General features: G+C 42.9%; 1 protein-coding gene and 1 long non-coding RNA gene across 2 annotated transcripts; one reads left to right on the top strand and one right to left on the bottom strand.

Annotated features, from left to right (window-relative positions):
- Positions 1 to 75,803: 75,803 nt before the first annotated feature.
- Positions 75,804 to 140,219, bottom strand: ABCC12 (ATP binding cassette subfamily C member 12). The gene is made up of 29 exons (XM_029925176.1): positions 140,101 to 140,219; positions 136,995 to 137,150; positions 134,349 to 134,496; positions 133,826 to 134,059; positions 132,122 to 132,295; positions 131,522 to 131,669; positions 127,728 to 127,876; positions 124,956 to 125,063; positions 122,654 to 122,929; positions 118,430 to 118,501; positions 115,924 to 116,048; positions 108,401 to 108,473; positions 106,513 to 106,716; positions 102,943 to 103,077; positions 102,759 to 102,834; positions 102,605 to 102,676; positions 99,769 to 99,858; positions 98,969 to 99,072; positions 96,846 to 97,043; positions 95,841 to 96,067; positions 91,984 to 92,121; positions 87,863 to 88,049; positions 83,476 to 83,565; positions 81,255 to 81,444; positions 80,658 to 80,817; positions 79,543 to 79,621; positions 78,433 to 78,546; positions 76,701 to 76,865; positions 75,804 to 76,596 (listed from the first exon to the last, which is right to left on the bottom strand). Exons 1-29 carry the CDS (start codon positions 140,217 to 140,219, stop codon positions 76,504 to 76,506), a joined length of 4,104 nt encoding a protein of 1,367 aa, XP_029781036.1. The 3' UTR covers positions 75,804 to 76,503.
- On the top strand, positions 98,409 to 100,014 carry LOC115280344. Its single transcript, XR_003903743.1, has 2 exons — positions 98,409 to 98,595; positions 99,807 to 100,014. It is a non-coding gene; the product is annotated as an uncharacterized LOC115280344 (long non-coding RNA).
- Positions 140,220 to 144,179: the final 3,960 nt, after the last annotated feature.

The following is a 144,179-nucleotide window of genomic DNA, read 5'->3' as shown; positions in this document are numbered from 1 at the left end:
TTCAGTTTAATAGGAATTGGTGTTTATACAAGGCATAGTCTCTTATTTATGTTGACTGTGAAAGCCACAAGAGCCCTTATGGTCCATTCAGCTCACTCATTCTTTGTACTTGGGGAACTTTGGCCTCAGAGGGTGGTGGGACTGCCTTAGCATTGAACTGGTACCTACACTATGATAGTCCACAATTTAAAAGTGAACCACAACTACATAAGCCTTGTAAATAAACTACCACTAACACAACTATGCAAGAAAAAGAAACATTAAAGAGAAAATGACATGGATTTCACTAGGTCACAGATGTTTTTCCACCAAAGGCATTGACCATTGAATAATTTGGTTGGCAGGAGTTGTAGTGTGTTGTCCTAATAGCTCTTTGAGACTATTCCTCCCACCTGATAGATGTGCTACAGGCATGGTGGCTTCTCAGTATGGAGACTCATGGTGGTCTCTGATTCAAGGGGAAGATCTGATTGAATTTTATTCTAGAATAGAAGAATGGAAGATACTTCCTCCAGGATTATTTCTATTCACATTTTGAATCCTTTATTGACCCGACTTGCATCTCAAAGACAGGAATCACTATAAAAGAAATGTCATATAAAAAAATCATTTATAGATTCCCTGGCAGGAAATATCCTTTGCGAAGCTTATTACTGTTTTACTTTTCTTCACCCGGAATGCTCTGTGTCACTCAAATCAGTTCACACAAGCTGTATGTCCAAATCATCTACACACCTCGTATTCCATGACCTCAATGTTTTATTCATCAACACCTGCTTCTCTGAGTGTCACTGGCACTTGTTTTGCTCAGTGTAGCTCCCTTTCAGCCTTTTATAAAATAATTTCCAATCCTCCATTAATAGTTTGATGGGAAAGGGCTGGAGGTGATGTTCTCTGCAGTGTGACAAATATGCCAGTGATTTCATTTGAATTACAGCAAGGAATGTCTACCTTTGTAATCAATGATTTTTACTCCTTCCTCGGATGATAATTTTTTATTATAGTAGTGTTCAACAAACTCGGTAACATTCCCTGGTGATTTTCTATAACAGCAGCCATATGGAACTGTAATTTCAAAGTCCCTCTGATCTCATTCAGTTTTATGCTATTGAATTAAATGTCAAAGTTGTCTTTGTACCATCTGCAAGATTTCTTCTATTTTGAATACTCTTAGTTTGCTCTCAGTTATCTGGTGAATCATTCTGTACATTTATCACTAGTATTAAATTTCTAACTTAAAGGAAGCTGTTCAACATAATTTATTTTGCTGCCTCTAGTTTTAATAATATGGTAGTAAAATTGATTCCCAAGTGTCAAGAACTATAGAGGTAGATCAATAGGGGAGAAAGCTTGACTTTAAAAAGCACCACACACATCCCTAAGATCCTGACCAATAAAAAAAATCTCATAATGTCTTAAAAGACATTGATTTATATTTTTCTTAATCCCCTTCAACAGAACATAGTTGAAAGTATATGCCTAAACGGGTTTAGGATGAAGAGCATTACTGAAGACAGCAACTATTCAAAACAATGCAAATATATATCTGTAGGATATTCATTAAACAAATATAGTAGCCCATGCTCTTCATACATAGTCATTACAGAGAATGAAGAGGACCAAAAGTATTAAAACAATAATTTTGTTAATAAAAATTATATTCCACAAAGAAGAAAATAAGAGATGTGTATTTTATACAACAAACAACTGAATAGGGAAATATGGATAATGGATATATTTAGAAATGTAGTGAAGAATTTGATAAGACCATATTAGTATTGGGATGCTTTGATCAAGATCTTTTGGAATTTGACAGATTAAAGAAAACACAAAAAGGGAATAAATAATATGAAAGTTATTTATGTTTTCACCTTATTCCATAAGTTTTGGTATATTATTTTGTTATTATTATTTGCATCAGAATGTTTTATAATTTCCTTTGTTACTTCTTTTTTTCACTCTTTGATTATTTAAGAATGTGTTGTATTTTCCACATATTTGTGGATTTTTTATTAAATAAATTTTTTTACTGTTTATTTTTTAGGAAGAGAGAGACAGAATATGAGTGGGGTAGGGGCAGAGAGAGAGGGAGACACAGAATTTGAAGCAGACTCCAGGCTCTGAGCTGTCAGCACAGAACCTGATGCAGGACCTGAAACCATGAACTATGAGATCATGACCTAAGCTGAAGTCAAATGCTTACCTGACTGACCCACTTAAGTGTTCCAGCATATTTGTGGATTTTTTTAAGTTTTCTTTTTGCCATTGATTTCTAATTTTATTCCACTGGGATCAGAAAAGATACTTTGTATGACTTTAAACTTCTTGAATAGTTGTGTGGTCTAACAGGTGATCTATCTTGGAGAATATTCCATGTGCATTGGAAAGAATGTATATTCTGCTATTGTTTGCTGGAGGGTTCTGCATATGTATGTTATATCCAATTGGTTTATAGTGTTGTACACATCCTTTTTTCCTTATTGATATTTCTGTCTTGTCTTCCATCTATTATTGAAAGTGTGGTATTCAAGTCTCATAGTTTTATTGTGTCACTGTCTGGTTCTCTCTTCAATTCTTTGAAAGTTTGCTTTCTATTACAAGAGCTCTGAGGTTTAGTGCATAAATGTTTATAATTGTTATATCTTCTTGGTGAATTGATTCCTTTATCATATAACATCCTTCTTTGTCTCCTATAAAAATTTTTTACTTAAAGTGTATTTTGTCTGATACTAGTATAGCCATTCATACTCTCTTTTGGTTAGCATTTGCCTAGAATATCTTTTTTCATGCTTTGATTTTCAGCTTATGTGTACTTAGATCTAAAGCGAATCTCCTGCAGGCAGCATATTGTTGGATATTGTTTTATAATTTATTCAGCCAGTCTATGTCTTTTCATTGGTAAGTTTAATCCATTTATATTTAAAGTAATTACTAATAAGGAAGAACTTACTATTGCCACTTTGTTCATGTTTTTTGTATATCTTTCAACTTTTTGTCCCTCCTTTCTTCTCTTACTGCCTTCCTTTTTGTTTTACTTATTTTTTGTGGTGATATGATTTGATTTCCTTCTCATTTCCTCTTGTTTATATTCTGTAGATATTTTCTGTAGATATTTATGTAGATATATTCTGTATATGTTCACTGTGATTATTACTGCAATCACATAAAACATCTTAAAGTTGTAATGCTCTATTTTAAATTGATGATTTCTATCATGTACAAAAACTCTATCCTGTATGGTTCCATTTCCCTCCCCCCCCACTTCATGTTATTAATGTCAAAAATTGTATCTTTATTTTTTATATACCTATTAACATCAATTTATATTTTTTGCTATATTTTCACCTGTAATTCTATTCATCAAAATCACAACAGTACAGTTTACTATATTTGTCCATGTATTTACCTTTACTGGAGAACCTTATATTTTCATACAGCTTCATATTGCTTTCTATCAACTTTTTGTTTCAACTTGAAGGCCTCCCTTTAGCATTTCTTATAGTACAGATCACATCTAGTGGTAATGAACTCTCTCAGCTTTTGCTTTTCTGGGAAAAACCTTAATTTCTCCATTTTTAAAGACAGTTTTACAAGATACAGCATCCTTGATTGACAGGTTTTTCCCCCCTTTCAGCACTCTGAATATATTATCTTTTCATGCCTATAAGGTGTCTGCTGATAATCTTACAGAGGCTCCCTTGTACATGCTGAGTCAATTTGTCTTGCTGCTTTCAAAATTCTCTCTTTGTTGTTGACCTCTGACAATTTTATTATAATGTGACTCATTAAATGGGCTTCTTTGGTTTTATCCTAATTGGAGTTTTTGAGCTTCTTGAATATATATGAGCTTATAAATATGAATAAAAATTTCTTTCCTAACATTTGAGTGTTTTCAGCCATTATTTCTTCATATAAACTTTCTGCCTTGGACCTTTCTCTCTTTTTCTTCTTCTTCTGAGATTCCCATAATTTATATTTATCAATCTACTGTCTCGTATTCTATAAGTCCTTTAGTCTTTCTTCATTATTTTTTTCTTTTTGCTTCTCTAGCTGACTTCCAGTGAATTATCTTCAAGTTCACTGGCTCTTTCTTCTGCATGATCAAGTTTGATGTTGAACCTCACTAGAAATTTTTCAGTTTAGTTATTGAAATTTTCAGCTCCATAATTTGGCTCTTCTTGATAGTTTCTCTTTGTTGATATTATTGTTTTGTTAATGCATCATTTTCCTGATTTCAGTTAGTCTTCTATCAGTATTCTCTTTTAGCTCAATGAGCATCTTTATGACAGTTAAGTTCTTTGTCAGGCAGCTTAGAGATCTGCATTCCTTTAAGGTCTATTTCTGAAGTTTTATTTTGTTCCTTTGATCATGTTTCCCTGTTTCTTTACATTCCTTGTATCTTTTTTTTTCTTGAGATGTGTGCATTTGAATAAACAGCCACCTCTCCCAGTCTCTAAGTACAGGCTTTGTGCAGGGAAAGGACTTCAAAACTAACCTAAGTTGAAGTTCTAGAACCTTTCAAACCTTTTCTGATGTATTGTAACCCTTTATGTATGCCTGAAAACCTGTGCCTGTAATGTCCTGAAATGCTTGCCTTTGTTTTCAGCAGCTTCCAAAGTCTGGTACCAGTCCCATCAGTGCTGTAAGTCAGGCAATACAGAAACCAATCCCTCACGCAGCCCTCAGAAAGTTGGATGCACAGTCCACTCTTTTGTTTCAGGTCTTAGGAAAGATCTCTGGTATTGGTATGGGGTGAGTGTTGTGACTTACTATGCTGGGTAGGAGATGGTTATGGTTTTGCAAAATCTCATAAATTTTTCTACCTCTTTCTCTAGAATTCTTTCTTGATTTTACATTGACTTGTGTGCCATTGCTTCTCAATTGTCTCCAGAGTTTTCAAGGGTATTATGGTCCTATATTGTAGTTAATTTACTGTTTCTGTGGAAGACAGAGGACTAACAGCTTCCTAGTTTGCCATCATGCTCTAACAGGTGTATACTTATACAGAAGACTGGGCATCTAGGATGAGAAGCTCTTTATTATCTATTATTTTGTACTATTTTAAGTAGCTAAAACTATACCACTTTTTAAAAGCAAAGTAGCATTATTGAACAGGAGATATGATAGTGCTTATTATGGGAAAGCAGAGAAGAGAGAGATTATGAGGTGATCTTCTGTTTGAAAAAAAGAAAAACAACTCTAGTCAGGAAAAATGAATCTATTCCACGCATCCAAATAAAGAGTATTTAATATGGAAGACTCATTACCAAGATATAAAGGTGCTTGGAAGATCTGAGAAAACAAACAAGGTTAGTGAGGCAGCCCAGAGATTAGCAACCACAGAGGCTACAGTTGAACATTGAGGGGACTATTCACTACCAGAGATGTCACTCCTCAAAGATGTCCTCTGGCTTCTTAACTCCTATTGGATGACTATACCTTGAAGCCATTTAGCACAGTTAGTTAGCAAGGGAGCCTAGGAAACAGAGTTTGCATGGATTCGTTCCCTACATACGGATCAGAACAGGCAAAAGGTGGCAGTGAATTAAAGAAAAAAAGGTAAGTGACATTTGGTAGTCCTCCACAAATATGGGAATCAAACCAGCTTTAAACAACGGATGAGATTTGGGATAAGTTGAAAGAAGGATGTGGGGATGTCAGAGGTAAAAATTATCATGAAGCCTTGTAGGACTGAGGAAGCAACCCTAAGTAAAATACGTGGAGATGAGATTGGTTTAGAAGATTGGATCCTCATTGTGTGTAGTTTTGAACACTAGGAATTTATGGAGAATCATGACAAACTAGTGTTTTGGGCAAATTAGCCTGGCATCAGTGCAGAGGACAGATTGAAAGGGTCTTAGACTGGAGTTGAGGATGATTTTTAAAAGCCTACTTGAGCATTCCCTAAATATTCTGCACAATTAATATTGGTTATAGACAGTCTGAAGGAGACCAATCTGATTAAGTATCTCTTATTTCTCTTTTACAATGTGGAAACATGGGTGCCTGGGTGGCTCAGTTGGTTAAGCATCTGAATCCTGATTTCAGCTCAGGTCATGATCTCATGGTTCATGGGATTGAGCCTCACATCGTCCTGTGCTAATGGAACTTGCTTTGGATTCTCTCTCTCTCCCTCTCTGTCTCTGCGCCTCCCCCACTTTTGCTCACTCTCTTTCTCTCTGTCTCAATAGAAACTTAAAAAAGTAAAATAATATGTGAAAACAGAAGAAACTTCCTACCAAGAGAGCATTAAGAAACTATATCTTCTTTCTTTTTTCTAAAGTAATTTTCCCTTTGATGAGGCACAGGAATATGGGTTATGCTGTGAGTTCTTTACCAAAAAAAGGAAAATTTGGAGGCCACATTCTGAGTAATCATGGTCAAAACATTTCTCTTGATCCATTAAGATAACTGAAGCTGAGATGAGTGTTTCCCTGAATTATTCATATAATATCCCCAGTTCTCCACTTTATTTTTTAGACACAGTTTTAGGATCTAGGTTCAATGTCCCCCTGGGTTCTTTTCTGAGGTCATCTTTGTTTTGTCTGCCCCACATCTTCTCTTCTTCTGAAGATACAACCATTTGGGGGGGGGGGAGTGATAACTGCTGCTGATTCCAGTTCTCTGCTTCCATAAACCATGGCCAATTAGAATAGTTTATTAGGATATTTTTTAATTAAAGCTGGGGCAAAGATGTGGCTTGTCAATGTGAAATGAAACTCAGTTTCAACTGTGTTGTTTACTGTGGGTCAGAGAGAATAAAACCAACACAAAGAAATAAGCAATGGGGGGAAAACTCACAAGTTTTGAGCCTGGTTCTGCTGTCCTTTGAGCCTGGCTTTTCTTTGCTTTTACCACAGTTATGTGAGCCTTTTTAACCAAGCTGATTCAAATTAGGTTTCTGTCACTTGCAATAGGAAAAAACTTGTCATAATCAACCTCTCAAGTACGTACAAATTTTTTTTGGGAAATCAAAGTCTCAAAGAGGTCAAGAATCATAGCAGATAAGGAATCTTTATTCTAGGCTTTGTAGTGAAGAATTTGTCTTCTGTATACTACATTTATGGTCCTTGATTTCTTTACCAAGATATCAGCCCTACTTACCCTTGGTGTGCCCCAGCTTTTCCTCAAACTGATTCTATAACCTTAGACAAATTACTTACTTTTTCTGTGTTGTAGTTCTCTTATCCATAAAATGAGGAAATATATAACCACCAGACACTCTAGACCCCTATCTTATCATCCTAATAAAAAACAAAAAGTCCAAGGTTCTTTTCCAATAATTCCAGTTGAAGTCTCAGAAATGAGTCTGATGAGCCAGCCTTGGGTAATATGCCCCACTATGTACCAGTCAGAGGGATGAAAAACCCTTATTGGTTAACCCTGTGTCATGTGACTATCTCAGAAATTTGAGGAGAAGGGTAATAAAAAGGCATGCAATCTGAGAGTGGAATAGGGATGGTTTGTCAGAAGAAATCAGATTTCCTTGAGTGGCATAAAGGGAAATGGACTGCAAGCCTTCTGAGGGTAGAGATCACACCTTATGCCTTTCTGAGCACAGTATCAGTCACCGTGAGTATGTTGCATGTGTTCAATAAATAATTTCTCCTTTACCCTGGCTATCATCATATATGACTCATATTGAAACTCCTGGACTCTTAATGCTATGATTCCATCTTTCTTTTTAGGAAGAAAGGTCCAGGGCAATACTTGTGGCCAGAAATATAGCATAAACATTTTAAAACCTTTCTTTGATTTTGCTCAAATTTGTGCATGGTGTTCAACAGCTTCAGACTGAGCAGCAGACCTCAAAAGTGTCTCTGATGACTCTCAAGTGGGGCCAATGGTCTTTTAGTACACTGACCAGGCTCAGTGATGTTACTTTAAATAGGTCTTCATGTGGACGCTGTGCAGGGTCTATGATCTCCCTTGAGAGGCTAGTGAGCAGTTTCTCTAGGAATCTCTGTGGGGACCCTGGTGTGGCATATTTGTGGTCCCGATAAGCCCAAGATGGAGGCCTTCTAGGACACAGTAAGTTTTGCTTTTTAGCTAATATGTTATGAAGAGGAAGATTTGCCTGCCTGTAAGTCTACTCAACACAAATGCAGAGACAATTGTTTACAGGCAAGGATAATCTGACCAATATAAAACACAGATGGAGACTGCCTGGCTAAATGTCACAAAACAAAGGAAGTAGGATAATAACAAGAATGAAGAGAAAACCTCTCTGTCATCTTGCCAATAGTTCTGAGACTGTTCAAACTAGGGTGTAGTCTTGGGTGGGCTCAGGAAACGGAGATTAGGTGACCAGATGTCTTGACTCCACCATGAGGTATGAATTTGGGGCAATGGGCCATTAGAAGATTTTTATCTCTAGATTCTTTTTCTTTTCAAGTACAAGAATACATTGGAAAGAATCACATTTTAAGACCCTAACTGTAATCTTTTGTTGGAGAGAGAGACAGAGAGAATATTTCTGCCTATGCGTCAGGGATGCAGATGATAACCTCATTATCTCTTTTTGCTAGTAAGAAAGGAAGATGTAGAGAAGCGGGTACATCCTAAGAAAAGCTTGTCATAGTTAGCGGGAGGGAGAAAACATTGCATAAATTACTTCAAAATATGTGGAGAAAGAAGTGACGGGCATGCTAGTGGATACTTTCTGCTATACCTGCCCAGTACCACTGGCACTTTCTGTTGGGAACTCTTTCAGTGCCTCCTTTTACCCATGGGTTCTGTCATGATCTTATGTGCCCCTCCCCTAGTGATAGTTGATTGGTCAGAGGTGGGCACCTGACCTAAGCAGGGCCAATCATCCTGGCCATGGCTGATTAGTTCAAGAATGGGTCTCTGATCCACTTGATTCAATAAGCCTCTTTCCTAAAATTAATATTGGGAACACAGAGGTTGTCAATCCTATGTGTCTCTAGTAGCTGTAGTTACCATGGAATCATGTTCTCTGACATGTAGAGAAAGCCCTTCTGCAGGGAGGGGGTGATGGAGCTGATGTACAGAAGGAACCAGGGATGCAGGAGTTTGGTGGCGTTTGAAGTCTGCACTCCATCTGGTCCTGAGGCCCATGCCTACCTTTCAACTGTCCAGCACTTCTTTGGACTCTCTTGAGCTTATAAATTTCTTTTATTGCTTTAGCAGTTTTCAGTGGCTTCTGTTACTTATGGCTAAAAGAGCTCTAATAGCATAGGCACTTAAAATGGTCCCAAGAAGACAGAAGGTAGAGGGGTGGTTGCCAGGGGTTGGAGAAGGCAGAATAGATAGTTTTTCAATGTGCATAGTTTCACTTTTGCAAGATGAAAAGAATTATGAAGATTGGTTTCACAACATTATGAATGTACTTAACACTACCAAACTCTACACTTAAAAACTTTAGAAAAGTAAATTTTGTTATGTATATCTTACCACAATTTTTAAAAATAGTCAAAAGAGAAGTACAAAACAAAAACAATGCCCCAAAATCTCAGAATTAAGGGTCAGCCCTGCTGTGGATTCAGACCCCCAATTATTTTCTTGATATCAACTTTTCAACTGAGGCTAAAACTCTTTTAACCCCAAGCTGACTCTTCCCGGGACCTTCCAGATCCCATCACTGGCCACTCCTGCTTTGTGTGGCCTTAATTTAATAATATGGAGTCTATTAGGCCAAGTAATCCAGAAAATACATTGGCATCTAAACCAAGCTCATTCAATTTCTTCCAAAGCCTTGTAGAAATGATGTGGGACTCTCAGCCTTCCTGCCACCCTCCAGCAGCACAGATAACTTAGAGCAGCCGGAGCAGATGCACAAGTGGGAGAGGGGGGGGCTTCTGTTAAATGTGAGTCTCATGAAGAGCAAGAGAAAAAGGCTTTGATCACAGCTTGATCTTAAAGTTCCTTTGTGTGGCTGAAATTGGGGGACATGGCTTCTAATGGACACAGTGTGTCCCCAATTCATGCAACACACTCTCTCCTAGCTGCAGCCTCCTGAACAAGTCAGCTGAAGGAGAATGATAAGGAAGACGGGGCTGCACACTTTCCTGCTTGGAGCTCAGGCAGAGGCAAAGTAATCAACAACGACAGGATTTCGAGAATGAAAACTCAAGAGCCTATTTCTCTTTGCCATGTAGGAAAAAACCTATCAAGCACAAATGTATAGCTTTGTCCTTCAGATCCCCAAATATTTTGTATTTGTGTGTCTAATGTTCTTATCCACAGACTGAGAAATCCCTTTCTTTTCAAACTATGCTATTAAAATATAAAAATCTTCAAAACCCATTTAAAGGGAATTGACTTGTTGAGATGAAAATCCCCCCAAAGAGGTGAAAATAGGAAAAAGAATCTGTAAAATATTGTGGAGAAGGTGATTTTGAGCTTTGAAAGGTGCAAAAGACGCAAAAGCAGGGGAGTAATAGACCCGCCTATGGAAACACATTGACTTTTCAGAGCTAAAAGTGCAAAGTGAAATTTCATGAAATCTTTTAGCTTTAAATAGGTGCGTGTGTGTATCCATGAGAATGTCCTGACAAGCTAGCTGTGCTGCCTGTGCAATGCATTAACATTCTGGGTGGCAGCAAAATGATTTGATTTTACCAAATATGAGAAGCTATTAATAAAAGCAGAATTGAAATAAATCACCATCGTGCGGATGCTGGCTGCTGGACTTTGAGGGAAGGCAAGATTCTTGAGACCATACAGCATAAAAAACAATTAAAGTGTTCTGACTGGGTGTTGTAGTAAAACCGCCAGCTCTCTCTGCTGGACGGAGCTGCCCCACTGACGTCAGCTTGCTGAGCATCCATCTCAGGACTGTGCAGGTCTGGACGAGCACTTACCTTGGCCTTGCATTCCTTTCTTTTTCTTTTTCTTTTCTATTTCAAAGTAAATGTATGTACGCTGGATTTCGTCTGTAAGCACTTCTAGGAAAATGTGATTCACCTTTTCAAGAGGGCCAATTGCTCTGGAAGAAGTTTTTTAAGGCTTGGGAAAAAGTGTTAGAAATATATCTTCTGCTTTTTACAAAAAACTTAGAAATGGGCTTGGACACTTATGAAATAGATAAGGTATGTCTCACTCACAAGACCATAAGTCCCTTTGGCATTGCCCTCCTATGGCCACTTTGGTGTTTCCCTAAAGCCCATCCTGGCACCCTTTGACTTCTTGATGTTCCCCCAAACATGCATTCCGTTCCTCAGACCCTTGTCTTTTCTAGGGAAAAACTGATGACATGGTTTAGTCACCAGACTATGAACCCTACTGGGTTAACTTTCAAGAAAATAAATCTGTAATTTAATTAGAGCATACATTTTTTAAAATGTTTATTTACTTTTGAGAGAGAGAGAGAGAGAGAGAGAGAGAGAGAGAGAGAGAGAGAGAGAGAGAGAAGTACAGAGAGAAAGAGGTTAGACACAGAAACCTAAGCAGGCTCTAGGCTCTGAACTCTCAGCGCAGACCCTGATGCTGGGCTTGAACCCATGAATGGAAAGATCACGACCTGAGCCGAAGTAGGATGCTCCAACAACTGAGCCGCCCAGGCACCCCTAGTTAGATCATACATTTTTAAGAGGTCTTTTTGGTCCAGTTGGTCATATTGGAGGGTATTTAAAACACAGCAGGCATCCAGTGAGATAGAGATATTGGGGGGCTGTTCATGTCAAGGCACTGTTTTTTACCTTTGTCTGGAACAAGGTTTAAATCTTGGCATTTGACAAATTTTCTTCTCTCCAGACAATGCCAGTTCACTTTCTGCTCATAGGTTTGCTGAAAACAAAATTAAGTGCCCGGTATGTAAACAAAGAAAGCATTATTACCTATAACCAAAATGATAGTACTGTAGCAGGGCCAGTGTGCCCATCAACCTAGATGGCTTTCAATATGTGGGGTTTCACTGCCATATTCCCATTCTACATCTCTACCAGAAGAAGGCTGAGAAAAAGGAGTTCAGAACCTGTTGTTTAGATGCTGAGATGACATACAGATCTGTATCACTCGCTCTGACAGTTGTTATCTTTTTAAAGGGTATGAGTTTATATGAAAAACCATAAAACTGTCATTCAAAATGACCCCTGATGTCAGGTGAAGTGTGTGCTATGATGGCTTTTGCAATCATTATTTCCAAGAAGAGACTGATGGAATTAGCTCTTGTCTGGCCTTCAGGTAGCTGGGAAGTTCTGATACTGGCAACTGACATTGTTATAGTACTTGATTGAACCAAAAGATGTGGAGGAGAGTGTGTTAATTTAACAACAATAACAACAAAACCAAAAAGATCATTCAGGGAATTCCATAACTGCTATGTGTGTTTAGGTAATTCCCAATATTTCTCTGGACCAAGATGCAGGTCTATTCTTTCTTCCTTCCTTCCTTCCTTCGTTCGTTCGTTCCTTCCTTCCTTCCTTCCTTCCTTCCTTCCTTTCTTTTGCTTTTAGTTATACAGACAGAATGAATGCAGGTGTCAATTTAGGCACTTGAGAGGAGCACAGGCTAGGCTCATGTGTGTGTGCACACTTACATATGAGTCTTAAGCCTTTGAAACAGGCTTCATGACCACAAGAAGCACAAAATGTGTACTTTAGGTCAATGCCATCAAGTGTATTTGTCTGTGCATGATTGTGTGTGTGCACACATATGTGAGTGTGTGTACTTGATGCTATATGCTGGCGAGACTATAAAAACTTGGAGAAAAGCATATTGAAGGAAGCATGGAAATGCCCTGTTTCCCAGAAATGCTGAACCACCTGCTGTTCCCAGAAAGGCTCCAAGGCATCACGCTGTTCCATACACTTCTACTTTTGCAATCATCTTCATGAGCTAGAATGTCCTCTCCTATTGGTCATTCAAGGTTCAGCTTAATCATCTCTCAAAACCTTCCTGGACTGTAAGAAGGCAATTAACCATTGCCTTCTTAACTGGTGCCCGCTGAACCTTGCAGCCTCCTCTATTTGGAGGAGAACATCAAGCTTGATGTTGTTTTTTTAAAATATTATTTATTGTCAAGTTAGCTAGTGTGCTCTTGACTTTGGGAGTAGACTCCCCTGATTCATCACTTACATATGACACCAAGTGCACATCCCAACAAGTGCCCTCCTCAATGCCCATCACCTATTTTTCCCCTCTCCCCCACCCTCCCATCAACCCTCAGTTTGTTCTCTGTATTTAAGAGTCTCTTATGGTTTGCCTCACTCTGTTTGAAACTATTTTTCCCCTTCTCTTCCCCATGGTCTTCTGTTAAGTTCCTCAAATTCCACATATGAATGAAAACATATCATATCTCTATTTCTCTGACTGAGTTATTTCACTTAGCATAATACCCTCCAGTTCCATCCACATGTTGCAAATGGCAGAATTTCATTCTTTCTCATTGCCAAGCAGTATTCTATTACATATATAAGCCACATCTTCTTTATCCATTCATCAGTTGATGGACATTTGGGCTCTTTCCATAATTTGGCTCTTGTTGAAAGTGCTACTATAAATTTTGGAGGTACATATGCCCCTATGCATTAGCATTCCTGTATCCTTTGGATAAATTCCTAGTAGTGCTATTGCTCAGTTGTAGGGCAGTTCTATTTTTAATTTTTTGAGGAACGTCAACACTTTTTTCCCGAGTGGCTTCACCAGTTTGTATTCCCACCAACAGTGCAAGAGAGTTCCTGTTTCTCCACATCCTTGCCAGCATCTCTTGTTTCCTGAGTTGTTAATTTTAGCCACTCTGACTGGTGTGAGGTGGTATCTCAGTGTGGTTTTGATTCTTATTTCTCTGATGATGAGTGATGTTGAGCATCCTTTCATGTGTCTATTGGCCATCTGGATGTCTTCTTTGGAAAAGTGTCTATTCGTGTCTTCTGCCAAAAAACTCCACCAAACAGTTACTAGAACTGACACATGAGTTCAACAAACTTGCAGGATGCAAAATCAGTGTACAGAAATTGGTTGCATTTCTGTACACCAATAATTAAGCAACAGAAAGAAAAACCAAGAAATAGATCCCGTTTAAAACTGCACCACGAACCATAAAATACCTAGGAATAAACCTAACTAAAGATGTAGAAGATCTGTATGCTGAAAATTATGGAAAACTTATGAAGGAAATTGAAGAAGACACAAAGAAATGAAAAGTTATTCCATGGTCATGGATTGGAAAAACAAATATTGTTAAAGTGTCAAAGCAGTGTACACATTCAATGCAATCCCAATTAAAATTGAACTAGCATTCTTCTCAAAGCTAGAACAAACAATCCTAAAATTTGTATGGAATCACAAAAGACCCCAAATAGCCAAATTAATGTTGAAAAAGAAAACCAAAGTGGAAAGTATCACAACTCAGGACTTTAGTCTCTATCACAAAGCTGTAATAATCAACACAGTATGGTACTGGCACAAAACAGACCACAGACCAATGAAATAGAATAGAGAACCCAGAATTGGACCCAGAAATGTGTGGCCAACTAATTTTTGACAAAGAGGAAAAGATTATCCAGTGGAGAAAAGACAAGTCTTTTTAGCAAATGGTGCTGGGAGAACTGGACAGCAACATGCTGAAGAAAGAAACTGGATCACTTTCTTACACCATACACAAAAATAAACTCAAAATAGATGAAAGACCTAAATGTGAGACAGGAAGCCATCAAAATGCTAGAGAAGAAAACAGGCAATGATCTCTCTAACCTCAGCCGCAGCAACTTCTTATTTGACAGGTCTCCAAAGGCAAGAGAAATAAAAGCAAAGTGAACTATTGGGACATCATCAAAGTAAAAAAAAAAAAAATCTGCAACAAAACCATCAACAAAACTAAAAGGCAACTGGCAGAATGGGAGAAGATATTTGCAAATGACATATCAGGTAAATGGTTAGTATCCAAAATCTACGCAGAACTTACCAAATTCAACACCTGAAAAACAAGTAATCCAGTGAAGAAGTGGGCAGAAGCTTGATGTTTTGGTTATCAGTATTCATTTACATGATTCTCTCCCCCACTGGCTCAGTTAGAGCAGGGATTATATCAAACAAGAGATACTCCTATGGCCACAAGTCTGCACTGTGCAGAGCATGAAGGTACTCATCTGTGAGGTAAACACTAACACTGAGTGGCTACTGACTGAGGCACCATCTGTGGGGCACCATTGTGTGCACTGAGTGATTGACTATAATATGATGACAGACGTGACTAGGATCATTTTAACATCTTATAAGAACTTCCAAGGATTTCACAACAAGATCTCAAACAAAAGGAGAGAATCAATTTGTTTCAGATTTTGTTTGAAGAACATTTTGATGTTACAGAAGAATTTTAGAAAATTCAGATATTCCTTTCTAGGTATAATTGATTTTCTTGATATTATTTGTGTATGAGAAAGAAAGTTTTAATTTTGCATGCCATCTTAGGATTTGCCATTTGTTCATTTACTCATTTGGTTAATGTTTATCTGGCATTTACTCTAAAATTACCTCATGCACCTAAACATGACATAAAAAATTTTATTCAGGGTTGTAATGTGGAATTTAGAAATTTTGTAAATAAAGTCACTGTATTATCCATCCATGGTAGCTACCTCCTTCCTCAACTTAACCTCTCTTCCAAGAAGCCCAGAAACCCTTCTCATGGGGTTTACAGGAAGCCTACCATCTCCTTCTGTGAACACCTGTTTCTCCATGCAATGGGGAAAGAAAAAAAAGAGGGGCCCTGACAATGGGGGGGGGGGGAATCAGACAATATTTATTGAACATTTACTATATGCTTGACACAAAGAAGATCCAAGGAGAAACAAAGTACTGTCCTCCATCAACCTTACTCAAGTGCTACATGTGGGGAATAATTGCAGGCAATGGAAGACAGTTCATTCCTTCAACAAGCATCCCCTAAGTCCCTTGTATAGGACCAGTGCTGTGGGAATACACATATTCAGTCCCTGTACTCAAGGGGCTCATGGTCAAAGTCCACATATACATAACATACAATAACAAGATGTGCTAGCTTAGCTGTGGAGATTTGTGGTTGCCCAATGAAGCAGATAACGAACCCACTGGAGGCCAGGGCAACCTTTCAGAGAGGAAAGCATAGGAGAGGGAGTTCACTGGGGAATTAACTGCTATTGAAACATTTTCATGAGATACTCCAATTCTGTTGAGGTTTGGTATAAAAATACTACTAACAGTGAGGTTGAAGGAAAGAGAAGAACTTTAAGTTTCATCAAGCCCCCATTTGTTGAGATGCATCGTAAGCCAAAATAGCTTTTTAAAAACATTTTTAATGTTTATTTATTTTTGAGAGAGAGACACACAGACAGAGCACCAGTGGGAGGAGGGGCAGAGAGAGAGGGAGACACAGAATCTGAAGCAGGCTCCAGGCTCTGAGCTGTCAGCACAGAGCTTGACACAGGGCTCAAACCCATGAACCATAAGATCATGACCTGAGCTGAAGTCAAATGCTTTCCCAAATGAACTTCTAAGGACTATACACACACACACACACACACACACACACACACACACATACATATATACATACATATATATAATACACATACATACATAAAGACTTTTCTTGGTCACCTTTTTTTTAAATTTTTTTTTTTGTTTTATTCATTTTTGATACTGAGAGAGACAGAGCATGAGAGGGGGAGGGGCAGAGAGAGAAGGAGACACAGAACTGGAAGCAGGCTCCAGGCTCTGAGCTAGCCGTCAGCACAGAGCCCGATGCGGGGCTTGAACCCACGAACGTGAGATCTGACCTGAGCTGAAGCTGGAGGCTTAACCGACTGAGCCACCCAGGCGCCCCTTCTTGGTCACTTTCTTTCCTGTTTGTTTATTTATTTGTTTAACATACTTTATGGAGTTCCCAGGTGCCTGACATGAGTCTAAAGATTGAGGATGCAATGGTGCACAAGATAAAGTTCCTGCCTTCAAGGAGTTTTTATTCTGGTGGGGAGGCTAATAAGCAGGATTATATCAGTTTTTGACAAGTCCCATGAAGGATGAAGGTATGAAGTCACTGGGAGGAGTCTCTTAACACGTTTTAGTCAGGGAAGTTGCCTTTAAAAGGTGACATTTGAACTAAGACTCGAAAGATAAAAACAGAGCCATATGAAGAGTTGATGGGTAGAGAGGAAGATATTTTAGGCTAATGGAGTTGGGAACTATCCATTAAACAACTGTGTCTTCAGGCCTTGATCCACTTATAGCCCCTTGTAATAGGACATAACCATCAGGACAGACTGGGTTTTGTTACAATAGTAAGCAACTCCCAATATATATTGACATAGGCTTACACGGCAGGCATGGCACATGTCCATGAGAGATTGGAGGGGAAGGCAATCTGCTTCATAGGTCCTCATCCTGGGACCCAGGCTGATGGAGCAGCCTGCATCTTAATGCTGGTTCTTGAGGTAGAGAGAAATAAAGGAAGAGAGAACATGATCAATCACACACTGGCTCTTACAGGGTTTACCTGGAAGAGACCATACAAATTTTATTGAACAAGTGGTGTCACACATGCACACCTAACTCCAAGGAGGTAGTGTGGTGCAATCCTATGTTGTATCAGAAGAATGAGAAATGTCTAGTAAACAGGACTAATGACTAACTTATATGGGAAAGGTAATGAATTTACATTTCTCCCTTATCTGGTACATGAACTCAAAAATGTAAGCTTTGGAAGTGTGTCCCTGAGCCACAAGAAGTTTGGTCATAGTCTATGCGAGCTCTCTGAACAAAGGAGCCAAGGTTAGCTTCTGTTGCTAACACTCTTGTCTTAGTTTACGCAGGCTGCCATAACAAAATATAATACCCTAGATGGGTTAAACAACAGAAACTTATTTCTCCCAGTCTAGAGGCTGAGAAGTTCAAGGTTCTGTTTGTAGATGGTTGCTTTCTGTGTGCTCACATGACCTTTCTTCAGTGAATGCTTATGGAGAGAGAAAGAGCTCTTGTCTCTTCTTCTTCTTGTAAGAGGCACTAATAACATCATGAAAGCACCACCCTCATGACCTAACCCAAACCTAATGACCTTCCAAAGAACCCACTTCTAAATACCCACCATGTTGCAGGGTAGGATGATGCCAAACATTCAGTCAATCATAGTTCCCTCTTGTCATGTGGTCTTTCAAAGCCAGCTTTATTTCTGAACACTCCTTCCCCTGAAATGAAGGATACTATAGACAATAGAATCACCAAAGATTCTGCAGGGAAACAAATGTGTCTTAATTTCTATTATTGGGACACTAGGAGCCACAGTGGGAGATAGGTCCTAGAAGCCAAGGTAATCATGAGATTGTGGGGGAATCTGGAGGAACAAGGAATCAATAAAGGATGAAGTAAATATACAGTGAAGAATGGCTTGGCCTGAACCTAGAGGAGGTGCCTGTGTATAAGAGGAAAAACTTGGCTTCACAGCTACTGCCCTCCCTCAGGAACAGAAGCCCCAGCAAGAGATGCTTAGTCACCAGAATCTTAGTCCCTTGGAGCTTATGCTCCAAATTCTCAGACAGCCACCCAGAAAAGTTCTTGGCTCTTATGTGCCTGGGCTGGGGCCACAAGGAGAACTCAGAATGTGGTTAAGAAGCTAAGGTTTTGGTTTTTAATGACAGTGGGAAAATGCCAGGAAAAGGATGAGCAGAAAGGGGAAGCTGATAGATTTGAAGCATTTCTGATGAAAGAGCTCAAGTGAGGTGAACATAAAAAGAGGGAGATGAGAGACCCAGAAAGCAAAGGTAATGAGGCCGTTCAAGTGCAGGTGGGGGAGAGGATCAGAAAAGCTGGGTGTCCTCTCAGTGCAAAGGGGGAATGAATAGCAGAGACCAGCTAGGCACCACTGCCCCTGGCTGGCCACCTTTCTTGGGGAGAGACTGGTTCATATCTGCACCTTATAAAGCTGGGAGTCAGAGGGGGCAGAAGCAATGGATGCAGGATTTGGTTGCTGGGTGTCTGGTCACCATGTCTATGTATATACCAGAGAGCAAGGATTAAGGACAGATGCTATTTTTGCCAGTCATGCATGCATCCCTTCTTCTGCTTCTCAGGGCAGCCTGATTTCCAACTGGGATCTCTCCTTATGAACATGTCACTTCTTTTCACGTTTACATTGTGACAGAGTTGGATATATGACCTAGGTTTGATTAATGTGAACATAGCATCAACCAAATGATTGGTTTAGGGGTTGACATGTGACCAATCACATTAAAAAATGTCAACTCTATGACTTGGTTGAAATGATGGAGGATAGGTCGCCTTTTCATATAGGGACTACTAAGCTGGCAGGATATCAGTTTGAAGCTGCCAACAACCATCCTTGCCAACACTTGGGGAGAGTCTGAGAAGGAGCCAATGGAAGGGCGGGGCTGGGCTGAGGGACTGATCACCTGCTGGATTCACTGTGCTTGCAGTTTGTGCATCTTCGGGCATCTTTGTAATTTGACCATCTAAAATTCTTTTGTTCCTTAAGACTGCCTGGGATGGATTTCTGTCACGGAAAGTACCCAGCTCTGGTTTCCACCTCTTCTGGCAGCAAGTTCACTCTCTGCCCAGCTGTCTATGAGTATACTAATTTGGCTTCTTCCCATGGCTACCACCCAAATCCAAGGTCCCAATGTGTGGTTTGAATCCTAGCTCTGCTATTTACTAAGTGTGAGAACTTGAGTAAGTTTCTCAAGCTCTCTGTGCTTATTTCCTCGTCTGTAAAATGGGGATAACAATACTATTTATCTCATCAGATTGTTGGGAAAATTAAATGACTCAATAGATGTCAATTACTTCTAATGGTGCCTAACACATAGGAAGGTCTTAATAAGTATCAAGGAGCTTGACTCATCACATACCTCATAAGCTGACCCAAAAAAGAAATGCAAAACTGTTGCCATTGCCAAATGGTCTTTCCTTGCTGAGCACGCTGTTAGAATGCTGGACTGACACAAATTTGGCTTTCTTCCCACACCTCCTGTTACCTTGAAAGCATGCAAAGGACAGAGTGTTGATATGTGGCCTGATCTCAGGGTGCAACTAGCCATGGCCCAGGAGGGGAGTGGAGTAACCCCACCTTATTGGCAGCAGGGAAGGTGTGGGCTCTGAAGGGGCTTGGCAGCCTGCCGGGTGGAGGCTGTCAATCAGTGGAGAGGGTTTTCTGTAGCTGGGCATTGAACAGCTTCAAATAGGACAGAGTAGTGATCCCTTCGTCCTTTGAAACTTCATTGACGGATTTAGAACCATGTTTAAAAGTTTATTTGTGGGTCTGTTGCCTGCATAGTAATTGAATTATGCACCCCTGAGAATTCACTTTCAGCTACAATTTCTTCCTCTTCATCTTATTTTCTGAAGTCTTAAATTGTACTTATATAGAAAGGCAAAAGGTGAACTTGGCAAGGAGAATAAGCTAAGAAACCCTGATAGCTCTAATACTCCACTTGTTGGGACCATTTCTGAAGTGGTGGTGCCATTTGCCTTTGGCATGTGGCAGAGTGGCCCTCCAAGTGCCCAAGATTCATTTTCAATTCCCCCCGTGTCAGAACACACACAGTCCTTTCTTCATGGCCCCTCCATTTGGCTTGTTACCATAGAAACTGCTGCCTGTGTCAGAGCACCTCTGAGAGGGTAGGAAGGAGGCATGAGCTGCTGCCATGGCAACACGCATCTCCACAGCAGCAGCCCACACTTGGGGCCATCTTGATTCCAAAGACAGAGAAATCATCGTATGGAATACCTCCATAGTTTTTCTAGGCTGGAAAGTGGGAACTCAAATAACTGATCCTTGTCAGCAATTCAGGCAGCTCTGCCTGGAATGGGAGAATCAGAAAAGTTTACTTCAAAGTTCTAAGATGACCACATGGGTCAGAACCTATTTGAAGCCATAGAACTAATGAGGCCACTTGCCACTGTTGAAAAAGCTAACGGATTAATCCTGATGTTTCTACCAGCATTATGTTTACATGACTGATATACACAGCATCATAATTAAGAGTGTAAATTTAGGGGCCAGACTCCCTGGAATCAAATGCTGTCTTTTTCACTTATTGGCTCTGTGACTTTGGAAAAGTCAACTTGTCTGGACCTCAATTTTCTTATCTGCAAAATGACAATAACAGTCCCTACCAACCTTGTGAAGGCTGCTATGAGAACTAAGTCACTGAATTATGAAAAGCTCTAAAGTCCATCAGACAATAATTCTCCAATACACTTTAACTGCTATGATTATTACTAATAACTATGAGATAGCACTTATAAGTGCTTACTTGGTACCAAGCATAGTGCTAGGCACTTTATTTGCAATATGGCCTTCAATCTGTACAGTAACCCCACGAGGAGGCATTCGTGTTGTCCTGTATTAGAATACAGACAAGGAGCTGAGATCTAAAGAGATTAGGTTCTACCAACACTATTTCTCTAGAGGATTCATTCCCAACAGGGCAAAATTACCCTCAACGGGCACAGAGATCCAGACAGCATGTGTAAATAGATGCTTAGTGTATCTATGGTATGTGTTGGGGAGAGTGGAAGACAAGAAGGGAAAAATGTCTAAAAAAGCTCTTTCAGGATGTTTTAATAAAAATAGGATTAAGAAGACAAAAGTCAGATGGGAAGATTTGGGAATCTATGCTGTAGGCAAATCTGACCCCAGCCCACACTCTGCACAGGTAATCAAGGTCTTTTTCCTCATCTCAGTATCAAGAACTCTAGGCAAACCTTCCACAGTGACCTTGGAAAAAATGAGTCCAACATCCAAGGAATTACTTTGAACTTGTTAGAAGAAAGGCCCTGCATAGGCCTGGTGTGATTCTTGGTGCTGATGGTGAAGCCTGAGATTCGTTAGGAATCAATCAACCTGTGAAAGAAGAGCCAGCAAAGGCTTTGGAGGTGGGACAAGCAGATTCCTGCCCCAGCTCTCCCTGGAAAGTTGGCAGCCAGTTGAGGGTGGGTGAGTTTAGGCCCTGGCTAGCCTTCCAATGTCTGGGAAAAGGCTGAAAGACTATATCCTCATGGAAACACTTCCCAAAGTGCTGGAAGCTTTTCCATCCTTGTCACGTAAGCTGCTAACCTCTGGGCATTGAGCTTCTAACTGGAAGGAATGGTACCCAGAAGGCTGGCAGACTGCAGCAGCCACAGGGCAGTGAAATGGGAGGTTCTCTGGAACCCATGAAGATGGCCCCAGAACACCTATCCATCTCCATCCATTCCCAGAGATATGAACAAAACCACTTAGCAAAAGTAAAAATCAACGTGGAACTTTCTTATGATTTTATTATTTGCTGAGCTATTTCACATCCATCAGAGCCATGAGAAATCATTGCTGCTAATATATTATAATCAGGAAAGGTAGGGAAGGGAGAGGGCAGGACCTCAACTCAAAACATCCAGCATTTTCCCAGAGGGACTCCATAGACCAGAGACTTTCAAACCGGTTTTGGTTGTGATTTAACTTTGGACATACACTTCACACAGCAAACAGGTACAAGTACACCTGTGCACATCAAACTAAAATAAAAATGTCATGAAAAATATTTGTCCATAATGTGAATGATACACTTTGATATTCCTTGGTGTGGCCTAGTATAGTCTATTTTAAAGGGTGTGTGATTCACTAAAATGACTTCATGGGTCATGAGCCAAGATTTGAAGATTACCACTGAAGACCACATGTTACTCTTTAAGACAGTGATACGTGGAAGTTAAGAATGTGGATTCTGGCATCAGACTCACATGGTTCAAAGTTCAAAATTACCAGTCACTTCTGGGGAGATTTCAGCCGAAGGTGGTTCATTTCTCTAATCCTCATTTCCTCAGTAACAAGGTGGGACTGTTTGTAGTACCTGGCCCCCAAGGACTGCTCATGAATTAAATGCTCATAAGGCGTCTAGCTCAGTGCTTGGTATTTAGAAAGTGGCGCCTTACTGATAAGTATCATTATTACTGTTGCTATTGTGGCTGTTGTTGCTTTTAAAGAATGTAGAAGTCAGTATGTGCACAAAAGGATGGTCATTTGGGAGTTCAAAGCAAGATAAAGCAGAGCTGGAAATAAAACCAGGTCCAAAGGAAGAGGAGGTTGTGCCCTACTGAAGCAAGAGGAGCACCCTAGTCAAAGAGGAACAGGGTGAGGAACCTTCAGAGTGGCTTGGACCAGGGCATTATTCCCACAAGGAGGCTGTGTATGTCGAGAGCACAGAGTGGGGTGCTCAGAAATCCTCACATACAAAATATTTTTCCTTCCTTGAGAAAGTCCAGGGTTCATTTGTTTTTAGGCTATATGGCCAGTCACAAAGCACATTCCAGAAGAGATGGCTGTAGCCTGGGCAAACCTGGAAGCTTGTGGTGTGCTAATCAAAAATTATACACTTGACTTTCTGACTGCCAACTGCTGTCCAAGGATGATCTTAAATATGGGTCTCAGCACACAGTTTACTCAACTCCTGATTTGCAGGCAGTATTTATTAAGCAGTGAAAATAGCTGGTAAACCTGCAGAAATAGCCCAGTTTGGCCTACAAATCATTGTGTTCAGGCCGGAAGCTGCATGCCAGCTCCTTGCCTTTGCCTTCGCCCCACAGAACAGCCAAGTGCCCCTAGAGCCAGTAATCAAGGGAGAAATGGATGGGTGGGTGTGCATGTGAGTGTGTTTGTGTGAACACATGTGAGCATGTGTACACGTGGAGGGTGCCAAAACAAGATGGCTCTCAAGAGCAGTGAAGGAGGAGGCTATTTGTACCTGAGAACCAGGTTAGGAAAGGAGGAGGAGGTGATGAGCATGGTATTAGAAAAGTGGCTGATGTTTGTTGAACACTTATTTTGCAACAGGCATGGTAGTAAACTCTTCAACTGCAAGGTTACATTTACTCTTCACAAGAGGTGTGTGAGACTGCTGTTACTATTACCCCCACTTTACAGAAGAGAAATCTGAAGATCAGGAATGTCAAGCAGCTAGGCGGTGTCCAGGCAAGGACTTGGGCATTTGACTTAAAGCGTCATCCTCAGGGAAGCAGCCAACAGATGCATTTGCCCTCTGGGAAAGTGTAGTCTTCCAAACTAGGCTCGTAGTTGTCCCGGCTTTCCTCTTGTGACACCTGCTGACGTCCCCAAACAGGTTTAGATATTGGGGATGAGTAGGAGTGAGGGGGACAAGAAGGAGAACTGGAGAGCTTTGCTTGAAAGTTGTCTTTCCAAGGAATGTAGACTATAAAATATGTGAGCTGAAATGGGTGGCTTTACAAATAGTGAAACTGAGACCCAGAAAGAGGAAGTGACTTGCTCAAGACCACCCAGCAGGTTATGAGAGAAACTGCACCGACAGAGTCCCAAACCAGAATGTTCCTTCCACAGTCCCAGTAACAGAAGTAATAGCAATACCATGTACATGTATTGAGTGCCTACCTAGTTCTATCAAAAACTATACTCAGTATGTTATATGTATTAACTCACAAAAACCTGGTAGGGTATGTACTACTATTATCCCCAAGCCACAGCTAAGGAAACGTGACACAGATTAAGCAACATGCTCAAGATCACATAGCAAGGAAATACTCTGTGTCCTTCCAAACCTGGAAAAAAGGTCGTTGCCCATCTTGTTTCATTTTCTCAATTTAATTGACCCAGTTTCCTCCCAATTCATGTGCCCACAGCTGCTTGCTCTTCTTTCTACCCCACTCCCTTCCCTGCGAACCCAAATGATCTTTTCCTGGCTCTGATCTCAAGGAAGTTAAGCTGAAGAGTCTAGAAGAGGCAGGGAAGGAAGTCCACAGAACCTGGAGCAGGGGCTTTGCTCTTCTGAACAGACAGTTTCCTTAATAGCTTGGCTGCTCCCCTTCCCCATCACTCTGAGTAACATCTAGCCACCCAACTAGCTCCGGGCCGCTGGGATGGGGTGTGTCCCCTGGGTCTGATGGGCTCACACTAGAATTTATCTGTGAGTCATGACTAATCACTCTCTACCTGCCCCCATATTCCATTTTGATCAGGTGTCACCTTAGACAGAAAAGACTTGTGTTTAATTTGGGTTATCTGGGTGGCACTTGTTTTTTTTAACTGCACCTTACCCTTTTTATAGCTATAGATAATCTTTCTTTTCATAGACAGGCCGAGAAATGTAACTGTATTTATGGGTCAGGCTTTGCACACAATCATCACTCCGAGGACGGAGATGGAGCAGTAACTCACTGGAACAGCTGTGCCGCCTTCATTCACCCGGTTCTCTCCACCTGAAGCTCGCTCCCGTGGAGGGTTGGTGAAGGTGACCCCCTCTGGATGGGAATAGAGACGGAAATTCCGGCCCAGCAGCAAGGAGACTGCAAACAGGAAGGAAGCCTCAGTCCAGAGGCCTAACAGGGCATGTGTAAGGTGGTTGATGACCTGTTGTGACCCACCCAACATGGGGGGACAGAGCCTGGGCCTTTGACTTCCCCAATGGGGGAAACAGAGCCCCGATCTTTGACTTGCCCAGTACAGGGCATAGACCCCTAGTCTTTGACCTGCCCAATACTGGGGACAGAGTCCAGGCTTTTGACCTGCCTGGCTTGGGGACAGTGGCTTCAGGCTTCAGGCTCTGGAATCAGACACAGCAGCTTAAATTCTGACTGCTCCACTGAACACCAATGTGCTCTGAGCACATGACTTAACCTCTCCAAGCCTAGTTTCCTCAGCTGCAAAATGGAGATAGTAGCACACCATGGGATTATTACAAGGAGTATAAGAATACAAAGTGCCGTACACAGTGCCTGACGACCCAGAAGTGTTTGAAAATGTTGGATGTTATTTGCAAGAGCGTAGATGAACTTTAAATTGTTTTGTTGCAGGAAAGAAACCAGACAAAAGAGCACAGGCTGCATGATTTCACTGAGTAGTTTCCCCTAAGGTGAGGGTTGGGGACAGAAAGAAGGGCCACAAGAGATTCATTTTCCAAGGGTGATGACATTGTTCCATGTCTGATAGGGGTGTGCATGCATCTGTTAAGACTCACTGAACTGAACACTTGAGATCTGGATTTACTATGTATAAATTATACCCTCGTTAAAAAAATTACTGGTAAAAACCATAATTATTATTCTACTTGTACTTAACATTTTTTAAATACTGATGAGGAGTCCTTTAGTGATGGGGACAAAATTAGACTAAAGAAAAATGGGATTTATTGACTGTCTTGGCTGGAAAGTCTAGGGACAGTTTGGCTTCAGGAGCAGCTGGATTCAGGGGCTATGTCTCTTCTCTTACACACCAACTTCATTCTCAAGGAGCCGGTCCCCGAGAGGGCTTCAGCAGCTCCAGACTTACCAACTACCAACAGGGAGACGCTGAGCATAAGGGGATAGCTGGCTTTTTGGCTAATTCCTCCCACAGAAGCCCTGGGGTTGACTCTGGGGGTGCTCTTGGATGAAGAACAAGGAAGGACACCCCGGAGATTTCAGTCAGAAATGAGGTCCATTTTCGGCCATGTTTTGATGCTGTTGTTGTTGAACTTGTTCTTAAACCCTCTAATGAGGAAACTAAATCAATTAATTTAACTGAATTGAGAGTCAACCCTGACAAAAATAAAATAATTTTTAAGCCATCAGTGGTATCCTTCTATGAAGCAATACTTAAACTGAGAAAATCCAAAGGACATTCATTTCTTATTGATGTCTCTGTGACCTTGTTTTTATTTTGTGAAGACTTTTCTCCAACTGTGGAGTTCCTTCAGGGGAGCTGTTTGCAGACCTGCATTCAGGGGCCAACAGAACCTCCTGCAGATTTGATATCAGATATGCAGCACTCTCTTTTCCTCCTAAGACAAGGTCATTATCAAATAACCTGAGGACATTTTCACCTTTAAAATTTTGCTTTAAGAAAATAATATGTTCCAAAAGTCCTACTGGTCCCTGCATGCAGCTGGTTTTACTCCTGTTGACCTGTGTGTGACCTTTTCTATAAAATGAGGGTGGTGCTGGCTTTCCAGCCAGCATCCCGGGAATTATAATTTCCAAAGAAGCTAATCAAGTGTGGGTATTTTGAAAATCACAAGCACTTATAAAACCTTGTGAGTTATAAGAAAGAATCCTAAATGCCCAGGTAGAGAGACGCCTGTCTGCCCCCACAGCCACCTGCAGGCTGTCAGTTTCTTGGCTAGGGCCCTGAAGGAGGAATTTGCTCTCCTTCTAAGCTGCACCTCATAGCTGAGCAGAGAGATTTGATTTAACCCTTTCTCAGGAAGCAACCGTGGTCTCACAGAGCCTACAGCCCTTATGGGCCCTCTGCCCTGCTGCCACATCTCTGGGGCACAGTTTGAACCCTACATACCCTCTGACCAAGCAGTTACATTACAGAGATTCTCCATTACTGAAGCATTCATTCATGCATACTAAGAAACCTGTAGAAAGGGGCTCACTGCACCATGTTTGTAGGAGAAACCCTGCAAAACGCCCAGGTGTTTATCAAAAAGAGTTAGATAAATATGTTAAGGTACATCTGGATTATGGAATTCTCAGCAGTCCCTGAAAAGTGACATAGGGAGATAGCTCTGTTTCTTGGAGAGAAAAACAAGTAGGTTGTAGAACAAATCATTCATCTAGAATTCAACAAACATGATTGACCACCTACCTGGGCGCTCTCCTGGGATTGCAACAGTGAGCAAGACAAGCAGTCCTGGTTCTCATGGGCCTCTTTTTGGCCAAAAAAAAAAAAAAAACAAACCACAACTGTGCATAAGAAAATGTCTGTTCATAGCAACTACCCAGCTACCCCCAGAGAGTGGGATTCGGGGATGGGCACAGAGGCATCGGGGAAGCAGGACAGCGTTTTAGCTTCTTCCATTATGTATGTCTGTGCTATTTGAATATTTCACAATGCGTATTTATCACTTTGTAATTTTTATAAAATCAACAGAGGAAACAAAATAAATGAACTGCGTGCATGCATGAGCACACCCCATCCATAAAGAGCCAGGGTGGGAGGAGAGAAGGAGGAGGCAGGGGCAGTGCACGTGAGAGACACATACTCCCCAAGTGCCCGGGGAGACAGCTGGAAGGGAGCTGCTTCTGGAGAGAGTGAGTTGCTGACATGCTCGTTCTGCTGAGAGTTTCTGTGCTAGGACCCAGGCCAGGCCTGTGAACATGGCTGTGTCCTGGGTAGAGAGTGGAGGTGGACACCAGCTGGCAGGTGCCGTCCGCATTTTGGGATAGGAGACAAAATCCGTATTTTGTCCCTGCCTTCGCCAGGACTTCATCATCTCCCCTAGGGCCCCCACCCCTGCTCTGGGCAGCGCGGGACAAGCTCATGTCCTTATAGAGGTCAAGTTCAGCTCTGCGGCTTATGAGCAGTGTGATCCCAGGCAACCCCCTTCGCCTCCCTGTGCCTCAGCTTTCTTACTTACAAAGTGCAGATGATGATGATGGTGGTGGTGGTGGTGTGCTGAGGATTTAGTATGTAAATACATGCAAAGTGCTTAGGATAGTACCCAGCACACAGTAAGAGTTTAGCAAGAGTTAGTTGTTTAAAAAAAATTTTTTTTTAGTTTATTCATTTATTTTGAGAGACAGAGACAGAGAGACACAAAGAGGCAGAGAGATAGGGAGAGAGAGAATTCCAAGCAGGCTCTGCACTGTCACCTCAGAGCCCGATTCGGAGCTTGGATTCATGAACAATGAGATCATGACCTGAGCCAAACCAACCAAGCCACCCAGGTGCCCTAAGTATTAGTTATTTTTTGAGTTGTTTGTTATAACTGCCTCTTACCATGGTGAGCCTGCCATGCAATAAGTAGAACATGTTTCCTGGCTCTTTTTACTTGGCTGCAGTGACTTCTGATGTGATTACCACCCAGTAAATCTGCTCTCAGAGTTGAACACCTAAACCCAGGAGGCCTTAGAGATCCTACAGCCCAAACTCCCATTTTATAGACGGAACCACCAAGGCCCAGAGGGGCACAACCTGACCTCCTGCAACTCGATGGGGTTATGGAGAATGAGGAAGGTGCATGGGGATGGATTCATCCCTCTGTCCCTGTGTTAAAGAGCTCTGAAGATGGTCTCTTAATGGACGCAGACTTGCTGGGGCAGTTGGGTCTACAAGGTAAAATTGATGCTACTAAAATTTCTCAGGTGATCCTCTGGTGGATATGACTAAATATAAACTCGTTGCTGATACGTGTGTTTTCATCTTGGACCATTGTCACAGTTAATTTTATGTGCCAAGTTGAGTGGATTACAGAGTATCTAGATATTTGGCTAACCATTATTTCTGGGTGTGTCTGTGAGAGCAGTTTCCAGATGAGATTAGCATTTGAATCAGTCAATAATTCAGTAAAGTAGATTGCCCTCCACAATGTGGGTGGGCATCCTCTGATGTCCTGGGCCGGAACACAACAAAAGGAGAAGGAAAGGAAAATTTGCCCCTCTCTGTCTGGCTGCTTGAGCTGAGACAGCTGTCTTCTGTCTTTGAACTAAGGATTATACCATCAGCTTCCATGGCTCTGGGACTTCCAAACTCAGACTGAATTATACCAGGAGCTTCCCTTGGTTTTCCAGCATACAGACAGCAGACTGTGGGACTGCTTAGCCTCCATTACTGTGTGAGCCCGTGCCCTATAATACCTCTGCCTACATAGATATAGATACAGAAGATATAAATATAGATGACAGAGATGTAAATGATACAGGTGAAATACGTATAGATACGGTGATAGACCACATAGCTATAGATCCCAGCGGTTCTGTTTCTCTGGAGAACCACAACTAATACAAGCACCTGTTTTTTAACTGCTTATTTGGAAATAAACTTAGACTTTTTTCTCTAGAAAAGTTGCAAGGAGAACAGAGTTTTCATATATCTTTCATTCAGTCTCCCCCAAATGTTAATGTCTTCCATGAACAGAGGACAATTCTCAAAACTAAGAAATTAATATTGATGCAATAATAGTGACTAACCTGCAGACTTTATTGAGAGTTCGCTTTTCTTTTCCTGGATCCAAGCTGGGCAACCGCATAATGCTCAGTCATTATGTCTCCTTAATCTCTTCTGATCTGTGATTAGTTCCTCAGTCTTTTCTTGTCCTGTATGACCTTGGCGCTTTTGAAAAGTTGGTCAGATGGTTTGCAGACTGTCTCTCAATTTGAACTTGGCTGATGATTTCTCATGAATAGACTTTGAGGTTGTGGATTTGGGGAAGTATACCACAGAGACAAGGAGCCCATCACAGCAGGGGCTAGGGGAGAGTAACACGTTTTTCTGCTGGCGATGCTAACTTACATCACTAGCACACACACAGTGGGGTCAGTTGTAAAGTTACTATTTTCTCTTTCTGTACTCTATGCATTAGAAGCGAGTCAGAGAATCAACTCACATTCAAGGGGGAGGGAATTAGGCTCTGCTGGCTGGAGGAAGGAGTGTCAAAGAACATGTAGATATATATTAAAGCACCACAGTAATTAATATGTATCTGAAGGGAAATACTTTGAAGCTATGCAAATTTCCTATTTCTCCTTAAACTTTCCCTCATTAATTTTAGCATTCACTGGTGGATCTTGCCTGCAGCGGTGATTACTATGACGCTCTAATGGTGATTTTCTATTTCCCTCATTCCTTTCCATTTATTAATTAGAATTCTGTAAGGAAGAGTCAGCTTTTCTCCATTTATTTACTTATTCAATTATTTATTTATGTCAGTGCAGACTTATGTATATATGTTTTCCTCTTTGGGTGATAATCCAATACTATTATTATTTATTTTGTTCCAATTTGGCCATTGGAAGATTTTTCAGGTTGGCTTCTGTAGCTTTTTGATGTGTCCCCATCCTTTTGGGGGTTTAATTTTGGTTTGGTTTGGTTTCTCTTTCTTAGCACAGGCTGTGTCTTTTAAAAGATTCAATTAGATCATGTTACTCTCCAGCTCAAATCCCTCCCTCACATTTCCATTGTGCTTTGGGTAAGCCCCAGAGTTCCTCCACATTTCCCTGCCCCAAACAAGAGACCTTGTGCACCTCTGACCTCCCTCCCCACCCCCACTCCTACCTCTCTTGCCTCTTGCTGAGCTCCAGTCCTTCTGGCTTTCTTCCTGTTCCTATGACACACCTAGTTTGTTCTCTGTAAGCCTTTTGCTCCTGCACCCACTATGCCTGAACACTCTAGCATAGGTATCACCTTGGCTGACCTTTGTCCTTCAAGCCAAAGCTCAAAGATACCTTCCCTGGTCAAGCATGAAGTGGCAGCACTCAGAGTGGTCATTGAAGACTGTTTAACTAAGCTGTGTTTTGCAGAGGTGCAGATGGGTTATGGGAATAAAGATGGAAGAGTGACACACCCAAGAATGAGCCAGACGGGGGCCATTACCAGTCCCTTGCCTGGATGGGTGAGAGGAGAAAATGGTGTATACAGTTCTGACAAGAGTTGAGGTCATGGGTAAAAGCCCTCAATCACTGCCCAAACCGTGGTCCCAGCTGTGACAGGATGAGTCCTGGGAGACATTAACCTTTCCCTCCTCTTCTTAGATCTCCTTTCAATGTTCCTCATTGACCAGACCCAACAGGGAGCCAGAGGACAAGTCTGCCGCTGCACTTCACAGAGGTCAGCCTCCCAGGACACAGGGCTAGGCAGGGAGGCGGTGAATGGGTCTGCAGGGTGAATGGGTCTGCAGCTCACCACCAAGTAACACTGAGTCCATGTATTTCACGTGCTTCTTCCCCTCCCCATCATGAACGTACCATTACCTGAAACTGTAGTATGTATTTATCACTTTTTTAATTTTACCTCTCTAACAAAACATGATTTCCAAGGGGAAGGGACCATCTTATTCAGCACTAATTCATAGTCGCTGACATATAGTAGCTGTTCAATAAATCTTTGTTCATGAATGAAAAGAATGAATCAATGTTCAGAGACCAAACGCGTGTTTGGGCTCTTTGTACTCCCAGCCAGGTTTTCTCCCTTCAGAACCCTTCTCGTGGTCGGGACGATTTGTGCCACCGCAGGGCTGGGACCGCTCCAGCACTTCCCATTCACTCTCTTCTCCCATATTCCCCGTCAGCCTGGCCGCGTGGATTCCTGCCTCAGCAGTGAGGTCTCATCTGCTGCTGCTTGGCTGTCCCTCTCTACTTCCCACCCCGGAGGCCTGACTCCACCTGCCTCCTCAGAAAGCACCGGCGCTGTCTGTGCCCTTCCTCCCTCCTCACTCCTCCTCCCAGGCCAGTGCCCATGGCCTCCCATTGCTCACCTCTTTCTTTATACCCTCACTGTACTACATATAGTGGCCAATAGCCACATAAGGCCACCCAGCGCCTGATATGTGGCAGTCCAAATCCAGATGGACTTAAGTACAAAGCACACACCAGAGTTCAAAGAGTATGACTAAAAGAATGTAAAAATCTTTTTTAAACTTCTTAATTTTTTTATTGACATGTCATAGACACCCAGCGCTATGTTAGTTTCAAGTAACAGTATAATGATTCAACTTTTCTGAATATTACTCAATGCTCATCAAGGTAAGTGTCCTCTAAGCCCCTTTATCTATCTCATCCATCCCCTGGACCCCGCTCCGCTAACCGCCCAGTTGTTGTCTATTTAACAGCAGATTGTGTCTCTTTTTTTCATCACTTGTTCATTTGTTTTGTTTCTTAAATTCCACATATGAGTGAAATCATACAGTATTTGTCTTTCTCTGACTGACTTATGCCACTTAGCAGAATACCTTTTGGCCATCCATGTAGATGCAAACGGCAAGGTTTCATTCTTTTTATGGCTGAGTAATATTCCTCTGTGTGTGTGTGTGTGTGTGTGTGTGTGTGTGTGTGTGTGTGTGCGCGCGTGCGTGTGTGCGGGTACAGGGACCACCTCTTCTTTATCCATTCATCTGTGGGTGGGCACTTGCGTTATTTCAACATCTTGGTGATTGTAAATAATGCTAACAATAAACACAGGGAAGCATGTGTCTTTTCTAATTAGTGTTTTCATTTTCCTTGGGTGGAAAACCGTTTGGGACTTTCTCACTCAATTAAAAATAGAATTACCATATGATCCAGTAAGAAAGTAAAAATCTTGATCAAGTGTCAAAATGGTAACATTTTGGGAGGACTGTTTAAATAAAATATATTATTAAAATTAACTTCACCTGTTTGTTTTTACTTTTTTAATATAGCAACTCGAAAACTTAAAATTATATATATGGCTCACATTCTACTTCTGCCGGACAAAGCTGCTCCATACTACTTGTCTCCAGGAGCATTGTTTTATTAACCACAGCATTCCCAGGGCCTGGCCCAGAGCCTGGCATATAGTACGTGCTCAGTAAATACCTGCTGAATAAATGAACACTTCCTATTTGAAGTCCTTGCCCCAGAGCAGTCATGAGCTACTAGAGGACAAGGAAAGGATTTTTCCTGTCTGCTGCACAGGTGGGAGTAACCTCTGGCACATGTTTGCTGAATAAAGGTGATTAGGGAGGTCCAAATATAACTGAGACTGTAGGAATGAAACCTGGTGGGGCCTAATGGGTGTATCAGGAAGAAAAGTCAAAACACCAGATTGGAGAGTGAGTGGCATCATCTTTCTATGAAGAATAACTCACTTGAGGGTTTTAGAAGAACACAAGACTCTTAGAGAAGAAGCACGGGACCCTGGTGACCTGCTTAGCTCAGCCAGGGAAGTTGTTCTGTGCCAATTTTCTTGACAGGAAGATGCCAGCATCTGCTGGCTCTGCACATTTTTACCTGACAGAAGGGGGAAGTGCGTAACCTTTCTCGCTGCAGGAGGTTATGAAAGGAAATGATATCTGCCTCTTTCTAGAGGCAGAACTTGAGCCAAACACTGTCGTGAGCACTTTAGAATTGTTATTTCATAAATTCCATCCATGCCTCTGAGAAGGAGGCAGTATTCCCAACTGTGCTTTACTGATGAGGAAAAGAAAACTCCAAGAGGTAAAGTAACTCAGCCAGTCTCAGAGGTATAGTGGCAAAGATAGCCCAAGAGCATTTTTCTTGACTCTTTATCCAGTGTACTGTCACCTGTACCACATTCCATCCTCAAGTTGAAACAAAGAGAGTAGGAGAAAAGAAAGGGAAAGAGAGAGAGAAAGAGGCGGAGTGGGGGAGACAGAGTTTTGGGGTCTATAGTTCATTGTTTTGCTCATGTAACCCTTCAATGATAGAATTTCTCAAAGCCGTATATGTAGACTCTCCTTTAGAACCCATCTGTGTGAAAGGAGCCCAGATCTAGAATTCTAGAATCAACACTCATTCCTGCGTCTATCTCTCTGTCCTACCACTGGCTTTCTGAGTCCCCAAGGATGATATTTCCCAGCACTGGGTGCTCCTTCTATTTCTCTGTAAGATGGAGCACTGAGATGCTGTATATCTTCAAGTTTTCCGATACAATTACATAAAATACCACCCACAAGCTGTTTGACCTTGGACAGGTAGACAGCCTGTATCAATCAGTTATTGCTGCACCACAGCACAGTGATTCCTTCACCCAAATGGCCACTCATTTATATGTACGCCGACCTATAAGGTGCTTCTACTTCACAGATCTCAGCTCAGGGCCTAGACTAAGGAGGCGTTAACCATACAGGAATGATCTTCTCAGGTCAATAGCAGAAGCAGGAGCAGGTATACCGATCCCTCAGGCATGCCTCAAGCCTCTGCTTGCAGTCCCATTTACCAACATCTCATTGACCAAAGCAAGTCATATGGCCCAGCTCAAAGTCAAGAGGTGGGCAGTGCCTTGGTGGCTCAGTTGGCTAAGCATCTGACTCCTGATTTCAGCTCAGGGCATGATCTCATGGTTTGTGAGTTCAAGCCCCATGTTGGGCTGATGCTGGCAGCTCAGAGCCTACTTGGGATTCCCTCTTCCCCACTCTCTACATCCCTCCCTTTCTCATATGCATGCTTTCCCTCTCAAAAATAAATAAACTTTAAACAGGAAAAGAGGCTGAGGATTTTACTCCCACCATGGAGATTGGATGAAGGGGGTGGGAGAAAGTATTTTTTTTAAAGAATTATAGAATCCACCATGTCCTTTTATCTATCTGGGCCTCACTTACTATGGGTTTCAATGACCATTTGGTCAAGGAATAGAAACCCATATCATATTTAAAGGATAATATCAGGGGGGCGCCTGGGTGGCTCAGTCGGTTAAGCATCCGGCTTCGGCTCAGGTCAGATCTCACGGTTCGTGGGTTCAAGCCCCGCGTCGGGCTCTGTGCTGACAGCTAGCCCAGAGCCGGGAGCCTGTTTCGGATTCTGTGTCTCCCTCTCTCTCTGACCCTCCCCTGCTCCAGCTGTCTCTCTCTGTCTCTCAAAAATAAAATAAAAAGCAATAAAAAAAATTTTAAAGGATAATATCAGGTATATTCTTGATATGTGAAATAATTCTACTACTTGAATAGCTCATGATTTCCTTGACTGGAGTATTTTTCAGGTCACATTCTATCTAAAATTGAACAACTACATCTGATTTGGTGCAATTGACCAACATACGAATCCCATTTTCCATTGCCAAGGTGGTAATATTTCCACTACAGGGATATAGAAATTTAACCATTGCACTGGCAGTGTTTTGTTTTCCAATTGAGGTTTTCTCTCTGCATGTGTTATTAATACAAAGACTCTCCTTACAGATCTACTCGCTTTCCATAGCTCTCCCATGTTTTAGAACTTACTACTTTTCCAAAAGAGTACAATAAAGGTTTGCTGCATTTTATGGCGAATGGGTTGGCTGTGCTTATTAGCCAAGTAATCATAAATATTTGGGCACGGGTTAAGCACAGAGCTTTGCAGCAAAGAAGTGAAGACAGACCACGTGGTGAGAGACAGTCCCTACCCTCAAGGAGCTTAGTGCCTGTTTGGAAAGTTGAGTTGCTCTCTCCTATTGCCATAGCCCAGTTTTGTTAGTACTACAGGGTCTATATGGTTCAGGTCAAACAACCACTGAAAATACCACCTGAAATTCCTCAGCTGAGACTATGGAATAACCTGTTTTTAAACATGTTTCTCAAACCTGATGTCTGTTGTTTGGATCTCAGAAGCAAACTTGAAATTTTGAAAAAACTGCAGTTTTCTGAAATGATGGCTTTAGCTCTCTGATCGGCAATGCTTAAACTTCTCTAACATTCTTTTCAGCTGAATTTCTCATCTCTTAAAGGGTATTTTTCAACTTAGGAAAGAAGGCTAATTTTGTTTAATAAAAGAAAAATAGAAGCACTAGATGGTACGCATTTATCTTGCTTTCAGTTGATGTTTCATTACAAATTTCCATTGCATCTGACACTCTTGCATTAACACATCTTTGGATACATCATTTTGGAATTAAGACAATAATTTGCCTGCAAACTTGACAAAAAAAATCAGTAATGCTGGAGATCCATCATACAGATATAATTTGCTACTGCTGTGATCATTTTCAGTAAAATGATCCAATTATACTCCACATAGCTTGTTATTAGTTTCCCTCCCTCAACCAGCTGGAAAAGGGAAAATAGTTTCATGTTATTAGCAAATGGCTAAAGTTTGCTTTGTGCAACTCAAAGTCTGATTCTGACAGTGAAATCTGAGGACATCAAGCCACAGACCCTGTAACCACTTTTTCTCTCAACAAATACATGTTAACTCCCTGAACTATGCAAGACATTGTGCTGAGTATGAAGAGGGGTAAGAGGAGTTAAACAGAAAGGAATAAGACAAGGGGTCCAGACTCAGTGCCTACAATTGCCAAGCTGCTGATATAAGTTGCTGAAGTGGGCACAGCACAGCATGGCAAACAAGGGACAGCATGCCCTTCCTACTCTGCTCTGGTCACCTATATCTTGGCACAAAGGTGAGACTGGTGTAGCTATGTCATCTAAATTATTTTTAAATTTTTCTTAATGTTTTTAATTTATTTTTGATAGAGAGGGACAGCATGAGCACGGGAGGGTCAGAGAGAGAGAGGGAGATACAGAATCTGAAGCAGGCTCCAGGCTCTGAGTTAGCTGTCAGCACAGAGCCTCACAAGGGGCTTGAACCCACAAACTGTAAGATCAGGACCTGAGCTGAAGCTGGACGCTTAACCGACTGAGCCACCCAGATGCCCCTAAATTTTTTAAAGAAGCCAAAAAATCAGACATTTGGTGAAATCTCCTGATCTGAAAAACTTATCTATTGACCTATGGGCCCATAGGACCCCCAAGTAGAGATCTCTGCCTTCAAGAAAAATCTGCTGAACACAGCTAATTTTGACATAGAGCAGAGTGACTTAGTGGTGTGATGGATGCATCTCCAAAATACTAGAGAAGCAGGGAGGAGTGGGGAGAGAGCACTCTAGATGTTGGTTTAAACAGAAGTCTTCTCTTGTGAAACATCTGTAAGCCCCAAGTACTTTTTCCTTTGACAACTCCATCCCAAGACATGGTAATCATATTAAAATGCATCCAGTTCTCAAATTAAATATAATATTTTGCTGCCAACTTTTTAAAAATATTATTCTGATTTTTTGTTTTTCATATTTTGAGGCTCATTAGTTTTTCCACCTTCACTGCAGGTCTCAAACATTGTCACAGGCTCCTGAAAACTTGTAGGACCTGATGGATAAAAATACTCCTGAAGTCAAGAATGGTATCAAAGATCTTGAAAGATGAGTGTATTTCCACCAGTAGTGATGGAGCTGAAGGGCCTTCCAGAAAGAGGAAACAATGGAAGGACATTCAGAAATAGTCCATAAAGGATAATGTATTAACCTTTGTCAGGGGCAGGTTAAAGAGAGGTCTAGAAAGATAAGAAGATGAATTTTAGAGACAGGATATGGATTTTAGACTTTTTTCTCCAGGCCATGAGGAGCTACCTGAGGTTTCTGAGAGAAGCCTGACCTGTTCAGAGTACTATAGATGGGACTGTCCTGGGAAGGCTTCAAGAAGATGTATCTAAAACTTGGCTGCAGACTGAAATTCAGATCAGAACTTGGGATAGAACCCAATGCTATTTGCATTGACTTTGCTCCCTGTTTTCCTTAATTCCTTCTTGCCTTTGCCTTTCAAGGCTTGTAACTTCCTATCCCTGCCATCATGTTCCTCTATAACATGCTCTACTCTTGTTTCCTGGTGTGAAGCAATCCTGGTGCTAGCTTTGCTCTGTCCAGCCTTCTCAGTCAACATTTTATTCATTATTAAATTTGCTTCTCCCAAAATACATTTTCATAGAATTCACACTATAGCTTCTTTTTCTAGAAAGGGGTTATTCTATAGATCTTTAATGCTGAAAGAGAAATTAGAAGTCAACCACTCTTTATTTCTTCAAGTTTAGAGTAAAAGAAACTAGATTAAATAGTAAAAGTGACTTGTGTAAGATCACCAGAATCAGAACCATAGTTGAGAAAAGAATCTGTGTCATCTGGTTGAAATAATATTGCTTCTCTGCACTTGGCCACCTCCTGTGGATATAGCCTGGAGATTGAACAGGCAACTATGCAATGAAATGAGCCTTCAGACCCTAAGAGACACACCACTATTCTCTGAATTAAGATTGCTGTCCTCTGAGACAATTTAAAAATACTTTTAGTAATGGTGCCCTTGGCTTTGTGACCAGGATAAGTTGTTTTAAGACCAATTAGACTGACCCATAAAATGCATTCTCCATGGATTCTCCAGGTAAGTCTCTGATTTACTTTCTTTTTCAACCTTTTTAAATAAGACTGAATGAAAGAAATGTTGGGGCTGATGATCCACCCTTCCTCTGATCCTCCAAGAGGAAATGTCTGACCTAGAAATAACCATTTTCCATTGGAAAAATTTGACATAATGATAAAATTATTGGGTAATTTTGACATATAATATTGTGTGTTACTTTGATACATTTATGTATTGTTATGGGATTGCCATTGTAACAATATCAGTCACATTAGGTAATTATAATACAGTACTGTCTATATTCATTATTCTGTGCCTGTTTACTACTCATTGCAAGTTTGTGCCCTTAAGCAACATCACTCTTATCCTCTCCATCCCTTGGCAACTACCATTTATTTTACTCTCTGTTTTTCTTCCTATGACTTTTTGAGTGCCACGTATAAGTGATATCATAAAGTACTTGCCTTTCTCTGTCTCACTTATCTCACTTAGCCTAAGGTGCTCAAGAGTCATCCATGTTGTCACAATTGGCAGGATATACCCTTTCTTATGGCTGAATCATATTCCAATGTATATGATCTTTTCTATCCTTTTATCCACTGAGGCCATTTAGGTAGAAATAACCAATTTTTTTTAAAGGCTGCTGTCCATCCTTGAAAAAAGTGATGTCAAACAGCCATGCGTTTCTTCAGTGCTCTAACTGCCTTCCCCCACCATTTTAACAGTGAGGGCTTCCCAAGTAACATGAAATTTTCATGAAAGCTTTGTTTGTCTTTAAAAAAGATTTAGTGCTGAAATTTTCCATGGCAGTCTGTTAATGTCAGTATAACTCATGGTGATATGTTATGTAGGGCAGGCAGTGGAAGTTAGCAAAATAGCCGTAAAGTCACCCTAAATGGATGTGTCTTGCTCACTTTTCTTGTCTTCAGATGGTTATGACAGTCCTTCCTGAAGATCTCCAAGAGGGGAGCTGCCACACTCTAACTCCATGGCCTCAAGCTAATGTTTTATCATTAGATTTCACGTAGCTGATTCTCCTATCAAAACTGCAACTCATGTGACATTTAATCTCTTCACTTCTCAGTTCAGTTCCTAAAACATGGAAATCACTACCCAACTTTTTCTCTTTCCTGTTCTCGCAGAAGACATTGTTTCTGTTGAGACCAACACTGAGGGCCCCGAGGGCAAAGCAGACTGGGTTGCAAGGAAGGTCTCCTTGGACTCAGGACCTCAGATTCTCACCCTTGGCTGCATTTCAGATAGGTCCTCTTGAAGAAATTAGTAACTTCCTTCTCTTATGCCTCTTTATTTCTTCAGGATACCAATGAACGTACTGCATGCAAAATGAGAGTACTTCCCTTGTTTGAATCTGTGCTTACAATTCCTAATTAAATAATAACTTGCACAGCACTCTGCTGCTCTAAGCCTGAGCAGCATTTCCATTACCTCTTCTCTGAAGTCAAAATTACAGGCCTGTCATTTCCTGGATTTTCTCATAAATGCAAGCATTAAATTATACCTACACTCACCCATTAGTAACTTCTCTTTGTAGTGGGTGTTTAAATGTGTTATAATGACTCTACTCTCTCTTCAACTTTCTGTTCCTCTCAGAATATTAATGAGTTCCACCTTGTTCTAGAGTTTTTGTCTACTTTGTCTTATAATTCCTTGATGTAACATGAATGTGATTTTATTAAAGCTCTTTTATTTCTTCTCTTTGGGAAGGGAAAAGAGAAACATCTTTCTTAGGCAGCTTCTTTGAAGGGTGAGAATCTAATAAAACCTTTTTAGGTTTCAAATTTTTCTTTGAGCAGAAGTGCAGACGGTTTGGGTCCAGTTGCAAAAAGACTGATTGAGTCTTTCTCTCAAAATAATTTTTTGCCATTTGATCACACTTTGATGACAACATTTATGTTCTGGATGCTTTATATGTATTGATTCTCTTCATCTTCACGTTAACATTACAATGTAAGTTCTCTTTTTGTTACCATTTACAGCTGTGGAAACTGAGACAACGAGGTCAACAACCTTTCTCAGGATCACAGAGCAAGTCTCACATGCAGATTGAACCCAAGTAGTCCAGCGCCAGAGTCCACATAATTATCAGGGTTTTTTGACTTACAAGTGACAGAAGCTCAACTCAAATTGGCTAGGCAAAAAAGGATGGTTTATTTCCTCATATGAATCAATCCTTGAAAATAGCAGGAAGAGAACTGCTCTCTGAGACAACAGAGACTGGGAAACCTGGCTGCCTTCAGGATTCTCTCTCTGATCTCTAGTATTTGCATAACTGCCTAAGGCTAGAGTCTTCTACAAGGCTGAAGTGAGCGCCAACCAAAGATTTCTTAGCTGACACCCTCCTACCTTCACAATGAAAAGAAGGCTCTTTCACCCAAGATACAATAAAAGAGAGAGAGAGAGAGAGAGAGAGAGAGAGAGAGAGAGAGAGAGAGAGAGGATACTAACTGGCCAACTTGGGTCCTATGACAAGGTCCTGGACCAATCACTGGCCAGGAAAGTGAGGAACTAGAATCATTTCAGCCTGGGCTAGGTTGCCCATTCTTGTAAAAGTTTTGAAGAAGACAATTATGTAATTATTTTGCAGTTATTGTGCAGCTACCAGAAGTAACTTCTGGCAAATCACATTTTAGAGTCATGGAATAAGAAAAACAAAACAATTGCCTAGAAGATGGGGTGTGGGAAGGAGGTGGCACAGCTTTGCCACTGGAGCGTTACTGCAAGCTGAACAGCAGCCCCCAAAGAAACATAAAAGTCAGAGAAATAAAAAGGGTAAGATAATTGCTCCTAAAACAGACGAAATGGATCTGCAGATCTGGCAACACCAGATTTGCAGGTCAGCAGTTAGCTAGAACTCAGGACAAGGTTCCCCTTTTTGGTAGGATGAGGATAGTCTACTTTGCCAAAGCTACCATCAGGCCTGCTTTGTTCATTTATGTTACCTGCCCAGCTCCTGGAGGCCACTGAGGTTAAGGCCTGTGGCTTAAGGCCTAAGGCCAAATAGCACGTTCCATCTTTGGGATGACCAACTAGAACATCCATTTCCTCCAGCATATTTGGCCAACAGTCCAAGAAGAAGGTTAATGCTTTGAAGGAGAAAGAGGCAAGGCAAAGGATCTGGCAGTTAAAAACTAGAGATTTCTTGACAGAATGGCTTATGGCATTTGACAGAATTTTTCAAGGCACAGAAAAACAAGCTTGACAGCATGTGTTTTAAGCAGAGATGTGTATATGGCACTTCCAAAGTCAATCATTGCCAGCCTTTGTGTGAGGTGGGAGTAGGGAGGGAGGAGGGCTTTTTCTCTCTCTTTTCTTCTTTGCACCCAGAGCCTCAATCTGCCCTCTATAGATGGTTGTATGAAATACACAAATTTATTTCTTTCTTGTTCACCCTAATTTCCAGGTCAATTTCTCTGCTCTGGCATTCCCTTTTTGAAAATGCCCACAGCTCCAGGAAAAGCCACGAGCCTCAGGGCATTGTACAACACTGAGCTTTCCAAGCTGTGGCCCTGGGGATTCTGTGCTGAGTAAGCCAGGAGGTGTTTTCCGGCCAGACGCTTGCCGAAAGCATTGTAGAACTTAGAAAAAGGATTTTGTTTTCCCTGATAGGCTGGGGCAGAGTAGGCTCTAATGGAAATACAGAATAAAGTTTTATGTTTCACATTCAGTCTTCATTCTTCTCTACATCCAGATCTGCAAAAATATAAAGTGACCCTGCTGGGGGTGGGAGCAACAATGATCCTGAGCTGGGAAGTGGAAAGTGAGTAGGAGGTGATCATTTAGAAAAAAGCATCATTCTCATTCTGGTCTAACAACAATGGACTTTTCTAGTCTCCTCTCACTGAATGTCCATGAGAGGATGAGCCTCTTGCTTCCTTCTATGAGATTATTGATGCCATTATCATATTTGGGGTGGAGAGCAAACTTGGCTGCCAGGGACTGTCTCCTTCTGCTGTCCCTTTTGGAATAAAACCCATCTTTGTGTAACAGATCCAGTTTTCCTGGCTGCTTTGCTACACCTCTGGGCACTATTGTCCTCCCGATAACTTCTGTAATCACACTGCTATGTTTCTAAATGATTTTGGTGTTCATTTGTATGTTTTCCTCTCATTCCACTGAGAGAGAAGAAACAGTTTATTACTCCCTATAGCATCTCTACAAAGTCTCCGCTTCTGTTTAGTATTAGACTTAGATCATTGTCCAACCCCCTATTTTGCTGAGTTTTTTAAAGACAAGAAATTCTGCCTTTATCAAATTTAGTTATTGGCCAGAAGTAAATAAGAATGTATTTTAACTCCTTTTCCCCCCCAAATTTATAACCTGTGCTCAAGATCATTCTTTACCTAACAAGTAATTATCTCCTGTACCAGATTTATCATTCATCTATCCATCTTTTCATCCAACCATCCACCAATCTATCCATCCATCCAGCTCCCCATTCATCCATCCATCCAACCATCCACCCATCCAATAATAATATTTATTCCGATAAGAAAAATAAGACAAAAAAATCTTTTTCATATATTTATTCATCCCAGTGACCATATGGAATTAGGTGCTTCACAAAACATAACTATTATGCATAAATTGGTTTTTAAAACAACAGAATAAACAATTTGACTAGGCAATTACTAAATGTACAACTAGACTTTTCTGGAAAATATTATTCCCAAATCCTTAAAAGTAATTTTTGGTTGTGAAAGTAAAGTATGGCTGTATTTCTCAAAAAGAGAAACAAAAGGATGTAAAAGAAAGAAAGAGAAGAGAAAAGAGAGATGTGAGAACATCACAGATGTCCCGTTGCTAAGGTCTCTGCTCTCCATGCCCAAACTTGGTCTCCTCACTTCCCCCTAAAGGCCACCATTGTTAAGATGAGATTTGTAGGCCCTTTTAGAGTTATTTATATAAATATACAATAGGATACAGTTTATATTAAAATACACACAAAAGAAAGCCACATATTTCTCCAAATAAAAATATATGTATGTACTGCCTGATTTTTTTTTATAGCAAGCAATTTCAAAGATGTCCCACAGTTTCAGTAGAAAGGTACTTGGGTCATTTATTCCTTGCTTTTTGGTAAACTTTGGAGGGCCCTTTAAACATCAAAGCTTTGGGTGGCGGCAATATCTGAGCTTGGACCAAAATGTTGGCATAAATTTGGAGAAAGGTAATTTGCCCACATCAATCCTAATTTAAGTCCGCCCACTCCTACAGAGGGCGCTGTTATCCACTCTCCCAGGACGTCTCCTCAGTAGGGGCTGGAGATGAGGAAAAACAGCCTATCCTCACCCTGATTTCCACTGGCTAGGCTTCTCCCAGAAATACACTTTCTCTTAGCTCACTCTCCCTGAAATGAGAGCAGAAAAATTGCCACCCAGGGAAAAATTACTTGAACAAGAGGGAGTCTTAAAGCATGGGACTGTCTCTATATCAAGCTGAAACCGGAGGTGGTGGAGGCATAAAAAGAGGGCCTTCCATCACAATGTTAAGCTTTCTGTCACTCTTACAAGAGTCTTTCTTCTCAGCTCTTCCCGCACACCATTAATTCATTGTAGATTCACTTTCTGCTTTGCTCTGGTAGTACTGATTGTAATAAATTAACTTGCCTTTTGAATAGGAGCTCGTTTTTCACTCCCTGCCCCAAGTTTATCTCCAGCTGTGCACCCCAACATGGATTAAGAAAGCAAGGGTATCACACTTCAACAATGGCATAACCATTTGTTAACATACAGAAAAATGTTCAAATTGGAAGGCTTTAAGCTTAATAAATATGTATCTGAGCTATAAATTAGGGGGATTTAAAGATAGACTGAGTCTATGTAAACATGAGTAACCATGTATGCTATACCCTAAGAATTTAATCTTAAATTTTTCATCTATGCAGCAGATTTTCTCAATGAACCCAGAGTCCTTTCCTTTAAGATGCTTTTTTTGAGAGTAATGATTCCATTTGGCTTAAAAAAAAAATCTGTGTTTATTCTAAAGATTTTAAGCAATGCCAAATCTACAAAGAAGAAAGTAAAAGAATTATACCAAATCTAAACCCTAGAACTAGATATAATTAAAATAATATGAATATTTTTAAAATTATATGATTATCATTCCAGATGCCTCTTTTTCTTTTGCATGTAAACTAATGGGAAGACAGATAAATCAAGTAAAATACATTTTTATGAAGTGAATGATAACTTACATGCTTTTTTAAAAATTTATTTTATTTTATTTAAATCCAAGTTAGTTAACATATAGTGTAATAATGACTTCAGGAATAGAATTTAGTGATTCATCACTTACATATAACACCCAGTGCTTAGCCCATCACCCATCCAGCCCATCCCCCCACCCAACACCCCGCCAGCAACCCTCAGTTTGTTCTTTGTATTTAAGAGTCACTTATGGTTTGCCTCCCTCTCTGTTTTTATATTATCTTTCCTTCCCTTCCCTTATATTCATCTTGTTTTTTAAATTCCACATATGCATGAAATCATATGGTATTTGTCTTTCTCTGACTGATTTATTTCGCTTAGCATAATACATTCTAGTTCCACTCATGTTATTGGAAATCGTTTCTTTTTGATTGCCAAGTATATATGTGTGTGTATGTATATATACACCGCATACTCTTTAACCATTCATTGTTGATGGACATTTGGGCTCTTTCCATACCTTGGCTACTGTTGACAGAGCTTCTATAAACATTGGGGTGCATGTACCCCTTTGAATTAGCATTTTTGTATCCTTTGGATAAATACCTAGTAGTGCAATTGCTGAGTCATAGTGTAGTTCTATTTTTAATTTTTTGAGGAACTTCCATACTGTTCTCCAGAGTGGCTGCACCAGTTTGCATTCCCACCAACAGGGCAAAAGGGTTTCCCTTTTTCTGTATCCTCACCAACATCCTTTGTTTCCTGAGCTGTCAATTTGAGCCATTCTGACAGGTGCAAGGTAATATCTCATTGTGGTTTTGATTTTTATTTCCCTGATAATGAGTCATGTTGAGCATCTTGTCATGTGTCTGTTAGCCATCTAGATGTCTTCTGTGGAAAAGTGTTTGTTCATGTCTTTTGCCCATTCCTTCACTGGATTGTTTGGTTTTTGGGTGTTGAATTTGGTAAGTTCTTTACAGATTTTGGATACTAATGCTTTATCCAATATGTAATTTGCAAATATTTTCTCCCATTCCATCAGTTGCCTTTTAGTTTTATTGATTGTTTCCTTTGATGTGCAGAAGCATTGTATCTTGATGAGGTCCCAATAGTTCATTTTTGTTTTTGTTTCCCTTGCCTCCAGAGACATGTATAGTAAGAAGTTGCTGCAGCCAAGGTCAAAGATTGTTGCCTGTTTTCTCCTCTAGGGTTTTGATGGTTTCCTGTCTTACATTTAGGTCTTTCATCCATATTATTTTTGTATGTGGTATAAGAAAAGTGGTCTAGGTTCATTCCTCTGTATGTCACTGTACAGTTTTCCCAACACCATTTGTTGAAGAGACTGTCTTTATTCCAATGAATATTCAAAGATTAGTTAGCCTTATATTTGTGGGTCCATTTCTGACTTCTCTATTCTGTTCCATTTATCTATGTGTCTGTTTTTTGTACCAGTACCATACTGTCTTGATGATTACAACTTTGTAACACAGCTTGAAGTCTGGAATTGTGATGCCTCCAGCTTTGGTTTTCTTTTGTAACATTACTTTGACTATTTGAGATCTTTTCTGGTTTCATACTAATTTCAGAATTGTTTGTTTATGGTCTGTGAAAAATGCTGATGTTATTTTGATAGGATTGCACTGAATGTGTAGATTGCTTTGGGTAGTATAGACATTTTAACAATATTTGTTCTCCCAATCCATGAGTATGAAATGTTTTTCCATTTGTTTGTGTCTTCTTCAATTTATTTCATAAGCTTTCTATACTGTTCAGCATACAGATATTTTACCTCACACATACTATTTCTTTTCCTTTAATTTTATTTAAATACAAGTTAGTTAACATAGAGTGTAATAATTGTTTCAGGAGTAGAATTTAGATTCATCACTTACATATAACACCCAGTGCTCATCCCAACAAGTGCCCTCCTTGTACTCGAATTTAGAGGAAAAAAATGACATGAAACTAAAAGAATTTATAAATTTCAAGTAAAAGTTACTGTACCTTCAGGAATATTAATTCCTAAAAGAGCCCCTTGGATTATAATAAAATGATAATTAAGACTTGAAAAATGCCCAAGTTTATTTTAGCTATCTATATCAAATTTTAGGTGTTGTTTATATGTATCAATTTCAAATAATATTTACTTACTCCATTCTATGGAATATATGGAAATCAGCACTGCCTCCCCCCCAACGTGTGTCAGTTTTTTTCCTTAATTTTCAAGGCTTGTGACATTTGTAGTCTATTCTATAATTATAATTCACAATTTATTTAGTTCTGGTTCATGTTTAAGTGACTCTATTGTTCAGAACCTGCCCCTTTCCATGGCTTCTCCACTCCTACTTCTTTATTTTGACTCCTCTTTTAATTGGCTGTATTTTGTTGGGTGTTCTTTTCAAGAAGACTCATGGTGTTGTTTTTCTGTGGTTCTTTTTTTTTATAGTAAATATTCTGCTACTATGTATTAAATACTGCATGGTTTGCCCAAGCTAAGATGAAACCACATCATAAATCAATAAGCATTTTGCATTTTCTTTCATTATCTACTCAAAGTCATGCCTATTGCACCTCTAAACATTTCATTAAATCCAATTACACAGCAAACACTCCCAAAATAAACTTAGATTGTATTGCAGTTTCACTTAACAGTATATAAAATGCTGTGTTGTGACAGGTATCAACTATCCATTAGAAACTGAATCAATTTTTCTTAAACACTACTAACTGCTTGCTTTTCTTGAAGCTAGATCATTCTGAAAATTTCCTGTTAGACCTATGAGTGCAAACATATGGTATCTGTGGTTCTTTTTGATGAGAATTACAGCCTACAACTGTTATAGACAAATAACATCTTATGGGAGTAGAACAGATTAGGAAGGTGTGTTATACCAAGACCCCAAAAACCTGACAGGGATCCTGACAGTAGCTTACTCAGCCTGTTGGGCCCCAGTGGTCCCAATGCAATAATGCTCAGAAGAAAAAGAAAAAGGAAGAAGAACTAGAGGAAGGGGAAAATGTTTTGGGGCAGGAGATTGGGAATGATTCTGTGGAGGCTGGATGAGAAAAAGGTACTCTGGTCCTTTTGGGGGCCAAGGAAAGGCTGCCCCTCGAAGGGGGAGCTCCATACTTGTTCCAGCACTTCCTAGGCTGCAGGTGAACCCCAAAGGAGGAGCACAAACACCCTCATGAAGTCACAGAGGCAGAAATGTGAGCAAAAACCAGCCTGCCAGGGAACGAAGGAGGAAATTCTGCCACCTGAAAGCCAAACGCTCTGAGGAATGAAGCAGAGTAAAACTAACCGACTAAATAAATCAGAGCAAACGCAAATTAAAAGGGGCAGTGAGGACAGGAGCGAATGAAAAGCTGGTGATCAGGCACAGCTGGTCTATTCAGAGCAAGCTTAATATCTCTCAATTACAGGACGAGCTCTGCTCTTCAAAAACATTTACACTCGTTTCCTCGTTCAGTTCACAGCAACACTGCAAAGCTGACAAGACTAGCCCCATTTTACAGACAAAGACACCAAGCTGGGACTTTGTGGGGCCGGGACTGGGTCCCTACATGCTAATCCAGATGGGGGTTCATATGTGACGCCTCTGATATACTCAAAAGACAAAGAGGATAAAACTGGAAGAGGTTTAGACAGCTTCCTCTGGATTTTCTTTTGGTTGTCTTTTGCAAGACGGACACTGGACCTGCTGTGTCATGGATGCCCATCAGCCTTGGCTGCCTGCCATCCATTCCTTCCTCAACGGCCCACCACTGACCCGTTGGGAAGCTACTTCCTTTCCTCCCCCTTGGGGTTCAGTCTTGGTGAAAAACAATTACAGACGATCACTTTTCACTATAAAACTAAGGGAGCCAAATCCACCTCAGAATAGCTAGATCAAGTGCTCTCTCTTCAGAACTTGAGACTTGAAAAAGTGCTGAAAGGAAAAGTAAAACAATTTCAAAGTAAGAAGCCCATGATGAGGCATTTATCATGACAATAGTGGAGGTAGCAGTGGCCTTGGCAACCATACTTGAGACGGAACAACTCTGACCTGTTATATCTTTCCCATTTGCTTTCTGTTTTATGCATCCCCGAATCCTAACCAATGCAAAGCGGTTAGCAAGACTTATCATCTTTTCAAAGCTCCAGTCCCCTACTGGAGTTAGGGTCATTGAGACCCTGGGTGGACAGTTAAGGAATTGGGAAGGGAGCAAAGAGGACTAGGTCTTTCTTAGGCCATGCAACTCCGGATGAGCAGACAGAGTAGAGCAGATGCCCAGCAGTCCGTGTCTAATTGGTGAGAAGCTTCTAGAGCCTCCATAATGGTGTACTCGTGGCCAAACAGAGGCACTTCTGGGACACTTTAGGACTGACATCTGCATTCAGCTGGAGGTGCCTGAGGGAAAAGACATAGGCTTTGTCCAGGAACATTCTGGAAATGCCTCTCCATCACCAAGCTTGTTTAAGGTGTCATTTGCTCCTGCAAATGATTCTCTGCCCCAGCAGAATGGCAGGCATCCTGTAGAAAGGCCATCCTCTGTTTCTCACTGCTTGCAGCAAAGATGCTTGAAAGAACTTTCCTGGGAAATGTCAGTGAGTCAGCTCGGAAGCACTCACCCCCAGACCTTCACCAGGGTAGCCTGTAAACATGCATTTTCCATTTTATGGCAGAGCTTTTATTCCAGAGTGCCCAGTGGAGTGGCCTGGCAAGCAAGCCTCTGTAAATCACACCTCAGAGCCCACTTCATGGACTCTTTCCTGCTGCCCAAGAAGTGAATGATTACTGCTTCCCTAATGCTGCAGGTTTCTGCTTCTCTCCTCTTTCCCTCTTCCTGCTGCACGGGAAAGGCAACGTAGGTCTCCTGGTGGGAGTCGGTGATAAACGAGAGAGTCAGTTTGGCAAAAAAACAAAGGGCTTCTATTTTACTTTATTCGTTCTCTCAGTCTTAAGAAGTCTGCTTGCAAAACAGAGATGAAAAACTGAGAGGGCTATAGTGATAGAAGACGCCAATCATTCTCTCCTGACTTTCCTCCTGTTGGCTCTCCAGCAGCACTCTGCCTGAGCTGCAGTAAGTGGGCCCGAGCTGCTAGACAAGAGGGTCACGTATGGGCCCTCTCTCGTCGGTCTCTCCCTCCTAGGATGGAAGATTCATGAGGGCAGACACTGTTTGCTCTAGTCACTGCCACCTCTCCCAGGCCTGGGAATGTGCTGGCACTGAGGGAGGGATGTGCTCAACAAATATGGTGGTTAGGACGTGTTGCTCACCAAATGACCCAATGTGGCAGAGGGTCTCTTTTTCTCTTTTTTGTAGTATCTGGAAAAAGTATATAATGTGAAGGGACCTTTGTGATGTATTCCAATAGCCACATTTGAGGATGAAGATGCCCAGAGAAATAAAAGAATTTGCCCCTGAGTCACACAGCTAATTAGTGGTAAGTATGGAACTCACATTGAAGACCCCAGACAATTCTGTACAGACTACAGAAGTCTCCCTAAATTATTAATTTTTCAGCCTATACTGGAAATATGTGATTTTTAAATTTAATTTTATGGTGGCAAGAACACTCAACATGAGATCTATACTCATAACAAATTTTTAAGTATAAATACAGAATTGCTAATGACAAATACAATGTTGTACAGCAGATCTCTAGAACTTCTTTATCTTTCTTAACTGAGATTTTGTACTTGTTGATTAGTAGCTTCCCATTTCCTTTTTCCCCCCAACCTTGGGAAACCACCATGCCACTCTGAATCTGTGGACTTAACTATTTGAGATGCTTCATGTAAGTGGAACCATGCTGTGTTGGTCCTTCTGTGATTGTCTTTCTTTCTCTCAGCATAATATCCTCAAGGTTCATGTCTGTCATTGTGTGTTGTAGAACTTCCCTCTTTTCTAAGGTTCCATGTTCTAACATTTCCACATTTTCTTATCCATCAATCCGCCGATAGCTATTGCTGCTGTTTCCACATCTCGACTACTGTGAATAATGCTGAAACGAACGTGGGAGTGCAGGTATCTCTTCAAGATCCTGATTTCAGTCGTTTTAGAATCCAGAAGCGGGATTGGCGGATCATAGGGTTAGAAAAAAAGATGGAAAAAAATATATGATATCATTTATGTGTCAGATCTTAAGAGAGATTCAATAAATATTTTTTGATGAATTGGTGCCAAAAGAATTACTTTGACACCTGAGATGAACTGAAGAAGAATGACAACAAGGTCAGAAGGCCACATCACCTGAGAGTCAGCTGAATCATCAGGAGTCTGGAGAAGGAAGGGCAATGGGGTGCAGAGCTGCTCTCTTCACATACATTTCTTTCCTCCCCCACAAACACTTAGCACAGAGTGGGCAGACCGTAAATATTTGTTGGGTGAGTCAATTAAGTGCTTTGCTTGGAGAAGAGGGAGCTGACATACTACATGCTGCTTCAGAAAGCTCATGCTTCAGAAAGCTCATGATGGCTAATGAGTAGAAAAGTTTTGAAGAGCTGGCTCTCTTCTGGGAAAGTGGGTGGCAACTGTCAGAGCTGAAGAAGAACAATGCTTCCCAAACTCTAGTTGTTGGTGAATCACCTGGAAGTCTTGTTAAAATGCAGATTCTGGTTCTTTAGGTCTGAGTTGCAGCCAAGATTCTGCATTGTCAGTGAGCTTCCAGGGGATGCCGGTGCTTGCTATCCCTGGACCACCCTTTGGACAGGAAGGATATAGATGAAACTCCTCAGACAGGTTGGTGTCAATAATCATTGTAGGTCACTTCCATCTCTAAGAGTCCCTGAGTGCTGAGTCTTCAACAAAAGAGACAAAGTTGAGAAATTTGGTAGGGTGTGATTTCCAGAAATAGAAATTAATCTTTCTATTTATGTAAATCCAGAGATCTCTGTGCTGGGAACTGTGATCAAAGAAAAGAGAGGTATTTGTCTTTGTATTTTCACACCAGAAGAGAAGCATTCCTGGTGGCTATGATTCTACTAAAACGCTCAGCGTATGTGTGCTGCATTTCACAACAAATCTGCTCAGTTTGATGCATTTAAAAGCCTGTCAAATGCTTTACAAGCAGAAAATACATAACTCATGCAGAACCTATAGACACTTAAAGCCCCTTGCTGTTACTCTTGGCAAAATGAGGTCTCTCGCCCTCCAAAACCCTCTCCATTAGGCGTGTTTTTGACATACCAGTTTTCCACCCAGGTCTCCACCTGGATGCTGCTCCCCTATTTGGCCCTGGAAAGCCTGAGGAAATTGCCCTTCTCTCTTGAGCTGACCACACTGGCCTTTCCTGAAACACAAAATAAAAAGCCTCACCAGAAATCCCTGGATTGACAACTTGTGGTTGATGCAGGGGGGCAGGTCCACAGGGAAGGAAAAAGAAGAGGGAATGATATTTGCAAGCACCTACTATGTGCAAGACAATGGACCAAACTCATTCCACACATTTTCCCACATGCTCATCATATACTATTACAATGCAGTAGAGGGTAAAGAGGTTTCCAGATACTCATGGGTTTGGGAGTGAGCACACATTTCCCAGACTGGTCCCCTGTCCCTCTACACACAGGTCCTGACTCTGATTATGTCCAGAGATCTCCCACTGCATCTGGAGAGCCAGGGCAGACACCAAAGCATGCCTGGATGGCAAAATCTAGTGCTGGTGGCTGTAGACTGTCATTGCTTCCCTCCAGTGCTGTCTGCTCCTGGGGGAGGGCTGCAGAGAGCAAAGGCGGATGTTCTGCCTGGATTCTGCCCTCACAAAAATCCTTTTCTGGGGCTTGAATTGCCAAACTGTAAGAGTGCTTAAGCCCAGACCAAAATCCTGTAGCATGAAGACCCCATTATTAATGCTTCCAATTTCAGGTCTATTTCCAATAAGGGAGGAATGGGTTTTTGTTTTGTTTTGTTTTGTTTTGTTTTGAGGCTCAATTGACAAGTAACAATGCAAGTACTTTGCAGACAATTGCTCACACTGACAAAAAATGTCCAAGATAAGAATAACAACAACAACAACAACAACAATAATAATAATAATAATAAAACAATGCCACCATGACCTTTTAGCAATATGGAGGATTCATCCTTCAGGAGGGATTCATTTTTCCAGCTTTCATGATTTCTAGTCATGAGAAATAAAGAAAGCATATACTCTACCCTTTAATTCACTGCTTCCCCCTTCCAGCTTCTGTTTCCTGGTAAATTAAATAAATACAATTTACAGGTTTTCCTGACTTTCCTTGCTCCTGTAAGCTGTCTTCAAAAGCCTATCAACTCTTCCCCTACCCCACTTAACGAATTTCTAACTTGGCTCTTCCAGAGGGCTTAAATAAATGCTATTGAACTAGAGGAAGGTATCCTGCACGTAGTAGGTGCCCAGTTAATGCCACGCAGGATTAAATTGAAGCACTGACAGCACCTTATCTTGCTGTTAGGCCTGTGGAGAACTACAGAATCTGGAGAGATGGGCTGATCACACCCTGCCTCCCAATCTAGTTTGCTCTTTTCCATATTCATCAGCCAGCTTATAATGGAAAATTCAGCTCCACTCTGTATCTTCAGAAGAGCTTTTCCTCTCTAGGTACTTTGCTGGATGAAGCACGGAGTCCAGCCCAACCTTCATCAGCCATTGCAGCCTGCACCTGTCAACACAAGGCCTGCAGATCAAATGTAGGGGACCTTCTAATGGGGCCGTCCTGGCAGGGCCACTCTGTAAGAAAGGAGTCACATACTTGCAAAGTGGGGGCAGAGGCCAAGCACACCACCCCAGTCACAAAAATATTCACGAACTGAAATAATCATTGCTTTGTCTCTTTTCTCTTTTTCTCTTTGTAAACAGCTCTCGGTTCTGGTTTCTACTCCCTGACCACAGCAGCCCCTAGTGGCAGCAAGCTGGAACACACAGGACTGCAAAAGGAGCCCAAGAAGAAGGCCTTTAGAATTTAGATTGTTCTAAATTCTAAATATGTCTCCAGACCTTAGTAGGGGCCTGAAATATCCTCACCCCATCCTCCCTGCTCACCTTCATTAATTTTATTTCTTAGGGCCTAGGTTAGTCCTAGGTTCACACTGACACTGTGTGGGGCCCCGGGGAGGGGGACAGGAGGCATCCGAGTCAACCAGCCCCTGGAGTAAGGGTGCAGAACTGCACATTGGTGAAAACGGGAAGTGACTAATCCATGTTCACTGGCCCAGTGCACCTTGTGGAGTGGGGGCCCAGCTCTGACTTGATTTTTGTCCAGCAGAATCAGATGTCCAAGAATGAGGGGTAGGCAGGCCTCACCCAGTGGCTCACAGTTTCTGCTTTTATCCTCATACCCACACAAGCAGCCACCACCAGCCAGGGCGAGAAGAGCATAATGGCACCCTTGAGAGAGGGCCTTGCCTTAGCAGCAGAAGGTCTTCTTTCTCCCCAGGGAATGACTTAACAAAACCTGAAACTCCTAGCTTGGATGACAGCTTAAACAACTTTTCTTAAGGAAAACCTAAATGCAAAAGCTTATTTAAAGCAGAATACAAGGGCATCCTTGGATGCCTAACCCCAGGTAATGAATTAATGAGAAGGCTATTTTCCTGGAAGGGAGGCTAACTAGTCAAAGCCCTCGGAAATTCCCTCTTCCTAAGATCAAAGGCCAGTGGGAAGCACCAGCCTCATCCCAGGCCTACTTTGGAAGGGGGAAATGGATTTGTGAACACCTACTGAGTCCTGAGACCCTGCTGGATGCTTCTTTCACTAGCCTTAGTTCACTTCAGACTCACACAGAGGAAACCAGCGTGTGAAGAATTCCTCAGGAGGGAATCCTGCCTTCAGTGGACTCTGCAAATGTTTGAATTGATTTAAATACAACTGAAACTGAGTTGGGTGATTTTTTAGAATTTATTATTGAAGTACAGTTGACATACAATGTTAGATTAGTTTCAAGTGTGCAACATAGTGATTCAATAATTCTATGCATTACTCATTGCTTACCATGGGAAGTGTGGTCACCACCTGTCACTGTGCAACATTATTACAATATTATTGACTATATTCCCTCTGTTGTACTTTTCAGCTCTGTGACATATTTATTTTGTATCTGGAAGTTTGTACCTCTGAGATGGGTGATTTTGACATTGATTAATAGACTCCAAGAAAATTAGCAGGGTCTTTGAATTAAACTCAAGAAAAAAAAAAAAGAAGAAAGACCAGCCTTTATAGTTCCTGCTTTAAATTTTAACGCTGTATACAGGGCAATTCTCCCAGGGCTTATTACAAAGACTCAGAAGATGTTAAACCCACAGGGAAAAGCCTAGAGCTCTGGATCTTGGAGGAAAAATGTGAGCTAGTCAGTAAAGGGACAGTAGATCATTTTAACTGTGTGTGATATTGGACTTGTGTGGCATACTTCCCAGCTGTCTGAAGGATGGATATCAGAGCAGACAGGCTGGGTTCTCAGAAGTTCATGTCCAAGCCATGATCAGGAGAGAAGACCTTCCTGAGGGACCCAGGCATTTTAAGAACCCCAGACTCCCCACCTATCACTCTAAATGTGAAAAATTGTGCCCTTCCCACATGGCCTTTCATTGCTCAGCATCTGTTCCTCTCAAGTCCCCAAACCTGAACTGTTTCCACCTCTTCAACCCACCCTTCCACACGCTGCATCCACTGACCTGGCTTTAGGGAAGCTCAGCATGTTGAGGGCCCTCTAACCATTCAGACCCAGGAGTCCCCTCTCCCTTTCCTGCAGGTGACAAGATTCTCTGAGTCATTCTCCTCATACAGCTCCAGAGACATGGCTCCTGCTCAGATGCTTTCTCCTCTGTCTCCCTCCTGTGCCTCAAGTTGACGCCCCTTAAGCATTGATGCTCTCTGTGGTTCGGTAGCAGACATCCAATCTTTCTTTGAACCCAGCATCCACTTCCCTTTTCATTCCACAAATTCTTATTAAGTATCTACCACCTAGTAGGCATTCTGCCAGCAATGGGCATACAGCAGTACGTTTAACAATGTTCCAGTTCTTATGGACTTAGGTTCTAGCCCAGGGGTTGGCAAACTTTTTTGTAAAGGACCAATATATCCTTTAAATTTAACAGCATATACAGGACAATTTCCCCCAAGGCTTATTACAAAGACTCAGAAGATATTAAACCCACAGAGAGAAGCTCAGAACTCTAGGTAGTGGAGGAAAATGTGAGCAAGTCTGTAAGGGGACAGGACATAGGACAGTATATATTCTAGGCTTTGCAGGACAGATGGTCTCAGTAGTAATGACGCAGCTCTGTTGCTGTAGCTCTAAAGCTGCCATAGACCATGAATAAACATGTGGTTGTGTCTGAGTTCCAAATAAACTTTATTTGTAACAATGGACTGTAGGAGGGAGGATTGGACCCATGGACTTCAGTTCTAGTGGATCAACAGCACCTCCAACTTTCCTTTGTGTAGACACACCTTTTCTACCCTCAGTTCATGTTGTTTCGGTGGCCCTGAGCCCACTCCTCAGGCCTGAGGGGGTCACGTGACCCAGACTCAGAGAAAGGCAGAGGGATTGTCTCAGGAATGGGCACAAGAGAAATGAGCTAATGAGAATCAGTCTCGGCTTCTTTGCTGGAGCTGCTGGGAAAGACATGCCTTTTCACTGTTGGTATTTCTAAGATACAGAGTAAAGCGTTGGGGCCATTTTTGCCCTAACACAGGAAGAACACATTTGAGAATGACGCCATCCAGAAGAGCAGAAGAGAGAACCCTCATGACACCCATGACATCTTCCAAGCTCCTGCATTAGACATGCAGCCATGTGTGAACCTCCTCCTGTAACTTCAGTAACTAGTGTTGATAAATTTCTCTCTTCTCCATTTTTTTTCCTTGAACCACTTGAGTTAGGGTTCTATCAGTTGTAATGAGAATCCTGACTGATATAAAACCCAAACCCACTCTTTAACACCCTTTCTGTGTATACTTTCCCTGGGAAATCTCATTCACCTCCATGAATTTCTGCTGTCGTCTCTAAGGAGATGACCCTCCTATCTTTATTTCAGGCCCTGCCTTTAGCACCGGGCCCATACTGCATACTGCGTGTTGGATTTTTCTGCTGAGATATCCTGCAAGTATAACATATTTAAAGCTTAACTCAATGGAAGGTGCACTTATCCTAACATCTTCCCCTGTGTTATGTAATGATACTAAAAATAATAACACCAACTGCATTACTACTCTGTGCAAGGCCCTGTGGTAGGCATTGTTACATATACATTATTTTTAATCTTCCCAGGTAACATGAAGGCAGATATTATACAGCCTCTATACAGATGAGGAAACTAAAACTCACAGTCTAAGCTCATTTGTTCAGTGAGTGACTGAGCCGCAGTTGAACTTCAGACCAGCTGTCCCAAAAAGTTTGAGCCTCTCCTACACCAGGCTGGCTGACTTCCTGGTTAGTAGCATACCACCCAATCAGTTGCCCAAGCCAGGGACTCTAATATCCCACTGGTCACTAGGACTATGTGACTCTTCTTCCAGAGCTGCCTCTCGAGTTTTCTCTCTATATATAGACTTTATCTTGGTCAAATTTCTCATTCCTGAGATAATACAGTAGGTATTCAGGTCCTTCTGTTCCACTCCAGTCCATATGACTCTTCATTACATTATTAATACAAACCCCAATGAAAAAAATTTTTTTAAATCTCTGTGTCTTGAACTCCCCTACTCAGAAATCAATAATTCCTCCATTACCCAAGCACCTTATCTTAAAGTCAAGGCCATTTTCTGTCCTTTCTCTTTTCAAAAACAACTTTATAGGGACTTCTGGGTGGCTTAGTCAGTTGAACATCTGACTCTTGGTTTCGGCTCAGGTCATGATTTCACAGTTCTCAAGTTCAAGCCCCTCATTGGGCTCTATGCTGACAATGCAGAGCCTGCTTGGGATTTTCTCTCCCCCACTACCCCCAAGTCTGCTTCTCTTGCATTCTCTCTCCCTGAAAAATAAATAAGCTTTTTAAAAAAGCAGCTTTATTGTGGTATAATTGATATATAAAAATGCACTATAGAATGTGTGCAATTTGATGAGTTTGGACATATGCATACTCACAACAAACCATCACCACAATCGAAGTAATAGATGTGCCCATCACTTCTAAATAGTTCCTTGTGCCTTTCTTGTGTGTATGGTAAAAATGTTTAACATGAGATCTATCTTAACATTTTTAAGTGCACAGACAGTATTGTTAACTGTTGGCGCTATGTTCAATTCATACAAAATGTCAGTTATGCATGATGAAGAAGTTCTAGAAATCTGTTGTGCAGCATAGTCAAGACCAACTTCAATCCGGCTGGTGACCTACCATTTTAATCTTCTCTTGTAGTAATTCACCACTTAATGTATTCTTGATCTAGCCACTGCTTCCAGAATTTAAGATGCTTAATCTCCTTTTCTAGGACTATTGGGCCACTTCAGCTTGGAATAATCCAACTGCTATCCGACTGTCCCTCTCAATTTCCAATTCTTCCACAAAGCTCTCACAAATTCTCAAAACCACTCTTCCCTCCACACCTTCCTAACTAGTTTGTCCCTTTGACTTGCTGTCTCATTTCATTAGTTAACACATTGTTATTTAATTGCATACATTCCCCTAACTAGGCCGTAAGTACCCAGAGGTTGGGTGTTCTGTTTTGTTTGTTTGTTTTATCTTTTTATAGTTCCCAACACATTTCTTCTCAACTCTAGTTGCACATTAGAGTCTCCAGTGATGTTTTTTAAAAAAAATACAGGGGTGCTGGGTGGCTCAGTCAGTTAAGCGTCCAACTCTTGATTTCAGCTCAGGTCACGACCTCATGGTTCACAAGTTCAAGCTCTGCATCAGGACTGCACTGTTAATGCAGAGCCCGTTTGGGATTCTCTCTAAATAAATAAATAAATAAATAAATAAATAAGTAAATAAACATTAAAGAAAATACAAATGCCAGGTCCCACAACTAGAAATTTAGATTTAATTGGTCTGATGTGAGGCCAGGGCCCAGGTGATTCTAATATGCAGCCAAGCTGGGGAACTAGTGGTCCCGCACATCACTGATACTAGGAAAATGCTTGATGGATATTTGATTAATTGGCCTGAGTCTAGATGTGGACCTAAATTTCATAATTTCCCCAAGTTTATTTGGCTGCTGTAATAATCAACTTAATAAGTACCGTTTGGGGTGAGGATGATAGTGTCATTGATGGGGACAATGATGATAGTGACGATGACACAAATCTGAAACATATTCCCCGTTACGTTCTACTTGCAGCACCAGGCAAACAGCTCCCCAACAAGAAACCAGGTCAGCTTCAGTTCAATCTCTGAAAATTCTTTTCTCCCCAATAGGTACCTTGTTCCTTCTCAGACGCTCCATTCATGGGCTCTTTGCAAGACAACAGGTTTCCCACATCAGTGGAGCAGACTCTCTGGGAATAACCCAGTTCCTCCTCCTCCCCAAGGCCACAGTTTATAAAAAGCTTAGTTAATTTGTCATTCTGAGGAACTTTGGGACACAACAAAGTTCTTTTCTTAATGAGGCCTGGTTCCCAGGGAATGGGTAGGGGCACAGCCTTTCTGTGTACGGCCTGAAACACTCTTGGAAGAAAAGGAATTTGCGTCAATGGCTGTCACCAGTTGTTTAGAGACATTTGATAATGAGGCTGGTGTCATGGCTCCACCCTCTCGTAATGAGATTTGTTCCCTCTGTGAGTGGACACTACCCTGACCTCACTCAGCATCTTGCAAATGCCCTCAGACATTCCTACAGACGGTAAGAGAGTGTGGAGGATGGCTGGTTACTGCTGGATTGGACAGAGTGCAAGAGTCCCCTCAATTACAGCCTAAGCATCAGGACCTAGGGGCTGTTCCTGCCATTTTATGGCAGAGTTGATAAGGGACTTATCTTGATTAGAAGTCAAATGAGAGCTAAGATGCAAAAATCAGACATGTTTTTATTTCTTCTTTAGCCCAACTTCCATTAAAGCCAAAAGAAACCAAGACAGGTCTGAGAAGATCACAAACAGATTCTTGGGCAGTGCTTATTTTGGGGGACCATGTGGAGAATATGTCAAAGCGTCAGAGTAGGGGTCAGGAGTATAAGCTCTGGATTCAGACTGCCTGGGTTCAAACCCCACACTGACCTTTCATGTTAGCCTTCAATTTCCACTCTGTAAAATAGGATCATAATAATAAATAATAGTAAGTATACCAGAATGTTCTGGGTCAGGGCAGAGGGAATTAATTGTGGGAACTATCGCATCAAGGGACCTCTATGACTGTTATGTGATACAAATGTTGACCCACATCCTTGTTCCTGTAGCCTGGCTTGTTTGGCACACTCCTCAATAAGGAGAATCATCTTCGCATCTCATTGGCCATTGGAGGGTAACAGGGACTTTTTTGTCCCCCACTCACTGCACAGACCACTATAGTAATGAGGATCCAGTCAGAAAAGCAAGTCAGTCCAGGTCTTCCGAAGCAGAAGCAATTTGATAAGGGGAAACTGTAACAGATAATGCCAGAACCAAGATGCCAAGCAGAAGACGGTATGGTGAGCCAGAAATTAGCAACAGTGGCAAGTCACCATCACCTGAGGGCTGGAAGGACACTGCGAAGAAATGGGTCCACAGAGTCCAGAAGCCGGGCCTCCTGGCAGGAGCTAAAACCTTGACAGGAGCTGCTGGGAAGTATCTGGGAAGGACTTCCTGGTGGAAGCTGAAACAGTGGAGGAGGCCCAGCCACTTCCAGAGACACCAAAGTAAGCAGAGTGAGATGGGAAGAAATACCCTGGCTTTTCTTCTCTCACCCCAGCAAGGGAGTCTGGGAAATGTAGTTTCCAATGACACCAAGTGGGATAGAGAATGCAGGAAGTGGATCTGGGAGCAAACAGGTAGTTGACAAGCATGGCCTCCTTCTCCACGTCCTAATGCACTTGTTTCCCCTGGAACCAGCACAGAACTTTTTTCATTGGGTAAATTAAAATATAGAAGGACATCTCCTACCTGGGAAGTGTCAGAAGCACTGGGTAAACTAAATTAGAAGGGTTCTGGAAACACACTGCATACCGAGAACTGCTCTGTTAGAATACAGAATACTGCAGAGAGCAGAAAGGCAATTGCTCTTGGGATTTGGGGAATTAGATTTCCTTGTTTTCTTTAATTTTTTTTCTGACAAGTTCCTTAGCTCTTTTTTATTATTAATCTGGGATTTTTCTTTCATGTTCTCCATACATTTTTGGAAGATTAATTTAAACCAAATCTGTACGTTCCCAAGGGGCTAATCCATTTTTTATGACTCTTTGAACAAAGGACAACTATTATTTCTTATCAACAGAAAAGCACATCTTTCTGAGTGAAGAGTGCAAAAAGTTCCCCGCCTCCTCATCAATCTGGAGGCTTGAGAGGTGGTTAAGGATCTCAGCCCCGGCTGGGTTACTTGTGGTACTTCTACCATGGTGGTAAGGGAAGAGAGATAATGGCCTTTGCCACCGCAGGCCATGACTTCAGGACCTCAGGCCATTACCCTTCCTGGCCCTCCTCCCACGCTAGTTCTGTGAAAAGGGCAGATTTCTCCTCAGACAGTGGGTGTATGTGTAATGGAGAGCAGAAGTGAGTCTTCCATCTTTTGTCTGAAGTTCAGAAGTTAGAGCCTTCCGGTAAAAACCAGATCATGGCTGAGGCTACACAAAAGACACTGAGTGACACAGCTAATGCGAGAGATGCCAAAGTAAGCAAAGACACAGGGGAGAATTGCCCTGGCTTTTTTTTTTTTCTTTTCTTTTCTTGTCCTCCATTACTGGAGGAAGAATCAAAATGAAGACTTTAAAACAACACAAACTCAAAAGCCTGAATGTCTGGCCTTCTAACAAATATCCCCACACTTGAGATCCCTTCTTCCCCACCACACACACACACAGAATTCTTATGTTAGACTACGTCCAACACTGGGAAGTTCACTGTCCATCCATCCCTTTGGTGGCTGATCCAACCACTACCCTTTTACATTTCGCTGAGCCAAATCTGTCCCCTGGCTTCCAAAACAGAAGAGCTTCCAAAGATGTAAGGGAACATGAAAGAAAAATCCAAGATCAGTAATAAAAAAGAACGGAGGCACTCGTCAGAAAAAAAGAAAAAGTCCTACTTCTGCCTCTCCTGCATCTTCTTTTCCCCTGGTTGAAAAGCTGATTATGCTCATGAGAGAGGCACCACAGTCAGCTCTGGTTTTATATGTCTGCCTGCTAAGTGTTTGCACTGGGTTTATCCAAAACTTGTCACAGTGTCTGAATTGATGATCTTTGGCAGACACCATCAGCATCTGCCCATCCCCTTCCTTCTCCCTCCTCCAGTGCACATCAGCGCTACTTCCACAGTCGGCACATACACATCTGTTCATGAGGGCCTTGTTTCATCCTTGCAGCCCACTTTCCTCATCCAGAGCTAGTAAGAAATGCCAAGGAGTGAACACTCCCAAGAAGGAGCCCTCAAACAAACAGGGATGAAGGTGGTGTGAAGCCACCTCACTATCCCATACCACCCTGGGGTGAGATGACAGGTCCGAGTTCTGTCTGGCTGCAAAGGTCCCCAGAGGAATTAAGCTTCAGTTCACAGCGGTAGTGGCCCTCTAACTCACCCTTACTGACGGCTTTTCCTTTCCTGTCTCACTTCCCCTGTTCTGAGTGTTCCAGTAGTCAGGAATCTTTACCTCAGTAAATGTTCTTGGGGAGCTCAAACTAAGACACAGTCAGCTTGCGCTGTAAATGTCCATAGTCTGAAGCCTTTCTCAAATGGATTTAATTGAGGAACCCTTTCCTCACAGTTTATCTTAGAGACCAGGGTTCCAGAAAACACTCTTTGGGAAGCCGTGTTCTAATTCCTGGGCAGCACACACACCTGTCACAGTGTTGTTGAAAGGAGAGAATTGGGATAAAAGCATGAGGCAGGAAAGATGCTGGCTAAGAAATAACGTTTGGCCACATAGAAACACCTGAGATTAGGACTCCTCAGAGACAGAGCCCTCTCAAAGGTCCAGTCTGCTGGAAAGTGGTCATTAAACAGGTTCATCTGTTGTCACAGGACCTTCTTTGAATTCCTGTTCTCACACTTCAAGTGCAATGTGGGGATAAGGCTAATACCTAGAAAATTCATGCTTCATGAAAAATTATATTTTCACTGTCTTTGAGGGAACTAACCCTCCACTTCTATCTGTAAGGAAATGGTACCAATCTCCTCCCGCTGTGAGACGAAGAGGCAGAGACACCCCAGGATTGGGCAATTATGTCAAGAAATTCAATGTTTGAGATGAATGGAAAATGGCTGGGGAGTTTTTTTCAACAACCTGGCTTGAGCAGGATTGATTCCAGGACTGAGAAGCATTCAAGCAATGCGGTGCCTGCAGTGTTATAAAATAGGATCATTTTATAGTTGGAAAATCTAAGGTATGCCCTACCATCAAAGCACAGGCATTGAATAATGTTGGTTGAGAATGTGGAAGCAACGAGGGGGGAAATCAACCATGAAATGCTGGGTCAAGCCTACATCTAGAGTCTGGACCATCACAGAGGCAGAGGGAGACATCCTCTAAATTTTAGCATGAACTAGAAGATTTAATTTTGCCGTAGCAGTACTGGAATGTTCTCTTTGGGACGTTTCAGAGTACTCTCCTAGGAAATCTCCACGGTGTTTCACAGCAGACTCAGGAATCTTTCTGAGCCCGCACACAGATCCTTAGGCCTCCACCAAGCATTGTTTCACATTTGGCATTTGGCGGTCCGTTATATATGTGATGGGATATAACATTTAAAAGATGAATGTTTCCAATCTTCCCTGACCTCCTACCTACTAATGAGCCTTCTGGCTGAGTCTGCTCTCCATTCTCTGAGAAGGGCACCTCTCAGCAGGCCAGCTCTTTAGACTCAGTAGTGCAGAATCTGGAGAAAGGGAGAAGAAAGGAAATACAAGAGGTCTAGGGGAGGCAGGACTGAGAGACTGAAGATTTTCAGAGTGGTTTGGAAAATAATAAGTTTGGAGTGCTAAAGCACACAAGCAAAGAGGATGAGAGGAAAAAAAAAGAAATGTGTTAATGGTCAACAATGCCCTCCTTTACATCTGAAAAATATAAATCAAGAATAGGAATACTTGCTTTGAGATTATTCTTATTTTAATTTTGGGTGGGGGGAGAGAGAGGGAGCCTAAGCAGGGGATGAAAGGCAGAAAGAGAGAGAAAAAAATTTAAGCAGGCTACATGCTCAGAGCAGAGCCTGATGTGGGGCTCGATCCCATGACCCTGGGACCATGACCTGAGATGAAATCAAGAGTCAGACGCCCAACCAACTGAGCCATGCAGGTGTCCCTCAAATTATTCTTGATTGTGGTTTCTCCTGACCTCTAACTTACCCTGGGACAGGGTTTTGTGTGTCATGGCTTAAAGCACTACATAGATATAAATCCAGATAGTGAGTCTACAAATAAATCCATCTACCCACGGAAGTTAGGGCTAAAGACCAATAAAAATGGACACTGGGACCTCCAGCCTAGTTTACAGCTAAGTGTCTTGGATCTTCTTTCTCCTCCCAACTTGTTCATCTAACCTTTTACTGTTTAGTCTTTTCTTGACTTTTTTCAATAATTCTTCCATTTTTGGCCCTGCATTTCATCCTTGAACTTGAGCACAGAAGTTGACTTCCCTGGTATTGATTATTGCTGTCCATAGAAAACAACTTTTTTCCCCTCCTGGCTCTCTCCTATCCTAAGCCTCCAGCATGAGCAGCAGCTCAGCCTGGCTCTAGTCCCTGGACCACGATGATGCCTGATGTTACCTGGGTTTGCTCTGCACCCCCAGGGGTCAATTGATAGGGTAGAAAACGTCTATTTCCCCAGCAGACTATAACTACTCAAGAACTCAGATAGGTCCCATCTATCATGGTGTCCTCTCCACTCCTGTCCCTGCACCTCATCCAGAGCAAGGGCTTATCAAATATCTGTTGATTTCCAGATGCAGGATCTTTAGATCTCAGCCTGCCAGTAACAACTGTGACACTTGGAATTTACCATTGAGATGCATACATGTGTTAACAGAAATTCCAGAAAGCCAGAGAGGCTCCTGGAGAGATTAGAAAGCATATGAAAGAGAGATGCTATTTCCTGGTCAACAGTCAATGCACACTAATGACTGAACAAAGTCTAAAGCTCATACCTCCATGACATCACCTTCCTGAATTGCTGCCCCCACCTTTTGCCTTGAAAGGTCAGCCCCTTCCTGGCCCAGCTGATTTTTCCCAGCTGGACCACACTTTCTCCAGGTCCCTAGACTCCTGCCTTGTGCAGCCCTTCCCCTCCAATCTCTTCCTCCTCATTACACCTGGACTTGGAGCCAGAGAGAAGCCAGATTTCCTTAGGCCTGTGATGAAATCTTGAGTTGTTTCTAATTAGATTGTTACTTTTGCTATTTTTATTTACTTTTAAAAAAAAAACCTTTTTTTGAATATTATGAGTAAGCCCTCTGCCGGAACTCGAGGAATACAGTAATAGACCCTGACATCAAGGTTCCAACACACTGGGGAAGACAGGTGGTGGAGAATCACAAAATGCTGTTTTGATGGGGCTGGAGTGTTATTGAAGCAGAGAGAAGGGCTACACAACCTAGCCTCGGATTGAAGTTCTGTGTGTGGTGGTGGGTGATGAAGGAGGGGTAGCAGAGGTGAGAAAGAGAGGGAGCGGAGGTGAGAAAGGCTGTCAAGAAGGAGCAATACCTGAAAGGATTTTAAAGGATACATAGCAGGTAAGTTGGTCCAACAGAGAAGTAAAAGGAACGTGTTTTAATCTTTCTGAAGTCTATGATTTGAGTGCTCTATCAGCCTTCTTTACCTGATACATCCAGATACCTCCTCCAAAGCCCAGATTAGACACTACCTCTATAGGGTCTTCCTGAACCCCTGACCCCCACCTCAGCTTCTGGGACTCCACACTTTGGTTTCCTCATGGTACTTCTGTTTTTTTTGTGTTTTGTGTGTGTGTGTGTGTGTGTGTGTGTGTGTGTAATGTTTTATTTATTTGTTTTTTTAATAATAGTTTATTGTCAAATTAGTTTCCATATAACACCCAGTGCTCTTCCCCACAAGTGCCCCCCTTCCATGACCATCACCCCATTCCCTCCTCCCCCTCCCCCTTCAGCCCTCAGTTCATTTTCAGTATTCAATAGTCTCTCATGGTTTGCGTCCCTCTCTCTCCCCAACTCTCTTTCCCCCTTCCCCTCCCCGTGGTCCTCCATTAGGTTTCTTCTGTTCTCCTGTTAGACCTATGAGTGCAAACATATGGTATCTGTCCTTCTCCACCTAACTTATTTCACTTAGCATGACACCCTCAAGGTCCATTAACTTTGCTACAAATGGTCAGATTTCATTCTTTCTCATTGCCATATAGTACTCCATTGTGTATATATACCACATCTTCTTTATCCATTCATCAGGTGATGGACATTTGGGCTCTTTCCGTGACTTGGCTATTGTAGAAAGTGCTGCTATGAACATTGGGGTACATGTGCTCTTATATATCCGCATTTCTGTATCCCTTGGGTAGATCCTCAGCAGTGCTATTGCTGGGTCATAAGGGAGTTTTTTGAGGAACCTCCATACTGTTTTCCAGAGTGGCTGCACCAGTTTACATTCCCACCAACAGTGTAGGAGGGTGTCTGTCTCTCCACACCCTCGCCAGCATCTATAGTCTCTTGTTTGTTCATTTTAGCTACTCTGACCAGTGTGAGGTGGTATCTCAGTGTGTTTTTGATTTGTATTTCCCTGATGATGAGTGATGCTGAGCACCGTTTCATATGCCTGTTGGCCATCTGGATGTCCTCTTTGGAGAAGTGTCTATTCATGTCTTCTGCCCATTCTTCACTGGATTATTCATTTTTCGGGTATGGCGTTTAGTGATTTCCTTGTAGATTTTGGACACTAGCCCTTTATCTGATATACCATTTGCCACTATTTTTTCCCATTCTGTCCTTTGCCTATTAGTTTCTTTTTTATTGTTTCCTTTGCAGTGCAGAAGCTTTTTATCTTGATGAGGTCCCAAGAGTTCATTTTTGTTCTTGATTCCCTTGCCTCTGGGGATGTGACCTCATGGTACTTTTGAACCCAATGCAGTAAAACTTCTCTCACTACATTATAAATATGTGCCCATAACTTTGTCTCCCCAGACATATGGAAAAACCCTGGGTCTTACTCATCTCAGTAGCCCCAGGGCCTACCACAATGCCTGGAACTTAGTAAGTACTCAATGAATGCTTGTCAAATTGAAAGAATAGGATTTTAAGACAGGTTACTGATGTCACAGTGTTTTGGCAAGTATCAATTTGGATGGTGGTTGGGGCCCAGTAGGTAGTGTACTAGTCAGAGTATGCTAGGCCATGGTACTATAACAGAATCTCAAGCCAACCAAAGTTTATCTTTTACTTAACATTGCAGAAATTTATTTCTCACTAATACCACCCGATCTATTCAGGTCAGCCTGTGGTAGGAAAGGAAGAGAAAAGAGAAATTCTTCTTCACATACTTACTCAGGGACCCAGGATGGTGGAGTCTTCACCATCTGGAATGCCATCTTTAATGTGGCAAAAACAGTGAAAGAGATATCTAGAGGGTTTTTGCACTTGCTCTTCCGTGTATCAGTTTATGTTGACATGTGTCACTGCCATTTAAGCCTGTTAACCAAAATTGTTAGAAAATTGCAAAAACCTCTCCCAGGTAGCAAGGGGGATAGGAATGGAATGAGTAGAAAGGCAAGATGGAATGTTTGATGAGCCTACGGACTGCTATAGGTAGAAACTAAAATCCCCACTATCTGTTTTTCTTCACCAGATGAAGCAAATAAGCACCATTAGGGGAAAGTCACCAACCCACACTGCCCAACCCAAGATTCTATTGTCTTGTCCAATTAATTCACAGGAAATTGTGAGGCCTGAGGCCTTGGGAAATGCTCATGTTATATCCATCGTTCCCTGGAAATGCTAACCAATGCTCAGATCTGACTAGTCCCTGACCTTCTTCAGTACAGTCACCATCCCTATTAGAAGTGCTCCATCCTGATGCAGGTGCCAGAGGCTCAATGAGCAGTGCTTCTCTGTTAACTGCATCCATCAATGTCCAGTGGAACTCTGCCCCCATGGACTCCACTTTGCATACAATTGCAGATGTACTTTTGTGGAGTCATGCTCTTTACTTTCTTGATTTTCAAATTTTCCTCTGCTCATCCTCATTCTCCTCTCTGGTGCCAATACCTTGAATGCTGCCATGTTTTCATGTTTCAGCTTAACAGACAGTCCATCTCTTGAGTTGCTGTCACTAAAGGCTTCAAATAAATAACTTATGGTAATCATCTTCAAATTTTTCCCACCACTCTCTGAGACTCCTACACTACCTTCTACTGTCCTCTGCATCTTATTTCTGTTCCTAGCTTAGACTCATTTATGAAAGTCTTTTGAATATGTTTTCTATTAATACAATGCATTGGGTCTCTTAATACAATGCACTTATATGCCATTGCCTTCATTAATTCTACTTGTGCTGCCAACTTTGACTTAGGAAAAACCCATCAATCCGCACATGTTAGCTTTTTGGAAGGGAAAGGGAAGAGGCTAGACTAGCAGTGGGAGTTTGCTTTGTCTCTGCTAATCTGCCTTCTTCATTATCTCTCAAGTGCAGTTGATAGTTTTAATTTGTGTGGGCTTTTCTTTCTGACTGTGGACTCCCCTTGGCTGTTCCCCTCATGTCTTCTCTGTGCTCTGATAGCCTACAGGGCCTGCTGGCTGTGGCTGCTCCACTCCCACCCTCCTCCTGCTTGGCTCTCCAAGACCAGACACTCTGTGGGGAAGAAAAAGACCAGAGTCTCATAGCAGCCATGTTACACAGGAGCTCTGACTATCCCTAAACGATGTTGGTCCCATCATCATGTACTTACCTCCCCCCTCAAATTATTTTCCCCTAAAAATTGAGAGAAACTTGGAAGTCTCTTGGACACAAGGACACTTCCTGAGGAAAATAAAGCCATTTGGGTTTGAGCTGAAATATCGAGTAGCTTATAGGAGGGACTAGGACTAGCACAGACCCTCTGCTCCTTCTGAATTTAGAGGAAGGACTTTCTGGGTAGGGGATGGGGGGGTTGGGTAGAAAGGAGTATTTCTGAGAGGATGAGTTGGTGCAGTGTTTGTATGTGTGAGAGAGACACACAGAGAGATGCAGAGACAAAGACACACAGAGAGAGAGAGAGAGAGAGAGAGAGAGAGAGAGAGAATCACACACTCTCCAAGGAACAGAGTATAATACCAGAACTGGGAGATTGAAAGTCCAGACCCTAATTTGGATTTAGGCAAACCTCTTTCTCCTTTGAGCCTCTGTCTCCCCTCCATTAGACAAGCAGTCAGAACTGGGTGTCCTTAGTAGTATCTGCCAACCCTGAGTTTCTGGGATTTTGTGAATGAACTCTGAATTAAGACTCATAGTTTGACCTTCAGCAATTTGTCTTGACTTTTTATGCTTTGTAGAAAAAAAAATTTCGAGGGGTGCTTGAGTGGCCCAGTCAGTTGAACGTTGGCTCTTGATTTTGACTCAGATCATGAGCCCAGGGTCATGGGATTGAGCCCCACATCTAAAATAATAAAATAATAATAATAATAATTCTAAATGAGGGATAATAATTCTAATTCAGGAAACTGTTGTGATAATAAAAATAGATTAAAGATGTAAAATCATTTTAAAAACTTAATGGTACTTTTAAAAATGCAAGATTCTTGGGCAAGTAACTAAGCCTACCTGTGACTCAGCACATTGTGGATAACAAGCATATGTGTTCATAGCGCTCATATGAGAAGTAAATGAGGTCATCAGGCAAAACTCATGAAACAGTGTCTGGGACATGGAAAGTACTAAATAAGTGTCTTATTATTTATGTGTTTCAAGATGCTTGTAGGACAGAGTAGCAGAAGGACCTCCCTGGGTGGAGGCCATGATTCAGGGACTGATTTGCAGGAGGAGGTGTGTGCATGGGAGGCCTGGGTCTGGAAGAGCATCTAGTTCCCAGCCTTGCCCCATAGGCTAGGTGGGGCCTTCTGGTGAGGGCCTTATTCCCATTTAGGGCACAACACAGCATGGCTCTGACACCAGAGGTGGGGGGCATTTGGGTACTCTGGGGGTTAGGAAGCTCTGGGGTCAGCATCCCAGGAAGACCATCAGTGGCAAGTCCACCAACAGGGACTATGCTACCTCACAGGAGATGAGAAATGCTCAGGGCACATGGTAACATCTTCCCCATGTGTCAGCTCTGCTTTTTTTCTGTGTGGGCTTCATTCTCAGGCAGCACTCTCCTTATAATATCAAAAATGGCATCTGGAAGCTTGAAGCTAAATAGATCTGTTGTCCAAGAAACAGAACTCCTCATTTTCCATTTAGTTCCAGGGTTTGATCTTGACTAGCCCGGCATGGGTCATGTGCCCACTCCAAACCTCTCAGAGTACCATGGAGATGTGATTCATATCACCCTGCCCTGGGTTCCAGCCTCACTCTAGAGGCAATTTGGGGTGTCAGCCTCATCTGAACTGCCTAGGTCCTGGGCTAAGAGTAGAGTGGGTGGTGGTCTCCCAGAAGTCCTGGAGACTGGAAATGATGGATTTGCTTCTAGGCTTTTCTGGTTTTGCTCATGAGTGGCTCCAGTAGCCCAAGGCAGTCCTGAGAAGAAGAGTTAAATGTATATACCAAAAGCATGCTCAAACAAGCAGCAAGAGGGACCTGGGTGGAGTACTTACAGCATTTCCCAGAACCCCAGAGTCCAGCCTTGTTTCTCTGTACCACAAGCCCCTGTCCTCAGTTTTTCAATTCAGAGGTTGACACTTGGCTCTAAAATCCCCACGTCAGAGAAAACTGAGGAATTTGATTAGTGTTGTAGCGCCATTCTGACCACTTCCCAAAGAATCCTTTAGGTTGCCAAGCCAAATGTGCTCTCTGCACAGAGTGGCCTCATCATTTCCTAAATGATCCTGCCATGCCGATGACCTCTGATTTACCAATTGCAGAAGCAAAGAGGCACACAGTTGAAATGGATGCAGCAGAAGGAACTTGGCTTTCCTGTCTCTTTCACTGTGTGCCCGGAAGAGAGCATCCTGCTGATGGGGACAGGGTACATGTGACCAACTGGCAAATATGACCCTTGTGTGCCACTGGCAATTTCTTCTCGAGTTGCCCATCCTTCTCTGGGGAATGGAGTGATGTGTCAGAACCAACCCATTTCTGTCCCTCATGGCTTATTGGCTCTGTTGCATTGGGATTGTGGAAGTCCTGCCTTTCCTTGGCCAGACTCCCATGATTGCTAATGGCCTCTTCCCAGTGCTGCTCTAATTGTTTCTACAACAAACTGTTCTCCCATCACCAATTGTATCCAAGCCATTGGTGGTCTCCAACTGTGTTTGGAGATGCAGACAGTGAAGTACCTGACAGTTTTCCAAACAGTTGTCAGCCCTAGTTAGACAGTTGCCTACTATCTCCTTCAATCAGGCTTATTCTTATCGCTAGGTCTCTGAGTGATTTCCCCAACCAGGAACACTGTCCCCAGTCCCCATCACCTTCACAGCCCCAACTTGTCCTACAAGGGCCATTGGTGGTTTCCAAAATCATCTCCATTTCTGCCAACCTTCATTCACCTCTCACTTGTTTAGATGGAAGGATGGATCAAAAGAGTAAAGAATCAGGTAAATGAATGAGTGAATGAATTAAAGGATGAATGAATGAGCTTACATCTAACCTTACCCTCCATCCTGCTGCATTTTATGGTATTCTCTTTGGTACTTTTAAGTCATCTCCCCAGTAATATTATAAGCTTCCTGGAGAAAAGTACTGTTATTTTCTATTTCTTTTATGACTTGGGTCACAGAACTGGGCCACTGTTGGCCTTTTCAAGAACAGTCTGTGCATCAACCAATGTGGTGCCGTGGACATTCACTAAGTTGAAATTCAGGATACTAATCATTCCCTGCCACTCTCTGGATGATGTTAGACCAGTTTTAGGCTTTGTGGGCCTCAGTTTCCTAATCTGTGAAGGATTTGGACTGAAAAAGTAGGCTCTGGGCTTTCCTCTACCTACTATCTGGGTAAGCTTGGGCAGGTTGCATTATTTCCCTGAGCAAACAGGAAGAATCATTTCTACCTCATGAGTTGTTTTAATGACGTAATGATATTACATGTATTAGGTGCTTACCCACAGTTAATAATTATATTCTTGAAGTTCCTGTCCAGATTCTGACAAAGTTAGAATTTCCATTCAAGACACTGTATTCAAAAAGGAACCTTGCAAAATGGTAGAATACTATGTCTTCTGTTAAGAGTTTTACATGCTATGATAATAGATAATAAGCACATGAAAAGATGCTCTGTGTCACTAAACATTAGGGACAATCAAGACCACAAAGAGATAAAAGAGATAGGACTTTGCACTTACTAGGATGGCCTTAAAAAGGAATGAACATCTGACAAATGCCTTTGAGGACATTATGCTAAAAAATCATCCAGTGACAAAAAAGAAAAACTCTATAGGGTTCCACTTAAATAATGCACCTAGACTAATCAAATTCACAGAGACAGAAAGTAAGATGGTGGTTGCCAGAGGCTTGGGGAAGGATGGAATAGGAAGTTATTGTCCAATGGGCAGAGTTTCAGTTTGGGGAGATGAAAAAGTCCTGGAGATGGCTGGTGCTGAAGGCTGCCCAACAATGTGAGTGTGCTCAATGGCTCTGAGTCTTACACTTAAAACTGGTTAAAATGGTAAATTTTATATGTATTTTAACATCATTTAAAAAATGTTTTAAAGAAATGTAAAAACAAATTTAGGTTTCTTTGGGCATAATTCTTGCTAGGTGAAGGGGGCCTAGAGTTCCAGGGGCTTCTGGAGCTGAGGGTAAAAATCAGCCTATCTGCCACCATGCTTCATGCAAACACCCTAGGAGGAGACCCAGCCTGGCCCTTTAATGCTGGTCCCACTGGAGGGAAAGCTTTCCAGCAAGAGCCATGAACATGCACATTGTAAAGCCAGGCAGACCTTCTCTATGGAAATCAGCATTTATTTGAAGACTTTAGTGCCCGATTTAGCCTCACCCAGAGGTGACCCCTCTACACAGGGCCAAAAGAAAAGTGATTTCTTTGATCGTCCATTTGACCCTAAACTGACCTCCTGAGCTTTTCAATTCATTTTAAATCATGCTGTTCTTGCCAACACGATTCCAATTCTTAGCAGAGAATATTTCACATTTTTTCCAACAATTCTGGGCCATTTTCAGATCTGTTCAATCGAATAGCAAGAACAAAATCTGTGAGTTCTTTCAGAGTCCTTCTGATCTTAAGCAGCAGGGAGGAAAACTGAGAGAAATATTCATATATGGCATGAATCTTCAGGGGGAGATGTGAATTGGAAACTCCTCGTTGCGTGGATGTGACCTAATGCTCATTTGGGCCACATCTTAAAGTACAGAAAGACAGATGAGAATCAGAGACCCAGATTCTCTTTCTGGTCAGAATCAGCAATGTCCCAGGAAGGAAGACATCATTGTCCCCTGCATTGTTTATGGTTTTGGTTGCCAGTAATAGCAAGCCAACTCAAGTTGGCTTGAATAATAAGGAAAATGCATTCTCTGGCATGACAAGAGGTAGAGTGAGGTTGGGGTTGGTAAACCAGCAAATTAATGTTGTATGCAAGGACCTGCCTGTATTCTGTTCATCTCTCCACTTCCTCTGTGGTCATAAGACAGCTGCCCACAGCTTCAGACAGCATGTAGACACCACGCAGTGGGAGACAATGCTTTCCAGAACCTGCTGCCCCACAACCTCAAGCTGACTTCCCTTTCATATCTCATTAACCTGAATTGTATCACACTGTACAAATGCCTAAACAAGAGTGATGAAAATTTTTCTGTAAAATTGGTAAATATTGCTGGCTTGGGAGACATGTATTTAGTTACAAATACTCAGCTCTGCCTTTGGAATGTGAAAGCAGCCATAGGTAATGCATTAACCAATGAGAATGGCTGTGTTCCAATAAAACTTTATTTATAAAGACAGGTGGCAGGCTGGATTGGCCTATGGGCTATTGTTTGTCCACCCCTGTTCCAGATCAGCCATTTCACAATAGGCTTCAGGACACAATTGACAATGAAACATGTCACAGGCAATTTGTTATTAATTTATAATAATGTTTATAAGTTATTTTTCTCTTTGCTGGCATCTAAGAAAAATATTCAAGAGGTTATAATTCATAGAAGATCATGCAATAGGCAGACAGATAGAACTGGCCCACCAAAATAAAATGAGAATAAAATTTCAAATAAGTTCTTATGTCCAAAGAGCATCAAAGGAGGCATTAAGAAAGACTCAGAACTTGGTTAAACTTTGTTCAACTTACAAATATAACCTTTACCAAAAATGTTTATTTACAGCTAGAGTTCACTATAATTCCCCTGAAAGTCTAAATTCTATTTTCTAGGAAGTCTTTTCATTTCCACCTTTTGTTCCCTACTGTAGTTAAAGTCAGGACTGAAAAGAACCTTAGCATTCAGTCTAAAGCCCAAATTTGGCAGATGAGAGAAGGGAGGCTCAGAGAGGGCAAGCTACTTTCTCCAGATCACATAGCCACTCAGCAGCAAAACCAAGACTCATACTCAGGCTGCAGTAGGTTTTAGAGTATTCACAATATCTGCTACCCCTCCCAAGAGATGGATGATACAACTTCCTACAGGGACAAGTTCCACCACGTGCTCATAGCGTCCCTCTCTGCAGGCAGAGTATATACACCCCTCCCCCCCCACTGCTGAACTCAGGAGCGGCCATGTGACTTGTTTATGGAACATGGGTGAAGTGTCATGTGTCACATCTGATTGTCATTTCTCCCTGCCCTCAACCGCAAGACTGGTGATGTGCTAGGCAGAGACTGCTCTGTCAGCCTGGGCTACAGAGTAAAGAGGATAAAAAGCAAAGACAGAGCTGACCTGTGATGGATATGTTACACAAATAGGAAGAGATCTGGGGCTGTTTGTTACACAGTGTAGCTGAGTCTATGCTGACCAATACCCAGGTTTTACAACACCAAATACTGAACTCCTTCTCACCTGGAGGATTTCAGGTTTCCTGCAGTATTATATTGAACTGAAGAGCCCACATTTTAGAGTCAGCCCCCCTGGGTTGAGTTGGTCATGCTACTCTCTCCGAGTCTCAGTTTCCTCATCAGTAGTATAATACTAGCATCTGCCTCACAGGGATACAGCAAGGATTCAGTAACGAAGCCCGTGTTTTGAGGACTACTGGCTAAATGTTGGTTGCTATTATTCAACATAGTCTTTCCCTGATGACAGTTCAGTGATGGTGAGGTGTGGATCGTGGGGGGCTTGCTAAGTCTGTTCCATATCATTTCACATGCAAATAACACCCATCTTTCCAGACGTCATTCTCCCCTGTGTGTGATGCTGACAACCATCACTGCCCCTGCTATGGGCCCCTCTTGCAGGGGGGTTAGAAGCAGTGCTCCTAGGGTCATCCTGGTTAGGGTTCAAATACAATCTCTGTCCCTTCTTTTTGTAGCTAAGTAATTAACTTCATGAACTCATGCCACTCATTCTTGAGTGCTCAGATATGCCAGGCACTGTGCCTTCTCCCATGTTTGGAAAGATGGGGGAAAGTATGTGACCAAGATTAAGAAGGGGAGGTAAGTGGGAGGTGTCAAGTAGGAGCTTTGCTGGCCACCACTGCTATAGGCCACATCTAAAGCTCAGCCTGGGAGCTGAGAAGTGAGTCCAGAAAACCTCACCATTGGGGCCTTCAGTCCTAAAGGAAGAGAAACAGTCAGATTGTGGGTGTGCCTTTGGCAAACAAGAGCCCTTTGGAATTTCCTTTTTTTTTTCCTTTCCCTCTTACCATGAATTAACAGCACTTGCTTTCCTGGGCTACTGGGAACATATCCTTCCTGCTTCTGACATAGTAAACCTTGAGGTTGCAAAGCAAGCCTTTTATTTGGGAGATGCTGTGGGGGTTTATCACTGAGTAAAGGGAGAAAGCAATGAGCACCTGTGAGAGGAAACAGTACAGAAAATGGAAGATCTTCAGTATAATAATTGCAAGACAACATTTCAGGTAGTTTAATTTCCTACTGCATTTTAATGACCAATACAGAAGATATAAAAATGTCATTTATAGAGAAACTCCAACCTTTTGTTTTCCTTGTTATTCTATTAGATCAAATGGAACATATAATATGATTTAAATTTTTTTTTGCCAAACACTGTAATCAATCTTGCATGCTACAGATCTTGTAGTTACAGCTTGTCACATACTCAAAATAGATGTGAAGAGGAGTTCAGCGGGGAGAAAACCCTGCTCTTTTCCTTTCTGATAACAAGGCAGGAAACCTTTTACAGATTCCATCTTTAGGGATTTTCCCATTCTGTTTGATCAGATTTAACTGAAAGTTACACGGTTTCCATTCTCAGGCACTGAGGTGGTATGGATGGGGACACATTCATTGTTGGGGACCTTGGTGTTTTAGGAGGTGGGGGGAGGAAGTTTTTTAATCCATTAGCTTCTTCTTCCTCTGTTAACCACCCAGAAACAGCTCCAAGCCCACCCGGTGATGTTGGAAGGCCTGGGCTTCATAGGGCCGGAAACGACCCTCTGCCCCAGCTCTGCCTGTGTGTCAGGGGTGGGAGGGGTGATGGGCGGGGCTGCCTGCGGAGATGGCAGGCCCCCCTTCTGCAGGCTCACCCAAAGCATCTGAAGCATCCTCCTCCTCCTCCTCTAAAATCAGCTGATATGGCCCCCTCAAGAACCTTTACAATCGGACTTTATTTTCTGCTGCTAGTAACATCGCAAAAGCAGAATCTGGCTTCTCGGCAAGGACTTCAGGCTTGTCAAATTCAACCACCTGAAAGTCAGAGAAAAAGAGCTAAAGTTGGCAGAAAATATCCACTTGCCTGGAGCCCAAACCATGGAAGCCTCTGAAAAAGTGAGCCCAACAGCTTCCCGCACCTTCCCATTTTCCATGACTAGGACGAGGTCACAGTTGAGGACCGTGTTGAGGCGGTGGGCAATGGTCAATACTGTGCAGCCTTTCAAGGCGTCTTTGATGGTGCTCTGAACAAGGGTGTCAGTCTTGGAGTCCATCGAGGCGGTGGCTTCATCAAGGAGAATGATCTATTGAAGAAGGCACTGGTAAAAGTCACACTAGCCCAAAGCTGTACCTGAGGGAAACTCACAGTTTTAGCTCTACTTGTTTTAAAAGAAGGAAGAGGAGGAGGAGGAGGAGGAAGAGCTGAAAAGTCCTGAGCTAAGAGCCCATCTCAAAAGGTTAGAACAACAGCAGCAAAATAAAAGTCAGTTCACACCACCTCCACCTCCTTCAGAGGCACTGGCTGAAAGAGTAAGATGGTATGTTCTTTACTTCTCTTTTTTAAGTCGTTTATTCTAATCTTGCAAAGTGGTAGGAGGTTTTCTCTACCTTGCTAACAGGAGTCAGTGTGAGCTATAATAACAGCGATTGCGCTGGTTTCCTATCACTACTATAGCAAATCAGCACAAACTCAGAGGCTTAATACAACACAAATGTATTGCCTTGCTTTTCTGGAAGCCGGAAGCCCTAAAATCAAGGTATTGCCAGGGTCGTATCCCTTTTGCCGGCTCCAGGGGGAAACTTCCCTTGCCTGTTGCACCTGCTCAGGGCTGCCTATGTTCCTTGGCTCGTGCCTCCTTCCTCCTATTTCTCTAATGGCTACTCCCACTATCACATCACTTCTCTTTCTGACTCTCCTGCCTCTCTCTTATACAGACTTGCATGATTACACTAGGCCCACCGACGTGATCCAGGATAATCTCCCCATCTCAAAATCCTTGACTTAATCACATCTGCAAAGTCACTTTTTCCCGGGTATGGTGGTTTTTCACCCATTCCAGCTATCAGGACTAAAATATCTTTGGAGTGGGGAGCAGTATTCTGCCTACCACAGTGCTGGTTTGGAAGTCAGAGGGCTTGAGCTCGGCTCTAACTCTACTTCACCTTGACTAAATTACTTGAGACCCTGCCACCCCCACCAAAGGTTCTGTGTCCTCCTCTCTAAATATCCTCATATTTTTCTATGAAATGCAAAGATAACCCACAAACCACTTAGCAGTGTTTAGGGCCTCCGTCAGCACGGAATGCATGCTGATGCCAGCTCCCTCTCCAGCTCTTAGCATGTCTACACAACACACAGGCCGGCTTACACTTTGATCAGGGTTCAGAGAATGGGATTTCTAAAGCAACAGCAATCCCTTTCTTGAAATCAGTAACCAAAGATGACTAAGTCACTAAGAAAAATGAGCATAAATATTACAATTCTCATATCTTAGCATTCTGAAGGCCTTCTTTGGCATCCTGAGTATTGTTTATCAGGCTTCAGAATTGTTCAGGGATGAGGCAAAAAAAAAAAAAAAGTCGAGAGGCAGATTTCTCATACTCAAAGCACTTAGGAGACAGAGAGAATACCTAAGCCAGGCTTCCCAGGGGGAGGCCCGGTGGAGGCAGGTGCTATTGCTGTAAATGGCTGTTATTTTTCAATTTTTACCTCTTACAACTTTGTCTTAAAAGAAACTGATCGGTTTTTAAATGGCTCAATTGTTCTCTCTTTGCCAAAAGACAAACGCGTATCTCTACCTCCTGGATTGAGTGGCACTGCGGGAAATATCCAAAATTTGACCAATCCATTTTTCCGTGCTGTTTCCTTACTTTTGAATTACGGAGAAGTGCTCGGGCCATACAAAGCAGCTGACGTTCCCCTACTGAGAAGTTTTCTCCATTTTCTGTGACTTCTGCCTGTAATTTTTCTGGGAGTTTCATTATCTATAAAACACAGAAAATGCCACATTTATGCTGATGATCTATAAAATTGTCCTGCATCGTCTCTATTGATTGCGCCACTCATGCATTCATCAGCTAGCTTTATTTTCCTGAGGAAGAGAAAGTACAAAACAACAATCATTTCAACATCGCAAACAGGCACCAGGGAAGGACCAGGGAGTAGATGGACATTAATAATTTAAAATCACAGTATGATTCATAGAACCGTGTAGACACCTCGCAAAAATAGGACAAATGGTACACATGTGGGTCCACAGATACACAAATGAGTGTAAATGGCTTCCAGGGCCCCTATTTCCATGGACAAAAGACACATGGGATGGGAGTTTTCTAGTTACCAAGGAAAAGTACAAGAGCGTCTTACTTATCCAGTCACAGTGGTGTTGGGACATGCTCACCTTGGCACCAAGTCTTGAGGGAGAAAATCCCTGTGCTGCAGAGATGGCCATTCTCACCTGCAGCTCTTCTAGGACAGAACACTGCCTCACAGAAACTGGCCATACTGGCCATTCCTGGAGCCTGCCATACGCCCTCACCGTCCTTCGGCTTGTGTGTTCCCATAAGCAAAGGAGGCTGTTGGGAGAGCAGCGTAATGACCCATCTGCTCTACAGTAGATACACTTGGGTTCAAGTCTCCATTCTGCCACTTTCTAGCTTGCACATGTTTTTCTTTTTCCTGTGTCTTAATTGCTGCAACTCTAAAAATCAGGGTAGGAGTCCCAATCTCAGAGGGTTGCAGTCAGGACAGGACCAAGTGAGGTGAGATCATACATGCAGAGCTCTTGTCCGGATCATTGCAGAGGCCTAAAAATATTATCTGTTGTTGCTTTTAACATCAAAGAGTAAATAAGGAATGTATTCTGACATATGTGATACCAGCAAATAAGCCTGCCCAAATGCTGGCCTGGGGCTTGTCAAATCCAAACCTGGGCCTGGTGCTGAGAAACGGACTCATCCTGGCCAGCCCCAGGGACCTACTGTGTCTCTCATGAATGTCCTCTCCAGAACCTGCCAGAGCATCTCATCCGAGTGACTCTCAAATGGATCCAAGTTGTACCTGTAGTAAAGGAAAGAGCAGAGAGCCAGATTTCTGAGAAAGACAAGACAGAGGAGCATGTTTTCTGCAGCACGTGGGAGTCAGTGAGGGGCGGTATGTGTGATGACCTTCACGCCCCCTAAAGCAGTGCTTAGCCCAGGATAACGGTCCACAAAATAACCAATCTCAGGCCAAGAGAGCAAAGCCCCATAGCTTTACTCGCATGCGCTGGGGCAGACACTACCAAGGCAAGAGAGACAGCACTGGGTGAGGTACTCAGGAAGACACATTTGGTCCTCACAGGGGCCATGGACAGAGACCTTTGACACTATGCAAATTCTTGGCAGAGAGGGTGGGGCGGGGAGGATTCACTTTGCCTTCAGAAGCAAGAGGTGCAGCAGCAGCTCTCAGGAAGGACTTCACTCAGGGTTTCCCAATTGTGGGTATAGGTCTAGCATCTCAAGACATGGAATGTATTTTTCTTACAACTCTACATGGCACTCAATGAGAGAAATGTCTCTCTCATCAGAAAAGCAGCTGTTGCCCTGGACTAAGTGAGAAACTGGTTTTCTCCGTGTCCCTTGACATCAGATCTTGAGCCCCATCGAAGCTGCAGCCCTACTGTTTTTGTACTTGAACAACTTCTGTTCACTCCTCAGTGGGAGTAAATTGGTGCATTTCCCTATGGATGGCTACATACATAGGGTAACCACTTATTTTATTTCACTAACTAGGTACTTTGGAGGATGGCAGTGCTAAACCTTATAGGATGCTAAGACACAGGCATAAACTGGGGTTTTTCAGGGCCAACTGGGATACCGGCTCACCCTATGTGTAAGTATCTTTCTTATTGGTGATATAGCACATGAAATACAGATAATGTTCAGGGCCCTTGCTTTCTCCTAAGACTTCAGTCAGGAGCAGGTCCTAGAAGTGCTTGCAAGCACCTCAGGATGGCTATTTCCCTTAGCCCCACTGTGGGCACTCCACAAAGTTCCTGGCTGGTCTGATTTTACTACCCCCAAAATAGGAATGTACAATGATCAAAAACAGCTACCTTACTGTACCTACAAACAGGACAGGATCCTGGGGGATCACAGTCAGCTTGGTTCTGAGGTCTTCCAAACCTATAGTGCAGATATCCACCTCATCAATGAAGATGGTTCCGCCAGCTGGCTCCACCAGACGAAACAAGGCCATTCCCAAGGACGACTTTCCTGGGAATAATAAAAGCAAGAACAGCAAATCAAACATCAGTTTGTACTTCCATCATATCCAAGTATCTAATCAGGGGAGTTTGTAATGTGGATAAATGGCTCTGTGCAGATGACCGTGCAGACAGAAGGTCCTCACTCTGCGGAGGCAATCAGCTGTCCTGACACCGTTAACCTGCCCGTCCCTGCAGGGGCTGTTAACACACGACTCATCCTCTGGGCCTCGTTTCACCAGAATGATTCTCATTTAATTAATTCAAAAACTGGTGTGTGTTTGTTTCCAACTCCACACATCCATTCAACCTGAAATCCTAATTTACAGTAAAGAGATTTGAGGGGGAAAAAAAAACCAGCCAACCAACCACACATACATACCACCCTCTGGTGTGGCTCAACCAGCACACCCAGTGGAAATGCAAAGAAAACAATGTTGTTCTCACCAGAACCTGTTCTTCCAACGATTCCAACTGTCTGTCCACTTTGAATGTTCAAGTTCAGCCCATCAAGAACAAGGGGAGTGTTGTCTCTGTATCTCATCTGATAGTCTCTGAATGTTATCTCCCCACGGCTGGGCCAGTTATGGGGACAAGTCTCCACTTTGAGGGGGTGAGTGGATTCAGGAACACAGGTCTGGAAGGCAAAATAACCGATGACAGGTTAACAAGTATTCATTTGTCCATTCATTTAATTAATTCATTTATTCCTACAATTCTAGGTACTGGTGTCCGTGATGGTGAGCTAGATCAAAAAATCCACCCTACTTCCAAAGGGGAAGTCAGATAATAAATAATAAATGAAGCCAGAAATAAAGACAATAAAACATAAAATAACAAACATAAACAAAACATTAAAAAAAACAAAACAAAACACTGGGGAACCTGGGTGGCTCAGTTGGATAAGTGTTTGACTTCGGCTCAGGCCATGATCTCAACACTCATGAGCTCTAGCCCTGCATCAGGCTTTGTGCTGACAGCTCAGAGCCTGGAAACTGCTTTGAATTCTGTGTCTCCCTCTCTCTCTACCCCTCTCTGGGTTGTGCTCTGTCTCTATCAGTCTCATTCATTTTTTAAATGAAGACAGTGTATGTAGTAAAAGGGGGTAGGCAGAGTAAAAGTAACTTAAAGGTTGAAGAGGGCATCTGTGAGGATGTGGCATCCAAGCTAAGGCCTGAAATGCTGATATAAGAAAATTTGAGTCGACAGCCTTCCTAGCAGAGTAGACAGCTAGTGCAAAGGCTCTGACAAGGTTGGGCACTTTGAGGAATAGAAAGAAAAGTCAGATGGCTGGAGCTTAGTAAATAGAGAGATGGACAACTATAAGGGACAGCTCATATGGGGCCTTGTGAGCCTGGGCAGGTGTCAGTAGTGCAACCTTGAAGCTATATGACAAATCCAGACCAAATCCTGAGATTTGCAGAATTCAATAAGATACATTATCAATATCTGCAAGAGTTCAGGAAGTGCAAAGTCTAATCCAAGTTGCTCTACTCAACTCAGCTGTGTTATAAGACCAAGCCCTCCTCTAATCCCCATGAGCCAGGAGAAGTAGGGCTCCCATGTGCCCTGAGGGGTGGCTGACCAGCCCAAATCTGTGAAAAGCAACCACAGTTAGCTGAGAAAATAACTGTATTCCTACACAGTGAATATTTTTAACCCCCAAGAGATCTAGAGTTAATAAGAAGAATATTTAAGAGAAGCAAAATTGTAACACTATTTTCAGTTTAAGAAATATGCATATTTGGTGTTTTAGTATAGTAATATTAGTAACTAAGGGCCTGTGATTCTAATTTAAAATGTGTAATTGAATAATTTATTTAGACATGATTTTAAGTTAAAAGTTTACTGTTCATCCACAGCATTGGGATGGTTATACAAATTTAAAGCTCACTGTATTTATAAGCATAATTTATTAGATTTATACAACCTCTGGAAGGTTTGTTTGTTAAATCAGATAATCAAGATACTTAAGAAGGAAATGGAATGTGCTAAATTTTAAAATGCACTTTAAAATGTTTTAAAGTGTTTAATTAAGTTTGTAAATGAGGCCAAATGCTATTCAAAGGCCCTTAAAAGTGATTGCTTGACTTGTCTAGACTTTTCAAAGAATAGCAGGATTTGTAAGTTGTAAGTTTAAAGAAGAGTTTGACCATTGTTTCTTTCCATTTACAATTTTAGTCAATCAAATAGTAATCTTTAGAAACTAAAGTTAGCCACTGATTTCTATTTTTGTGTGCAGAAAAATTGCCCTTGTGGAAAATGTTTTTAAAAAGAATCTCTTCCTCTACCTCAAGGACTTTAAACTGTATGGTAAATATGGGTTTTAAGAAGAGGTTTGTGGTTTAGTTTCAGTTTTTGTTTTATTTACTTATTTGTTTATTTATATTAGAGAAAGCATGTATGTGTGTCACCCAGGGAGGGGCAGAGGAAGGGAGAGAGTGAACCCCAAGCAGGCTCCACACTCAGCTCAAAGCCAGATGCAGGGCTCAGTCTCACAAATGTGAGTTCATAATCAGCAGTCTGCCTCTTAACTGACTGAGCCACCCAGCCACCCCCAACAAATTTTAGTTTTTAAAAAGACCTCTTTCATATGTCAAAAAATTAATGCCTTCAAAGTTCTGCGAGAATTAACTAGCTCTTCCTCTGGCATGCACTAATTCCTTACCAAAATATACTCCCTGAGCAGCTCCACAGGGTTGAATTTGGCCTGGGTCTCTGTCCCTGTTCGCACGCAAACTTGGAGCAGTCCACTTAGCTATAGAGAATCAAGCAGCTGAGTTAGATCCCTTTCTTCCCTTGGGTTTTGATGTCCCACCTTTGGGGCAGGCCCTGTGAATTACCCCTCACCAGGCTCACTCAGAGCCACCAAAAAACAAGCCTGCATTCCCAGCCAAATGCCCAGAAATAAAGATACTGCAGTGTTTTTCCTCTGCATTTGGAAACAAATAAGCAATGACATTTTCCCTGGCACTCCAGATTGCAAGAACCATCCCACCACAGTACCACTTGATCACTCTTGGTCTAACCTGGGATCTCCCAGGCCACAGAGCTGCTGGGTATCCACCTCTTGCTGCCATCTGGCATGGTCCTGCCCTTCCATGCCCTCTGTGTTTTACCCCATAGGCAGTTAAGCAGCCACTGAAATTCCATCCCCACAGATCGTCAGGGGTAGAAGAAAGTCATTTAGCTGATCTGTTTGCTTCAGACATGAGAATATCTAGGCTCAGAGTGGGGAATGTGGCTTAGTAAGGTCACCTATCTTAGGCCAGAATCCCCCAGAAGCCAACCCTAAAATTTGAGTATAAGCAGGTTGAATGGAATTTCTCCCACCAAAAAAAAATAATAATACATATATATATGTCTGCATCCAAATACCTGAGACTTGTGAATGTTACTTCATTTGAAAAAAAAAGGAATTTTAGGTATAAGTAAGGATCTTGAGATCATCCTGGATTACCTGGATGGACCCTAAATCCAATGATAAGCATCCTTATAAGAGACAGAGGAGGAAAAGATACAAAATAGAAGACTATGTGAAGACAGAGGCAGATTGGAGTGATGCAGCTACAAGCCAAGGAATGCCAATAGCCACCAGAAGCTGGAAGAGACAAGGAATGGCTTGTCCCCTAGAGCATGCAGAGGGGATAAGCTCCTGCCTACCCCTTGATTTGGGACTTCAGACCTCAAAAATTGTAAGAGAATAAATTTCTCTGGTTTTAAGTTACTAGCTTATGGTAATTGATTACAGCAGCCCTAGGAAATTAATCCAGGAGGTGGACCCCCAAAAGTACCAGTGGGAACTGGGAGAAGTTAGGCACAGGAGAGAAAGTAAGTCATGAGAAGTTCAGTTGTGGGCAACAGAACCTTGATCCCACAGGAAGCTCTGAAACACTGCATGGAACACACTGGAGTTGTCCTGAGGAAGCTGGGCTACAGCTCCACTGACTCCCTTCTATCATTGCTGGGGCCACTCCTGGCTTGGGGAACTCCCCACACTTGCAGGTTGCCCTGGACTTGGACTGAGCACCTTCCCAAAGCAGCAGGGGGCCAACCAGGCTGCCCAGGATGGTTGGTGCACCAACAGTACCTGCTTCAGTCACAAGGTGGGCTAGTGGGCTCAAGGAAGGACCAGGTCTTCTTTCACTAGGTTAGCAGCAAATATGGGCCAGGCACCATTGGGGAAGGGATGGTTTTCCAGGGCTGAATGTGGTGGACAAAATCCCTGCACTCACATGGCTTATTTTCTAGCAGGCTGGCAGGATAAGACACAGGTCATTTCAAGAAATGGTAAGATGCCAATAAAACAGAATGTGAAAGAATGTCCAGAATAGGGGCAGGGTTGTCTCTGTTAAAGTAGCTAAAGAAATGTATGAGCGGAGGCATTTACAGAAAGAAGTCCACCAGGCAAACTCAGGATTTGGGTAGCTCTGAGTAGCCGCAAGCAGCCTTAACAAGGAGGCAGTACGTTCCAAGCAGGTGAATGGCAAGGGGCAGTAGGTCCACGCCCTTTGCATGGTTCCCTTGTTGCCTCCCTGCTTAACACACACCACTGGCTTTCTATTTCTCTTAGAGAATAGCTCTTGACCTGCATGATTATGCCCTTCAGGAGACATTTAGCATGTCTAAAGATACTTTTGGTTGTCACAACCTTAGAGGAGGGAGGTTCTATTGGGATTTCCTAGTTAGAGATAAGGGAGGCTAACATCCTAAAACATATAGGACAGCCTCTCAAAAAGAGACCATCCAGTCCAAATGTCCATAGTGCTGCAGTTAAGAAATATAAGCAATCTTATATTGCCATGGCTGACAAAGCCCTACATAGTCTATCCCTGCCAATGCCTCAGACCTTATCTTCCACTCTGCTCAAGTTACATGACCTTCTGAGTTCCTCAAATGCACCCAGCCTCTATCTGCCCCAAGCCTTGCCCTGTCCTCTCAGCCTGAAGCTTTCTGCCTTCCATCTTTGTTGGCTGGTTCTTTGTCATTCACATATCAGCTTGGAAGTCACCTCCTGGCAGAGTTCTCCTATGAGTATAGGATCTCATGTCGCTTCCTCATTAACAGTCACATTACCCTGTTTTTATCTTCATAACAAACAATTTCCAAAACCTTCTCATTTGTTTACTTGTGCACTTATTTATTCCATTCCATGTTATATCTCTTTTTATCCCATAAATTCTGAGGAAAGGGACCTGTCCAGCTTGTTCACAGCATATAGCAGAATTCCTGGTTCACAGTAGGTGCTAAGTGGCTAACTGGTGAATGAATGAATGAACCTTGCCCTTGAAAAAGGGGTTATGCATGTTTTATTAAATTCCAGAGGATCAGTCTCTCAACTCCCTGGGCAGTCCTCCACAAATTTAGAACTCCCCCAGCAGCACAGTGCTGGCCTAGTAAGTGCTCATTCTGCAACATGATGTTATGTGATGTCAATTTACATTCACTTTCTGCTCTGAGGGACTTCACACCAGTTTTTTATTCATCTAGGGTGTTGCCTCTGTTCTCAATGGAAGCTCTGTCATTCGGATTCAGTGTTCTCCAAGGGGGCCTAATGCTGAGCAAAGCCACAAAGCTAGCTAGAGAAGTGTTCCCCTAGATCTCAGTATGTGCAAATTCTCCAGCCTTACAGGAATATTTGAAAACAATCTCATGGAAAGCTGATGATATCCCCCAAAAAGCATGCCCTCAGTTGAGGAAAGCTGTTTCACTTGGACCAAGTAAGGGAATCTATTCAATATCATCTACTTTATATCTTACTAGGCAACAACAAATAAAAATGTCCATAAATAAGGGAAACACTGGCTACCCAAGAAAAATTCATTTTTTCTCACTTGAGATAAAGATCTGAGAATATATTTTTGTTCTTCCCCCTTCCTAAAATGCCATTAAAATAATATCAGAGATATTTTCAAAAAGAAATAGAACTTTAAGGGCAAGGGGGTCGGGAAGAGATATTACTAAACACAAGAGTCACAGATTTCTGGAAGATGGAAAGGGGAAGAAAAGCCTTTCAATAGAATGGAGGCAGATTGTGCTGTCAGGGCTTACAGAGCTTTCTATCAGACAGGCTCCAGGTGTAAGAAGGAGCCACAGAAAGACTGATTAGTAGTCTGCCTATAGACCCATCTATTTATCTGCCCTCATCTTTCTCCCAACCAGAGGTACCTGGAGATTTTATCCTTAGACCAACACACACACACACACACACACACACACACACACACACTCAAGATTCACACTCAGAAGGGTATCAGACCCAGATGACCTAGGGTCAAAGTCTAGCTATCACACATGACAAGTGGGTGATGTTGAACAAATCTTTCTCAGCATCAGTTTTCTCATTTATAAGATGAGGATTATGGCAGAACTTATCTCATCAGGTTGTTGGAATAAACAAATTAATTCACATACATGCCTTACAGTAGTACCCCAAATGGCATGTATTTCCGGATTATTATTACTATGATTATTTCCTATTACTATTATTTGCCTATTACTGTTCTTTTTTTTTTTTCAAAAGAGAAACACCATAGCAAACAAAAAGAGAAGTCAATATTATTTGTCATGGATATCATGACTGCCTCTCTAGCATCCTTTTCCTGCTCTCTATTGTGGGACAGCTCTGTGACTTGGGAGTAGGATGGTGTGTGACTCCATCCTTTGGCTTAAACCAATCATCCCAATTCTATCCAAGCACTGATTCATTCTGAGATGCCTAAACTAATCCAGTAAAAGTAGAGCTCAGGGTTTTTCTCAGTGGCTAGGATATGAAAATCTTTCTTCCTCCCTCCTTCCTGTTGCAGCTCTTGGATAAGGACAGTCACCATTGCACAATCATGAAGGAAGTCATCACAAAATAGGACAAAGCCAGGGGCTATGATCCAACTATTCCTGAAGCCAACACAATTGCCATGCCTTTTAATGATGTGAGCCAGTAACCTCTCTTTATTCATTGAAACCATTTGAATTGGAACTTCTCTCACATCCATCCTCCCTAATAATACCCTATTCCAGAGCCTTCAGGCTAAGCCTAACCTTATACTACATGTTACCTGGATGATATAAGACAAAGACAAGCCTTTGGATGAAGCACTTATTGAGGAGAAGCTCAGAATCACCAACAAGGCCACGATGAAGGTGACGAGGTTCATGAGGACATCCATTCTTAGTGCAAACCATCTGAGAGCATAGTTAAAGTATAGGAGGTGGCTGGAATTTTCATCATTTAGCATCTTAAACCTAAAATTAAAAAATCAGACAAAACAGGAGTCAGTTGTACTTCCACAGAGTTATGGATAGGGATACTAGAAAATTAAGGCAAGGGGAAATTTTTTCTTTTTTTTTTTTCATATTATAGAGAGAGAGAGACAGAGAGAGAAAGGGAATATGCAACTGAATGAGAGGGGCAGAGTGAGAGAGACAGAGAGAGACAGAGAGAGACAGAGACAGAGAGAGAATATCTTAAGTTGGATCCATGCTGAGCACAGAGCCTGACATGGGGTTCAATCACGCAACACTGGGATCATGACCTGAGCCAGAATCAAGAGTTGGATGCTCAACTGACTGAGCCACCCAGGCTCCACGAAGAGGAATTTTTAATCAAGAGCTAATGTGCTTTTACATAAAAATTTCTTATAAAGGTAAGCATATATCCATACTCCTTAAAATATGCTGCCATAGGCATCTTTGATATGCACATATTTTGAGAAATTCTATGTGGCAGTAGAGTATTGTGTTGAGTAAGCTCTTTCTCTTTCCCAGAACTGACAACGAGAACCCACAGCTGAGAACATAAGGTACTCAATATCTCATGCTCTACCTTCAAAAGACTCCTATTTTGGAGTCAACCACTCCCTCAAAGACCCTGTAGAATTGACAGTTGGCCCCTTGATCAATAAAAAGGGTAAGGGCTGATTGTGGTGGAGGCTGCCTTTAGGGAGAATCAGTGTGTATGATGGTCCCTTCATCAAATTAGAGAAAGAAGATTCAAGGGAATTACTTATAAAGCTGGGATCTCCTCAAGAAAAAAATACTGAGAATTTGTAACCCCTGCTGTGTATCCAGTGAACTGAAGAGGAAAAGGACACCAGACAGAGGGACGGAGAGATGACACTGCTATTGATGAGGGCAAGACCCAACCCTGGAGTTGCTCATTCCCTAGATGCATGGAAGGCAGATCGTGCCCAATCCTGCAGTTCCTAGAAGTGAGGGTACAGAGAAAAGATGACTTTGGGTGCTGCACTCTTAAAGCAGTATCCCTCAGCGTGAGGCAAAGAGGCCCTGCATCAGTGGAATTCAGTGTGAAGCTGCCCAGGAAGAGCTCTCTGGAAGACCCAGGCAGATATTGCCCATGAGCGATGCCCAGCAGAGCTGCCAGGGACTTGGTCCTGTTGGAGTCTCTACCTTGCCACAACACATATGCACAATTGCTGGAATGGCAGAAATGAGCAGCAGGAAGGAGAGAATGACCTGAGATTGTGCCCTTTCTCAATTCATTCCACTGCACCAGCCTCACGGAACCAGGCTCAGAGAAAAAGGAGAGAATGTTTAAAAGAATAGACCAGAGGCTTCCCAGTAGCACACCTTCCCTCCCTGTCCACCTGACACATACACACAGCACAGTATACTACTCCAAGCCTCTGGGTGTGTAGAGAGGGAATATAGTTGACCCTTGAATAACATGGGTTTGAACTACACAGGTCCACTGATACATGGATTTTTTTTTTCAATAAAATCAATAAATGCAATTGTAAATATATTTTCTCTTCCTTATGATTTTATTAATAACATTTTCTTTTCTCTAGCTTACCTTATTGTAAAGATACATTATATAACACATATAACATACAAAATATGTGTTAATCAACTGTTTATAACATTGGTACAGTAAGCTATTCGTAGTTAAGTATGGGAGGAGTCAAAAGTTATATTAAGATTTTCAACTCTGTGGTGGGTTGACACACCTTGTACCTGCATGGTACAAGGGTCAACTGTACCTTCCAGACTGAAATTTTTAGTAGGCCGAACTAACAATTAACCATGGGAGATATCATATTCAATTGCCACTGAAGGTTTCCCCTTACCTACTGGAAAGAGGCTTCACTGTTTAAACCCCTCATTAGCACAGTCATGAACATCCTTAAGCATTGCTTCTCCATCCTGTTCTAACACTCCTTAAAGACTCTAGAAGTATCTCTGACCAGCCATGCTGGGCCTGTAGCACCCTCTTCCTTCAGTTTCCTTCTAATTTATATTCCTTAGAGCTTAGTTAAAATATTCTTCCAAATACCATGATGTTTCTATCCTACAGCTATAAAGGCTACAAATTCAAATGATGGTTTAAATGACTTAGAAGCTGTCTGTGGTCTTATCTGTGTAATTGGTCAAACTACAATAGAACAAAAGAAACAGAAGGCCAGGATCAAATTGGAATTTGACCCCAACGCTTTGTTTAAAGCTGTAACATTTTTGTCTGGTGAAAAAAAAGCAATACATGTCAGAAGCCCAAGCCTTCTGGAAAGTCCACAACAGGAAAGAAAGTATTAAAAGAAGGGGACCCCATAAATCATGTAGGACTGAGCTGCCCCGTAGGATTCGCTTAGAAACCTTGGACAAAAGTCTGCAGGAAGACAAAGCTTGTATCTGTTTTGTTTGTCATAAGTAAGTTGATGAATGATTCTATGGACAGGAGCCTTTCCTCATGGCCAGGACAGTGGAAGTGTCAATGTGTGATGCAGGACCCTCGACAGATGACATTTAGGTTAAACTAGAAAGAGCACAGCCACTGACTGAACTAAAGGCAAGCTGGGATGCCAAGTCTACACTGAGATCCTGGGTGGCAAAGTGTGGGAAGACAAAGAATTAGACCCAAACTTGAAGTTTGTGTTAAGTTTTTAAGGAAGAAAAAAATGAGGAAAAAAAAGTAAAACAAAGCAAAATGGAACACCTATGTGTCAGAAACTTCTATAGATTCATCAAACTCCATTTTTTTTTCCTCCTATGGACCCAACTAGACATTTCCCAGCCTCCCTTGCAATTTGGTGAGCACATGTGAATGAAATCTGGCCAATGAATATGCAGAAATAATGAGTATCTTTATTGCAATTAACCCATAAAGGTTTCCCATGGGATCCTGCACCCACCTCTCCCACCTTATCCTCCAGTTAGAGGATCATAGAGAAGATCCCCCCTCCAAAGGCCCTCAGAATGGAAAACCCCAAGGTGTAACAAAATCCCTTTCCCCTACCCTATGGGCTCTCATTAAATTATGACTTGAGGAAAAGTAAATATGTATTGTGTTAAGCCCCTAAAACTTGGAAGTCTTTGCTATTGCAGTGAGCCTACAGGGTTGATATGACTTATATGGTGTTTTAGAACTTTGGAGCTGGAAGACTCCAGAGAAATTCACTCATCTCATCCCCACAATTTAAAAGAAGTAAAGAGGTGTATCCATTAAGTGAAATATAATATGGCCTTTAACATTTATTTTTACTAGGTGCTTGGATGATTCAGTTGGTTGAGCGTCTAACTCTTGATTTCAGCCCAGGACATGATCCCAGAGTCATGGGACACTGATCCCAGAGCCTATGTCAGGCTCCACACTAAGTGTGAAGTCTGTTTAGGAATCTCTCTCCCTCTCCCTCTTGCTCTCTCCCATGCTCTCTCACTCTCAAAAGTAGAAAAAAAGTTAAAAATAAATTATTTTTTATAAAAATATAATGTTAAAATGCTATTTAAAAATAAAATAAGACAAACATGATTATAAATGCTTAAGGAACAGAAAAAAGAAAAAACTGGAAGGTAATATATGAACATATTAATAGGATTTGGTTAGGGACCTTTGAGTGATTTTTTTTCTTCTTTTTTCTGCTTTCTCCTACTTTTCTGAATTGGACACATTTTACTTCTATTGCAAAAAATAAAACATGTAAAATCACACATTGAGGTTATCATTGAATGACCTCACCATTTTTAGAGCCCCAGATATGAGGAAGAAAGGCTTTGTACTTTAGATTACTCCTTCTTGATTCTACCAGCAATTCAACTATGGTGAGTCCCCAGAAGCCCAACTTCCCTTCTCAGAGTCAGAGAAGCCATCTGTTCCTGGGACCTCCCATTCAGGGTCGGGTTTGAAGTGGGGAGACCTTGGGCAGGGGCCCAGTGCAGTACTCACTTGCTAATGCAGTCCTCCTTCTTGTCATAGGCACGGATGATACCCAGGCCCTGCATGGATGAAGTGATGTGGGAGAACCAGGGAGACCGGCTGATATTCTCCAGCTTCCTGAGCTCCTGGGCTCCTCGGTGGAAAATGCTGCAGGGAAATCAAGAAAGCTACAAAGTGGGGCCTCTGAGGGCTCCCCCTTAGCCCATGCATGTCCAACTATGCACTCAAGACAAAGTTTAAGTCAGGTGAGTGCCATCTAACTAAGGAGAAGGGGTTGGCCCACCACTCTCCCATAGGAGAAGTCATCCTGTTTGTGGGACAGATGGAGTCTCAGAAATGTGTCTCAGACATGAATAGAAATTTTTTCCAAGAAGACATCCAGATGGCCAACAGATGCATGAAAAGATGCTCAACATCATTCATCATCAGGGAAATACAAATCAAAACTACAATGAGATATCACCTCCCAACTGTCAGAATGGCTAAAATTAACAACACAGGAAACAACAGATGTTGGCGAGGATGCGGAGAAAGGGGAACTCTCTTACACTACAAACTAGTGCAGCACTCTGGAAAGCAGTATGGAGGTTCCTCAAAAAGTTAAAAATAGAACTACCCTATGATCCATCAATTGAACTACTGGGTATTACCCAAAGAATACAAAAACACTAATTCAAAGGTATATATGTACCTCAATGTTTATAGTAGAATTATCTACAATAGCCAAATTGTGGAAACAGCTCAAGTGTCCATCAACTGATGAATGGATAAAGAAAATGTGGTATATACATCAATGGATAATTACTCAGCATAGAAAAGAATGAAATCTTGCCATTTGCAATGGCATGGATGGAGCTAGAGAGTATAATGCTAAGTGAAATGTCAGTCAGAGAAAGACAAATACCATATGATTTCACTCATTTGTGGAATTTAAGAAACAAGACAGATGAACATAGAGGGGTAAAAATAAAGAGAGGCAAACCATAAAGCCAACTGTTAACTATGGAAAACTAACTGGGGGTTGTTGGAGGGGAGGTAGGTGGGGGATTGGTTAAATGGGTGATGGGTGCTAAGTGCACTCATCATAATGAGCACGGGCATTGTATGTAAGTGATGAGTCACTAAGTTCTATTCATGAAACTAATATTACACTGTATGTTAACTGACTGAAATTCAAATAAAAACTTGAAACTGCACAAAAAAAAAAAGAAAGAAAAAAATGTGTCTCAGAAATATGAGCCATCCCTTGCTGTGGTCTGTTTTGAGTGTATCTTGTAGCATGAGTGTCTTGCTGCAGGAGATGTGATTCTAGTCTTTGAAGACCAGAAATTTTCAAACAGTGTAGCTCCAAATACAAGCCAACCACTTTCTGGGACCCAACCAAAGAAAAACTGATCTGTTTCAATTCTAATGGAAAATATGGTGTGTCAACTGCCAATGCATGGTCTTCTAAAGGCATTTTCAAAGGTAATTTTGAATCATAGCCTCCGGGGCTGACTTTAGAACCAAACTCCTCCACAGGGTGCAACTCCCCTGGGTGTTGAAGCTCCAAGACCCTGCAGAGTGCCAGACTACTCCCTCAGGCAGGCACATTGGCAGGCAGGCCCATGACAGAGAGTCTAATCTGGGGGGGGGGGGGGGGGGGGGGGGGGGGGGGGGGGGGGGGGGGGGGGTGGAAAGAAAATCTCATTAGCTCAGAGCTCAAGTGAGTTAGTTGGAAATATTTGGGTGATTAAGTAACAGCCAGCCCTGGTCTGGCCTATCTTTTTAGCAAAAAGTAGGGGTGAGAAGCAGAGGAAAAACCTTTTGCTAAGTAAACCAACAGCATAAACAGGAGAATAGGCAGGAACAATGGTCAGACAAACACAGGGATCACAAAAATGAATGCCAGGCCAAGGATACCATTTTAAGAAGTGGTATCCAAGACATGCTTTATCTTTGGAAAAGACTTGCAGAAAGCATTTTACTTGGTCATCACAATAAATCCTTGAGGCTGGACAGTGAGGGCATGTGACCTTTCTTAGAGTCACCATGGTGACAATGAGAGACCAAAGAGAGAGCTCAGGGCACGAGCTCCCAAGGTCACACCAGTTCCCAAGGTCACATCAGCTCCTGCACAAAAGCCAAGGATGCAGAGTTTGCCTCTCCAGCCCCAGTGCATCCCTATACCGTCCCTTCCCACTGTCTGTTGGCACCATCTGCAGACTTGACCCACAAACTTGAAACATTCAACAGTGAACCCACAATCTTGATTATCCAAACCACTTCTCTTCCCAGATCACCCATATCTCTCTTCAGGTGGCTCCCCATCTTGGACTTGTCCTTGGCTTTTCCCATTCCCCAACCCCAAAGACCATTTCAGAAATGATTCATAAACCTTTTCTCTCCCCACTGCTGCCACCTGTCTCAACTCTCATTCAGACTCTAGATTTCAAGAGTCTCTCATCCCATAGCCCTGTAGTCATCTTTCCATAACTCCATCTATCCTCCACAGTGGCCAAAATGATATTTCTAAAACAGCTCTGAATGTGGTGTTCTGGATGAGAATAAACAACCTTGCTTATAGGTGGAGGCAGGTCTAGGATTTGGGGGCTGAATCCCTCACAACTAGGGGACCCTCTTTAAAACCCTCAGTGTCTAGCCCAAGACTTAGCATAACTAGGAGTAGAATAAACATATTGTTACATTTTATGAAAACATTTCTATAATACTGTGCAACTGACTTTTGAACAATGCAAGGGTTAAGGGAATCAACCCCCCCCATGCAACTGAAAATCTGCTTATAACAATTTTGACTCCCCCAAAACTTAACTACTAATAGTCTACTACTGACTAGATGCCTTACCAATAACATAAACAATTGATTAACACATAATTTAGATACTATATGTATTATATACTATATTCTTACTATAAAGTAAGCTAAAGACAGGGGTTATTAAAAAATCATCAAAAATACATTTATAGTATGGGACTGTATTTATAAAAAAAAAAAATCCACATATAAGTGAACCTGTGTGGTTCAAACCCATGTTGTTTAAGGGCCAACTGTATTCTTTTTCTAATTTATAAGCCACTTATAGCCCTGCAGTCTCATCTGATCCTCACAAGACTCCCCTGGCACAGGTGAGATGTATATTTTAATGATTACCTTTAGGGATGAGGGCACAGGCTTGCAGTATTTCTCTGGCTTCCCCAAGGTCTTCCAGCTAGTTTTGCAAGAAGGCTGGGCTCTGCTGCAAATTTCTCTGATTTCTAAGCCTTTGGCCTTACACAATACCCACCACACTGCCTGCTGAGAACTCTAGCTCTCCCCAGGAACCCGGAGGACGCTGGGTTCCTCCAGGGCTGGGCTCAATCCACCCTCCTGCTTCCCTCTGAGATGGGGGAGGAAGTGAAAATGGGGCACTGTCTCAGTAGGACTCCCCAGTGCCTAGCTGCTTGAGGCTTTTCTCCAACCATGTTAGTAGTTAGTGTGGGGCTAGTTCCCAAAGCTCAGAGTGACTAAGGACTGGTCTTACCTCTCTTCTCCACCAGGAGGATGGCAGAGAGAGCCCCATGATTAAGAGCCTAACAGCAGACAGACACAGCAAGCATGGTTACTAGTTTCAAGGCCTAGAACAACTGACTTAACCTCCCATTTATGCCCACCTCTTAGGGTTGCTCTGAGACTAAAATGCCAGATGTATGCAAAGCCGCTGAGCATAGCACCCGGCATTTCATCCCCACTAAAGATCAGTGTGCCTTCCCCATTCAGAAAAGATAGCAGGGACTCAGCATCACCTGATACTACCCAGTCATTGTGAAGAGTTAACCACATATATAAAGATTTCACGTGCTCCTTTTTAAATAGCACATCAACCTACCATAAAAGAATGTAGAAGCCAACAGCAAGGCCGGCCAGGACTAAAAGGACAGCAGGAAACACAGCAGCCAATATCACAAGAATAAACAGCACCATAAAAAATTGCTGCAGAAAGTTCTCTGCGTGAAATGGCAGCCTCACATCCAGCTCGTCCATATCCTTGGAAAAACGGTTCATTAGCCTGCCAGTGGGAGTCATGTCAAAGAAGCTCATTGGGCTCTTTAAGATCTGTGGATAAAATCAGAGAGTGCGCATCGAGGTGTGTGTTTAATAAAGCCTGGCCACTCTACTGGGGCTGGGATACTCTGAGCGGCCTGGACCCAACACAGTGTACCAGGCCATCCTGGGGAGGTGAGGATGCTCCCCATTCTTGTGGCCCCCATGAATGAGAGGGATTGTGGGAAAGATTCAGCCTCTGTGTGGAGCCCCAGGGAAAGCCCCTGCAGGTTGGGCCTGCCTCCAAACCAGGAATGCAGCCTGAAGTACCTCTGGAGGAGAGTGGAAGGGGTGGGCAGGGTGGGATTTTGTATTATGAAGCAACAAAAAGCCAAGTGCTCTTGTGTCTGTCTGCCTTCAAATTGTGAGCCACACCGGTGGGCTCTGGCCAGGACCCTGGCAATCAGTGGCTGCTGCCTACTGCAGCAGTGGAATGAGAAGGTGGCCAGAAGGACTTCTTAAGGCCCTCAGTGTACTCAGGGCTCTTTGGAGCTGAAGACGTCCTGTTGGCCTGTATATGTCTGTTCCATTGTAATGTTCTTAGGGAAACCTTCCTGACACCCTTTGCCTCCAACCCTAGTCTAGCCTGAGGGCCCATGACCCTCCCTCAGTCCCTGGAGTTTGCCTTCACAGTTGATAGTACATATTAGGAAGCTTCCCCGACATGACTGTAAGCATCTTGAGCATCGTGTCTGTCCCCAAGCCCAGCCCAGTGCCTGATGTATCATAGGTGCTTGATAAATGCTATTGACTGAATTACTGGGTTCATTTGAGCCCCCGGGAGCAGTACCTTGTCAAACACCTGGTTGTGTAATGAGGAGGATGCCATCAGTGTGGTCTTGGTGAAGGTGAAGCCCTTGATGATACTACACATCAGCACAGACACCATACTCCCTGCATACACCCACTGGTACACATGCTGCCCGGTGTCTGCCAGCACTGCGCCAATCTCACATGCACTCTTGTTGCCCCGGGGTCCACAGGTCATCTTTTGAGAAAAACAAGAGAAGCACCAAGAATTGGTAAACTGTCAGGAAAATGGGAATTTCCCAGAGGATCTTTCCAGAGAGAAAAAATTAAAAAGAGGTGCATAATTGCTAAGAAATCAGATCACTTCCCTTTGAGGGCCTCTGAACTTGGCATGGGTCCTCCTGCTGGGTGGCTAGCCCCCAAGGGGCACCTGACGTACAAGCCCCAGCACAGTCAGGGAGAAAAGTAAAGCAGACAAACCAAGCAGGCACAGCAACCAGATAGCTTCTGTCTTAGAAGCTAACGATTCCTTAGGAGACAAGAGGTGACATTGGGCCGGGAAGATTAAAGAAGCAAAGGAAATCTGGATGTAAAGAGGCTGGCTGAACAGCCCTCAGGCAGCGCATGTAGGACAGGGTGTCAGGAACCTTCTGGCAGAAGCCACCAGGCCTTTGAGGAGATGTGGGGGACCTCTCTGTAGGATGGACCAGCCCCACAGCACCCCCCCCCTTTCCTTTCCTTGATGGTACTTGGAAGGCACTGGTCTACTACCTTGAGGTCCCTGGTGGGGAGGAGGGAGCTTGGTGAACCATGGGGCTCTAGGAAGATTCAAGAAGACCACATGCAGGCTCCATCCTGCTGGGGGGAGAACACACATTTTTGCTAGCATTTCTGGGGAGAGGCCATCTCCTCCTCCTGAGAAATTGGTAGTTCCATTTTTCTCTGAGCCATGTGCTGAAAGTGAAGACTGCCTTTGGGGAACAAACAAGCATCTTTCTTCTAAATGCCATTTTGCTGATTACATCAATAGCAGAAATGTAAACCAGAGGTGACGGCTGATGGATGAACAACTATAAAAGCAAAAAGCATCCCTAGGGAGCTAATTGACAAAAGGCCTAGCTTGAACAGAAGAGTCTTCACTACACATCAGCTTGTGCCCACTGTGTCTGTGGGGCCAGGCAAACGCCTGGGTCTGTCATCACGGCTACGTGCTCAATTAGCCAATGGCACTGGCCCACTGGGGAAGCACCACACCTAGGAGGGGGTTCCTTCCAGACCAGAAACCTTGAGCTTTTCATGAGCCAGCGAGGATCTGGGGGAATATTCCAGAGATGGCTCTCTTCCTGCACAGTGCGGGGACCCACTGGCTTCTCCCCTTGGAAATGACCCCAGGAAGCTGTGCTAACCTCCGGGAGAGCTATAGTGACCTCTCCCTTGCCTATGTCTCCCCAGTGCCTTCTCCCTTTGGTTGTCATAGCAACAGAACTATACCAAAGTGTAATCTTGGAGGATGGGCCCACAGCATTTCCAAGGGCTCCAGGAAAGCTTAGAAACCATCGGCCCAAAGCTGGGAGAGTTTTTAGCAAGCTCCAGCAAGAGCAGACTTATCAGTCATTCCCAGGAGGGCCTGAGGTCTAGAGAAGACCCTTGGGTGGCAGATACCCAGTGTCTCAGAAGGATACACAGTGACTCTGCAGCACAACCAGGGACTAAATCTGGCTTTCGCATATCCCATTCCTGCAGAGGGACTTTGGAGAGCAGAGAAAGAAGGAACCTTCTGACACCTCACGGTATCGACAATAAGATGCCCGTTTCTGTTCAGAGACAGGAAGATTAAAATCCGTATTAGGCTTCCCCAGGGCCCCTCCAGGGCCCTCCTGAGAGGTGCCTTGCAGTGGAGACTGCAAGACTGACTCTGTCCTACACAGGCATGACTTCACAGACATGCTGCCTTTGCCTAGCACAGCCACAATCTTCTTAGCCAGTCCTTTAAAATCTGAAGGTGACACATAAAAATCCAGATGCCCTGCTTATATTGAAAAATCAAAGGGGATTTCAGGACTTGAGTTGTGTAAGCAGCTGATCTCAACTTGGAGGAAAGGGGCAGTGGCAGGCTCATTGTATGCATGACTCAACATTCCCCAAGGCCAAAGGGAAACTCACCTGTGAGCCCTTGTCTAGCCAGCGACCCAGCCACCAGTTGCTGAAGGCAGAGCTGCCGATCATCAAGAGGAAGAGGGACACCCCAAAAAGAGAGAGGAGGTACCCTATAAGAGGAGGGGAGAGGTCCAGAGGGTTACAGAAGAGATATCTGCAGTGGGTCCAACCCTGATGGAAAATTCAAAGCCTGCAGGAAAAGGGGCCCCATCCCTAGAAGCCACCTTCCAGGCTGCTGCCACAAGTCTGGGTGTTGAGACCCTGAACCCCAATGGGGACACGTGTTCTACCTGGTTGGAAAATGGGTCCAAATTACCAATATATTGAAAAAAAACACCAAATGCACCTTAATTCTTCAAAAAAAAAAACACAACAACCAAAAAACAAAACAAAAAAAACCCACAGAATTTTCTTGCTGGGGAGAGACAAGAAATAAAACTGTAAGGTATTTTTGCACACTAAGATGGGAATCTTGCACAGAAGGGAGGCTATGAGCGGATGGCCGCTGCACTCAGTGACGAGGCAGCGAGGTGCGGAAGAACCATGGCTGGTTCATGCTGCTGCTCATTCAGTTTCAATAAATAGCATCTGGCAGCTTTAATGGAGATAAAGTGTGATTCCATTTAAAAGGCTGTATTATCAGACTTCATATTTTTAGTGGGGAGGAGGGGGAGTAAAAGCTTGACAAATAGGTCTAGCATAAAAGGAACAATTGTTAAGGAAATTATAAAACGTGCACCCAACAGTTTGAGAAAGGATTTTTTTAATGCAAATTAAATCAAGAAACCCGTTGTTTTATATCGAACCTCCAGAAGCCTTAATGTACGTGTGATATGTTTTCCAGGTCACGGTTCCTTCCTGAGGGGATTCAGTCTGGACGAGCTGGTGCAGAGGAACTACAGAGACAGACACAAGTCCTGTGGCACCTGCGGGCAAGACAGGAACCCAGAGGGGCAGGCACCCCCCTCCTGCATAACCCCACACCACCACCGGAAGGGGGGGCCAGTTCTCCCCCTTCCTTCCAATTATCCTATACTTTGAAATTCCCAACACACTTTTGCTCATGTTATTTCTTCATCACAGCCCTGTAAGGCAGGTAGCTTTGAGTCTTTCAAGAAATATTTATTAAGCACCTACTATGTGCTCGCCCCTGGGATATGGGGTTGTTTCCGCCTGGTTCTCCAGAAGCCTTTTCTAAGAAAAGGGTATGAGTGCATGCAACTTATTCAGGAGCTTTAGGGAGTAGAAAAAAGGAGGAAAGGCAGCAATAAAAAGGCATCTCACCAAGTCAGAGACTCCTGTGGGCAACTGGAGCTTAATCCCATGTAGAGAAATGTCAGAGCCAGTGTGGAGCACACACCTCACAGTCTTTTCATCTGACCAGAGGGATCTGGGATATTTTTACAACTCCCATTGCCCACTGGGTGAGGGCTCCTCCCTGTGGGGGTTAATTTGCCAGCACTTCTAGTTTGACCTGAGGTTGGCAGTTTCCAGAGAGATCTCAGGCAAAAGAATACAGCTGGAAGTCCAGCTGCATGTGCTGAAGTGCTAACAGCACCCACAGCACTTACTGCAGGGAGACCAGGAAGCAGGTGGCTCTGGGCTTCTCAGAGCTCACGCCTCGCAGAAGGAAACGAGGGGGTCCTCCTTGATCAGCCACTGCATGGACTCCTGATTCCATCCACGTGGCCGTCCCAAGTCCTCTCCACTTCCCAAAGGGAAAGAAAATGACCATCAAATTCCCATGGAAACTGCATCCAGGGTACAGGGATGTTTGGATACACATCCTGCAGTCACAACCAAGTACTTGTCCCCTTTCCTCTTCTTCACAGAGAAGCACGAAAATGTCAGCTCCAGAGCAGAATCCTACACCATATGTAGCTTTTATAAACAGAGATAAACAGAGCTAGACACGAGGCTGCCCTTGCAAACGGGCTCGCTGTACCTTGCTTTGAGAGGGATAGCTGTCACACCTCAAATGTGCTTCCATGAATAGAGCTACTATTATACCCTCCACCTAGGAACCTTCGTGCTTCTTTGAAAATGTTCAGCCTGACTTCTTCTCATTGTGTTCCTCTCTGGGCCTGTAAAATGTGGGAGACGCCTAGGCAGGTCGGCAGAGCCTAATGAACCGCATCCTGGAGCACAAAAGGAACTGGTCAAATCCCGGCCGGGAATGTTGCTGATTCTTTGTTCACCTTGCTGTGCTTTAAAAAAAATTCCCTGATGCCAGGCATGCTGGGCACTGCCACCTTTAACTGGCTCCCTTCCTATAGCTTTCAGTGCATGTCACATGTTTGATTCCCCCTCCAGAGAAGGGGAGTGAGAAGGAAAAGAGGAACAGGGTTTACTCTCGTCACAGGACCTCACACCCTGGGCACCCTGGAGCTTTCCTTGGAAGGCCTGGGAGAGATGGTGAGTACCTCACTTCAGCCTTGGCAGCCTCCAGAGCGATAAAAATATGTTGTCTTTCCAAACATGCATGCATTTGTCACAAGCACCATTAATGGTGCCAAATTTCATCGATTCAAAGACTCACATTTTTTTTCACATTTTAACATCTCTGAAATCAGGATGTGCCTTCTATTCAGTAGCATGCCATATCGTCTAATTGGCAAAGATTTTTCTTTCTAAGTGGTACATAAAACGATGGCGATCTTAAAATGGATGGGATCTTAAACTTGATGAAATACACTGAGAGTTTTTTTTCAGCTACACATTATTGAGGACCAGAGCTCTAACTTGGAAAGTCACCTCACTAAGGGCACTTTGATGAAAGAAGTGGTGGATGTAGACCCCTGTCCACTTCGTGCCCAGCCCTGGGCAGGGCACACAGTAGGTGCTCAACAAGTGTTGAATGGATGCAGGGCTGAGGATGAGAAGAGGCAGGCTTATCTCCCACATCTCCTCTTTTTCCTTCCTAGAATTCCGTCCTGCCCTCAACTCCAAATCCTCCCATCCCCCACCTTTTACCACAGTGACTCCGGGGACCAGTCCTAAGGTTGCCCCCTCTGTGCGTTCTGTGAGGCCCTCCCTGACTGTTATGGCCACCTCAAATCCCCATTTTGCAGTTTCCCATGATTATCCACTTGCCTATGACCCCCACCAGACCATGAGATCCTGAAACAAGAGGCATATTTTTGTCCATGCAGACTAGCGTGATACCCGGCATAGAGAAGAATACTTAGTCATATCCCTTCTCAATGCTCCCCATAAAGAGTATGAAACAATTCCTATGTGTGCTTTTGCGTCTAATCAATCTCTGTGCTTTGCCTTGACCTTTCCTAACTAACAACAGTAATAACTACTCTTGAGGGTTACTATATGTCAGGCACTGGGCCAATCACTTCATGGGCAGTTTCTTGTGTAATCTTTGCAAGTTGGTACTGTTATTTCCCCATTTTATGGATTAAGAAACTAAGGTTCAGAGTGGCCAAGTACCTTGCACAAACTCATAAAACTAATAATTGGTTGAGCTAGAGTTTGGACTCGGGCAACTAAAACCCAAAGCTCACATGACAGTAAACTGTATAATTCTAGCTGCCCAGAAGGACATACCCTGTGCCTACATTTCTCTATCCAGAATAGTGATGCTCACCCAATATTTAAGACTATGTAACTAAGAGAACAAATAGCAAATACCTTTTATGTCTACAAATTTTGAGTCTGTTTCAGGTTCTTTTTCTTCATCTTTCCCATCTCCTGGAGCCAAAACTAGGGTGAGAAATAAAGAGAGATCTGTGTCCGCTCATCAGCCATGGGCAATAAGAGAGAGCAGTTCGAACTCAAATTGTACCAGCATCTCCATCTCTCACTGTGGGACTCTCCTTAAGGGCTTCCACCATTGCTGCATTGTAAATGTGCTCAGGATCCTGGAGACAAAATGACATGCCTTCTGAAAGCTCGATGACAGGACTTCTCCCAGGCTGGAGATCGCGAGGGAAAGACCCCAACTCTTGCACTCTGGTACAAGTAGTTACCTTGAATTGCAACCCTCGGAGGTTGTGAATCAGCTTTGCATAGCACCCTCTCTCCTCCATTAACTCCTTGTGGGTTCCCTTTTCACAAATCTCTCCATCTTCTAACAAAATGACTTCATCACATGACTCCAAGAACTGCAGAGATATTAAAGTGATCTATAGTGAACTTTCCCCTGGTAAGAGAAAAGTGTGGTGCCAAACTCCCATCAAGTGGCAGCCCAAGTTCCTCTAGTGCAGTGGTCATCAACCTTGGAATTATTGGCACTGAGAGCCAGATGATTCTTTGTTGTTGGGGCAGAAACGGGAGGCTGTCCTGTGCATCGTAAGCTATTTAGCAACCTCCATACTCTCTAACCCACCAGACGCCAATTGCACCCCCTATCCCAGTTGTGACAAGCAAAAATGTCTCCAGATATTGACAAATGCCCTCTAAAGGGCAAAATGGCCCCCAGCTGGGAAGCACTAATCTAGTGAACACTGGTGTCATGAGTGCAAAGGGAGCCTCGGTTGTCACTATGAAGCACATTGACTCTTCCTTTCCTACTGTTCCCTAAATGAGCTGCCCTGCTGAGAGATCAGATCGGGGAGCAAGGGGGATTTGGAATATGAAATGGACAAGTTACTACAAGACAAGATTTGGTGGAGAGGGGAAATGTGACCTCACCAACAACCTTCCTCTGCTGCTATAAAGTCACAGGCCCACCTCATCATCCTCATCTAGCCCAAAAGAAGCAGAACACAGAGCAGACCTTGGCCACCAGGCCATTCCCCCGGCTCCAGGAGTTTATGCCAGCTTTATCTGTACAATAAAAATATAACTACATTTAATATGGCATCCCACATTTTGCCCAAAGCACTTCTATTTTTCTAGTTTGAGTTCCCTTCATTTGCATATCTCTCCTTAGATCAAAGAGTTCTGCTAAGAGGGGTTTCCTCGCATTTGAAATGAGATAGAGCTCTCTCCATAGGGTCAGGTCAACCCATCTAAGATCAGGAAGCCCCTCGTACTGGGGCAAGATGCTATGAGATTTAAGACAGTTTAGCCTAAAGAAGCCTTTGCAATACAGGCCAGAAGTCTTCCCCTGTACCCGAGGTCTACCGAAGGTCAAATCAGCTTTTCATGCTCTTGATTTGAAGCTTGAGAGAAACAGCTACATTTGGATATTGTACTCTGGATGGGGTGTTGGGGAAACAGGGAAGGTGCCCAAAAGGCCAAATGACAGCCGTTCTGACAGCTTGCACAGCTCCAGCCTTTCTGCCTCCCTTGGACTAATGACTCAGCTTCTTGTCCGCTTTCCCGGACAGCCTAAGCAGGAACAGTGTGGCTTTTAATGTCCAGTTGAGATGCTTTCTGAGTCTTTTTTTCTGAAAATAACCTCTCACCTTTATACAACATCTTCTAACTTTTCAAGGCCTCATCTTGTTTTGTCTCTTATCTCTCAATCTCCCACGAGCCAGTAAAAGAAGTGACAGCTTTGTTACCAGCCCATTCTCCAGATAGGGAAACTGAGGCATTGGTATGGGACCTGATACAGCCCCAGAGCCTTTTCTACCAGTGTGGGGGCCCACACTGCAGTCCAGAGAGCTCCTGGTGAAGGTCCTCCGGCTAACGAGCACACGCCCTTTCCCAGTTCACCCCGGTGGGGCCTGGCATGATTTGAGCAGCTTTGTTTTGCAAAAACAAAATCTAACCCTGGGTTGGATTTCAGGGGCAAACACAGCTCTTATTTCATTTGTTTCCTCAAGCGAAAAAAGAGCAATCATCCAGCCTGAGCGCTGGGAAGCTTCTGGATTGGCTGCGGGCCCAAGAGTAAAACCAGCGGAGAAATGTTCTAGGAAGCCCACAGGCTCTGGTTCAGGGGCTCTGAGTGCCCTCCTCTCCAACAATGGACAGCTGGACTGAGACTCCAGTGCCATCTGGTGGATGCTTGCATTTTTCAACTCTCAAAAAGTGAGAGACAATGACCTTGGAGAAAGATAGACTCCTTGAGGAGACTTAGGCCTCAGGGGAAAAGGTAGTTCTTGCCTGAGGTCATGGTATCAGTCATCAACGTTCAAAGACTCCACTGCACTGCTGTGATGACTCTCCCCAGTGAGGACTCCTGCTAGGACAGCTATGGCCCACCTGTATCAGGAGCCACAAGTCCCCCTCCAGCGACCCAGGACCCCGCAGGAAGACAGTCCTCCCCACTACAGGTGGTCTCCAAGAACTAGACCCTCACGGTGCAGAGCCATGGTTCCAACATTTAGCACCCTGGCTGGGTGAGAGCCCATTTCCACTGACTTCATGGGGGTCCAGAAGAAATCCAACTTTCTCCACTCTGATTACTGGCCAGCTGAGGAACTTGTTGGCATCAGCCCCACTGGATGCTTCCCAGCAGTGATTGAGCCTACTCAGAGTGAACCCAAAATTCAGATGCTTGGAGCTTATTTTGAGAACCTCCAGTCCTCAGCAAAGAGGTTGGAGACAGAGCTACAGCGATGGGAATGGATGGTTTTCCTGGGTTTTTAAGAAATTTCCCCCTTCTCAAGCTGGCCCTTCTAGACACTGGTAGAAGATCCCAGAAATGCTGGCCAGAACATCCTGTAGCCACAGAAACCTCATTTGCCTCCCCCTTCCCTAAGGTGACTTACCCATACAAAGGCCATCAGATCTGCCTCTTACCCCCAGACAAGGCCCCTTTTGAACATTTTCCCCATAGGTGGCAGGAGAGGAAAGGACAGGATTTCTGCTCCAACAGTCCTCTCAATGCAGGTCAGTCCTGTGGGATCTCCCCTCCAGCAGAAGATGTATACATGTATATACACACAAACATACCACACAACTCTAGCAGCTCACTGTGGAGAGGGGAGGCTGAGGAAGGAGGAAATCTGGTTTGTCTCAGGGTGAAGGGGAATCTTGGATTCCTTGGATTCGTCAAGGCATTCATAACCCTTGACGAGACTGACATTGTGAGAACCTGCCAAGCCCATTCAGGGCAAGCTCAGTAACCCCTCAGCAAGATTCATGTTCCTAAGCCTGAGAGAGTGGCTCTGAGCAAGGAGAAGAGTCTTGTTTTTGCCCAAAAGTCGTGGTCTCCAGCCTTTTCCCCCAGTTAGTGATACCAGGGACATTTGGGCCACCTATGCCCCTCCCAGAGCCTCTGGGCCTCAGGCCCACCCAGACCTTGCTGGAGGAAGGGTGGGTCTGAATTGCTTACACCTGGCTTCCCATCTCCCCACCATCAGTGGTCCAGAGCTAGAGGAGGAGCGCTATGTTCATCCCATAGATAGGGATCCACTGCTCCTGGAGCATCTACCTTCTAGTAGAAGAAAGATCTTGGCCCCACTGAATCCAAAGTTAGGACCAATAGAGGCCATGCACAGAGAGGAGCAGGCAGGGCTATATGCAAGCTGGGAAGGCTGGGGAGTATCATAATTGTAGCCTACACACCTTGCTCCCTCCCTGACCCTGTCTAGGTGAGGACAGCCTCGAATGAGAGAGGCAGGTTTAGGCAGAAGAGGAGACTCTGTGAGCATTAGATGCCACAACCATCCTGTGGCCTCATCGATCCTGCTAGCCCCAGTCACCTGCAGCTGATGGGTCACCAGAACGATGGTCTTCCCGCTGAGCATCTTCTTAATGCACTCCTCAAAGACATGCTTCCCCACGTGGGCATCCACTGCTGACAGGGGGTCATCCAGCAGGTAGATTTCATGGTTCGAGTAGACAGCACGGGCCAGACTGATCCTCTGCCTCTGCCCCCCAGAGAGGTTGAGGCCCCGCTCCCCAATCTGTAGACAGGAGCAAGACTTTTTGCCTATCTCTAGGCTCCACCCCAACCTGAAGTCCTCAGGGAATAGGAACTTCTTGAAGCTTCTCAAGACTCTTCTGTAGACTGATCATTACAATGTCCCAGATCCTCCACCTCTTATGAGGACCCCGGACTATATCAGATGCCTTGGGAAGTAAATTTGCTTCTGCAGGAAGCCTGGTGGGCAGTGGCAACTAGGGGCAAAACTCGTTCCAGTGTTGAGTGAAGGGTTACCTACCTTATAACAGCCCCATTCCAGTTCATATCCCATAGGGAGGGGCTATGTCATGACCACGAACACCAAAGGGAATTGTTGAGCAGAAAGTTCTGGGATAATGAACAGGTGAACAGGATGGAGAAGAGGTTGGAAGCAAATGGACAACGGGGTTCTCTGTTTGCTTGCTTGTGGATCAACCCCCACTAGGACTTCAGAGCTCTACAAAGATAGAAGTCATGTCTACTTTGTTCACCATTATATCTGTAAAGCCTGGCACCACACCTGACCCAGAACAGGCATTCAGTAAGTCTTTGTAGAAAAGATGAAAAGCTAGAAAGACTACTATAGGCTATTCTGTCCAACTGACCCCAAAGCGAGCCCCCATTATGTTGAGCCAGGCATTTGGTTGGGCACTGAAGAAGGACACATGAAGCTGGACAAAACATGTCTTCTATCTACTGTGAGCTCACATACTAGTGAAAGTGGAGGTCTGGTCAGTTATAGACATAATAACAAAGCAGAATTTAACTGAATGTCATCTGAGAAGCATAAACCAAGTATGCTGGGGCAAATTACATCAGACCATGGGATTCAATAAAGGGAAGTCTCCCCCTTCAGGGGGTGGATTTGGGGTTGGAACGCAAAGGGTAGTACCAATAGCAAGAACAGAAGTCTGGAGGCTGGAAGGCAAGTGCATACTTAGGTGGGCAGGTGGGGATGAGTAGAAGCAAACCCTGGGAAGGTGGATCAGGACTGCAGGAAGAGAGGTCCTGAACGCCAGGCCAGGATGGCTGTGGTGGCCATCTTTTTGACACAGGCACATTAAGGGCACTAACAGAGAAAGGTAATGCATTCCAAACTGGCTTTTCTTCAAGATGCTTTAGCTCTCTGGTATCCTTTGGGGTTTTGGCAAAGTGGCAAGACTAAGCAGAGGATACACTGGGATGGGGAAATAGGAAGGTGGCACAGGGACTGCCCTCAAGTCACCCAAGTTGGCAGGCTCCACCCAGGGCCCAGGCAGCTCTTGGGACAAGCAGCTGGGAGTGATGTTTGGAGGGCACAGCACATGAGGCAAGACGGGACCTTTGAGACTCCAGCCACAATGCTGCACTCTTCAATCTATGTCTTTGAAGGACAGAGCCAGCCCATGAAATAAGGAAGCAGCTTTCATCAGAAACCTTCTCTAAGATCAGTCAGACTGGGAATGGCCCCAGGAGTGACAATGCTGAACCCAACACAGGTGGAGTTGGTATCACACCCATTATAATATTCCCCCCAGAATAAACCAAGGTGGAGAGTTCAGGATGTTAGAACCTGGCTTGTCCCACATTTCTTGGGACCTTTCTGTCCTCCAGGACATCTAAATGTGGATGTAGTTGTGGCCTGTCAGCCTCATCCCTTTTGACCCGTGCCACTGTATTGGGGCTGAGCTCCCAGCTCTGCTCACCTCAGTCAGATCTCCATAAGGAAGGCTGCTCAGGTCCTCCTGGAGGGCACAGACACGAACTGTGTGCTGATACCTATGGATACAAATGTCAGAAGTCAGTGTGAAAACAAAAGACCCCATTGCTGCCCTGTGCTGTCTGGAAAGGCATTGCTGGTGTCACTGGGGTAAGGCAAGAAGGTGGCCAGTTGCTTCATCTTTGATATTCAAGGACAGCTTCACCTTGACCTATAGTCAGTCCCCACACACCTGAAGTGGAGTTGAGTCAGGGATGGCTCCTCCCTTCACAAGCTTCCTGGCCTGAAGGGAAGATGATATCAATGTTCATGGAACCTCTGAAGGAAAAACTGGGGGCACCAAGAGCACTGCTCTTAGGAGTCAGAGAAGGGAGTGACAAGTGTGGGCTGAGGTCACTGTGGGAGGCTTCCCTCAAGATGCAAGACCATGAATAAAAGAGATGTGTGTTGGTAGAGGGTAATAGCAGGGTGCTGGAGTGATTACTAATGATGACTCTGACATCTGCTCCAGGATCCTCCTCTACCCACGAGTAACTCCTACAAGGTTGGAGAAAGCAGGACTTTCTCCCCCTGAGAAGCCTGAGGACACTGGGCACAGAGAATGCTGTTTGAGGAACAGAGAAGCCAAGCAAGAATAAGATTCCAGTTCCTTAGACCTCCCAACCCTTTGGAATATCATTGTGCACTGTCTAGTCCTGGACCAGTCTGTAGGGACTCTAATGGGCAAGGCCCTAACCAACTCTTTGTAGCTATGATGCTGGGATCAGCCCTTCATCCTGCAAAGGACAGCAAAGCTGGGGAATCCCATGACCTACTGGGCATAACCCCAGTCCCTCTCCTTGAGGACTTTTGAGAGCAAGGGATCAGGAAAGTCAATAAGCTTTAGTGGGCAAGAACTCAGAGATGTCCAGACCCCAAGCTGTGAGAAAATTTCACACCCTCCTCCCTTGGTTTTCTCTGTACCTCATTCCCACTCAGACTTCCCCCACCCTAGATAGAATCTCTCCCAGGGCACCAGAGTACACACATCCCTGCTTCAGGAAATGGTTTATGCTCTGAATTCCCTCGTGTGCCTAGTGTCCATTCAAGCTCATGCCCTATCCAAGGAACAGTCAGTTCCAGCCACTGGGCCCTAGGTTTCTGTCCCACTTGAAAGGCTGCCTGCTCCATGAAGGTTAATTAGTTGACTAATTTATTTATTAATTAACTGATATCATTACCATCATCACCATCATTGGGATCCTCTCTTCTCAATGCATAACAATGGGCAAGCCTCATGCCTCAGACTTCTCAAGATATACCTTCCCAATAAACAGCACCAGCAAGAGAGTGAGCAGGCAGATCATGAGTAGCTACCCTTCATCTGGCACAATGACCCCTGGCAGCAGTCAATACCCTGGAGCAGAAGCTGGGCATAGCCCTGAGCATCATGCCCATATGATAACTTTAGGAGTACTATACATGGTGGTTAAGATCAGGGGCTTTGTCCCTCCTTGACCTCAACTGCAGCAATTTCTTCCTTGACACATCCCCAGAGGCAAGGGAATCAAGAACAAAAATGAACTACTGGGACCTCATCAAGATAAAAAGCTTCTGCAAGGCAAAGGAAACAATCAAAAAAACTAACAGGCAACCGACAGAACGGGAAAAGATAGTGGCAAATGGCATATCAGATAAAGGGCTAGTATCCAAAATATACAAGGAGCTCACTAAACTCCATACACAAAAAATGAATGATCCAGTGAAGAAATGGGCAGAAGACCTAAATAGACACTTCTCCAAAGAGGACATCCAGATAGCCAACAGGCACATGAAACGATGCTCAGCATCACTCATCATCAGGGAAACACAAATCAAAACCACACTGAGATACCACCTCATACCGGTCAGAGTAGCTAAAATGAACAAATCAAGAGAATGTAGATGCTGGCAAGGATGTGGAGAGACGGGCACCCTCCTACACTGTTGGTGGGAATGTAAACTGGTACAGCCGCTCTGGAAAACAGTGTGGAGGCTCCTCAAAAAACTATCAATAGAACTTCCCTATGACCCAGCAATAGCACTGCTGGGGATTTACCCAAAGGAAACAGAAGTGGTGATGCATAGGAGCACCTGTACCCCAATGTTCATAGCAGCACTGTCAACAATAGCCAAATCATGGAACGAGCCTAAATGTCCATCACCTGATAAATGGATCAAGAAGATGTGGTGTATATATATACAACAGAGTATTACATAACAATGAGAAAGAATGAAATCCGGCCATTTGTAGGAAAGTGGATGGACCTCGAGGGTATCATGCTAAGTGAAATAAATCAGGCAGAGAAGGATAGATACCATATGTTTGCACTCATTGGTCTAACAGGAGAAACCTAACAGAGGCCCATTGGGAGAGGAAGGGGGAAAGACAGTTGGGGAGAGTGAGGGATACAAATCATGAAAGACTATTGAATACTGAAAACAAACCATGGACTGAAGGGGGTGGGGGAGGGAGGAAAGGGGGTGATGGTCATGGTGGAGGGCACTTGTGGGGAGAAGCACTGGGTGTTATATGGAAACCAATTTGAAAATTAACTATTAAAAAAAAGATCAGGGGCTTTGTCAAGGTAGCAATATTTACAGTAGACAAAATATACTTTAAAGCAAAGACTGTAATAAAAGACAAAGTATTACATAATGATACATTATGTCGGTATTATATAATGACAAAGTGTTACATAATGATAAAGGGATCAATCCAACTGGAGGATATAACAATTATAAATATCTATGTATACAGCATTGGAATACCTAAATACATAAAGCAAATGTTAATGAATACAAAGAGAGAATTTGATGGTAATACAATAATAGTAGAAGACTTTAACATTCCATGGACATCAGTGGATAGACAATCCAGGCTGAAAATAAATAAGAAACAGTGTCTTTGAATGAATGACACATTAGACCAGATGAACCTCAGAGGTTTATAAATACCATTCTATCCAGAAATAACAGAATACTCATTCTTTTCAAGTTCACATGAAACATTTTCCAGAATAGGCCACACATTAGGACACAAAACAAGCCTCAATAAATTTCAGAAGACTGAAACCATAGCACACATCTTTTATGATTACAACAGGTATAAAACTACCAGTAAATTATGAGAAAAATTCTAGAAAAAACACAAGCCCATGGAGTGTAAACAATATGATACTTCACAACCAATGGGTCAATGAAATGATTCATTCAATTGGTTGTATTTTTATACACCAATATTGAAGCAACAGAAATCAAGAAACTGATGTCATTTACAACTACACCATGAACCATAAAATACCTGGGAATAAACCCCAAAATGTAAAAGATCTATATGCTGAAAACTACAGAAAACTTATGAAGGAAATTAAAGAAGACACAAAGAAGTGGAAAAATATTCCATTTCCTGGATTGGAAGAATAAATATTGTTAAAATGTCAATACTAACCAAGGCGATCTACACATTCAATGCATTCTCAATCAAAACTGCACCGGAATTCTTCTCAAAGTTAGAACAAACAATCCCAAATTTTGTATGGAACCAAAAAGACTCTGAATAGCCAAAGTAATATTGAAGAAGAAAACCAAGGTGAGAGGCATCACAATCCCAGACTTTAACCTTTACTACAAAGCTGTAATCATCAAGACAGTATGGTATTGGTACAAAAATAGATACATAGACCAATGGAATAGAATAGAGAACCCAGAACTGGGCCCACAAATGTATGGCCAATTTATTTTTGACAAAGCAGGAAAGAGTATCCAATGGAAAAAAGACTGCCTCTTAAGCAGGTGGTGCTGGGAGAACTGGACAGCAAAATGCAGAAGAATGAAACTAGACCACTTTCTTACACCATACACAAAAATAAACTCAAAATGTATGAAGGACCTAAATGTGAGACAGGAAACCATCAAAACCCTAGAGGAGAAAGCAGGCAACAACCTCTCTGACCTCAGCCATGGCCATTTTTTGCTTGACACATCTCCAAAAGCAAGGGAATTAAAAGCAAAAATGAACTATTGGGACCTCATCAAGAAAAAAATGCTTTTGCACTGCAAAGGAAATAATCAACAAAACCAAAAGACAGCCGACAGAATGGGGAAAGATAATTGCAAATGACATATTGGATAAAGTGTTAGTATCAAAAATCTATAAATAACTTACCAAACTCAACACCTGAAAACCAAATAATACAGTGAAGAAATGGGCAGAAGACATGAATAGACACTTTTCCAAAAAAGACATCCAGATGGCCTATAGACACATGAAAAGATGCTCAACATCACTCATCACCAGGGAAATACAAACTAAAACCACTCTCATACCACTTCATGCTAGTCAGAGTGGCTAAAATGAACAAATCAGGAGACTATAGATGCTGGTGTGGATGTGAAGAAACAGGAACCCTCTTGCATTGTTGGTAAGAATGCAAACTAGTGCAGCCACTCTGGAAAACAATGTGGAGTTTTCTCAAAAAATTAAAAATAGAACTGCCCTACAAGTCAGCAATAGCATTATAGGAATTTATCCAAGGGATACAGGATTGTTGATTCATAGGGGCACATGTACCCCAATGTTTATAGCAGCACTTTTAACAATAGCCAAATTATGGAAAGAACCTAAATGTTCATTAACTGACAAATGGATCAATATGTGGTTTATATATACACTGGAATAGTACTTGGCAATGAAAAAGAATAAATCATGCCATTTACAGCAATGTGGACGGAACTGGAGGGTATTATGTTAAGTGAAATAAGTCAGTCAGAGAAAGACAGATGTCATATGTTTTCACTCATATGTGGATCTTGAGAAATTTAATAGAAGACCATGGGAAGAGGGAAGGGAAAAAAAATAGTTACAAACAGAGAAGGAGGGAGGCAAACCGAAAGAGACTCCTAAATACAGAGAGCAAACAGGATGTGCGGTGGGGGAGGGGCAGAGGGAGAGGGGAAAATGAGTGATCGGCATTGAGGAGGGCACTTGTTGGGATGAGTACTGGGTGTTGTATGTAAGTGATGAACCACGGAATCTACCCCAAAACCAAGAGCACACTTTGCACACTGTATGCTAGCCAATTTGACAATAAAATATATTTAATAAATAAATGAATAAACAAACAAAAAACAGAATCAGATAAATACAGAGAACAAATTGATGATTGCTGGAAGGGGAGGTAATGGGCAAAATGGCTGAAGGGAAAGTGGGGGTACAGGCTTCCAGTTACAAAATGAATAAGTCATGGGGATGAAACGTAGAGCACAGGGTATCTACTCAATGATATTGTAGCAGAGTTACATGGTATCTGATGGTAGTTACACTTGGGGTGAGCATAGCGTAACATACAGAGAAGTTGAATCACTATGTTGTGCACCTGAAATGAATGTAACATTGTGTGTCAACTATACTCAAAAAAACTTTTTAAAAAAATATCAGGGACTTTGGAATCAGAACAATCTGTGTTTAGTGGGGTTTTTTTTCATTTTTTTCTTATTTTTTTAAATGTTTTATTTATCTTTGAAAGAGAGAGAGACAGAGAGTAAGCAGGGGGAGGGGCAGAGATAGAGGGAGACACAGAATCCGAAGCAGGCTCCAGGCTGAGCTGTCAGCACAGAGCTGGACGCAGGGCTTGAACTCACAAGTTGTGACCCAACCCAGAGTCAGATCCTTAACTGACTAAGCTACCCAGGCGCCTCCAGAACAATCTGCATTTGAATCCAACTGGGTATCCTTGGAGAACTGACTGTATCTCCCTGATCTTCACTCCCCACTCTATAAAATTGGGCTAATAATTCTGATTGAGTTGTGAGAAGGAAACAAGAACACATATGTAAAGCCATTAGCATAATTTCAGGCGCATTACAAATTCTCCATCAGTGGTGGCTATTATTAATATTATTACCTTTGCGAATCTTTAACTATGAGATTCAGACTGCCCAGCACATCTTCATCCCTTTGATATCCTCAACCGCCATCTTAAGCTTCCTTCCACCTTTCTTCCTTCCTGTGGCCTGAGAGCTGCTATGTTCACCTTAGGAGCAAAACTTCTGCCAGAGAAGCCACATACAAAGGGTGCGTGATCCACCCTACCAGGCTCCATTCAAGCACCACCCTCTCTTCTCTTTCATGATTTTTGCTGTCACTGAACGATCCAGCACTGCCTCCTGCCATTGGCACATTCCTTCTTGGTGCACTGTTATTTCTGTACTTCCGGACTTGAACACCTCAGGGGTAAAGATACACCTGAGCCACCCTTCTGTCCCCCATTGCCCTTCGTGGTCTTGCATATTGCAGCTATTTGGTAAATATTTGACCTGACATTCTAACTGATAAAGATAGGAATCCCTCCTACTAGCCTGCTACTGCAGAAAGAAAAGCCATGCCAGGTAGGGCAGGGAAGAGGCACAGGCAAAGCAGCCCAGAAAACACTGAGCAGAGCAGTCCAACTGGTGCCAAGGACTCTTGCACTGATCAGACCTTCCTGCCACTCTTGAGCCTCCTGACAACAGGATGCCATAGCCAGGGAGGATAAGAGGAAGTAATATGCCTCTTGCTGGGAACTCACACATGCTGACCACTGTCAGCCAGCAAAGACAGTTTGTGCATTCAAAAAATAAGATATGAAGGTCCAGACCACCACTGGAGACCTGACACCCAGATTTTAAAAACCAACTCCATTGGTCTTTACTTCAGCATCACGGAGCTTAGGGAGGTTTCAGGGGGACCTGTATATCAGGGAGCTCCAGTGAGAGTAAATGATGTTGGCCTGGCATTGAGGACTCAATGAATGCCATTTAATAGCCTTGACCTTGGACAGATCAATTCTCCATCCAAGCTTTAGCCTCTTCATCTGTAAAACGGGATTATGATTCCAGGATCTCTCTAAATGGGTATTTATAGAATTCTCATTAGAGGGAGAATGTACACAGCAGCATACCAAACCCAGCAGAGAAACATAGAAAGCTATTATTTCCCAGGGCTTAAAGATAATGGTACAAAGTCTATCCAAAAATTACGACCTGAACTTTGTTTTTATTCCATTAGATAATTTTGAGGACAGTAACAGCAATATATCTTTATAGAATGGATGTCAATTAATAATTTCAGGGCTGATCAATTGCATACTTGCTCCTCATGATTTCGAAGCAATTTTGGTACTTGGCCTAAAGCAATATTGCCAGATATATCTTTCTCCAGTCAGACAACATATGCACTGTTACAAAGAACCTCAGAACATATGCTACCCTGTGCTGGGAATGAAGTGCTGATTTCATCCATTTCTTAGAGTGTGATCACAGCTCTGCTGAAGGTGCCTCTCCTGAGCTCGTGGGTCAGGAAGAGAAAAACCAACACCCATTTGGATCTGATGGATGTTTAATCAGATTTCATTAAAGGGACCCACTTAGTAATCATTACCAATGGCATCAGCATCTATAGCAGAAGGAATAAAATACTGAAGTGGCTCATGCTTTCAAAGTTAATATTACCTTTGGTGATCATACTTTTCTCCAAATAGTATGTTTTCTCTCACATTTCCATGAAATATCCATGCTTGCTGGGAAACATAGGCCACAGTCCCACTGAGTGCCACAGTCCCTTGCTGTAACTGCATCTGGAGTAACGAGACCAGAATGCCTTCGGAAGCCAAACCTCACACACTTCTCTCAGGGGCCCACTGCCTCCTTGCCACCCCCTATTCCATGAACATTAATTATGACGGTGCAAGAGGGTTGACAAGATGTCTTGTCCACATGCTGCAGAGCCCAAATGTGTAAACTGATGGTCTCAAAGCAAAAAATGTACAAGGGGCCAGGCAGGAATGTCACAGGAGAGGCAGTGGTGAGTCCTGCTGTACGCTGGAGAGGCCACCTGACCCCTTTGTGCAGCCAGAACAAGATGCCCTCCGAGAGGACTCAGCATCACAAACACTCCCCTTTGCAGGCGCGCTGGCTGGATCCCACCCTCCTTGGTCAGGCCCCAGGGGTAGAGCACAGCCTGCATGCCTGTGGATGGCGGTCCTGCTGTGCCTGGTCTCAAGGAGGGCAGCCTCAACTCAGCTGAGCGTGCAGTGCAGGGCCTGGTGCCAAGGATGCAGGTCTGGTGCAGCCAGAATTTCTTATTCTTCAAGAGGAGTGGAAAATCCAGTTCCGTGTGGCACATTGAGCAATCCAACTAAAGGCTTGCATGGGCTCTAGTTTGTGACCCCCAGTACATAAGTGCACTTAAGATGATCCCACGTGGTAGGCGTCTGACAACTGGTGGTGTTGCCCTGTTCAAAGCTGTCAGGAGAGGGCATATGCAAGAGATGCCACGGTGCTCAGGGCGGGGGCAGCAGCAGCTGTGTGTTGTGGGCAAGGAAGGAAGGTACCCAAGATCAAGGGATGGGATGCAGTTTCACCTCAGGAATGGTCCAGAGACAGAGAACATTAGACTTGGAGAAGAGAAAAAGATAATGACAATAATGGTAATGATAATAGGCAAAATAAATAGGGGCTATGCCAGGCCCTGGGTTAAGTGCATACAAAAATGCCTATCACCATGACTGGTCCTGGGAATTATCCTATAACTATTATATACAGGATTTTATTTAATCTTCATCACAGCCCTCCTGAGCCCCATTTTACAGACAAGGAAACTGAGGTTCAGAGAGTCTATCACTTACCCAAGATTAAATAATGAGCATGAGGCAGAGGCAGATGTTGAACATAGGCAATCTGGAGCCCACTCATGGGCCACCCTGCCACCCTCGATCCTAGTGACTATGGTGAGGCATCTGATCTCCCCACTGTTACATGGGAAATAGATTCCCTTTTCTCTGAGAGATTCCAAAGGAACAGACCAAAGGGTAGAAGTTAAAAGGAGGCCAACTTCACTTCCATATATCAAAACTCTTGAGAGAGGGAACTGGCTGTGAAATAATGAGTTTCCCACTGCTGGAGATATCTGAGCAGAAGTTGGTTCATTTTTTATGAGATGCTGTGGAGAGACTCATGTTATTCAGTAGAGAATTGGGATGGGTCACCTGCAACACACCTGCTGACTCTAGGGTAATGTATGACAGGCACACACACAGAATCCCAGAGCCTAAGTAACCTCAGGAGCTCACGTGATTCTGCCCCAACCTCCTCCTTCGGACAGGGAAGGAGTGTCAATCTTCCTAGAAATGAGTCAGCTGAGACCAAAAGAAGTCACCCTATTCTAGCAGGCTTTTCTGAGCCTGGTGTCCTCATTTCTGCAGAGGTGCTTTCTCTCCCTACTACAGGCACCCAAGCTTCTCTCTAGGAACAGCAGGGTGGGGAGAAAGAGGACTTAATATTCACTCATTTGGGATGATAAACCATATCAATTTAGAGCTTTGTGAATATGGTAAATGGCCTGGCCATTTTGCTGGGGTCACACAGCTAGAAGTAGCAGACAAAGGACAAGAACCCTGGGCTCCTCCCTCTTCCTACCAGGAGGTCTGCAAAGAAGTTGAGGGCACATTGCTGTGTTAGTTGATGCATACATTCAGTCACTCCATCAAAAAGACTTGACTGAGCTGCAGCTATGAGCAGACACTAGGGATATGGAGATGGATGAGGGGAAAAGCAGATCTAGCTAGAGTCATCGTGAGTCATAGGTTCCTTTGTCTTTCCCTGCCAAGCTGTCTTGCTGGTCTTTCTAATCAAGATGGCCCAAGGCATGGGGAAAAAATGGATTTAATGACTCTTCTCTTCCTTTGACAAAGATGGTATTCTAGACAAGGAAGCCGTCACTGTTTAACCCATGTCCTTAGGAGGCAAACCCAAGAGTGTGTGAAAAGCTCAGCCCTGTATGGACAAGGGGCATAGAGCCACTGAACACATTAACTTCCTGAAAATCACTATCAACTGTCTGCATAGCACCCAGTGCAACTGAGTCCAGCCACTGGGTCTACTGGTCTCAGAGGACCCCAAACACAGCAGGTGGGGAACCATCTCACTGTCATGTCAATGTTCCATTTTCAAAGCTTACCTGACCTAGGAGAGCTGCAATGAGGGAGCTCTTTCCACTTCCAACATTCCCACATATTCCCAAGATCTTCCCCTACCAGAGAAACAGAAAAAAGACAGTCATTTCCCCAATTCTTAGATGGTCTTGGGCTGAAGGTATTGTCCCCAAACTGTGCTGGCCAAGGAGTCACTGCCGGATCTAAGAAGTGGCACCTGCAGTATCATACCCCAAACCCAATATACAGCCTAGACAATGTATAAACCTAAGTCTTAATTAAGATTTTCCTTGGCACAGCACACACAGAAATACATATGAGCACTGATGGGAAACAGCCTTGTGCTGCTTGGGACACACAGCCCTTTGACATGAGCATTGTCCCATGCTACACTCCAGGAAAGCAAATCTAATACAACTTAAAGCCTGCACAACCCAGGGGGACATGGGTAGCCTTTGAAGTACAGAGAGCTGAGTGCTTTTCAAAAGTCATTTTTAAAGTATCCTTGCACTTCGGGCACCTGGGTGGCTCAATCAGTTGAGCATCTGACTTCGGTTCAGATCATGATCTCATGGTCTGTGAGTTCAAGCCCTGCGTTGGGCTCTGTGCTGACTGTTCAGAGACTGAAGCCTGCTTCGGATACCATCTCTCTCTCTCTCTCTCTCTCTCTCTCTCTCTCTCTCTCTCTCTCTCTCTCTCTCTCAAAAATAAATAAACATTAGAAAACTTTTAAAGTATCCTTCCACCATACTGAAGCGTAACCTGAAATTACCAAGCAGTTATTCTATTCCAATATTTTGGGTTCATGGATTATTCTACCTGCAGATTTATTAATTCAGCCACAAATCATTATAAGTGCCGGGTGCTTCTCTGGACAGTAGTAACAGCACAAAACAGTAATAGTATGACAGACAACCATTTTGGTCTGCCCTCATGGAGCTTATGTTTTAGTTGGGGGGACCAATAGTCAACCAGATAAGTTAGTAAAATACAGAGTATGTAAGGTGCCTGCCATGGAAACCAATGAAGTAAGGAGGACATAGGGAGGAGATGAGGACGGGTGGCAAGGACCTTACTGGAAAGGTAAACATCTTAACTTGAGTTCTCCCAGAAACAGACCCTGAGTCAAAGATTTGAGTGAAGGTAGTTTGTTTGGGAGGTGCCATGGGAAGGGGAAGGTGATGCCTCAAGGGTGTACTATTATGTCAGCTTCCATGGGAGGCAAATGAAGTTCAATCCTGCTAAGAAATTCTGGGAACCTAAGAAATCCTGGTTCTATCCACCCCCACACTAATGGCTGAGGGAGTCAAGGATACATTGTCAACAGTCAGTGTTTGAGAACTGCTCCTTTGGCTATTAATGTCCTGGGGCTTTGTGGATGATGGAGAGGGCCCTCTGGCACAGATAGAGATCTGGTGATTGAAAGGTGGCCAGGGCACACAAATGGGTCACTTAAAGTATTTGCTACAGATGACATTTTAGTAAGACCTGAAGAAGGTGAAGGAGTGAACCATGTAGATATCTGGAGGGAAACCACTGCAGGCAGAGCAAGAATCCATGTGGAGACTTTGGTGGACACGTGCCCACTCTCCTGTTCAAGAAAATACTGCAAGTGCTGCAAATGAAACAGCTAAGAGCATTCTCATTAAGGCTTGCTCTCTGTGATCTCTTAGAGCAAAGATGCCCATCATGGAGCCAGACATATCTCCTTTCTCACCTGAGATAGACCAGAAAGGCCCATCACCTGTCTGCCACCTGCAGCATGTGAAGGTTGCTTTCTGTCATCATGAATTTCTTTGACAAGTCTTTATGGAACATGAGGCATAATGCTAGGCACTGGGGATAAAGCAGTGGTCAAGTGTTATCCCTGCCTTATGCAGTCCACATTATCATTGATGCTGCAGGTAAGTGAAGCTGATCCATTTTTATATGTATTTATTTTGGGGAGAGCACAAGCAGGGGAAGAGCAGAGAGAGGGGGACAGAGGATACCAAGTGGGCTTTGCACTAACAAGCTGACAGCAGCAAGCATGATGTGGGGCTTGAACTCACAAACCACAAGATCATGACCTGAGCCAAAGTTAGATGATCAACTAACTGAGCTGCCCAGGTGCCCCAAAGCTGATCCATTTTAATCCACTAAAAGGACTTTATTTGTTTTTGAGAGAGAGAGAGACAGAGAGACAGAATATGAGAGGGGTGGCAGAGAGAGAGGGAGACACAGAATCTGAAGCAGGCTCCAGGCTCTGAGCTGTCAGCACAGAGCCCGACATGGCGCATAAACTCACAAGCTGTGAGATTATGACCTGAGCCAAAGTCGAACACTTAACCAACTGAGCCACCCAGGTGCCCCAAGGACATTTAAGGGCAGCACTTAAGTTGGATTTGACTGTGAGAGAAAAAAGGCAATAGCTAACATAAGTTGAGCCTTACTATGGATTTAGCATTTTTGTACAGTATCTCTTTCAGTCCCCACACCAACCTTGTGAAGTGGTGCTGTGAAAATATCCATTGAGCTGATAAGGAAAAGAGACTCCAAGAGGTTAGGCAATATACTCAAGGTCACACAGCTGCCAGGTGGCTGGAACTGGAACCCAGGTACATCAGGTTCTGGGGGTATAACCTTAATCCACACAACACTGTGTTGCTCCCACTGTCTTCAACTTGTTTCAGAAAACATTGACCATGTCCTTGATGCACAAGCCCAAGGGTCACTGCCATAATGAGAAGGAAAGCCACTAGGGGGCTGAAAGGCAGCTTCTTTAAAACACACAAGTAGTTCACTGAGGCCACTCTGGAGGAATTCCGAAGGCATGGTTGGAACAATCCACGTGCTGCACATCATAGGCAGGGGGAAGGGGATGAGAAAGCAAAGTGGGCTGCACCCAGCAGGACTTAACAGAGACCCTAGCTCAATTACACTCAGCCAACTGAATACCATTTCCAATGAATATGTGGCAGACAACCTTGTTAGCAACAAGAAATAGTACTCTACACCAGCTATTGAGCTTAGTATCGCATAATAAGTAAGAGCCTCTCCTTCTATAGTGCTCACATGGGAAAGGGTGAGTCAACAAGATGGGAGATTAAAATACTAGGCACAGGATTAATGCTGAGCCCTCTGCAACAAAATCAACAAACACTGCCATCCCGGGAACACTGTTGCTGAATTCCCAGTCCAAGAGAATCACATGCAGAAGACCAAACGTTCCCTAAATGCAGAGCTTTGTCTAAAGACTCTTGCATACTGAAAACAAACTGAGGGCTGAAGAGGGAGCGGGGAAGGGGAAGGGGGGTGATGGTCATGGAGAGGGGCACTTGTGGAGAAGAGCACTGGGTGTTATATGGAAACGAACTTGGTAATAAACTATTAAAAAAAAAATAAAGACTCTATTCCCCATTCCTGAAGGGAGCAGCCAACAGACCCTAGCTGGCTTCCTGTGCTAGGTTGCTTATTGATCTCATTTACTTTTAACAAGCATGGTGTTTCAGAGCATAGACTCTGGGGCCAGGTGTCCTGGATGTGAAGCTATCTTCTACCACTTGCCAGCAGTATGATTTGGGGTGATTTATTTAACCTCCCTGTGTGTCACATTTCTCAATCATAAAGTGGTGGTAGCAATAATACCCACCTCTTAGGGTTATTGAGATGGTTAGATGAGTTAGTTATGTACCTGGTAAATAATAAGCACTCATAACTGTCAGTTATTATCTATAATAGTACCCCAATGTGAAATTGAGAACAAATCCAAAAAGATTTATAAAAGATAGTCAATTTGAGCCTAGCAACCTGAGATGGGTTGTCCATTCAACATTGCAACTGGGTCCTTCGGAGTTTAAAGATCAGTACTATTACAATCACCATGTTTTGTCAGCTTGAAGAGAATGTACATAGTTTTAAAATTGGGGAGGGGTGCCTGGGTGGCTCAGCTAGCTAAGCATCCAACTTTGGCTTTGGTCATGCCTGCAACAGGCTCTGTGCTGACAGCTCAGAGCCTGAAGCCTGCTTCAGATTCTGTCTCCATCTTTTTCTGCTTGTCCCCTGCTCATGCACTGTCTCTGTCTCTGTCTGTCTCTCAAATATAAATAAACATTTTAAATTTTTTCAGTTTATAATTGCAGAAAGAAAACAGTCTAGAGACATCCCCACAGCACCTCCAGCTCAAATGAATTATGTTAGGTCTTGATAAAACATAGCTGTGTGATACAAGAAGGAAAGATAGAAGCCACACTTGCAGAACACATACCCACCTTTCTCACCACAAAGCTTATATTGTGCAGAACTGATTTGGGGCTACCACTTTGCTCCTCTGGGCCAGCAACTTCCTGGACTGATGATCTCAAGCTGTAGGCCTCTTGCTTATGTTTCTTAAGAAAACACTTTTTCTGGTTCTGCACTTTCTTTGGATCGCTTTTTCTGCTAGTTTCTCGATCCCATGTCAAGGTAGCATTTGCTAAAAGCAAGACAGTATCTGGGTCTTCTGGTTGGGTGATGTAAGATGGAGGGCTTTTATCTATGAGAATTTTCTAAGATTAAAGAGACAAAATTAACTGGGCAGACATTATGCATTTACAAGAATCATCCCAATATATCTTCTAATGACCCAAAACCATATCTTGGCAATTCTACTTAGGATATTTAGGGAAGATATTCCCCTGGGAGAAGTTGCAGCAGAAATAGTGTACTAACTCATGCTATCTAGGACAGATGCCTCTTTAGCCACAAAGCCTATGTGGGTCACCCACATTGGAGACTGCTGATCTCAGCTACATTTCTTCCTCCTGCCCAAGGTAATCAGTGTTTCCTAGTCTTTGGGTGTGGCTTCGTTTCCTGGCACTAATGATTATGAAACCAAGGTCATATGCTCAGCCTCTGCCATGTCTTCTTCCTAGTACCCACTCAGCTCAGTTCAACAAAACATTTGCCAAGCATCTGCCCTGTGCCAAATTCTGTGGTAAACAGAAGAAATAAAACTATGATAAGGCAGGATTCTTGTCTTTAAATAGATTACAGCCTAGGGGAAGATGGGAACATACACAATCATCTCAGCATAATGTGAAAAGAATAAAACTTTGTAACTGCCAAAGAAGGGACACTTGGCTCCCAATCCTGAGGTCCATGTTTGATACCCAAGCTGAGTATGCACAGGTGCTGCACAGGCAAAAATGAGGGAAGGAAGAGGAAATGAGAGCCTTATAACAAAAGGCATGGCATTAGCAAAGGCAAGGAAACATTCAACAGCATGGTTTCTTAGGGTGGGGACATGAAACAAGCAATCCAGGATTACCATACAGCTCAAGGTAGGAAAGGGATAGGAAATCAGGTGGAGGCATAACTGAGGACCCACTGATGGAAGGCTTAGTTTCAATCCTGAAAGGAACAAGAACTCAAGGATTTCAAGCAGTTGAGTATCAGTGGTCATACCAATAATTCAACAACTCTCTAGGGGTGAGTGCAATACAGATTTAAGGAGAACAATGGAAAGGGAAGATTGGTTCATAAATCACTGTGATAATTCAGTGATGGCAGTAGGGATAGAAAGATAAGGCCTTGAATGAAGGTGATGCCATTAGGGACAGAGAAGAAGTCAAGGAGTCAAGAAATAGCATTGTTCCTGTAGTCTAAGATATCTGATAAAATATATACAATTAATATGATGGTCTTCATTCTTGGGTTTTGTTCAAAAGTGATGACTTAACAATACCACCTTCCAATCTAATCTTACAAACAGTGCCTCTTAAAATTAAGGAAATACAGGAGGTGACTCAAAAGGGCTCTCGATTGGTGAAATGTGGATAGTAAGGGAGAAGAGTGATACAGGCATCTCGGATGCCTTGGGGTGACTTCCAGAATGCTGGCCTGAGTGATACAATCATTCAGTTAATTCACACATGTCCAAACATGCTGTCCTATTCTCTGTAACTCCTCCTTCTCCTTCCCTTGACTGAACTGAAAACTACTTTACATACCCTTCTTGCATGTTAGTATCCTTACTGTGTGTAGCGATGACTGGGATACCTGGTCCTACACGAGACTGAAGGCTCATGGGAGTAAAGACTCTCTTCCTTTTATTAGCATTTCCTACAATGTCTCATCTATAGGAAGCACACAGTACATCTCTGATGAATGAATAAAGCAACTAAGTGCATACATGTGGTGCCCACTACCCTCTTCATCTACCATCACTACACCCACCATATGGCACACCAGGTAGGGAAAGGATTAGGGAATAGCTCAGTGCAAACTCAACACTACTCCTGGAACAACTTAAGATTAATGACCTGGAAAAAGACTAGGGGCTCAGTAACATCATCTCCATGTATGAAGACTCTATTTCATCTTTACTAAAAGGGCAGACCACCTTATAAAGTTTTGCTTATACCCTCCTTGATGCACATTTATTGATCCAACTCTGAATGCTGGGCCTTATCCCAATGTTCTCCAAACCAAAGACCCAGCCTTCCAATGGACTGATGCAGCTTTCTCATATCTGAGAATTTTCCCACCCAAAAACAAGATCTCTCTTCCCTACTCACCCAGCATTATTTATACCTTCATTCTCCTCAGAGAGACATTGGCTTCGGCCATTGCTTTGACCGAGAAAGGCAAGATTGCAATTGAAAACTTCATTACATTAAACATGGCAATCACACTAAATGCCTGAAGAAGAAAAGAGAGGTAGAGGATTTAGAATGAGATGTTGCCTTCGCTCTGAATAATTCTATCCATGGGAATTATAATTGCTGAGATTAGGAATGGTGGCATAGTTGGAATTCTTACCGGAACATTTTTTTTCATTTTATGACTCTCAAATCATGGGCTGGCAAAGTAGGGATAGCAACATGTTAATCTATTTTGCTTTGGATTTTCATCAAAATGTTGGGAGATTTATCTCCTTTCCTCTGTAAGTCCAGGGAAGATAATGTGATAATGTGTGGGGAAGGTCTCTAACTGAATGTGTTTGGAATCTTCCACCCACATCCTTACTTGGCCTAGACCTTTCACCCAAAACCCCATGAATTGTCCTAAATTATCCCCTTTCCCCAGTTGCTTTAGAGGTCTCTGACCCTTCAGGACTAAAGCCTCCTTTTCCATACCATATTTAGCCCCAGGAATGAAGGCAGAAGTTTCCTGGAAGGACCTGATTGGCCCATGCTGGCGACTGGAGAGTGACCTCTGGCTCTTCACCCCCGAGGTCTGGCCTCCACACCCTGCCTTCCCACACACTTGGGACAAATGTGAAAGCCTCTGTTCAACTGCTTTTCCCAAACACCACCTCCCCTCCTCACTGGGGCCTTTATCACTGAGTCCTGCCTTAAGGTGGTTAACATCATACAGCCTCAATGAAGACAAGTCTCCTCTCTCCGTTGGTGCCTCAGGGGTGCATGATCCCATCTACCAGATTTCATCTTCTCATCCGCCTGACTTGTAATTAGCAGCTTCTCCCTAACCACCCATTTAAGAAATTAATAACACAATTTCCATCAACAAATCCAGAGTGATCCTACCTGCTGCTAAATGAGCCCCATGGACAGAGCCCTGGGCTTCAACTAATCCTCATTAGTTCTGTAAGGGGACAATGAAGAATGCTCCCTTCATCACATCTGGTCCCAAATCCATCCCCAAAGAGAACTCAGCTCCCCCAAATCCCAACGTAGTATTTTGCCTTAGAAAACCCAGGCCTTGCTTAACAGAGCACTCAGGCTCCCTGATGTGAGCCAGCACCTGGGAAGCTGACCTCCTACTGATGTGGCCCTGATAGAGGAGACAAGGGATTCCAACTTTGAAGAAATACAAGCCTTGCATTGAGGAGAATTTGTTCCTGACATAGATTTCTTCTAAATCATCATTTTGAAAATATTGGACCATGTGCAATCAATTTGGTTTTAAATTTGCTTGGTGCATTGCTGGGGAAAGAATTGGTTCTGTTTAGGATCATAGAACATAGTCACAATGATTGAGACGCATTCTGTTGAGGCTTTGGTATGTCAACTGCTATTTATTCTGGCTTTGGGTTCATAGCTGAATTCAAGCCCCCACAGTGTATGAGTGAACTGTGTGTAAAGAACCTGAAAAAATAAAAGCACCTCACAAAGGAACACAGAGCAGTAATGGAACTGACAGCCTCCTGACAGATGCTCTACCAAAAGCATCTGCCTTCTCCAACATCCTCCTTCCCTTCAAGAGCCATGATTTTGGGTGCAACTTTTGCTCTGTGAGCACACTTGCTTATTTTATTCTCTCTGGGTTTTGTTCGTTTTTTGTCTTGTTTTTATTGACTTTCATCCATTCACTTACCCTTCAGACACTGGATTTAATATCTCAGCTGTTTGTTTATTTCAGCCAGGGGCTGTTTTCCATCTAGCCCCGAGTTTCTTTACCTTTGAATGCACAGGCCCTCTTATTAAAAAAAAAAAAAAAAACCCTAAGTATCTCACATTTATTCTAACTCTCTCTCTGAGGCTTTCAGCCCAAATTCTCCTGGCCTGGGTGAGCATCAAGCTAATAAGAATAACAAACACTTACACAGCATTTACAAGATACCAGGCGCTGTTCCACATGCCTTACGTAAAAGAACCTCTTCAGTCCTCATAACCACAGGGACTATCATAACCCCATTTATAGATAATAAAACCAAGCAAGAGAGGTTGAATGAATTGCCCTCTGTCATAGTCAGTAGCAAAGTTGGAATTTAAACAAGGGGGATTCTGACCTTAACACCACACTGTGTTTCCCAGTACCTATGACTCCTCCCACCCAGAAAACTCCCACAAAATTTCCTTCTTGTAATATGTATGAATAATTATGAATAAAATAGCCAAGTGCTCATTTAATTTCAGTTTAGTGTTCCAAATGTCAAATTGCATTTCAACACTAACTACTGCCCCTGTACTGACATAGACTGGACGAGAGTCACCGTTAGGCTCCTTGTCAGTTCAAGTACTTGTTTATAAAAGTCAGTGTAGGGGCACCTGGGTGGCTCAGTTGGTTGAACATCTGACTTCAGCTCTGGTCATGATCTCGCAGTTCATGAGTTCGAGACCCACATCAGGCTCTGTGCTGACAGAGCCTAGAGCCTGCTTCTGATTCTGTGTCTCCCACTCTCTCTGCCCTTCCCCTGCTTGTCCTCTCTCTCTGCCTCTCAAAACGTAAATAAACACTAAAAAAATTAAAAATAAATGAAATAAAAGTCAGGGTAGATTTCTGGCCCTTCTGTGATCTGGTATTCTGATGCCAGTGCTGGGCAAAGGCAAGGAGGAGCTTCCCACCTAGCACTGTCCAGTGTGGAACGTGAAGGAGGCCAGCTCTAGAGATGGTTCTTACCACTGGGGCAGTGAGCCTGCGTCTCAGGAGGATGTGGCAGGTGAATGTCAATACAATGGCTATGGTAGATGCAATGGGGGCCAGGGCTGAGTTTCCACTTTGAACAAATCCAGCTTTTTCCAACAATTTCCTTTCCCTCTTCCTTATACCTGTAAATAGAATATGGTCTATGATGGACTTATTTTGCAGCACTAAGAAATGCACTAACCCTTGGGGTGTCTAGGCGGCTCAGCCGGTTAAGCATCTAACTCTTGATTTTGGCTCAACACATGATCTCACTGTTTGTGGTTTTCAGTCCTATGTCAGACTGTGTGCTGACAGCGTGGAGCCTGCTTGGGATTCTCTCTCTCCCTCTCTCTTTGCCCCTCCATGCTCATGCCTCTTTCTCTTCTCTCTCTCTCTCTCTCTCAAAGAAATAAACATTAAAAAAAAATAAATGTATTTACCTCTGTCTGATCTTCCTGCAAGTGGGTGTTAAGAACTCCTGAAGGAAGTTTAAATGAGAGGAGGCACAAAAACCCTGGGCACATACTGGAAGCTCAGTGTCTGTCAGCTGCCATATTGGATGGTTTCTGGGGTCTCTTGCAATCCTGATTCTGTGTCAGGATTCATACACTTGTGTGGTAGGTTCTCCTTCATGAGGAGGGGTCCTGGGGAGATGACGAGCGAGACGCAATGACGTTTCCAAAGGCTGATAGACAATGGAAACAGTGATGTTCCCAAACCCCGCGAATGGGACCATGAACAGGGACTCTCCTCAATGGAAGCATGGACGGTCCCAGAGAGACAGCACCATGGACATCCCCAAAAGAGATGGAGATGGATCAAGACTAAGAGCTAATGGCAAACTTTATTAGGAACAGCATCTTATTTCATACCCTCCTTACTAGCATGGAGAGCACAGTAAACATTTAGTCAGCAGTAAATGTTTAACCAGAACAATAGATACAGGTAGAGAAAGGACAGAACAAGAACAGCTTGCAACTGTGCGTGGGTTTATCTCCGGTGCGATGATTTCTTGACACACTTGGCTGATGACCAGGAAGGCTCTGTCCTGCACGTCCTCCTGGGACTTCATCCAGTCCCATGTTCCCAGCGTTCTGGGAACAGAAGTCCGATAAGGACGATTCATGCACAAGGCAAGTAATGTAAATGAAGGGAGTGGACAGAGAGTAAGACCAGAAGGAGAGTGTGGAGTGTGGCAAAATAGGGACCACGTGCCTCAGTGAAAGGGGCAGCCACCTCTCAGTGCAGAGCAGCCAGGTCACCAGACCTTCAACTGTTCCAAAGTCTGCGATCAGGAATTTTGTGGGACAGGTTTCCACTTGCAAATGTTGGGAACTAATTGAAAGAAGTTTTAAATGCTGTAAAGACCAAACAAAACACATGTGCCAGCCTGAAGGCTGCCAGATTGGGGCTCCTGTCCTGTATCAGCTACAAAAACCCAAGAGCATTTCTCCATTTCATAAGTCCAGTTGGAGTCCATGCCTCTGCACTGCCCACAAATTAAATTCAAGCCTCTTTCTCCTAGTGTTTAAAGTTCTTAACTCCAATTCCAACCTCTTCTGCAAAAACCCTTCACACTAGCAACATGGCGCTATTGCCATTCTTACCAAGTGCTCTGCTGAGCCCTGCACAGTACTCTCATAGATCACTCTCATCACCATATGAAAAAAAGAGAGGCTATTATTATGCTCCCTGGAAGGATGGGAAAGTCATAGCAGGTTAAGTAACTTGCCTTTTAAATGGTGAAGGCAGAGTTGGAAACAAGTTCTACTGCAATCCAAAATTCTGGTGTCATATGCCCTTTGCCTCTAGAATACACAGCCACCTCCTTTTCCCCTAAGCACACCCTCATATACCCATCTCTAGGCCTTTGTCCTACTGGGAGTCTTCCCAAGCTTTGTTTGTGTCTGAATCCTAGCTATCCTTCAAGGCCTTTCTAAAATGCCACCTTTACCATGACGCTCTTCCTGATCTCTCCAACCCGATATGCTCACTCCCTCACCCTATGGAGCTTCTCTCCATTTCCCTTGCAGTATTTCCCCCATTTTATCCTATGTTCACTCATTCAACAAATTTTAACCTGATGTCTACCATAGGCCAGGTGCTGTACTTGGTGTTGGAAAACATAGGAGTAAACAGGATCTCAGCTCTCTTTCAGTAGGGAGATAGACACTAAAGAAACAAACAAATTCTATCATTAAAAAATGTTTTGGGTCATACGAAATAAATGAACAAGGTTAAGTGAATAAAAGGAACCAGTAGAAAATGGACTTGCTTGGGACTGTGGTCAAGAAGGCCTCTTTGAGTCAGTGACATTGAGAGGAGACACAAAGTCACCATGAACATCTAGCATGAGAGCATTTCAGGCAGAGAAACAGTAACTGCAAAGATTCTAAGGCATGAATGAAGGCAGACTGGAGGTTCACAGGGCTCACACAAGCTTTCAAGGATTAGGATAAGATGTGATAAGCTCAGAGAGGTCATCAGGGACTAGGTCATATTGGATCTAATAAGCCATTTAAAGGAATTTGGATTTAAATCAAAAGTCCTAAATTGGAATAATCTAAGTGTAATAAGAAGCCACTAAAGATGTTTAACAGGGAAGGACAGGATCTGATTGACATTTTTAAAAGGTCACACTGGCTTCTGAGAACATAATGGATTTCAAGGGGAAGAAGGAAAGCAAGCATTTCATCTAGAAGTTCTTTACATGGTCCAGAAGGGAGAAAATATTGGCTTGCACTAGAGTGACAATGGAATGAAGAGAAGCAGATTCTAGATATATTCAGAGGTAGAGCCAACAAACTTATAGCTATTGTTGAGCTTAGTTAGCTCACCCTCTCATCATCTTAAAAGCAGGGACTTTTTTTTCTAATCCTTTTGTGCACCTCCCATGACCTTGCACATAGTAGGAAGTTGGTGAATATTTATTGAATTAAACTGACTTAGGTTAAATTGAGTCCAATTAAATTGAACTAAGTCAAATGGAATAAAATGGAATCAAATCATTGTGCTAAAGTGAGTTTAATGTATGAGGAAGTGTTCCTGGGTCTTCAAGGAAAGTCATAAAGGGCTGCCAGCATCCCGACCTGCGGCACTTCCTTTAGCAAGCTCAGAAGCAAGTTTTCTGAAGCCACTCCTTAAAACACGGATATACAGCTTCAGGCCCAATTACATGCTGGTCTGAAAGTGTGATTGTAGATCCAGAGAGTCAATTGTAACAGTGGTTCAGATCATTAACCGGCCAACCACCTGAGTCTATGTCAGCAATTATGTAAATGTTCCTGCAATTAGATTTGCATTTATATTTGATTGAAATGGTTTTAATATCATCTTTAAAAAAAAAAGCTATATATACTTTCTCTTATCTGTGCAAAGAATATTGAGCCAGGGGTCATTCAATCATGATGAAGTTGCTGCAGGCAAGGAGATATATATCTAAGTGTGAGCAGACATCTTCTAAGTCAAGGAAATAGCTAGAGGTAGCTTTTCTTCTCCTCATAATGTTTTACTGGATTATCTTTGTAAAAGGTAACTGATCAGTACCAGCACCCACATGCCTTCTTAAAGACTAAACCATATGTTGTTCACCTGCTGCGTCCCTGGGCTCACCAGAACAGATGCCTGGGTCTATTAAAATCTCTGCAACCCCTTAAAAAGCCCAAAAAGCAGCTCAGAGGGTCCCCACAGCCCCTTTTCTGGAATTTCTAGCCCCAAGAACCTTAAGAACCCTTTATAAGAGTACATTGTACAGGGTAAGTGGTTCTTCAAGCACCTGCGTGTCCTACCTTGAATAGTATTGGTAAAAGATTTCTCCCAGGCGTACATTTTAATCAGCTTGATGCAAGTGAGAAACTCATTCATTGTCTGAACTCGCTTGTCTGTCACTGAAATTGCTGATCTTCGAAAAGCTGAATTGAGCATAGCCATAAACATCTGAAATCAAGGTACAAACAGTGTTCACAGAGAATTGCTGAGTTGCAGTTGGCCTAAATTTCCAGAGATTGGAGTATAAGTGCCAGGAAAAGTTCTAAGGGAACCTGGACTGAGATCCTCAGCCACCCTTCCTTTGAGTTGTGGCAGCTGATGTGGACCAGGGGACACCACTCACGATCAGGCAGGTGATATAAACACATGAACTGCTAGTATGCAAAGAGAGTGGTGGGGACTTTGACAAACTGAAAAGCATGTCTCCCTCCCCCAGCGTATTTAAATTCAAGTTCTTAAAATACACTGTGCCAACAAAAGAAAGCACATCTGTGAGCACAAAGTGGGGGCACAGGCTTCAGGTCCACACCCTGGAAATAAAGCCTTCTATCCAACTGAGTGAGAGCATGTGTGCACAATACAAGTGTACAACAGTTACAGTTGCAAAGACCCGCCATTACCTGGATGGGAATGCATATGATGTACACAGATATCCCGATGAGAGCTGTGGGCCCCAGAATGAAAAAGGCATACACTGCACAAACAACCATTAGGATTGGGATGGTGGCTGGCAAGGGACAAAATAAGGCAGCTTCAAACAAGGAATAACTATCACTTGATAGTATATTGAGCACCTGGAAAGGAAGCATATAGGTTCAGGCTTTGGAAGCATCACCCAAACATTTACTCAACTGAAGGCTTTCAGAATGGTTGAGAGGTCTGAGTAGAGAAGAAAAACTGTCTTAAAAGGGGAGGGGTGTTGTCAGGGGACCAACATGATGAGTTTTGTGGTTTCATCCTGATCTGATCTTGAAAGGCTGGTCTTTAGGACTGAAAGTCCCAATGAAGAAAGACAGAAAAAGTAATATTGCCATCTAAGAGCATACTGGAGAGGTGGCTATCTGCTTAACCTTTATCTCTCTCTTCTTCTTCCTGCTTTACTCAGAGCAGTGGCATGCCCAGCTGAAAGACTATATTTTTTCATCCTCCTTTCTGGAAAGAGTGTGGCCATGTGACTATGTTAAGGGCAATGATATATAAGCCAAAAGCATCAAATGGGAGTTTGGGAATGAATTCTTAAAGGGAGGCAACTCAACTTAGAGGACGTTTATCTTCGCTCTTCTCTCCCTCCTCTTACCAGCTATCTGAAACATGGTTGGGATGGCTGGACCTCCAAAATCCATCATGAACCATTATGGGAGCTATGTGCTAGGATAGTGACAAAGAAAGATAGGAAGATCAGAAGTCCCCATACCAGCCCTGAATTGCTCTAGCCCAGACTCCTTTTGCACAGAGTGAAATAAATTCCCCTTGCTTAATCTACTGTTAGTTTGGATTTTCTTGTTCTATGCAGCTGAGTTCATCATAAGATGCTTTGGGCATACTGAAAGAGCAGCTAGAAGAGGGAAGTCAGTCTTCTCCCTTACCTCCCACCACCTCGGATTCCCTTGACTAGGGAAATTTTATTGTATAAATGCTAAGAATCTTATTGCTAAGATTCAAGGGCTTAAGAATATATAAATTCTGGGAGCGCCTGGGTGGCTCAGTCGGTTAAGCGTCCAGCTTCGGCTCAGGTCATGATCTCACAGTTCATGGGTTCGAGCCCCGCATCAGGCTCTGTGTTGACCGCTAGCTCAGAGCCTGGAGCCTGCTTCAGATTCTGTATCTCCCTCTCTTTCTGACCCTCCCTGCTCACGCTGTCTCTGTCTCTCAGAAATAAATAAAAAACATTTAAAAAAAGAATATATAAATTCTTAAGTCCAGTAAGCATAGTCTTTATTATGGTTTTGGCACCCCAAATACTACACAACCAGAATTATTGCATCTGTTACTCATTCATTTCCTTTAAATGCCTGTGATGTGTTCCTTACTGCCTCAGTTTCCTCACTGACAATCAAAGGGATAGGATAAGGTCATCCCCAAACCCTATCTCAGCTCAAACAGGAAAGCCTTTCCAAATTCTCCAGTTTGAATGGAGCCCTCCATCCACTGGATTCCTCTTATGTTTTGAGTCTCCATCACCTCACTTAGCAGGGAGATGGGATATAATGGGCAGGACATCAGACAAACAGAAAGAAGTCATATGCATCATTCAGGAAGCACATCTCACTCATATTCAGGATTTAGGATTTTGTTTTCTAAACTTAAACTCTGCACCAGCTTACCTCACCAACAGAGATGTGTGCCAGCGTCTTGAAGGACACCAGGTTTTCAAAAACCAGGGTGGAGATGGCCACCTTCAACCGGATTGCTGTGCGGTAATTTATGGCCCAGGCAAGGGCCCAAAAGAGCACTTTGGTAAACTCAGTAGCAAAAAGGGCTATGCACAGGCCAATGTCAACCCAGACATTCCTAGAAATGCTCTCGGTCTGTTGGAGGATTTGGTGAATGAGAACCGTCTGTAAAATAGCACAATGGAGAGAGGAGAGGGCTGCTGGGGGTTGCGGTTGGTATAGGAAGGCTCAGATAATGTCAGCAAGCTGATTTTACGAGGCAAACTTTTTAATTAATTTCAGTGGCTGCTGCTGTGCTTGACAAGGATTAGCTTTATGAAAATTTGCCCCCAAGGAGCTCAAAGATAATGACAATGTACTAAACCCACCAGCTCGTAAAGAAAGTAAGTAATGACATTCTTTGCCAGTCTGGGGACCTGTTTGACAAGGCAGAAGAAGGGCTGCCCTCACTCACCGGCCCTATGGCTGCCATGATAATGCACAGGATGTTGGCCACAATATCCATCAAAACACGAGTCCTCTGGAATTTCCAGACCACTCGGCCAAGAGAGGCTTTCTCAGGACCCACCCTTTCCACCTCTTCATCCCAAAGGATTCGAAATCTGTGATGAAAGAACAGGAAGAAAGAAAGGGACTTACATTTCCACTTGCTGTTTGAGGCTACTTTAATGGACAAACCTCACAAAGATGCTCAGCACAAACCTCATCCCTGTCAGTGGTGGCTCCCCACAAGCAGTAGTGATTCTCTTTTCTTCTTTTCCAGCGCAGATGGGATATGGGAGGCGCAGAGGAGCAAAGCCTTGGGCACAAGCACAGGCTGATATCTGACACTTGGGCACTTACCAGACCTTCATTTCCTACTCCTACTGCCCATCTCTGGCACAACACCAGTTCTGATTAAAAAAAAAAAAAAAAGACAGAGGCAACGGAGAAAGGACAAGGCTAATCTTCTCCAGAACAGAGAAGAGTTTGTCCATCTCTGAGATCTGAAAGAAGGCCAAGGTGACAGGCGTGTGCTGAAGGAGAATGACTGATGAAACGGGGAGGAGAAGCAGAGCCAAATCCCCTGGGACCTCATGGTTCTCAGAAAGGAGTTTAGGTTTCTTTTCAAGAACAAAAGAAACCATTGCAGGTTTTTAGGCCCTAAGTGTTAAGATATGTTACACATCTAAAAGAACATTCAGGTAGCTGTGAGACTAGTGGGTTATGGGGGGGGAACAAAGGCTAAAGCAGGGGGACCACAGAAGGAGACTATGATATCCAGGAAGAAGGGGTCTGCATTTAAGGAAAGTGGATTTGAGGAAGGATGGACAGAGACAAGAGAATGTACTGATAAACTAGATGTGGAAGTAAAGGGAAGAAGCATCAAGGATCCCAGCTCTCTGGCTTGGCCAATTGTGTAAATGGAGTTTGCTGAGAAGAGGAAAAGAGGAAGAGGAGAAGGGATCAGGATCAAGAATACAGCTTTAGATACAAGATGCTTATGAGTCATCCAAGTGCAGCTGTCCAATTGAAGGTGGGGCATGTGGATGCAGAGTCTGGAAGAGATACACGGACTGAAGTAGCATGTTATTAAGGCGGCATATGGTGTTGTCTTTGCAGTGGATAAATTCACGTATGAACAGGCCTAACATGGAACAGAAGAGGATCCAAGGTGCTGTTGGGTAGATGGAAGGAAACATTAAAAGCAGACAGGAAGTCCTGGCCAAAGAAGTAGAAGGAAAATCCAGTACTCCACAGGTACTGGTCCGGTCTAGCCCCTTCTCTCTGAGCTCGCTGGAAACTTTCTCTGGACTATAGATGTTGGGAAATTACCATTGAATTAGATGTCCACAGCACACAGATGAGGGAAAGCACAGTTGTAGAAACATGTGCAAGGCCATGTTTAAACTCCCAGCCCTTTGAGCACCTACTTCAGGCTAGGCCTTTCACTTTACCCCATGTAGCCAAAGATAAGAAGACTCCCAGAAGACACAAGTCTAAAAGAAGGCTTTGAGAACTTTCTCATTGTTTAAGACATTATGATTCTTCACAACCTCAAAGGTCAATGCAGATAGTAGAAAGAATTCATGTCTTTATACTTATGCTGACATGGAAAAGTCCTTGTAAATGCTTACTAAAAACAGCAAAATTGTTAAACATTATATAGTGTGCTTCACTTTGTTTAAAGAAAATAAAACATGACATGTAAGTGGAAGGAAGAAGAAGAGGTACTGATCAGCAGAAGATGGTACCACAGAGCGTGCTTAATCAGAATAGAAAAAATTCTGGATACATCAACACCATCATTTAACAATGCTGACCGCTGGGGAGCAGTGCTAGAGTATGGTGGGGATACCCCCACTGTTTAAATGTTTGTTGCTTTAACATTTTTAGAATGATATTAATAGGTAGAATCAATGAAATTTACATTTTTTGCAAGTCAAAACTGTCAAATACTGGTGGTTTCATTTGGTTCGACCTAAACAGATTTTGCAATATAAAAACCCAATAATGATTTTTTAATGTTTATTTATTTTTGAGATAAAGAGAGACAGAGCCTGAGAAGGGGAAGAGCAAAGAGAGAGGGAGACAGAATCCAAAGCAAGCTCCAGGCTCTGAGCTGTCAGCACAGAGCCGGATGCAGGGCTTGGACTCACAAACCGTGAAATCATGACCTGAGCTGAAGTTGGACACTCAACTGACTGAGCCATCCAGGTGCCACGAAAGTCCAGTAATAAAGCCCAGTAATAAATTGTAAAGCAAAACAAAATGCAGTGCCTAAAGCTGCCTGCAGCAGCACCCCAGGTGGGTCTGGCCACTCTTGTCCTGATGTAGTGCTCCTACAATTCAGCAACAGCCCCGCCAGCATGGTCCTGAGCCTCAGGCTGTAGCTCTCAACCAGTGCTTTTTCCACACCAAGTCTCTTCCAATTCTGCCTCCCCAAACATTGGATCAAAGAATCAGCCCAACCCATGTTTCAGAGAGCAGCCACTGACGAGGGCCACCAATGACTTAGGTGTCCATTTCCACACCCAGGAAATGGAAGCACACAAAGGGCTCATGTGCTCCTGCGTAGAGTGAGCTCCACGCCTCAGGTGACCAGAGTGAATCCTGATACCTTTTGGCATTGGTGTCCGATGAGTCATATGGTGACATCGGGGGCAGAGTGTCCACAGTCAGTGTGTGCTTGTAGCCCCTAACCATCACCGGTGTAAGCCAGGAAAATGTAGCAAAGGAGAGCAGTCCTGCATCATCCACAGGGTTGGGTGCCAGCCTAAGACAAATGAGACACTCTGTGTTCCAGGGCATAGTTGTCATTGTCCTGAGTAACTGACTTGACCTCTTAACTATAGCAATAACCACGGTCACAGTTAGAACCTGTGATTCCAACCCATTATCCCTTTGAGCAGTGGTATGTGCTGGAACCAGCTCATAACAGCTTGGGAACGTTGACTGAAAGACATCCAGGAGTTTTGTGTTTAATTGCTAAACACAGCCAATATTGAAAATCACATAATTTTAAATAAATTATCTTAAGGACTAAGGTAATAACTATTTGAAACTCATCACTTCCGAATTATTTTACTAGATTTTGCTAGTATCTATGATGTTTAGATTATGTAAATCTGTTGTTGTATCTGTATGGTAGAAATACCATATAACAGTATGCTATTGCACACCCCCTTCCAACTTTTCATTCAGTGGCATCACATTGTCTTGAAATCAGCCATAGTAGGAGTATTCACACCATAAAAATTTATAAATGCAAACCCGGAAATTATTTTAGAGAGCCAGTGTTGAACACTTACCAGTTTTCAAGCCTCATGACCATGGGAAAGAGGGTGCCTGATTCATTTGTCATGAGGAAATTAAGACCCAGAAGCTGAGTATCAGAAGTCGGGTGCATGTCTCGTGTTCTCAGGAAGATGGGGAAAATGCAGAGCTGGACATGCCACCATGTGAGGGGAGGCTACCTAATCAGGCAATTGTTGGAGGCAAACTCATAGTTTATTGTGATGATGGAATGAATTAATACATTTAAAGTGCTATGACTACATAAATATTAGCCAGTGAGTGAAAAAGGAGGTTGGAAGAGGGGAAAGGGAGAAGGAGAAGAAAGAAATAGAAAGGAACAGGAGGAAAAGGAGAACAAAGAAGAAGAAAGAGAAGGTGTAGAAAGCACAAACAATAGAGGAAAAAGAGAAAAAAAGAAAGAAGTGGAAATGAAGGAGGAAAAGACCTTGTTTTTGCCCCTGAGAAGTTAACAAGAGCTTTCTATTCATACCAGATGCCGTCAGGATGCCCCGGATCACAGCCTCTTGTCACATGTACCCTTGATCTCAGCTATAGAGGAGAGTGTCATGCAAGCTAAGGCTCAAGCGGACAGCATCCCATCTCAGATGCAAGCTGTGTCTCTGTTTCAGTGCCTTCTCATAAGCATGAGTGCAGCCCAGAATTGCAGGGGTTGATGCCCCCAGGAATAAATCTTAACTAATGGAGTATAGAAACTTTTGGATAAATGCATCTTTTGGGTGGAAAATTGTATACTTTCTCAGGAGGACCTAGCAGAATCTAGTCCCAATTCCTACAGCAGTGACACTGGTGACACCCTGCTGTCCTTCCCTGCCTCCCTTCTCCTAAATATTCCCTCTTGCTCATGGGATCACCCCCTAAATGAGCTCTCTGCATCCAAATTCTTCACTCAGGCTTTGATTTTGGAAAATTCAAGCTAAGATAATATTAACAAGGTACTATGTACCCAGTATGTAGTTAAATTTCCTAAAAGGTGGTTTTTATGATAAAGTCATGTGTTACCTTGTATAATTTTGCAACAAATAAGTGGGATGTGCAGAAGCAGAGTATAATGATCCCATTTCATAGACAAGAGCATCATGGCAAGTGCTCGTCCAAACTCTTACTGTTGATAAGTGGTAGAGCAAGAATTCAAACCCACTCTCTTAGGCAGCACCTCACATTGGCTCTCCACAAAGCAATTATAAACTTAGCCAAAATAGTGCATAGTTAGTGCTTTCCTGCCTGGGGCTAATTATGATAACCTATTCCCTCAGCTTTCAACCTTCACCTCTCCTCTTAGATGGCTCAAGGTGCATCTTTGGTCAGAGAGTCTAGGAGAGAGCAGTGCTGTGTACCTTACTATAGAGATGCCACTTGGCTTTTTACTATTCCGAGGACAGGACACAGGACCCTTTCCATTTATAAGAGGCAGCACTTTATAATATTACAATTAATATAATAATAGCATATCATAGCATATAATGTTATAGTTATGAATGTAAGCTTGGAAGTCAGGCTGCTTGTGTTACTATCCTGCAGTTCAAAATGGACCCAGTTCTCTCTCCCTAACTGTATAACAGCCCCTTGGGAATGTGAACTTAGAGCTGCTTCCACCAGTAAGTTTAGTCTATTTATCCATGCCTTGAGTCTGAGCTGACCTGTGACTTAATTTGGCCAATAGAATGCTATGAAAGAAATGGTATGCCCATTCTGAGCCTGAGTCCCAAGAAACCCTATACATTCCAACTAATCCTTTTGGTGGGCTACTGTACTACTAAGTGATCAAGCCCAGGCTACCCTGCTGGGGGTTGATAGTCCATGTTGCCCATTTGCTTTCATTTTCCCAGTCAACAGCCAGCAGACCCTGTGAAGCACAGGCTCCTTGCTGTCCAGGAGATTTATAAGTAAGCTTAGTCAAAATCAGATGAATCACCCACCTGGGCTTAGCCTAGGTTGCTGACCTACCCATACAATTGTAAGCTAATTAAATGGCAATTGTTTTAGGCTTCTAAGTGTTAGCAGTTAGAAAGTTTGTGTGTTACAAAGAAAAAGCTAACTGATTAACTTTGGGCAAATTACTTAATTTTTCCGTGCCTCACTGTTTCACCCATCAGATAAAATAATAACAATACCTGCACAGTGGTGGTGAAGAGTGAAAGAAACCATGTTTATAAAGTACTTGAACAGATCCCAACACATTAAAGATCTCCTTAAACATTGGCTATTGTCTCCCTCTCACCAAAGGACAAAAGGAGTAAAGAAGTGGTGGATGGATGGATGGATGGATGGATGGATGGATGGATGACAAAAGGACAAGCATATAGAGCAGCAGCATGGGGAACAGGACCAATATCTACTCTCTTGATGAACTAGAAACTATTCCTGGAGGCTTTACCTCAGCCCTTCCTCCAATCTTCCTCCTGGCTTACCTCGCATAGGGTCTCACCGGGATCATGGTCTTTAGGCTGGGGTCATATCTTTCTACAAATGATCGTCGCTGGCCTCGCCGATCCAGATCGGAGATAAGGTAGGGACCTTCACCCACCATCCTGATGGAAGCCTGGAGCCCTGGGCTGTTGGCCTAGGAACACTTTCACTCTGCAGCAAAGAGAAGAGGAAGATTACTGAGAAATGAGAATACTCTGGAATGAGACCAGGCAGTCCCTATGCCACTCATACTCTACCCAGAAAAGCTTCCTTGCTCCAACCCCTCACACTTATTTTCACCAATTGGCTTTCTATATTTATGGAGCAGATGAAGGTGGAGGGTAGTAAAGTGGGGCCAGAAACACATCCTTCAACTCCATTCTGAGATTTCCTTATTAGCAAGGACATTAAGTGTCTCTTCTTTCCCATTTTAGGTTAACTGGGAGCAGAAAGCCTATTGTGGATTGTCTGTTGGGAACCAGTCTGTGGCCATCCCTGAATCCCAGACCAGCAAGAGGGCTCCAGGAAGGTGGGTTTGCCATCACGCAAATTTGTTTCATGCAAAGTAAAGTTTGTCACACACACTTCCTTTTCTTACTGCTTCTTTCAGATACCCAGGAACTTATGCATCCACATTGCTCCATACCCAAGGGCTAGAGACTTTCAATAAGAACCATCCCTCAGGATGAGGTACATCTGGACAAGCCCACATTCCCCCCACTTCTGGAACCATTGTTTAAAAAAAAAACAATCTTGGTGGAGAGAACCCTTTTTGGAGTGCCTGTCCAGGGCATAAACAAACCATCCCATTTAACAATCAGCTAAATCTAATGAGTAGAAAACAACTGAAGGTTTTCCTATTCCTAGTTTCAGTTCTTTCCTGAGACCCAGCTCTATTCTTTCCCTAGAGTTCCATAACATCTCCCTCCCTATATGTTAGGGATGAATTCTCCTTTTTTACCCAATCTATCCTGAGTTGGTTTCTGTCTCTTGCAACCAGAGACCTCACTCTTCTCTATACATGGAGGTCCTAGTCCCATGAATTTTCTCAGGAAATTTTCACTGCTAGAAACATCAAATAAGCAAATTTCCATCAAGGTTTTAATGGCTGATAAGCCAATGGCAAAGTTGGAAGTATTCTTGGATTTAATCTTTTACAAACTTTTCATTGTACAGAACAAACACGAGGCCCAGAGAAGGGAAGGGACTTCCTCGAGAGTATCTGTAGTAGTGATGCTAGGTAGCACCATGGCTGAATAAAATACCCTTTGTTCGTGTCTCCCCGTCCAAACAACAATCTGGCATCTATCTACAAGCAAAGGTGCCCTTCTGGGAGCTTTGAGATCCAGCACCATATGCCAAGAAATCCAGGAGGAGTCTTGCCCTGCCATGTATCAGGTAATAGATGTAGAGACTGTGGCCCTGGCTGTGTGTCCTGAAGTGGCCCCTGATCTGTCTCCAGCTCCTCTTGGCCATGGTCCAGGGGCCCCTGGAAAATATCACTTGAGATGATCACTATGGACAAGAGAACCTTTGAGGAAGTTGAGGTTCCCAGGGGATAATTTCCAGCATACCATGGAAGCAAATAGTTTGGATGAATTAGAGAGGGGAAGACGAATAGTTTGACTTTATTCACATCACCCTTCCCCAAAGACAACACAGCTTAGGGCCAAAAGACATCTTTTCAGCCCAAGATTTCCCTCTCAGGGTACAGTGAGAGCTGGCTTCTAAAGCTGGCATCCAGCTGTGCAGGATGCTGATAAAGAAGCCCATATCTTCTCACCACATTCAAAGGACTAAATTTTGACCTACGTGACAAGGGCAGGAAAAGGCTGGGAGAGAGGCAGGTAGGACTCTTGGAGGGCATTAAAGGAACATGGATCCTACTAACTGCATCAAAGACTAAATTAAGAAGACTGCCATGAGTTACTGGGAATACCTCACTCACACATGCCTCCAACCGGTTCACAGGCACCCTCAGCATTCTACATGCCTCATACACACACACACACACACACACACACACACACACACACACACACAACACCCTGTATGGCCGGCCCCTGTGCATGCTGCCAATGGCAGCAGTGAAAGAAAGCTTCGAGAGACAGCTGGTGAGCATGCAACAGAAAGCCACACCAAATCTATGGGCTAGGGAGAGACCACAAACTTGAGCTTTAGCACCACTTTTGGAAAAACAAAAGGGAAGCTGTCAGCACCCAACCTGGTGCTTTGCAAGACTGAAAGAAAGCATATAGGTTTAAGAATTCTGCCACAAAAAAGAGCAAGCAGATGGATCAGGTGTATCCATAGAAGGTCTGAGAAAGCTCTAGATTCCCTAGCAAGTTTCATGGAAGGTATTTCTCTTCCAGGGGCAGTAAGTAAGGATTGGAGGAGGTAACAGATATTTCAAACGTAAAAACAGCAATGCAAAACTTCAAGGAACATTAAAAAAAATCAAAGAAACGTGACAGCACCAAAGGACAACAATAATCTTCCAGTAACTGATTCCAAAGACACGTAGATCTGCAATTAACCCAATAAACAATTGACAACAGTTGTTTTAAGGAAATTCAATGGGTTACAAGAAAACACAGAAAGACATTTCAGATAAATCAGGTAAACAATACATGAATAAAATAAGAAATTTAAAAGAGACAGAAATTATTTTTTAATGTTTATTTTTGAGAGAAAGAGAGAGAGAGGATTGCAAGCAGGAAAGGGGCAAAGAGAGAAGGACACATAGAATCTGAAGCAGGCTCCAAGGTCTAAGCTGTCAGCACAGAGCCTGACATGGAGCTCAAACTCACAAACCCTGAGATCATGACCTGAGCCAAAGTCAGATGTTAACTGACTGAGCCACCTAGGCACCCCAAAAAGAGACAGAAATTATTAAAAGAACCAAGCAGAAATAATGAAAGTGGATACAGTGAAATGAAAAGCGTAATAGAGGGCATCAACAATAGAAAGAATCTATAAATTAGAAGATAAGAATTTTGAAATTTTCCAGTCAAAGGAGAACAAAGAAGGAAGAATTTAAAGAGTGAAGAAAGCTTATGTGATCTATGGGATGCCATCGAAAGAAACAATTTCAAGTTGTTGGAATTACAGGAAAAAAGGAGGGAGAATGAGGCAGAAGACTTATTTAAAGAAATAATGGCTTAGAACTTCCCAAATCTAGGTAGAGATTTGAATAGCCAAGGTCATGAAGCTCATAGATCACCAAAGAAACTCAACTCAAAGAGGTAATTTCTAACACACATTATAATAAAATTATCACATATCAAACAGAGCAAAAAGAGAAAAGAAACTTCTAACTTACGAAGGAACCCCATGAAGGCTATTAGTGATTTCTTAGCAGAAACCTTACAGGCCAGGAAAGTGGGATAATGTATTCAAAGTTCTGGGACAAAAGCAAAAACAAAAAACTACCAACTAAGAATATCCTAACTGGCAAAGCTATCATTCAGAAATGAAAGTGAGATAAAGACTTTCCCAGGCAAACAAAAGCTGAGGGAGTTTATCACCACTAGACCTGCCTTAACAAGAAATGCTGAAAGAAATTCTTCAAGCTGAAATTAAAGGACACTAAATAGTTAACATTAAAATATATAACACACTGATACTAATTCATAACATTAAAATATGTAACAATGAAAGTATACAGTCAAATTCAGAATACTCTAATACCATAATATGGAAGTGTGTTAACACTCACTTCTAATATAAAGGTTAAAAGACAATAACTTTTAATAAATAAACAATATAAAAAGACAAATTTTGACATCAGAAACATAAAAGAGGGAGAGTAAAAAGGTAGGGTTTTTATATGTAATCAAAATTAAGTTATTTTTAGTATAAAATAGGCCACTCTATCAATAAATTATTTTATGTAAGCCTTAAGGTAACCACAAACCAAAACTTACAGCAGATTCATAAGAGGTAAAGAGAAAGGAATCAAAGCATACCTCCATGAAAATCGTTCATTCAAAATGGAAGACAGCAAATGAAGAAGAAAGGAATGAGGGAATTACAAAACAGCCAGAAAGCAATTAGATGGCATTAGTAAGTCCTTACCTCT

Source organism: Suricata suricatta, chromosome 16, assembly GCF_006229205.1.
Source record: "Suricata suricatta isolate VVHF042 chromosome 16, meerkat_22Aug2017_6uvM2_HiC, whole genome shotgun sequence".
Taxonomy (NCBI): domain Eukaryota; kingdom Metazoa; phylum Chordata; class Mammalia; order Carnivora; family Herpestidae; genus Suricata; species Suricata suricatta.
Note: the sequence above shows the minus strand (reverse complement) of the source record. Positions and strands in the feature narration are given on the sequence as shown.

What these genes read in the sequence shown, in the direction of transcription:
- ABCC12 (XM_029925176.1), bottom strand. Translation starts at nt 140,219, where the DNA reads ATGGTGGGTGAAGGTCCCTACCTTATCTCCGATCTGGATCGGCGAGGC. An exon ending in TCTCTCTGAGGAGAATGAAG is followed by an intron (nt 122,930 to 124,955) that starts GTATAAATAATG and finishes CTTTAATCTTAG; the next exon opens with AAAATTCTCATAGATAAAAG. An exon ending in AAGGAGGACTGCATTAGCAA is followed by an intron (nt 88,050 to 91,983) that starts GTGAGTACTGCA and finishes TTTTAATTTTAG; the next exon opens with GTTTAAGATGCTAAATGATG.